Here is a 144,179-nt window from a genome sequence, read left to right as displayed (position 1 = left end):
CTCGCGGTACGCTGTAATACAATCTTTTCAATGTATTAAATCCGATAGAATCAGTCTCCACGTTTCTTTGTGCGTGTGAAGCAGTGTATGCGAGATTAAAAGAAAGGTTCTGCAAATAGAAGTTAATCAGCGCGAAGCCGATTAGGAAATGGTCTATAAGTAGGGGTCATAATTCCATGTCTAGAATCCACTTTTGGTCCTAAACCTGACCCTAACTCTTACCAAACTACTTCTACTAAAAGATTAGAATCAAGGTTTATATTCGTCTGTTCTTAACATGGAACTATTTATTACCTAATAGAGCAAGCAGTTCATATCCGATAGGAAGGAGGCTGAAAAATGAGAAGTGTTTATTAGAAAGGGCGTTTACTAGAAAAAAAGTCTTGATAAAGTACTGTTTAAGTCCCATTATTTATAACTCCCCAGTCCGATTACCGACCAACAGTTGTCAGGCACGGCAATTTATTGACGGGTTCCAGCCAACGAGCAGAATCGTCTGGCGAAGATGCAATGAGTCCATTTTTTTCTGCGCATTAGAATCTTAAACATATTTCCGAATTAATGAGCGATGTCTGATCGGGACAAACTGCAATTACACAGAAGTAAATCATTGTTAAATTCTCCTACCTCTTCAATAACTGGCGATATTAATTGCTCTTCTGTCCGCTGTGTAGGAATTTCTCCGCGTCTCTGCCCATGCTAAAAACAATCCATCTTCGTCTTTGCCTTTAGTTTTAAGAAGTTAACTAACTGCATTTCAGTAATATGCAAAGTTAGGGACATATTGCAGTCATACGCGCGATGTTTTTAAAACTGTGCCACCGCTAATACTCCATTTACTGAATTATGCCGAGGTTGACATTGCTACTGTTGGATTCGCTAACTGACTTAATTTCGCCGCAGTGTCTTTATTGAACGTAGCGTGGCATCGTTTCCCCGACACTGGGGGGAGAATCTCGTATAGGGAAAACCCCATTGATGTAAACATGTGCTGTGTAATCAACGATAAATTCGTCTTGTGCTCTTACCGGTTGTAAAAGTCTAGTCGTTTTTATGTACAGATTTTTCTCAACAAACATATACAACGTATGGTAAGTACACACATCACATAAATCCAGTTAATTTCAGCAGAATTTTGAGTAAAACATTTTTACTTTGCTGGGTAAAATTACATAATACATATCATTTATTATCAAGTAATATTTTAATATATATTTCGAATACAATTATTTTATGGGCCATTCCTCTATTTTGTCTGAAGAGATGTCTTTTGCTAAGACAAAATATAACTTCAGGAAATATTCGGACTAAATTGTGTTAATATCACATGCAATATGTTCGACCATGGCGGCATGGCCATGTTTAAGATATGAATACGATTTCTGCCCGGCCACGTCTCCGAACGAAGTATCCGTACATACCGGCGTGGCATACCTGCATCAACGCGTATTTGTTTAAGCATGCACTAAGGCGAAAGACGCCGTACATATCAGAAATGTAGTATAAGATTTACCACGAGCAATAACAAATTCAGATATCGTAACAACGGATTGTCTACTTGTTTCAAAATTGCTCAAATTTATGTGTAAATAAATAATAAATGTAAACAAAGTCAAAGCGTTTCTTTACATTACGGACTGTACCCCTCATCTAAGGCAACCCATGTCAACAGTTAACAGCCAAGCCGAAGGCTTTAATAAAACTTCGGCAAAGCCAAAGGCGATCCCGAAGCGATCTTGCTGACAGAGTCAACGATAAAATTCTATCAGTTATCATGATTGTTTTTGTTATTTAGATTTTCAAAGAACAAGCATGTAGTGGATGATATATACACATAAATTACATTACTTTTGTGTATTCAAAGTGTCGATTACAACTGTAGAACGTTTTTTAAAAGTTGCCTCACGACATGGGGACAGCAATGCTAACGAATCGTTATGTCGATGATATTATTCATATAATATTCTCGGTAGAAAAAATATCGAAGGATAAAAAATACAAAGAGCAGAAAAAAATGGAAATTGTTAATACAATCTGCGCCTTGTTCAATAGCAATGGCGGAAGAGTGGAACTTCGTGGTGAAGAAACGGAAGGTAACTTGTTCTCCCATACGATATCCGACTTCTTGATTCGAACGCTAGAACAGTCTTTACAATCCAGATTTGGAGTTCAGGAAACCAAGTCCAAGATGCTAATTAAATTGGGGGATAAGAATGAGAAAATTATAGAAATAAGAGTCAGTAAAGCCCCCTCGCTCGTCACTATTCAATACAATCTTTACCTCTCTACTAATGCACAAGTTGCGCTTATTGGCAATGTCCCAAACACGTTAAAAACAATGAACAGATTTTTTGTTGATGAACCCGTCCAACTTGACTCACACCAGAAAACATTTCGTAAGGATCAAGACTGTGATCTTGGAGAAAATGAGGTCATTCAATTCAAGCTCCTGAAATCAGATTCATCTAAGCGCGTCACACTCGCAGATCGTATGATTAGTAAAAGTAACAAATTCAGTTGTTACGTATCAGCGTTCGCTAACCACAGGGGTGGTCACATTTACTATGGTATTGATGATGATGGCGTTGTCCAGGGAGAGAAAACTGAAAACATTTCCGAAATTAAGAAGAAAGTTGAAAAAGCCATCCAGAAGATGATCTGGCCTGACGTAATTGGTCAGCCAAAACGAGGAGAACAGTGGGAAATTTTCTTTGAACCAGTGCTGGACGAGAAGTCCAACCCTATCCCATCAACATTTGTGATCGCGATCTTTATCGCTCCTTGTTTTGGTGGAGTGTTCACAGAGGAACCAGAAAGCTATGAAATGCTGCAGGGAAAAGTTGAAAGAATGTCGTTCGAAACTTGGAAGGCAAAACTACAGCCTGGTGGTCTAAACAAGAGAAAGCCAGTAATTCCTTTGACAATTAAACGTATTTCATTAAGTCCGGCAGCAGAAAAACGTTGCATTGAGGTTAATGAAGCTTTAACCGAAGACATAAATAACGTGAGATGGAAATCTTTTGCACAATCGGCCAAGCGCTTTGAACATCAAAAATATCCTGGGAAACTTGAAGTAAAGTTAATGGTATTTTTGAGGAAGTTGATGGCAACTTATCGACAAGGCAAAGAAGCGTCTAACTTGTTTAGTGAATACCGAGGATATTTCTCGCGAGCAGGGGAACCTTTTGAAAGTCTTTTTCGTTTTTTGGAAAATGTAGTGGCGCGTGTGTCTGACAAAGCTGCAACTGAATCTCGGGATATCTCAACTGACGCTTTAGCCATCGCGGAAATGATGGAACACGGGCTTCTTACTGCTGCTGCTCTTTTAATTGCGGCTTTTGTGTATGATAGTCAATACGATAAAGGACCTTCGCCGGTGGAACTTTGTCTCATGGCACTGGAACACCTGGAGTATGTTAAAGACGCTACAGTGGCACGACCAGACATGATTCATACTGCACATATCTTGTTAGCAGCATATCATCTGGGATATAATATGTCAGGAAAGATGATCAAAGAAGACGTCGATAAAGAGAGTCTTCAAAAAGCCAAAATAAGTATCATGACAGTAAATGAATCAGATTGTGATGGGAATCGACTTATGCCATATAGGGAAATTTGGTTAACATTGGCACAGGCGAAACTTTACAAAAGGCGTGCACAACTCCAGCCTGAAAAGCAAACGAAATTCCTCAGCGATGCGTTTCAGTTGGCAAAGAAAGCTGAAAAACTCGCTAGAAATTCTGGTCTCGTGGAAATGGTTTGCTGGGCTCAGACTGCAATTGCTTCTTGTACTGAGGCATTATTACGTACGACTTTACTGAAAACATAATCACCGACGATAGAGTTACTCTACTATTGAAAGAGTTAAAACAAAGTATAATGGCCCTAAAGTATATATCATAGGCGCCTCAAATTTTATACAATCAATTTTATACATATAATAATCGTTTCATAACTTTCATTGCTAGCTAAAGCTGGTAGGTGTTTGGTCCGTTTCAGACGTCGAACTTTTCATCTGCCGAATCAAATGCAAATGAACTTAAACAAAGACTTTAGCTCATTTAGCTCATTAACATTAGCTAGGTTCAGCCTGGGTTGAGCACATAAAAAGTTCGACGGCCGAAACGGGCTTTACTGTATTTGTTGATCCAATCTAGCACAACGTTCTTTTAGTTCTAAGGTTGCATGGCAACTCTCAACAATATATGATTTAAATATATGCAATAATGAAAACTTTATCAATCAATTTTTAGGTTATATGCATGCAATTGTAAATCTTAAGAAACTGAATTCCGGCTACTTCAATCAATAAAATGACTATACAGGGTGTATAAAAAAAAAGTAGACAATTTTGAAATGTTTAGAAAACTATAAATTTATCAAAATATCTCATAGATTTGTGCTAGTATGGGTACTTTGGCATCTTCAGGTCATTCTAACACTAAAAACAAACAGAAAAATTAACCTCGAAAAATGGAAGAGCGGTTTGTGGAAGCATCATTTTGAATGGCTTGTGCAAACATGAATGAAAGGTTTAAAATCCAATTTGAATTCAAGGGCTGAACGTTTGGGTATTTGTTTACAAAGAATCGAAATTTCAGAAATTTTGATGAAAATTAAGTCAGCCGCGCAACTGCGTAAACGTGGGCTTTTTTCCTTTTAACTCGCAGCTTGAGTAACTTTTTTCATGCACGAATGATTTCATGCATGAGTGATTGCTCAGGTGATTAAACTAACAATGGTGTTGTGAAAAAAGTTACTCAAGCTGCGAGTTAAACGGAAAAAGCTCACTTTTACGCAGTTGCGCGGCTGACTTAATTTTCATCAAAATTTCTGAAATTTCGATTCTTTGTAAACAAATACCCAAACGTTCAGCCCTTGAATTCAAATTGGATTTTAAACCTCTCATTCATGTTTGCACAAGCCATTCAAAATGATGCTTCCACAAACCGCTCTTCTATTTTTCGAGGTTAATTTTTCTGTTTGTTTTTAGTGTTAGAATGACCTGAAGATGCCAAAGTACCCATACTAGCACAAATCTATGAGATATTTTGATAAATTTATAGTTTTCTAAACATTTCAAAATTGTCTACTTTTTTTTTATACACCCTGTATATACTTATGATAATACACACAATATATGCAATAATGAAAACTTTATATTAATCCATTTTTAGGTTATATGCAATTGTAAATCTTAAGATATCGAATACCGGCTACTTCAACCAATGAATGACTATAATTATATTATTATTATAATACACACAATATCCAACATTACACTGTAAAAACAAATCGGTAAAAATACCCATTTTTACAGGTCGTAACAACGCAATTTGAATTGGTTATTTTAAACAATTAAAGAATTGCTTGGTCAGATGTGGCCAATAAATGAGAATGCAATTGAGAATATTTTCTTGCTTGAAATAATGGTGTGTATTCACATTCAGTAGGGTATATATGTATATTAATTTAGTATTGTATATTAATGTAGATTATTTCATTTTAAGTTATTGTTTTTATTCAAGGGTTTTGCATATTGCTTTTCGATGCTGACATATGCATTGGTTTGGATATTTAAATTTGGTATAGTATTAACTCGTATTTTTAAATGGTTGAAATCTGAAAGGTCATTTTCATCCATTATTTTGGGTTAAAATTGCCAATTTAAATGGGTTGTCTCAGATGCATCCAAACAAACCCTTTTTGGGTTTTTTTACCCAAAAAGTGTGGGTTAAAACAACTATTGCTAATGGTCATTAATGAGTCATTTTGACCCATTTTATTATTTGATTAAAACGACCATTTTAAGCGGGTTGTGTCAGACGTATTTAAACGACCCGTTTTTTTGGGACATTTTGACCCATCTTTTTTTACAGTGTATAAAATTTAGGTGAAAACGACAGAAGTTCAGGATTGGGCAACTCTATTCCGGCAACAAAATATCAGTGTGACCAGACGTGGTATAATTTTAATTACTTTTGGTAATTTTTCGGATGATTGTAGTAATTAGAAATTTGTAGTAATTACTACAGTAATTTTTCTTAAAATTACAGAAAGTTTTATTTACTTTCCAAAGCATTCTTACAAGGTTGAAAAAATCCGTATCAGGTGGATAGGCCTATACAGTTTTCGTACAAGTGGCCCCTGTTTGTCTTGTGTCCTAAGGTCATTTCCACAGCAAAACAATAATTTATACGTTTCTGTTAGGATAAAGTACGGATATTTTGGAAAAAGATTTGGAATTACCAATCATATGCGTGAAGGCTATTTCAGATTCAGATGCAATCTCGTTCCCCGAGCCCGCGATTCCTCTGGCGAGAAAACGAAGGCTCTGGGATAATCTAAACCGGAAGCCAGAAATCCTGGCTTCCGATTTGTAACGGTTTTTTGTATTTCAAAATTAAAACGGCGTTAACAACCAATCAGAATCATTTCTGGTTTGGATTATCCCAGAGCCTTCGTTTCCTCGCCAGAGGAATCGCGGGCTCGGGGAACGAGATTGATTCAGATATGGCAGAGCACCTCGTCACCAGGCCTCCAACTTATACGCGGTCGGCACTAGGTCATAGACAACATATGCACATATCTGAAACTGCTATGTATAACGGTCAGCGATGTTGCACTTGCTCAATACTTAATATAAATGTGGTCTTATTATACTTAAAAATTAAAATACTTTGTAAACGCTTTCAATTCATACAACTCAGGACGATACAAATTGACTGTATTGACTGACTCACAATTTAATAATGAGTATTACAAAATGAATTGCCCAAGTCAATCACAGAGATAGATTTCTCAAGCAACCTTTCCTTGTATAATATCATAGTTTGTTAGTTTTAATGTTATGGATGAAGAGCCTTGTAATGTGGATATGCCATAATAAAATCTTTATTATTATTATTATTACGTTAAAATTCATTATTATGGAAGTAAAGTTTCAGCAATATTTACAAATCTTATTTCTTTTCATATATGTAATTGTAGTATATTATTTTTACTTTATAACTGACTGGTGTCACAGGAATTTTGCCGTCACAAGAGATTCCCCCCCCCCTCTAATAAATTTTGAATTTTTGATCTAATAACAAAACGACTGCAAGTTGAAGAGTATTGGAAAATGTGAGCCTTGAATGGGTATAACATGTTGTATATACACACTATTACACTAAGACATACTATTTAATTCATATTTTGAATTTGATCAATTCCATTATGTTTGTCAATACAATGATAATGTGTTAACAGAGAACAAAAATCGCAAAGGGAAGGTGAAGTTTCTGAAAGGGGGCCAATTTCCTAAGAATTTTATGTCCCCCCCCTCCCTGGAAGGGTGATATTACTAGGGGGGGGGCAAAATTACTGGGACACCCATACAATAAATACATTACTTTAAACACCCACCAACTGAACCTTATATATATTTCTAGCGTCACATCTTTGTAGCTTAGCTAAACCTCATCAGATTGGAGGAATAAGGTTTATATATATATATATATATATATATATGTATATATATATATATATATATATATATATATATATATATATATATATATATATATATATATATATATATACATAGGCGAAAATGTTCTCCGTGTTTACCATACTTACCCTTGACGGGCATATTCAAACCAAATTTGTCCCTTTCCCTCACCAGCTCGCTCATTACGAGTGCCTAGGCCTTGGGACCCTAGGAGGCGGTTTAAAAGGAGAAAGGAACACCTACGTATTTTTAACTATACTTATTTCCTGCATTGTAAGAATGTTCATGACGACGATGAGATGAGTTGTGTGGCACTTGGACATTTGATATGTTAAGAATGTACATTCGCACTGATAAATACGTAAAATCGATCTCTCACATTCAGCTGATTAACGCTTTGGATGGACGTATGGCTTGGGTTATGAGTGTGTTCCTTTCTCCTTTTAAACCGCCTCCTAGGGTCCCAAGGCCTAGGCACTCGTAATGAGTGAGCTGGTGAGGGAAAGGGACAAATTTACATTCTTAGGTTTGAATATGCCTGTCAAGGCATATATATATATATATATATAGATATATATATATATATATATATATATATATATATATATATATATATATATATATATATATATATATATACATATATACACACCTGTTTGCAAAAACGTTGGCCGCAGATAGATATATAGATAGATACTCGAAATCTAATTAGAATTGCATATGTTGTGTAATATGATTGAAATCCCATGCAAATGTAATCATATGCAATTCTAATTAGGCTTCGAGTATCTATCTATCTATCTATCTATCTGTTGAAACTTGAAGGAAATTTTCACCAACTAAGTCACAGAATGATCCACCAACTATGTCACAGAATGATTTATCAATATCCTTTGCAGGGTATAATATTTTGTTTTCCTCCGAGCCAATTTTGTGTTAGTTACTCCGAAAGTGTTTAATTTGGAACCAAAAAACATTTTTCCAGAGTTTCTTGCTGAAATAACTGCAGGAAAGCACTTATATTCATCTATTCAATGAGCACCATATACATTTGTTAAAACTTATAATACCATTAAGTACTGTGTTAAATTTAATTAGAAATGTCTAACCCCTTTGTTAAAAAAACATTGATATTTTGTCATAAAATAATTAATTTTATTTAGGGGGAAATTTGGCAACATGATGCTGGAAAATGTGTTTGTGAGAGTCTCAAGACAACTAAGTGTCCACTATGTAGAGTTGAAGATCAGATGAGTGACAACAAAGTCAAATGCCAGAGCTTCCATGTCAAGTGTTTAAATCAGGGATTGCATACTACTGGACAAGCAAAAGAATGTACCTTCTTCTGCCCTCCTCAACATGTACATTAAGTAAATTGCCTACTCCATGATAAGACAGGGTTGTATGTATGTAGCCTAAAATTTAAATACTCTCTACCAGGCAAGTTGGTCTTAAAATTTTTAGTAAAATCCACACCTAATGCAAACCACAACCAACACACTCTGAAATCAGATCAAACTTTTGCATTTGAACAAGAACAAAATGCCAAGTGTTTTGGAAAAGGGGCCTTTCACTGAAAATTCATGGGTGGGGCTTAGGAATTTCCCAAGGGGTAAGCAGCCTAAGTCTTAGGTAGAGGGTTTAGCATCTTTCTAACTTTGAGAAAAAATTTTGGAATGTTTTAATATTCTTAAAGTTAAAGAGTCTTAAAAGACTCTCGGAAACACATTTTACTGCATCTTGTTGCCAATTTTCCCCTAATTGAACCTAGTAGTAACCAAATTTGTTGACAAAATGTCAATGTTATCTTGACAAAGGGGTTAGACCTTTCTAATTAAATTTAACATAGTAATTTCAAATTAATAACTTTCAGAGTAACTAACACAGCATGTAATTTCAAGGGTGCTGAAGCAGTGGGGAAGCCTGCCCTATATATGCTCATGGAAATTGAATGTATCTTGCCAGTTGAACTTTTCCAACTTTTCATATAATTTTCAATAATTGAATAAAGACAGACTTGGTAAACTAAGGTGCCTTACCTGTTACGCCCCGTCTGCCCTTGATTGCTTCCGGAAGGGAAGGGAAGTAATTTCTGGCAGATTAGATAATACACATAGCGGACAAGTGACAGACTGACAGTGACAGACTGACAGTGACAGCAGGAACAGTAAGTTTATCCTTATATTCTATTAAGTATACAATAATGTACTGGTATGAATTATTTTGAAATGAGTTTTATTGCGGGAAAAAATTAAACTACAAAGTCTACTCATATATACTAAATTTACATGTCAACTTAACGTATTTTTAAGGATTTTTACTGATATACACTCCTCATGCCTGGTCGCCATATTGGATATTGTGGCCGCGTATAAGTTGGAGGCCTGGTGACGAGGTGCTCTGCCATATTTGCATCTGAAATAGCCTTCGCCTACCTCGATATCCCATGCCAACTTCGAGCACAACGGAGCAACGGTTTCGATGGTTCCCAAGGAGACTTTAGAAGATAAAGGCACGAATCAGCCCGACAGTCAATCTATCTACCGTCACCTTTGTCGAGTTTCTGCCATGAAAGTGATGTATAGATTTGTCGAACGTAAGAATATGTAAGAATGTAAACCGGAAGATTTAGGACAATCGTTACGTCTCGCACATGCACATGCGCAGACGTTTTTCGCAACTTTCGCGGCGATGGAAAATGGGAATTCCCCCGTAGAGAGACGTGCTCAAAAACAAAACAGAAATGGTAATATAATTTCTTTTCTCTCCTTGTACGAGCAGATTCTCTGAGAAATACCATACATCTTATGGTAAGTACACACACCAGTAAGTAAATGTCTTTCTGGTTTATAAATTCAAGCGAAATTCTTAGCAACCGGGGCTTATAAGACTGTATGTATCCTTACTATAATTTTCTGGGCTAGGTGTGATTACAATAAGCGACTTGTTATGAAATCACATTAGTCCTATAAAAAGTGCTGGGGCCGGTTGTTCGAAAGGCGTTTAGCTTAAACGGTGGATAACGCCTTTCGAACAACCGGCCCTGGACACTTTAAAGGCGTTGAAGTTGCTGAACATTTTAAAACTTGCTGTTGTGTTAGACTACTGACTGAATGTTCCTTGACCAAAAGTGCAGGGACGTGGGGATATGTTAGGCCCAATTTCACTTCAGTTGAAACTTAACCAATCTTTCTATTAATGGTTGCCTCATAACTAGCCCTTGACAACTGTACCTAAAGAAGAATTCTAATTATTAGTCTTATTCCAATATATAATTGAATAATATAACATACATATATTATTATTATTATTATTATATGTTCAAAAATAGTACAAATTAACAGGATGGAATTTCACAAAAAATCAAAAGTCACTAATATTTTTTCCATCATATAAATGTGAAATTTTACATTATAAAGCTATGGAATACATTCAACAGTGTAGCTTAATGCAAGCAGTAAATATCAGTCCTGTTCCAAGAAATTTTACATTAGTTCATGGTGACAGGTGACCCACATGGATGCTATATGGCATAGCCTATATATGGTTGCTAAAATTAAATTGGCAAGCTGATTTCTTGCACGATGTATTAGATAATGCTAACACATAATCAGATATAGTCAACCCTACCTTCACATTTAGTTCCACTAAGCAAGCTACCTATGTAACTCATGTTGCCAAATTTTCCCCTGAATAAAACTAGTTATTTGCTGACAAAATATCAATGTTTTCTCAACAAAAGGGTTAGACCTTTCTAATTAAATTTAACACAGTACTTAATGGTATTATAAGTTTTAACAAATGTATATGTTGAAAGGGATTTTACTATCAAGGTGCTTTCTTATATAACCTTCTGCCATGATCTATCCGAAACGCCTCAAACGAACACGTATTCCAAGAAAGTCCTAACAACTTTGACTTCTAACTAGAATTAATTTAGTTAGAATAATTACTGAAATAAGTAATATTTAAAAGGAATTGTATAGCTTAGTCTGATTTAGATACATTTTTTGCATGCATTAGCAGGACTCATTTGGAAAACAGTGTACTCCACTGAAATGACAATCCTGGATAAATATTATGTAAAATAAATAAATAAATAAATAAAATAGATAAATAACTCATTAAATAGATAAATATAAGTGCTTTCCTGCAGTTATCTGAGTAAGAAACTCTGGACAGATGTTTCTTAGCTCCAAATTAAACACTTTCGGAGTAACTAACACAACAAATAATTTCAAGGGTGCCTGGGGAGCCTGCCCTATATATGCTCATGGAAATTGAATGTATCTTACGTACCAGTCTAACTTTTCATATAATTTTCAATAATTGAATAAAGACAGACTTGGTAAACTAAGGTGCCTTACCTGTTACCCCCCGTCTGCCCTTGATTGCTTCCGTTGCCTCAGAGTAATTTCTGGCAGATATACACATAGCGGCTAGGCTGGCAAGTGACAGCAGGAACAGTAAGTTTATCCTTATATACTATTAACTATAATGTACTTGTATTAATTATTCTGAAATAAATTTCACTGTGGGAAAAAATTAAACTACAAAGTCATTCTTATATACTAAATTTGCATGTAAACTTAACGTATTTTTAAGGATTTTTAAAATATATACTCCTCATGTCTGGTCGCCATATTGGATATTGTGGCCGCGTTTGATTGAAGGCCTGGTGACGAGGTGCTCTCAGTGAACTCTAAAAAGACTGGAACGATAACTTGGCCGCCATCTTTGAAGCCAGCACTGATGGCCGCCATGAAGGCCAAGAGTTGAAATTACACCACCAAAACAACGCCGGTTTTTATACACAAATCCTTCTCATCTGATCATGAATAAAAGCTTCAAACAAGCATTGACACTTAGATTTTACTAAAAAACAAGTTTTATGAACGTGAAAAGGTGTAAACCTATTTTTTTTGCGAGTTGAAGGCGAAGTTTTTTTTCGGCCCGTTCAAATTCTTTAAATATTTCAAGTACAAAGCTGGTACCTCGCCGGTTTTTACAGTAAGATGATGCGGATTACTTAGGTCTATCCAAAAAGGGTAAATTCGTTGTTTAAAGTTGAAGTGGTCAAATAGAAATTGCACTTTTCTCGCAATTTTTTGCCAAAAAATACGATTTTTACGGAATTTTCACTCTCCCCAGTTCTTTTGAAGGCTTGATTTGCTCGCTCGGCTGCCGCCTTAGGCCCTGTTCATATGAGCCGGGCTGGCCCGCTTTGCCGGGCTGACTCGCTAGAGGCGAGATCCCGCTTCCTAAGTTGTTTCTATATGTTTTTGAAATTTGATTCACATGGAAAGCGGGCCAGCCCGCTTTGGCGAGATCTCGCTTGAGCGAGGCGAGATCTCGGAAAAACGGGCTCATATGAACGCACTAGGCGGGCTAGCCCGGTAAACCGGGCTGAAAATCGTCGATCGCTTTCTCTACAAATATACCTTCATAGCATCATTTCGCCATTTTATATGTATTTGCAAACCAAAAGAACACAATACATTTCAAAAATTAACGAAATATATCTGCCCAAAACCGCTGTAATCAATGCAAGCAACATTTTTCGATTTGTGAAGCATCAACAAATGATGTAACGCTACCGGGCTAGCCCGCCTCATGTGAATAAGAAAATAAACCAGCCCGGCAAAGCGAGCTAGCCCGGCAAAGCGGGCCAGCCCGGCTCATATGAACAGGGCCTTAATCAGCAAATTATATTCAAATCGGCTTCATCCAATGACTAGTCTTTATTGTTGAGTTATCGTTCCAGTCTTATTAGAGTTCACTGGGTGCTCTGCCATATCTGAAATAGCCACTGAGCTATACTATAATTCCTGGAGGACTTGCTCCTCCCATTTCAGTAGGAATTATAGTATAGCTCATATCAGTGGAAATAGCCTTCACCCAGTGAAATGAATATAACTGGAACGCTACCTTCTGACAGGAAGTTGACGCTAAGTCACCCCCAGTCTTTACACGCAAAAACAAACACGGCCAAAACAATTTTGTGATTTCGTAAATTTGATAAAAACTCCCCGAAAAAAATTTTTAGGGAGTTAAATAACTGATTTTGTTAGTGCTTACAGCCAGCTGAGACATTCTTGATGTTAGTAGAATGCATTTTATGGACCTATTTTTGGAAATGCGGAGTAAGACGGTTCTTTTCTAGGAAAAAGCGTAGAGCTTAGCGTGACAATGCAGGAATATTTGTTTTACTCTACAATTAATACAACTTTTTTGCCATCTAGTCACTTGGAATTAAATAAACATAAACTTATAATATTAAACAATGTCTACCAAGTGTATTTTGCGATGAAATTTTAGCTTTTAGGATATCCGTTTCGTACAAAATTGCACATCGCTATAAATTTGTTCCGTTTTAAGAGAATTTGTTTTCAATCCGATCGGCAACTCCAGTTGTAATTCGTAAAACAGTTCACCTGGTTGAATTTAAGAATAATTCCATAAAAAAAAAATTTAAAACCATGAAACAAACAAAAAATCAAATTTCTTTCATATTCGCTCTGCATCTGCAGTGATCTCGCAAGTCACCAGCGAATGAAGCCAAAAATTTGCGAGAGGTAAAGTCCCGCAAATTTTGACTTCATGAAAACAATGACGAGGTATCGTTCCAGTTATTTATTACTGTTCACTGGCCTTCACCCTTGCCCACTGAGCTATATTATAATTCCTGGAGGACTTGCTCCTCCCATTTCAGTAACTTTGTCCGCCATGTTTTTTGCTTTAAAAAGTGCGCAGAAGTTTTGCTGGCACTATTACCACTGACCAGGCTCAAATCTGAGCCCACTACAAGAGTTGCTCCCCCCTGGTTTATCTAAACAACAGTATTTCCCCCCTGGTTTACTATGAATATTTTTGTTTTTGCCGTGAAACCTTGTTGTTTTGTATTTTTCGATTTATTTTTGTGCTACAAAGGCTTGCAATAAGGCGTTACGGCGTTGCAAAATTGGTGAATCCCAAAAGTATTGGCTGTCATCCAAATGGAACCAGTGTCCTTTAAATAGTACAAGGCAACTGCTACTTTCTTTCCAAGGGATTATGTCAAATTATATCCATCCGGGGAAAATATGTGGTCGCAACTCTTCGCAAAGCTCGAGAAATTCTTCCCTAGACATACGGAAATTTTTTTTCCAATCGCCATCCGGACATACACCGCTAATCATATTTTTCTACCACAAGCCGGCCTTCCGCTGCATGTTAACCCATCTAGATCGTTTTTTTCCGCAATAATTTTCTTGTATTATGTCGTTCTCTTCTTCGGATTTTACTACGCTTTGTGGCGTAATAAGCCATTAATTGTTTGTTTAAATGTTGGTTGTATGCAATATAAAGATACAAAAAACATTGAAACTGTAGAAGTAAGCAAGAAAATAGACTGAATTGTTGTAAAACGATCATTGTTTTTGAAACCCCTAATCCAGAACATTTACCGGGAAAAATTTCCCGCGTAAATTTCAAAGTTGTCCTTGCTGCTAATTCGCCATGTAATCGCAAGGAAAAAAGTAACTTGACAAATTGTCCCACCCCGGTTAGCTGGGACAACTCGGCCCATGTATAATCGGCCACTTAGAGCAAGAATGCCAATATAAATGAATTTTTAAAGTGTGTTGAGTCCAATTAATTTCCGCATTACTATAAAATAACATAATATAAATTTTTACAGTGATAGTTAATAATTAATTTGTTATTTCTCAACCAATTGATGGTCGAGCCCACATAGCCTGCGCGCAGTCCCATACCAAGTAAGTTCATATACCTTATTTCGTATAGTAAGACAATTATATGTGAATTTATTTGCCTAGTTTTTTCATACCACTAAATGTGTGCATGTTATATTTCTGATGAGAACTGAATATACTTATTCGCTAAAATAAATTTATATTATTCAATTTCTAATCAGATTTTAGCTTAATATTTCATAACTCTCAAGTGTGCGGTGCAAGGTGCACCCACATATAAATCTCACTTTAGTAAATAACGTAATTACAAATGGAAATTAAGAAGTATTCCCTTAAAATTAATAAAAATGTTTTTCCCAGAATTTCCATCGCTGCCAGAAGCTCGCTAGCTGGGCATCGGACAGCTGAATATTTAACTCCGGTACAGTCACCTGAAAATCTTCGTAATCTATAGAAAAAGGACCATCGGGGTCAACTCAAAAGTCCAACATTTGCAGATGCCCAGAAATTCACATTTTCAAAGTACAACTGCATGCATATAGGTGATGAACCTCTTTCCGTAGACCATATGATGATTCCATTGTTCTCTAAATTCCTTTAAGCCTGGTTTCCATATGACGCCGACCTGTCGCCGACTCGTTATCTGTAATCATCCAAGGGGTAAATAATTTCAGAAAGACAAAAGATTTCACTCATCAATAATTACAAACAATAATACTTTACCGACGTCGGCGTCATATCGAAACCAGGCTTTAGAGCAGTGTTAATGCGAGCTATATACACGTAACGCAAAGAAAATATGTGCAAGTCAACAAGGGGTCTAGCTGCCCAAAATCTTCGAGGTCGTAAAAGGTTTTCATAAAAAAGGACAGAACACCTCAGTGCATTAATATCTCAGCCCATATGAGCCATTTCAAGTCGACAGTTGTCTTCCCGTTATCATACTGTCTCGGGAAACGCCTCGTTGCTCAATCATATGCTGTGCAACTTTAACGTTTTCAAGGCCATGGTCACTGCGAACTCTCGAAGGAAGGCCGTATTTTCTGCTTCAATCAGAACAGTTTCAGCTCTATTTTTACCTGCACAATACAATAAGCCTTTTAAAAAACCGTCGACACACACAAACGTGAACCACCAATTTGAAGCGAATAAGTTTCTGATTTCCGTCTATATGCCGGCCCAAAGTGCATTTGGGCCTGAGATAATATTTTCTACGGAAAATAGCGGATCTCCAACGTAGAGAGTGATCTGAACGTTTAGACCCCTGTATCTGAGTGCTCCATGGCTTATGTTGGGTGTCAAGCTTCTTATCTCAGTAATCAGGCCTTGCAGTTGATCGCCCAAGATCGTTTAGCTCGCGAAAAGAGGACGGACTTTTAACATTCGAGTTTAAACAATATATCTGAAGTTTAAAACCAATAAATGAACTTATTAATTGTGATATTAAAAAGAAATATATGCGTACAGGAAATATATATAAGTTTAGAAAGCAAATCTGAAGTTTAGCAAAATTAAACACGGGTTAGGGAAGAATAATTGACGTTTAAAATAAGTAAATAGTTCATAGTATAGTATAATGCCGTAATTTTGACAGTTCCGCGCGCCATGCCATAGCAAAATGCTTGCAGGCCTAAATTGCCTAATTGTCTTTCAGTATCAAAACATCACGTTTGGCTCTTTTATTGCAGCACTATTATACAAATATTTACCTGACATACCTTTTGGTAGATGTGAATGAGTTGACAGAGTTACGAATGCTCTGAGAGTTACTAGTAAGACAGGGTCACCAGATGGAAAAAGAAGCTAAACGTACATTGTTGTGGTATGCCATTTGACTTCTTTGTTTTAAGAAAACAAAAGTTATGGTAGCAAAATTTGGCTAATTTATTCAGTAATCTGGCGACCCTGATATAAGAGACCTGTAGCCGGTTGTATGACAGGGAAACCCTGGGTACGAGGTTGGTTGTATGAAAACCGGATAGTGATTTTTTCAACTGTTCTAAAAATGCTTCAAAAGCAATAAAATTTCAGTTTTGGAACCAACAATTATTAAAGAGGATCCTCGATTTAGGAATACTAAGGTTATCGAACAACGGGCGATTTTAAAGCGATGGAGAAATCCATGTAACTAGCCCCTTAATTGTCTTTAAATCCGTAACTTATGCACTCGCTCATGCATCCGTCAAAAAAGGAATTGCGCAACAAAAATCGAGTTAATCGTCTGGCCTATAATGAGAGACATTATGCACATGACATCATAATAAGCAAGTTACGGTATTACTTTATTTACGTTCCATAAATATTTGCTACTGATACAGAAGTATTGCCGGATATGTACGAAACTTTACATTCATGTTGATTATTTGGTCAGATACCAATTGCTAACAACTGCTTTTTATTTACGCAAGGAGGATCTGGAGAAACTCTACGACGTCAGTTCAATAGTTTTATCCATATAATGCATGGGCACCTCTTGTAGGATATAGTACAAGTGTTAAAAAGCAAGATAATAAGGTAAGACATGTAGACAGATGAATGCGAAGGGCTTCGGAACGTGGTCAATAGCCAGTTTAAATGCGTTTATTATACATTATAGTAGTAAAAGCAATTTGATTGGCTAATAGTTGACAGATAAATCGCGCAATCACGCTAAATCCAGTTATCTGCTAGCAGATAACTGAGTTATCTGCAAGTGAGCCTGCGGTGGTTAACAAGCGGTATTCATTTGAATGTATTTATGTATTAATAATTGATGTATTTTTGGATGTTGCTATTAAATAAGGTTTTTCATTCGTTAATACTATGTTTACTATTCTTCAAATGTATAATAAAACAATTATTGAATTCGGTTTTTGTGATATGCAGAGTTATCAACGGTCTCGGTAAGCGTTATCAGCTCAAGGTCTAGGTAAGCGTTATCTCGCCTTCGGCTCGGCGGATAACGCTTACCTCGACCTTGATAACTCTGCATATCACAAAAACCTCATCCAATAATTGTTTATTAAATGTCGGTTTCGCAGCGCGCTTTGTTTTTCAGGCCCGTGAGCAGATTTTCAAAGACTGTGACTGATTGCTTGTTTGAGTTTTTGGAGATTTCCTTTTGATTGGCATTTACAATTTTTTAGTAGAAACTTTTCCACATTTGCGCGCACTTAAGGCCAATGTAATGGTAAACAGCCTTAAGTCAGATACACCGTAGATTTGGTGCATATAAAGCCGATTCTCAATTACATCCGCTAAAAAGCTCCGTCAAATAAAAGTTTAATATGCTGCTGCCAGGCGCATATAAAGAAATGGCGAGGGCGAAAAAAAAGATTATGCCGCGGAGACGCGGAGATTATATAAGCTCATCCTTTACAAGAAGTGAATTATGCTTTCACCGTAATTGTTGTTAAGAATGTGCAGTTGACCTATTTTCTTAAATTTCCTATTTTGTGACGAAACCTCAAATCACTTGGCAAAAAATTGTAATTTTGCTCATAAATGGTAGATAGGAAATTTTTAATAGAAAATTTGCTCATAAAAATAGATAGGAAATTACACATGCGAAGCGTGCTTCGGCTACGCGTGTAACCAATGAAAGAAACCACTTAATATTTTACTCAAGCATTGACTATTTGCTATATGAATTACCTTAATGTTTTTGTTATTTAGATTTTCCTCCGTTTTTCAAAGAGGAGGCTAGTGCAGGAGTGACATTGACAAGCATTCGTGATTCGACGAGAAATACATGCACAAATTATTATAATCGTTTCGTGAATTCAACTCGTAAATGACAACTAAAAAACATTTTCTTATGAGTTGGCTGACGAGATGGCGACAGCAATGCCAACCAATCGTCATGTCAACGACATTATTCACACCCCATTCTCAGTAGAAAAAATATCGAAGGATAAAAAATACAGAGACCAGAAGAAACAGGAAATTATTTCTATAATCTGTGCCTTGTTGAATACCAATGGCGGAGAAGTGGAATTCCGTGGTGAGGAAACGGAAGGTAACTTCTTCACTACCACGGTAATTGACTCCTTGATTCGAACTCTTGAACAGTCATTACAGTCCAGGTTGGGAGCTCACATGTTGCAATTCATTAAATTTAATGAGTTCAAAAGTTCGAAAATGATTATGATTAGTGTCAGCAAAGCTCCATTCCTTGTCACCATTAAATACAATCTTTACCGGCCTACTCAAAAACAGATTGAGCTCGTTGGCAATGTCCGGAACGCGTTAGAGATAATGGACGCAAGAAATGTTAAGGAACCAGTCAAACTTGACTCGCACAACAAAACTTTTCATGAAGGTAAACAGTGCGATCTCGTGGAAAATGAGGTCATTCAATTCAAGCTCCTGAAATCTGTTTCATCAAAGCACGTCACACTCGCAGATCGTATGGTTGGTAAAAGTAACAAGTTTGGTTGCTACGTATCAGGGTTCGCTAACCACAGGGGTGGTCACATTTACTATGGTATTGATAATAATGGTATTGCCCAGGGAGAGAATACAGAAAACATTTCCGATATTGAGAAGAAAGTTGAAAAAGCCATCCAGAAGATGATCTGGCCTGACAGGATTAGTCAACCAAAACGAGGAGAACACTGGGAAATTTTCTTTGAACCAGTGCTGGACGAGAAGTCCAACCTTATCCCATCAACGTTTGTGATCGTGATCTTTATCGCTCCTTGTTTTGGTGGAGTGTTCACAGAGAAACCAGAAAGCTGTGAAATAGTGGAGGGAGAAGTTGAAAGAATGTCGTTCACAACTTGGAAAGAGAAGCTACAACCTAGTGATCTAAAGAAGAGAAAACAAGAAGTTCCTTCCACAAAGAAACCCATTTCATTAAGTCCTGAGGCAAAAAAACTTTGCACTGAGGTTAATGAAGTTTTAACCGCGGCTATTAATAACTTGAAATGGGAATCATTCGCAGAATCGGCCAGGCATTTTGAACAGAAATATCCTGGCAAAAGTGTAGTTAAGTTTATAGTGTTTTCGAGGAAAATGATGGCAGATTATCGAAGAGGCAACGAATTGTCTAGCTTAGTTAGTGAATACCAAGAAAGTTTTTTGCAAACAGAGGAACCTTTTGGAAGTTTGTTTAATTTTTCAGAAAAAGTAATTACGCGTGTGTCAGGCAATGCTGCTGAATCTCAAGATGTCGTAACTGATGCTTTAACTATAGCGGAAATGCTGGAACCCGGGCTTCTGACTGCTGCTGTTCTTTTAATTGCAGCATCGATTTATGATAGTCAAATCGACGCTGAGTCATCGCTGGAGGAACTTTGTTCTATGGCACTGGATCACCTGAAGTATGTTAAAGATGCTCCAACGACACAAGCAGACATGTTTCATGTTGCGCACATCATATTAGCGATATATCACCTGGGATATGATTTGTCAGGAAAGGTGGTCAAGGAAGACATCGATAGAGAGAGCTTTCAAAAAGCACAAGCACGTATAATGGCAGTAAATCAATCAGAGATTGATGGGAGTCCACGTATGCCATACAGGGAGATTTGGTTCAAATTGGCTCATTCAATGCTTTACATTAGACGCTCGCAACTAGAGCCAGAAAAGCAAACGAAATTCCTCAACGATGCACTTAATTACGCAAAGAGCGCTGAGAATCTCGCCAAAGATTCTGGTCTCGTGAAAATTGTTTGCTGGGCTCAGGCTCTCGATGAACATATTTCTCGTCTATCAGTACCATAAGCGTCCCAAAATTGGTGGTTTTCTAGAGAGCCTCGTCAATTTAATAGATAGATGACAAGGCATGATATTTGTGCTATATTTTTAACATTTTTAGTAAAAAGCTAATCCAAATGCGTCAGTCAGCCAATCATAGCGTATAGTCAAACTTTCTGGGGAGAGTTTTTAAGGCTACCGTCAGTCTTGTTATATATTCTTTTATTTTACATGAACATTCGTCTATATCACTTTGAGGAGCTGTGCTCTCAGCTGAGCTGTGCTGTCTGATTACAACAATTTAGAATTTACATTTTGTATACTCTAGCTAGTAAAGGCGAGAGGGAAAAACAATTAGCGTAAAATCAATTTTAGGAGTGTTACGATTAAACTAGGCGTTTCTATTTCCAAACAGAATTATATATAAAAATGGTGTTCGTAATTTTCAAGCATTTCCTTGCGCGCCTACCGGAAACCACATAATATAGACTTTTAGATTGACGTTTACCGGTTTACGGCATACGACTAACCACAAACGGCAAATTTTAAATCATATTTTGAGGCCAACTGTTAGGTGTTCGAAGTTTGGGCAATTTGTCTATGAAAACTGAAGCATGAATTAGCTACTTGGCGGGCAAAAACTTGTGAAATTTGCCCCTAAAAGCGATTTGAAATTCGCCGTTTGCTCTTAGCCGTGTGCCGTAATGAAACATTAGCGTGTCTAGGCACTACATCTCCATTCATCCAAAATATATCTTTCCCGTCTGAAGCCAAAATCAGGATGCTTTTGTTGCCATTGGGATATTTCGTAGCCATGAGTTTGGAAAATAGATTGAAAAGACAGGATATTTCGATGTATTTAGATCATAAAATAAAACTAACTCGTCTTCGTCAACCAAACCATCGTAATAGGCATCCAACACTAAGAGATATGTTATTGCAAAAGAATGATTTCTTGATCAAACTTTTGTTATAAGTGTAAACATACTACCATTTACGTTTCCGTAGTAAAACTGATGCTTGCTTAATCTTAGTCTACATTATTCTGTGACATGGGGAAATTTCCCTCCCCAGTCGCCGTCCTGAAAGCTAATAAATGTCTAGAGAGCTTACGCAAACAGGACGGCACCTTCGTCACAGATTACCCAGATGTCTCACTCACGCCTGTATTCAAAAAGCTCACTCACACTCAAATTCATTGAGTGTGACATATCAATTTTGTTAATGTTGATCAATGAGAAAGTTTTTTCTAAATAGATGGAAAGATATAAGGTAAATAACTGAAAATCAAGCCCCTGTTCGGCTGGAAATACCGCCATTGGAACGTTATGAGAAGATAAAGATCTCCCACTCAATGAGTTTGAGTGTGAGTGAGCTTTTAGAATACAGGCGTCAGTCTGATTAAAAAAGCGTAAGCGCTTGCTCAGCAAGTGCCTGGAGGCATTCCCCCCCCCCGAAATTTCAAAATGGAGCCGAACTATTTTATACATGGAAAAAAACCTCCTCTCATTTGCTAGAGAAGGCGACTGTGTAGTTAAGTTTGTGTCTGAATCCATCATCATCTATACGCGCTTTGGAAAAGTGAGTCTAGAGTACCTCGTTTTCAATATTGTACGAGTGTTTTATCTTTTTTCGATTGTCGTAGGAGTGGAAAATTATAAGCAGTAGAAATCTCCATAATTTCAAACATATTTCTTTTAAAAAGTGTTTGAATATCTTTACATTGAATGGAACTTCCTGTACAAATCAATAAATGTACATATATTCCGACTCATTTGACACATCGTGCAGTTTTTCACTTCAATTCAGTTCGTCTCCATTTTGAAATTTTATTTCGGGGGGGGGGGTGAATGCCTCTAGTCACTTGCTAAGCGTGCGCAGAAAGCGATGCGCAGTGACGAATCGCTTACGCTTTTGAGTCAGAAGTGAGGCATCTGGGTGTTAATCTGTGCCTTCGTAATGGACTAAAGGCGTGTAACTCGGTGTAAGAGATGGCGTTGCTTCCGCTTTTTCTATGCATAGTTTAGCAAAAGCGGAAGAAAATTTCCTGGCAAGTGGAAGCCTTGGTCTTTTTCCCGACTTGTACAGGGCGAGACCCGTATAGGGAAAATCCCTACAAGATTTATAAGAATAAATATATTCCTGTGTCCCTATTTTTTGTTATATCACGGAAGATTTCCCTCTAGTGCTATCGACGTTCGAAGGATCATTTGACGTTAAAATTCTCGCGGCAGAACTTATACACCGTCTGGTAAGTACACAGATTGATATTTGTCTTATAAATTTAGTAAATTCCCGCAGAATTTTAAGTAAAGCATCGTCAACTAAGGCCCCGTTTACAAAGTTTTAATATTTTCTGTGATCGCAGGTGGCATTTTTAAACGGTAAATCCTAAGCTTTTCGAAGTATTTGGTAGAAATATTTAGGTTAACTCTGAGTTAGTTTATCGTGATGATAACATTTACAACTTGGGATTCACCCATGGCAATGAAACTTTGTAACCGGGTCTAGCAATATAATAGGAGGAATATATTTTAACAGCGAGTACGAGATTCGTCATTCTCGCGCGTTGTTTGCTTACGCCATTAGCCAAAACTCGTAGTCGCCTTTAGTCGCCGGGTTTTTGAGTACGAGTTTGTTAGTAAATTTCGTAATCGAAAGTAACATATAGCATGAACTTTTAAAAATCAAGGTTTGTGGCCAGACATGTTCACAGATATTTTCAAGCCGTGTACAGTCACCATGTGAAATTGTTACCCCTCGGAGAAAGGCACCCATGATCCGCGTGCCCTATAGGCGCTTTTACACTCGTCAATTTTCCTTGCAAATTTCCCATACTGCGGCAAAATCAGTTCTTTGGTACTAAGTTGATTTGAAAAATTCATAAATGATACTTTAATAATATAAAAAAATGTTGAAAAAAATTGCTGTGCCTACTGCCAACAGTTGACATGTAAAGACTTGTAGCACACACACATATATATATATATATATATATATATATATATATATATATATATATATATATATATATATATATATATATATATATATATATATATATATATATATATATATATATATATTTCGAGTGGTATTATACACACTTGAAATTCAAGCCAGGAACAGTTGATGGAAAAATGAGTCAACTATAGGTCCTCTGGCAGGAATCCTGGCATTACCATCCTCTGGCAGGAATCAAACCCGGCATTACCATGTATACTCATTAACCATGCTTGCTCTTGTGAGCTACCTCTGTAGCTCAGTGGCAAGAGCATTGCACCGGCATCGCAAAAGCGTAGGTTCAATTCCTGCCAGAGGACCTATAGTTGACTCATTTTTCCATCAACTGTTCCTGGCTTGAATTTCAAGTGTGTATAATTCCACTCGAGATTAAGACCTTTTAAAGGTTTAGAATTTACCTGCATGTGAAGTGCCAAAAATCATATATATATATATTTCTGAAACATTAACATTTAAGACCTAACGAATCGTGCTTTGGAGACTTATTACGTCTATTTAATAACTTATTACTACAAAACTTATTACGTCTATTAGAGGTGATTACAAGCCAATATTCACTGAGCTGAAGGCGAAGTGAATATAGGCTTGTAATCACCGAGCCTGAGACTTGTAATCACCGGGCCTAATTGTTTTAGTATAAATTTCGATGTGTTCACAAATAATAGTCAACATAATTTCATAAAAATTTATAATGACTTCAAATTTCTTAGTTGAAAATATGAAATGCAACAACAAAAAGCTATATAGTCACCAACCAGTGACTATCACTGGTTGGTAACTATATGATGATTGCTTGTTGCATGAAACTTGAAGTAGCAACTTATTCATTCAAAAATTGTAATGAAAACATTAAATTATATATATATATATATATTCAATCATCAGGCGCCTAAATTTCAGTTGTTTTGGCATGAAACTCAGAGTAGCGATGCCAAATTTTTAAGAATTATGGAAATGAATAAATAAATATTGCTCTACTAGCTTGCAGTATTGAGCACTCTTTTATTTCAAAGAAGAATGCCTTAATAATTTATATATATATATATATAACAATTATAAATACAATTCTTTCAATTAGTTTCTACTTTAAGTTTCATGCATTTAAGCAATCATTAGGCAACATACTAATTTGTTATAACATGCTCTGCATTCTATGTATTGAGCACTCTGTGTTCTACAAAAGTCTATTTGGAATAGATTTATATATATATATATATATATATATATATATATATATATATATATATATATATATATATATATATATATATGTATATATATATGTATATATATATATACACCCATTTGCAAAAACGTTGGCCGCAGATAGATAGATAGATAGATACTCGAAGACTAATTAGAATTGCATATGATTACATTTGCATGGGATTTCTATAATATTGCACAACATATGAAATTCTAATTAGATTTTGAGTATCTATCTATATATCTATCTGCGGCCAACGTTTTTGCAAACGGGTGTATATATATATATATATATATATATATATATATATATATATATATATATATATATATATATATATATAAATCCCTTGTTTTAAATATGTAAATTTAGTCCATCTTTGCAGAATATAACATCTATTGTACATTGACCTAACCGGCGAAACGTCTGGGACAATTTTTAGAACTTTTTTTAATGCCTGTAGAAGAACTTTTTATATATGTAGGCTTTATTATATATGTTCTCCGTGTTTACCACACTTACCCTTGACGGGCATATTCAAGTAACCTAAGAATGTAAATTTGTCCCTTTCCCTCACCAGCTCACTCATTACGAGTGCCTAGGCCTTGGGACCCTAGGAGGCGGTTTAAAAGGAGAAAGGAACACACACACAACCCAAGCCATACATCCATCCAAAGCGTTCATCAGCTTGAATGTGAGAGATCGATTTTACGTATTTATCAGTGCGAATGTACATTCTTAACATATCAAATGTCCAAGTGCCACACAACTCATCTCATGGTCGTCATGAACATTCTTACAATTCAGGAAATAAGTATATTTAAAATACGTAGGTATACTATACATAGGAATACCATAGGCGCCAAGTACTTTTGGCTAATAACCAAAAGTTCTCGGCGGCTGGCGCGGATAATATCCTATTTTCCTAGGTATTTTAACTATACAGTCATATTTTCTGCATTGTCAGAATAAGTCCAATAGATGTTATATACTGCAAAGCTAGACTAAATTTACATATTTATACTAGGGATTAAGATATAGCCAATTATGAGCTAAAACATTATTGCCTTAAGGCTGTGTTACACTATGCAACTTTCCTTGCAACTTGCAATGCAATTCTACTCCTGAGACATCTAAAGTTGTCAAATACGAACATTTCTTACGATCTGTTAACGTTTTCTTAGCATTTCGAACACTCTTCACTAATTAACATCCCTCGGAATTATAATTGCATTGCAAGTTGCAAGAAAAATTGCATAGTGTAACACCGCATGACATATAGCCTCCTCCGCAGGCATCTCTTATGTATTTATATTAGGCATTTATATTTGATTTGGGTTAGCTGTGTCGGGGAAGGCGGGGAAAAGCAAATTTTTTTTCTCCCTCCCCGACACAACTAACCCAAGCTAAATTATATAAATGCCTAATATAAATACATAAGAGATGCCTGCGGAGGAGGCTAAGAATGACATAAGAATAATCATTTAAATGGTAATTGTTCTACCGATGCATCCGTTTATTATATATCCTAATCTTTTCCTAATTTCAAAAGCTTCAATGCATTTGCGTTCATCATCAAGATTGATGTTGAAATGTAGAATTTCAATCAGAATGTATCGATGGACTATCCTCTGTGTTTGTTCTGTGAGATTCAATATGTTTGTAGATCGTTTGCTTGTTCATGGTTAAATGTTAATGCGTGTGCCAATTGTCCTACTAGTTTCTCCAATATAAAATTGAAATAAAGGCATTCAATTTCATACACAACGTTCTTGTTATGACAACGGTTCGGTATTTTCCCCAATTTGCAAGTCTCGCATTTTTCAGAGCAACCCATGGTTTCCTTACGTTCAGAAAATGGATTCTAACGTTTTTTAAACCTGATCGACGGACTACAGCAAGCGAGCGTCGTTTAAGTTCCTCGTTGACATAAGGTAGCTTCATATAAATACAGTTCTCCTGAACATCCGTTTCTTGTTTGTTGTGTAGTACGTGTTGAATAGTAACCTTAACAAATGATTTGGGATAGCCGTTCTTGATAAACTTTTGGGTTACTTTACGCAAGGATTCTTTTCAATCGGTTGATCGAGAGATAGCATGATTTATTTCACCAATTAAAAAAGCTCGATTTCTCTGATCAATATTTTAGAAAAAATCAATCAGCTCCTGATCAATGAAGTTGCTTGAATTCTTAACGCTATTATATATGCACGATAGTACACGATCGAAAATATAAACGAAGATGAAAACCAATATATTTCAACATGCATTCGCAAAATGGCCTTCGAATTTGCGCCGTGAGGAATATTGAGCGCTTGTTCCGTGACATCATGGGTGCCTTTCTCCGTGGGGTAATACATCTCAAGGGGTAATACGAATCACTATGACAGCCGAAGGCTTCAAACAATCCCAAAGTGATCCGTCTGACAGGGTCAGCAGTAAAGTTCTACTACTAAATTTAGCTGATTGTTTTTGTTATTCAGATTACTCCACGTTCTTCAAAGACAAAGAGTATTGCCAGCTGGTATTACAAGCTTTTAATAAAAGATTCGTGCACATAAATTATTAATTTCGTGTATTTAGTGCTTGAAAGAACAGCTGGACCATAAAATTGGCTGACGATCTGATGACAGCAATGCTAGCGAATCGCTATACCAATGATAATATTGATATCATACTCTCGGCAGAAAAAATATCAAAGGACAGAAAATACAAAGACCAGATAAAAAGGAGAGTTACTAACGCAGTCTGTGCCTTGTTGAATAGCAATGGTGGAACGGTGGAAATACGTGGTGAAGAAACGGAAGGTAACTTGGTTTCGATCACCACGAAACTCCACTCTTTCACTCGAAAGCTAGAACAGTCATTGATATCTTGGTTCGGACCTAGCATATCCGAGTCGGTTATACATTTTAAGGACAAACAAAAGAAAATGATAGCAATTACAGTCCGTGAAGCCTGCTCCCTCGTTACTATTCAATACAATCTTTACGTCACGACTGAAACTGTAGTACTGCCCACTAGCAATGTCCCGACCGCCTATGAAATATTAAACAGAAGATTTGCTGATCACCCGGTTGAAATTGGCTCACAAAACAAAATATTTTTCAAAAATCAAATCTGTATCGGGGAAAGTAAAGTAGTCCAATTCAAGAACCTGAAATCAGATTCATCAAAGCGCGTCACACTCGCAGATCGTATGATTGGTAAAAGTAACAAATTCAGTTGTTACGTATCAGCGTTCGCTAACCACAGGGGTGGTCACATTTACTATGGTATTGATGATGATGGCATTGTCCAGGGAGAGAACATAGAAGAACATTCGGAAATTGAGAAGAAAGTTGAAAAATCCATCCAGAAGATGATCTGGCCTGACGTGATTGGTCGACCAAAGCGAGGAGAACACTGGGAAATTTTCTTTGAACCAGTGCTGGACGAGAAGTCCAACCCTATCCCATCAACGTTTGTGATCGTGATCTTTATCGCTCCTTGTTTTGGTGGAGTGTTCACAGAGGAACCAGAAAGCTATGAAATGGTGGAGGGAAAAGTTAAAAGAATGTCGTTCACAACTTGGAAGGCGAAACTACAACCTGGTTATCTAAACAAAACAAAACAAGAAGTTCCTCCGACTATTAAATGTATTTCATTACGTCCTGCGGCAAATAAATGTTGCACTGAGGTTAACGAAGTTTTAACTGAGGCCATAAATAACGCGAATTGGGAATCTTTCACGAGACGTGCCATAGAATTTAAACAGAAATATCCCAACAATCTTGAGGTAAAGTTAATCGTGTTGTCCAAGAAAGTGAGGGCAAATTATCGACAAGGCAATATTCCAAAAGCGTCCATCTTACTCACTCAATTCCAAAATTGGTTTCCCCGAGTAGAGCAACCCTTGGTTTTTGAAGTGCTTTTTTTATCTCTGAATGCAGCAATAGCGCGTGTGTCTGGCGAAAATGCTATATATCGGGATATCTCAACTGACGCTTTAACCAAAGCAATAAGCCTGGAACCCGGACTTTATACTGCTGCTGTCTTTTTAGTCGCTGCATCAATTTATGAATGTCAAGACGACGCAGAATTCTCGCCAGAGATACTTTGTATCAAGGCACTGGAACACCTGGAGTATGTTGAAGATGCTCCAGTGGCACGGGCAGAGAAGTATCATAATGCTCATATCACATTAGCAGCGTATCATCTGGGATATAATTTGTCAGGAAAGATAATTAAAAAAGCCATCGATAAAGAAAGCTTGAAAAAGGCCCAAGCAAGTTTAATGGCAGTAAATCACTCAGTTGTATGTGACGGAAATCCACTAACGGGATACAGAGAGATTTGGTTCACATTGGCACGATCAATGCTTTACATCAGACACTCGCAACTTGAACCAAAAAAGCAAACGAAATTCCTCAAAGATGCATTTAATTACGCAAAGAAAGCTGAGAATCTCGCCAAACATTTTGGTCTCGTGGAAATGGTTTCCTGGGCTCAGACTACAATTGCTTCTTGTATTGAGGCATTATTACTTGCAAAGTTGAAGGCAATAAAAAAGTTCAACTTAAAGGTATTTAAATCACAGCAAAAAGTATAGAAACAACTCGAGACAGCGATATGGCACTAAGACTATACTTGAGTATGTTCAGTCAAATGTAATCATGATATAATTACCGAATGTGAACAGTGTGATCAAACAGACACAAACTCGTGTTTAATATAGCTTTAGATAATATAAACATCTGTTCGTGAAGTTTCTGTTAACCTGGACAATTTAGGTAACAACCAAAAGCACCTTAGAACCAAAAGCATTTATAAACTCAATGTAGACAGTAATAGTATATATGGGAACATTAAAAAACTGTGTAGCTTGAGAAAAAAAAGGAACAAAATAGTAGGTATATAAGCCAAAACTAGTTAGGGAATTTACATCGTATCATACTTATACTTTCTTTTGCACTACCGTTACCGCAATCTAAGTACAAATCGAGGACCATTTTTTACCTCCAGTACAGGATAGGAAAATCTATCGATTGTTTGTCAAATAAATAAGTAGTCTGTAATTAGAAAGAGGAGATAATAATTGCATATAATTGCAAAGAATCGACCACTTGCATAATGGACTATCTTCAGTTGATGTATCAAGGAAATAAATACCACAGCTGAAAAGAGTACTAGCACAATTGCAAAATCAGTTGTAAAATGTGAAGTAGTTTTAAAGAAAAATATAGCAAAGCAAATTGGAAAATTTTGTATATTATTGTATTATAGGTGGAAGTGTGTAACTAAATTAGTTACATACTCCGCAATCGATGGACCTTTTCGTTAATTACGTCACAACATTATCGCTTTAAATTTCGAGCCACTTTATGAGATGGATTTCAAGTTTTACTCTCACAAGCTATGTGGAAAGATGCAAAACATCCTGCTTCAACACATGTATGAAAAAGAATTTTTCATTTTGACAAACGCGAGAACGAGAATTTAACATTTGTTACTAGTGTCACAGAATACCTATCAGTAATGTCTAAAATGCCTCCATTTTTAATTTTGGCGGGGAGGGGGCGATTGCCTCTATTTACGGTACTTGTTGAGTGACGAATGACGAATCACACTTACGAAAAAAAACAATAGAGTTATTCTTCTGATAGGTATTCTCACTATTCTGTGCTAGTGTAAAAGATTGATTTTCCTCATGGTGTCTTGAGACAATCTCGTAACCAGAGCCCGCGATCCTTCAGGGGAAGGAGTCAGTGAAGGGCAGTGAACTCAAATAAGACTGGAACGCTAGCTCTGAAAAAATTGAAGCCAAGATGGCGGATCATGAAGCCTTTTTACCTTTGAAATTTCCGTGCCAGAGGCCTGGATCAATACCTACAAGAAAGGCTTCATGATCCGCCATCTTGGCTTCATTCATTAATCAGAGAAAGTCAGAGAGCTAGCGTTCCAGTCTTATTTGAGTTCACTGGTTAAGGGTTTGGTCTTGGGAGTCATTCCTAGCCCCCAATCCTGGGGAGAATCTTCGTGCATCGTTCACAAGCGCTAAGCTGTCGCGATGACGCTTGCGTTATAAGTGGAGCGTGTGGCCTGTGTACACGCTCTATAGGTGCCAGCCTCCTCCGCAGGCATCTCTTATGTTTTTATATTAGGCATGGGTTAGAAATAACCCATGGGTTAAAGGTATATAGGCAGGAACGGATTTCCTTTTCCTTTAGAAGACTTTAAAGTGGAAGTCAAGATAATTCTGCGCATCGGTTCTTCTCATAACAATGGGTTCTCTCTATAAATTTTTTCCCATATTTCAATTAGAACTAATAATACAAATAATAACATGGTCGCCTTGGTTTCTTTTGTGTCAACAGGGACGTTAAATGACGTGTTTCCCCTGTTCCCCAAGCACCGGGATGGCGTATATTTAGTTCTAATGAGGGACGTTCAAAACTGAACAATTAATAATAAACTGAAACAACGAATTCAATTACACACAACTTTCAATCGCTTTATCTTCGTTCGCTGAAACAATTCAAGAACAGAATTCACAAACAAAAAGCTTCATTGAATTTCTTATTCCCTCGCTCGTCATCTTATTGCAAAATAAACACATTTTGAGAAAATAAATGAGAAACTGGACTGAAAATTGGCAACTAAATTTCAACTTTGAGAAATGCGAAGTAATGCGGATAACACATTCTAAAGACCCCACTCTACCTGAATACTATTTATCAAACAGGAAACTCGAAGTAACAAACGAATTCAAAGATCTAGGTATTATGATGTCACATACTAGCTTGGTCATCTCATGTCCACAATATTACTAGTAAAGCAAACCGTATGTTAGGTCTGGTTAAGCGGACCGTCGGGTCATCCAATTCAGCAATATTCACTTTATTGTATAAAGCTTTGGTTAGACCTATATTGGAATATTCTGCTCCAGTTTGGTCACCTTACTTATTAAAGGATATTAAGGCCCTCGAATCCGTACAGAGAAGAGCATCGCGGATTGCACTTAAACAGAAACGGGGAGAGATGTCCTACCCAGATCGCTGTGACTTATTAAAATGGAATACTTTGGAGAAACGTAGAGAATACTTATCTTTCATAGAGTGCTATAAAACAGTCCTTGGCCTAAATGGCATAAACTTCGATGAAATTTTTGAATTTAAGAAATCGAGGAAAACTAGATCAAATCATAAATATTCATTATATCCCAAGCTCTCTAGAGTTAACTCTTATAAGCACTCTTTCTTTGTTAGAATAATTAGTCCATGGAACGCATTACCTCAAAATGTCGTGGAAGCGAATAGTTTCCGCAGCTTCAAGCAGGAACTTAAGCGTCACATGAACATTTACTAGAACAATAACATACTAATACGCTTTCTAAATTTTAACAAACTATTAATGTAAATAACTTTTTTTTTTTATCAACTAATCTTCCTAAGGGGGTTCTAAAATAGGGTTAACCTTCCGATTCCTCCTGCAAGGACCTACCTCTTGTAATAATTTGTAGGTATCTTGATTAAATTTTTTGATTGATTGATTGATTGATCAACACATAGCTTTGAACGTCATTAGCGGTTATAAATATTCTAATCACTGAACCATTTCGATAAAGAGATCTCGCTAAACAAAAGCATCTAATCTATTGTTTTTTTCCCTCGGCGATAAATGTTTTTACAAACCAGTGAACTCAAATGGATGTATTAGAGTTCACTGTTACAAACTAATCGCATGCTTTAAGGGATATTAGTGATCAAATGTACACCTGTAGGTTGCGGGAGGTTTAGTAAAAGTAAAAAGTCTTACTTTTACTAAACCTCCCCTCGGTTTGCGGGAATAACAAAAATCAATCTTATTTTATTTTATCCCCCGGATAAATTTATCCAACGGATAGTGTATTCTTATCCGTTGGATAGCGCCATCCAAGCTTAGCTTGGTACAACGCAATTTTAAGCTTGAATAAAATCTATTTATCCGCCTGATAGCGAGTAGCGACTTATCTTTCGCGTTTGATACAACCGGCCCCAGAAGGCCAGAACATTCGTAACTAATTCGTTCACATCTATCAAAAGAAGAAAATCGCAGCAGAAAGTATAAAGGTCTTTAGGGATTTCCCCTAAATGGCTGAATTTGGAAACGAAAGGAAATATTGTCGTCAGATTTTTACGCTCTAGAAAAAGTTCTTATACAACGCAGATAGTCTCAATAATAGCTTCATCATAAGTAAGTACACACACCAATGTGTATATATGTTTTTCTGCTTTATAAATTAAGTAAATTCAGGCAAAATTTTCATGTGTTCTGTGCCTACTATAATTATCAGAGCATATAAAATTTGTTTGTAAACATTCGGTATTAACAACTGAGGAGCTTTTCTCATATTTGTACTTTAAATAGTGGGATTAGGTAAAATCTGAACATACATTACAGTCTCTTGAGGTGCCTCCCTTATTGTAACAATTTACAATTGTTAAATGAAAATTTGAACAGGGATATTAATTTAGCATTACTCTGAATGTTTGGAAGACTAGAATTAATGAAGCAATATCAAACGTTTAAAAATTGTCAAGTAGTTCAGTTGTGTCCAGCAATTGTTGCTATAGCAAAAGCCATGTTTCAAAATGGTTGCTTGCATAGTGATTGATATTTCCCCATGAAATATTTCTTTCATGCCTTCAGAGAAAAACCCAGTGTGATTACTGGAACTTGCCATAGTGCCTACCTATCAGAATAACCTTATTTATTCCCAACAAGCAAACATGGAGGAGTGATACTTTTTTTGAAATAAAAGGCCAATGGATGCACATGCATACTAGCTAGTACATCTTGTTTCAGCTCTCAGGCACAAGAATTAAGTTAATATGATGATGATAAAATATAAACTATATATTGCGTCAGGATGTCAACTTTATACAACATTTACATTTTCCATACATACATATAAACATATACATACATATGAATTTCATTTTCTCTTGTTAACCATTAGATTGTAATGCACCCACATAAGTCTTACTGTAGTGTTTTACTTTGTCAAATATGATTTACCATATGATTTTGCTCATTAGTGCAACAAAATTAGTGCCAGTTTACAATGGGTGCATGCTTGTTGACCCATTAGCTTCTAATACACCTAGATGTGCCCTACTTTATTGTTTTACTATATCTATAATGCCAGATGATTTTACTATGCATCAGTGGTATAGTAGTGGCGGGTAATTTGTTAAACTTTGCTCCTTTAGTTCTAATCCAACCTATGTTGAGCCTTGAGTTCCCGTAAAAGAAATATGATTGATGATCTTTTTTTGTCAACTTTATGCAAAAAGCCAAAAAGGAGAATCTATGACTATTTCCATGGTCTGGGTTTGCTTCCATAACCTACATACATGAGTACCTATATAACCTGTAACATATTTTAACAAACTCTTTTGTGGTGCATGTGTATGCACACTGTTTTAATAGGCATACGTACATGTATGTCAGCTGACCAAGTTTGAGGTGAGGTGAGGTGAGGTGAGGTGAGATAAGGTGAGGCCATTCTTCTTCAACAAATGAGTAAAAATGAATTTGTATTTTTTACCAATAAATCTGCAAATAAGCCGTGATACTAAAACAAGGCCATCAGGCTAAAACCGGGAGCCTCGTTTTAGAGTAATAGCTTATTTTGCACTTATTTTCCAAAATGAAAAATTATTTTTCAAGCATATACTGAAGATCGAACGATGTTTTGCAAATTTGCACGTGGCTCGTGAAAGTAAAACTTGAAATCCATCTCGTTTAAGGTGGTTCTAGATTTAAAACCATGTTGTGATGCTATTCCAAGAGACTGTGGGAAGGCAGCTACGTTAATTACTTTTATGTAATGTGATTTATTTACGCATAGATATATTGCCAGCCATGAATTTTGCATACCTCTTCCGCAGCTCAGTTTTCTGAGCATCAATAATGACACATTGAATTTTACAAAACCATATTTATGAATACATTCCATTAAAATTCCAAATATTTATGCTCAGAAAAGGGTCTCTTGCTCTTGGCCATTGACCACCTTTCTCATATTGCGTGCACTCCATTACCTGTCGGACAGTCTTTTAGATCCGACACCAAGCCCGTCATATGAGAGTTTTAATTATCACCTGGCTCGAGGGTACACCTTGCCTTGGTAGTCTATTTATAAAATCACATTACATAAACTTCTTATTTTCTTCGATCGCATTAATATTTTGTTAAAAAGGAAAGAAATTACCATGGCTAGGAAGAGCATACTAGTGAAAATTAGTATAATTGCAAAGATTATAGTTGCGAAAATTTTATAAAATATTTGCGTAAATAATAAACAACTTAGCCGAACATTTGTCGGTTTCTGGTAAGTGACTGTGATGGTGATCCAAAACTCTGAAGTCAGACAAAATCTGAACTGAAGCACTCACTACCTATTATGCAGTAACAACGAAAACTCTAGATCTATCAGTCACCCTGATTTTTTTTCACTTAGAGTATTTCCAGTAGATGGTATCAAAAGCATTTGAAGAAAGATACGTACACATAAATTACAATCGTTTCGTGAATTAAAGTCGTAGATCACTTATTCACAGAAAACTTTTACTATGCGTTGTCTGACGAGATAGCAGCCGCAATGCCAACGACACGTGAGAATGCCGTTGTTCATATAACATTCTCGGTAGAAAAATTATCGAAGGATAAAAAACACCGAGAGCAGAAGAAAGAGGAAGTTGTTAATGCAATCTGTGCCTTGTTGAATAGCAATGGCGGTACAGTGGAAATACGTGGTGAAGAAACGGAAGGAAACTTGGTTTCCACCAAGATACTCGACTCCTTGACTCGAACACTAGAACAATCATCACAATCCCGGTTTGGAACTCAGGGAACCATAATTTGTGATAAAAAAGAAGAGAAAATGATAATTACAACAGTGGGTGAAGCTCCCTTCCTCGTCACAATTAAATACAATCTTTACCGACCCACTCAAAAACAAGTGGAGGTGATTAACAATGTTCAGAATGCGTTCGAAATAATGAACGAAAGATTTATTGCTCAACCTGTCCAATTTGGCTCACACCAAAAAACATTTTTCATGAATCGAAACTGTTGCTTCGTAGAAAATGAGAATACTCAATTCAAGCACCTGAAATCAGATTCATCAAAGCGTGTCACACTCGCAGATCGTATGATTGGTAAAAGTAACAAATTCAGTTGTTACGTATCAGCGTTTGCTAACCACAGGGGTGGTCATATTTACTATGGTATTGATGATGATGGCGTTGTTCATGGGGAGAACACAGAAAACATTTCCGAAATTGACAAGAAAGTTGAAAAATCCATCCAGAAGATGATCTGGCCTGACATGATTGGTCAACCGAAACGAGGAGAACACTGGGAAATTTTCTTTCAACCAGTGCTGGACGAGAAGTCCAATCTTATCCCATCAACGTTTGTGATCGTGATCTTTATCGCTCCTTGTTTTGGTGGAGTGTTCACAGAGCAACCAGAAAGCTATGAAATGGTGGAGGGAAAAGTTGAAAGAATGTCGTTCACAACTTGGAAAAAGAAACTACAGCCTGTTGGTCGAAACAAGAGAAAACAAGAAATTCCTTCCACAACCGAATCTGTTTCATTATGTCCTGCGTCGAAGAGATCCTGCCTTGAACCTCAAGAAGTTCCTTCCGCCATCAAACGTATTTCACTAGGTCCAAGGGCAAATGAACGTTGCATTAAGGTTAATGAACGTTTAACCAAGGCCATGAATAACGCAAATTGGAAGGAATTTGAAATATTGGTCAGGTATTTTAAACAAAGATATCCTCACATGCATGAAGTAAAGTTAATAGTATTTTTGAGGAGGTTGATGGCAACTTATCGACAAGCCGGCAACGAAGCGTCTAACTTGTTTAGTGAATATCGATATCTCTCGCGAGCAGGGGAACCTTTTGAAAGTTTTTATCGTTTTTCGAAAAAAGTAGTGGCGCGCGTGTCCGGCAAAGCTGCAACTGAATCTCAGGATATCTCAACTGCCGCTTTAGCCATCGCGGAAATGATGGAACACGGGCTTCTTACCGCTGCTGTTCTTTTAATCGCGGCTTTAGTGTATGATAGTCAAAATGACGAAGGACCGTCGCCTGAGAAACTTTGTCTCATGGCACTGGAACACCTTGAGTATGCTGAAGACGCTACTCTGGCACGACCAGACATGATTCATACTGCACATATCATATTAGCGACATATCACATGGGGTATTATTTGCCAGGAAAGCTAATCAAGAAAAACATTGACAATGGAAGCCTTGAAAGAGCCAAAAATAGTTTAATGAAAGTACGTCAATCAGTATATGATGGAAATCAACTAATGCCATACAGAAAGATTTGGTTCAAATTGGCAGAATCAATGCTTTACATGAGACACTCGCAATTTGAACCTGAAAATGAAAGCAAACACCTCACTGCAGCATTAGATTACGCAAATAAAGCTGAGAATCCCGCCAGAGATCTTGGGCTCAAGGAGATAGTAAGCTGGGTTCAGAAAATGCGACTTTTTAGCTTGCCCTAGATCAAACGATCGGTATGATGTGACGGACCACTAAAGTGCACATTAAAATTTGCATAAGGTGGATACTGTATAAATAACATTTCAATACCATGCAGTGCAACTAATTAAACTTTTATTACTGAATAAGAAAGAGTTGTTGCAAAGAAAGATTGTAGAAACAAAGATACGAGTAAAGCACAGCAAAAGACGTAGGAACAACATGAAACGATAATATAGTGCACGTACCAAAGAACTTGTTTAACCGATGTATAATAATGATATAATTACATAATATAAACTTATACACTTGTAAACTATATAACATATTAACGGCTGTATTTAGCTGTTTAGTGTATGTGATAAACCATTACTATCACTATTACCAAGACTCTAACGCCTGTATTCTAAAAGCTCACTCACACTCAAACTCATTGAGTAGGAGATCTTAATCTTCTCATAAAGTTTCAATGGCGGTATTTCCAGCTGAACAGGGGCTTGATTTTCAGTGACTTACCTTATATCTTTCCATCTATTCAGATAAAACTTTTTCATTGATCAGCATTAACGAAAATTATATGTCACATTCGATGAGTATGAGTGTGAGTGAGCTTTTTGAATACAGGCGTAAGTCTCTAATTATACTATAGACGGATAATTCGTATGTACAAAATTGTGTTGCATTTAATACGTTTACTATAAACGATTTGATTCGTCCTAATTTTAAAACAAAGTATATCCGTCCGTATGAACTTAGGATTAAGCTCGTCTGGACAAATTAAATCCGCTTATAAACATAGCGAATATGACGTTTATAAACTGCAGCAAATATCAATTGGTTATTTTTGATAAATAGTTAAGAGGATAAATAGTTGAGAACTGTATACGAAGTATATAATCATGCAATAACTCTGAAAAATAAAGAGAACTCAATGTTTCTCGAAAGGAAACAAAAAAAAGGAAAATAGTAACTAGCTATATAACTACTGTATATGAGTAGGCTAAAATAGATGGGATAAAAATAGACGGGATGTTAAATTATTTTATTTTATATGGATGGAAATATATTTTATATGCGTTTTATATAACAAAAGAAACAGCGAAATAAATAAAGTAATGTCTAATGATGATAGGCACAAAGATTTATTGCCCAGTTCCAGCCAACGAGTTTCAAGCACAGACCGTATACGGCCAAAATGCAACGACTATCGATCCGTTCTCCCACGCTGCGTGGGCCGTGGAGCGTAGGTAAAAGAGCCTGGCTTGCGAGGTTGCCGTTTTTCCTATGGCTCTTCGCCGTGGACATGTGCAAGCAAAGTCTCCACTCTCCCGTGATAGACTGCATGTGAATGATGTTATTAGGACAGAATATCATTTGAATTTCCCTGCTTTCGAGACAAATATAACAACGGCAATATGAAACCGCTAACGTGGAACCGCGGTTTGCGGTTCGCCCTAAACGTCACTCTGAAACGCTTTATTTCTAAAACCAGCCATCTTTTATACTTCATTTTGTTATTAAGCCAAGATTAACATTGTTGTTGCTGTAGGATTCGCCTCATTTAATCACACTGACTGGTGTGCCAAACAATAGAGTCGGGGAAAATGACCCTCACTAAATAATGAGGGCGAATCTCGTATAGGGAAGCCCCCTAAATACAATGTCAATGTCAATTATTAAAGTAGAAATGTGCTGTGTCACAAGATTGGGGAATATTCGTTTACTGCTGATGAAGCGTTGTTAGTTGTGACAAATTCTCGCAACAAAACGTATACAATACATCGTAAGGTAAGTACACACATCGATATACTTTTATTTCGCTAAATAAATCCAGGCAGAATTTTAAGTAAAGGATCGTCAGACTCAGTGCCTGTGGATTGAATTTCGTGTCATGTCATATTTTAACAAATATAATTCGAAATTTCGAAGGAATTGTTTTTAGAGATTATTCTTTCTACGCTGTTTAGAGATGTGTTCAGTAATGACGTAATGTTAACGAAATTTTAGGACAATATAGTGCGAATGTCGCACGGCTTTTCGATATAAAGTTATACGTATTATATGTAGCTAATTCGTATATATCACTGAAGCAAAACTAAGCAACAATTATCGTTTCATGCTTGCTCGTAATTCATATAGATTACGGTTTTCACATTCGGTCCCCGTATTTAAAATATGAATTTAGTTTCCGGTACGTCTCTGGCAACAGTATTGACTATCGTACATATTTTACCATGTATAGGGATATGTATCATTTCATCAACTCGTATTTGTTTATCCATGCATAGACGCGTGAAAGACGCGGTATATAACAGGCATCTGATATAAAGTTTGAGTTCAATGTTTTGAATTCGGTGAAATGTTACACGAAACAACTTTCAACATCAACTCACAACGTTGCTCATAACACAACAATGTTTTGAAAAAGGTTCACGCGTCAAATATGATATATATTGAGCATCAAATGTGGTATAACAACTGCCTAAATAGACAAAACACTTCTCGACGTTTCGAACAGAGGGCCTTCGTCATACCAACTCTCCTGACGAAGGCCCTCAGGTTGATTGAAGACGTTGCCACGCTGCTCCTTGGTTATATTGGAAAATATGATATATATTGGCCTATATATATATAGTTTATATATAAGCTAGTTTGTAACACAGAAATGGTTTTGGAATTATTATGAATTGTTTTTATTCCACACAACATTCTTGCTTAGATTTTTGCTTATTGTTGCGTTGCGAGTTACTGCTGAATAACAAAAGCCTATCGCAGACGTGAGCATTTGCCTGAGCTAATAATGGTCATGTGTGACATTTAGACGAGCAGACGAGAGCTATTGGCTGAGCTAGAGAGGCAATAACTTTAAATATGCAAAAGCACGTATTTTTTATTCTCTTCTAAGTTCATTCATTGCTGAAGCTCACACAGTTCGCACACATGAGATGTTTTTCCACGCGTAATAGACAGAAATTATGGATAACACGATGGAAATTTTCCTCACGAGCACGCCTCTAATTCCGCAGGAAAACCTACCCCAGACGAGTATTGCCACACGTGGTCATTAGATCAGCGAAATCAATGCTCACGTCTGCGTAAGATATACCCTAGCACGAACTGTAGTAAGGCCTGGGGCCGGTTGTATCAAGCCCGTTTAGCTTAAACGGTGGATAAGTCAAAATGAAATAACACTCTTACATCTCTCTTGAATGAGTCAACTTGAATATTATGCACTGAATAAGTAGTTGTAAACAGTATCTTTGTATTAAGGTCGAAAACATTTTGTTCGCTTGTTGAATAAAACGGCAGACTTGCTTTCTATTTTGAACTTATCCACCGTTTAAGCTAAACGGGCTTGATACAACCGGCCCCAGATATGTGCAAGGGCGAATGGCTTCAAGACACAGGCAATACCAATCCTACGGGCCCACACACACTGGACGCGACTCGCAAATAAATTCGATGTTTAAAGAACATTTTGAGAGATATGGGCACCAGACCAGTAAAAATGTGTTATCATTCAGTAATTACCAAGAATATCACAACATTGTCAAAATTAGCAGCTTTTGAAAGCTGAAAACTTGGTAAAAATCGCGTTGCGTTGGCAAATCGCGTCCGGTGTGTGTCGGCCTTACAGGCGATTCCACTCAGTGACAACTATGAGTACTACTACGGAGATACCGTTCCATCTTACCGTTTTCTTTGTTATTTAGATTTCTCCACCGTCTTTCAAAGTGTACTGCTGCCAGCAGAGGGTATCACGAGCATTTGTTGAATACATGCACATAAATTTAATTGCTACGTGAATACATATTGCCCAAAACTGTACATGCAGATTGAAATAAGAGTTGGCTGACGAGACGGCGACATCATTGCCAACGGCAACGAATGCTTGTATGGATGACGTAATTCATATAAGATTCTCGGTGGAGAAAATATCGAAGGATAAAAAATACAAAGACCAGAAAAAAAACGAAATTCTTAATGCAATCTGTGCTTTGTTGAACAGCAATGGCGGAACAGTGGAAATACGTGGTGAAGAAACGGAAGGTAACTTGGTCTCCACCACGATACTCCACTCCTTTACTCGAACGCTTGAACAATCGTTACAATGCAGGTTGGGAGCTCATAAAACCGAGTCGGTAGTTATTATCGACGACAAAAATCAGAAAATGATAGCAATTAGAGTCAGTAAAGCTCGCTTTCTCGTCACAATGAAATACAATCTTTACCGACCAACTCAAAGACAAGTCGAGCTTTTTGGCAATGACAATCTCCAGCATGTGGTAAAAATATTGAACAGAAAATTTGTTGATCAACCTGTCCAACTTGACTCACACGAGAAAATATTTTCCAAAAATGAAAACTGTTCCTTCAGAGAAAATGAGGTGATTCAATTCAAGCTCCTGAAATCAGTTTCATCAAAGCGCGTCACACTCGCAGATCGTATGATTGGTAAAAGTAACAAATTCAGCTGTTACGTATCAGCGTTCGCTAACCACAGGGGTGGTCACATTTACTATGGTATTGATGATGATGGCATTGTTTATGGGGAGGACACAGAAAACATTTCCGAAATTGAAAAGAAAGTTGAAAAAGCCATCCAGAAGATGATCTGGTTTGACGTGATTGGTCAACCAAAACGAGGAGAACACTGGGAAATTTTCTTTCAACCAGTGCTGGACGAGAAGTCCAACCCTATCCCATCAACGTTTGTGATCGTGATCTTTATCGCTCCTTGTTTTGGTGGAGTGTTCGCAGAGGAACCAGAAAGCTATGAAATGGTGGAGGGAAAAGTTGAAAGAATGTCGTTCACAACTTGGAAGGAGAAACTACCGCCTGTTGGTCTGAACAAGAGAAAACTGGAAGTTCCTTCCACAATTAAACGTATTTCATTAAGTCCTGCGGCAAAAAAACGTTGCTGTGAGATTCATGAAGTTTTAACCGAGGCCATTAATAACGCGAGATGGGAATATTTTGCGAGTTGCGCCAGGCATCATGAACAAAAATATCCCAACAATCTTGAGGTACATTTAGTAGTGTTGTCGAGAAGAGTAACGGCAAGTTATCGACAAGGTAATATTCACACAGCGTCAATCTTGCTTGCTAAATTCGAAGAATGTTTACCTCGAGCAGACGAACCACTTGTTTTTAAACTGCTTTTTCAGTCATTAAGGGCAGCATTTGCGCGTGCGTCTAGAAAATCTGCTGAATCTCGAGATATCTTAATTAAAGCTTTAACCTTGGCAGAAAACATAGAACCCGGACTTTGTACTGCCGCTCCCTATTTAATTCTATCGTCAATTTATGATAGTAGTCAAAATGATGCAGAATTATCGCCGGAAATACTTTGTATGAAGGCATTGCAACACCTAGAGTATGTTGAAGATGCTCCAATGACACGGGCAGACCTGTATCATCTTGCGCACATCACATTAGCAGCATATCATCTGGGATATAATTTGTCAGGAAAGATGATCAAAAAAGACATCGATAAAGAGAGTCTTCGAAAAGCCCAAGCAAGTATAATGGCTGTTTATCGATCAGTATGTGAGGGAAATCCGCTAACGACATACAGAGAGATTTGGTTGACATTGGCACAATCAATGCTTTACATTAGACACTCACAACTCCAACCTGAAAAGGATACGAAATTCCTCAACACAGCAATTAGTTTTGCAAAGAAAGCTGAGAATCTCGCCAATGATTCTGGTCTCGTGGAAATAGTTCACTTGGCTAAAAATCTCAGTCAACAACTGTCTCTAGACGAAAGTGAATTTAAAATATAAGTGAATCTATTTTACACATCTCTACCATAATCGCTAATTATTCAAGTTTCTACCAAAATTAAACGTATTTCACTAAGTCCTGCGGCAAAAAAGGACGTTAAAACCTCATAAGTCTCATGGGCGTTGCCGTGAGACTTATGAGGTTTTAACCGAGGCCATTAATAATGAGAAATGGGAACCTATTGCGAGATGGGCCAGTTATTTTGAACAGAAGTATCCAACAAAATTATCGACAAGGCTATATTCCAAATGCATCCAAGAATGTTTTCCCCAAGCAGAGCAACCGTTGCATGGTTTTTCTGTCTTTGAAAGCAGCGATAGCGCGTGTGTCTGGCAAATCATCTGAATCTCAGAAATTTCAGCGGACGCTTTAACCATAGTGGAAAACGTAGAACCCGGACGTTGTGCTGTTGCTGTCTATTTAGTCGCTGCGTCAATTTATGAATGACAAAACGACGCAGGATTATCGCCGGACATACTTTGTATCAAGGCCCTGGAACACCTGGAGTATGTTGAAGATGCTCCAGTGACACGGGCAGACCTGTATCATAATGCTCACATCACGTTAGCAGCAGCATAATTATCATCTGTGATATAATTTGCCAGGAAAGATGATCGAAAGAGTAATCGATCGATAAAGAGAGCATTCAAAAAGCCCAAGCAAGTGTAATGGCGGTAAATCAATCAGTTTGTGATGGAAATCCACTAATGATATACAGGGAGATTTGGTTTGCATTGGCATGATCAATTCTTTACATTAGACGCTCGCAACCTGAAAAGCAAACGAAATTCCTCGACGCGGCATTTCATGAGGACAATGACGAAAAAATACTGATTGCAGTCAGGAAATCTAGCTTCCTCGTCATGGTTAATTGGAATTTGTACGTACCCGTTAATACACAAGTTGTGTGCATTACCAAAAATGGTAATGGTAAAATGTTAATGGTGAAAATTATCAACAGAAGATTTGTTGATCAACCCGTCCAACTTGGCTCACACCAGAAAACATTTCTCAAAAATCGAACTGTTGCTTCAGAGAAAATGAGGTGATTCAATTCAAGCTCCTGAAATCAGATTCATCAAAGCGCGTCACACTCGCAGATCGTATGATTGGTAAAAGTAACAAACTCAGTTGTTATGTATCAGCGTTCGCTAACCACAAGGGTGGTCACATTTACTATGGTATTAATGATGATGGCGTTGTTCAGGGAGAGAAAACAGAAAAAAAATTTGAAATTGAGAAGAAAGTTGAAAAAGCCATCCAGAAGATGATCTGGCCTGACGTGATGGGTCAACCAAAACGAGGAGAACACTGGGAAATTTTCTTTCAACCAGTGCTGAACGAGAAGTCCAACCCTATCCCATCAACGTTTGTGATCGTGATCTTTATCGCTCCTTGTTTTGGTGGAGTGTTCACAGAGGAACCAGAAAGCTATGAAATGGTGGAGGGAAAAGTTGAAAGAATGTCGTTCACAACTTGGAAAAAGAAACTACAGCCTGTTGGTCGAAACAAGAGAAAACAAGAAATTCCTTCCACCATGAAACGCATTTCATTAAGTCCTGCGGCAAAAAAGCGTTGCATCAAGGCTAATGAACATTTAACAGAGCTAATTAGTAATGGAAAATGGAAATCCGTCACGAGATGCGCCAGTCAACTTCTACGCACAGCAATATCCTGACTAGCTTGACGTACATTTAATAGTGCTATCATGGGAAGTAATGGGGGATTATCGACAAGGAAAAATTCATAGAGCGTCTATCTTGCTTAAAAAATTCGGCGAGCTCTTTCCCCAAGCAGAACAACCCTTGATTTTGAAGTGCTTTCTCTGTTTTTGAAAGCAGCAGTAGCGTGTGTGGCGAAGTTGCTGAATCTCGAAACATAGCAACTGATGCTTTAACCAAAGCGGAATGCATAGAACCTGGAGTTTTTACTAGCACACGTATTTATTTTTCTGCTGTATCAGTTTATGATAACCAAAACGACGCAAGATTATCGCCAGACGTACTTTGTATCAAGGCACTGGAACACCTGGAGTATGATGAAGATATTCCAGTGGCACGGGCAGACCTGTATCATAATGCTCACATCATGTTAGCGATACATGTACTGGGATATAATTTTTCAGGAAGGTTGATTAAAAAAGACATCGACAAAGCGAGTATTCAGAAAGGCAAAGCGAGTTTAATGGCTGTAAGTCAATCAGTGTTTGAAGGAAATCCACTAACGGGATACACAGAGATTTGGTTCACATTGGTTCAATCAATGCTTTACATTAGACACGCGCAACTCGAACCTGAAAAGGAAACAAAACTCCTCAAAGATGCATTTCAGATCGCAAAGAAAGCTGAGAAACTCGCCAAAGAATCTGGTCTCTTGGAAATGGTTTGCTGGGCTCAGAACACAATTGTTTCTTGTACTGAAGCATTGTTGCTATCGAAGTTGACGAGAATGGAAAACATTAAGTTATATAAAGTACAGGAAATATTGCATGTAACAGAAACAAACTCATATGTAAATAGGTTTTTTTACTGTAGATCTCCTTGAGAATAAATTGAATAAACTCGTTTTTAAATTTATTTTTCAGGTAAATAATGCTGTTGTTCTTTTTGGGAGAACGAATCGGAAGGGAGGGGTGGTTGTGACACGTCTCGAATAATTAGCCTTTCTCGCGATGACGTTTTTGGGGTACTTTCAATTTTCTCTGTTCTTTCAATGTGTTTCAAAAATTATAACAACATGAAAAGCATTTTTTTAGAATCAACAGACCATTTGAAGAATAACCGCTGCCTAAAATTAAAGACAGTCGCCGTTACGAAGTCATACACTCACAGTTTTGTTAAAAAATACCCCAAAAACGTCATCGTGAGAAAGGCTAATTGACCAGTTGTTCCTGGTGGACTTTCTTGTAGTTCCCTTTTGTCTGCCCGACGAGTGATGCGCTAACGGAAGCTTCACTTGTTTTGGTAAAGCAATATGTTTCATTTCAAGAGGTTGGAATTTACTATGTATATCCATTGTAAGACCCGCTACGCTGATTTCCCTTGCAGTGTTTTTATCTAGATTGTTGAGATACGTGGGTTGAGAGTCCCTATATCACGACACTGTTTTTGTTAAGGATATTTCATTTCAAGAGGTTCGCATTTACTATGTTTAACCATTGCAGGATCCGCGTCGCTTATTTCTCCTGCTGTGTCTTAATCGAACGTTAATTGCGTGGGTTGAGAGTCCTTATCACGACACTGGAGATAATATCTCGTATGGGGAAACCCTGAATATATTTAGAAACTTGCTATGCACACGATTGGCAATACGCGATGGGGAAATTACAGCAATAAACCTAAAGTATAGATCGGATTTTCGACGCTTTTGTATCGTTGAAAATATGTTTTATTTGCCACTGTATTGAAAGTGGAAGCAGTGATATAGATTAACGCCCGTATTCAAAAAGCTCACTCACACTCCTACTCATCGAGTGTGACATAATAAATTTCTTTAATGCTGATCAATGAGAAAGTTTTTTCTGAATAGATGGAAAGATATAAGATAAATCACTGAAAATCAAGCCCCTGTTCGGCTGGAAATTCCGCCATTAAAACGTTATGAGAAGATTAAGATCTCCCACTCAATGAGTTTGAGTGTGAGTGAGCTTTTAGAATACAGGCGTAAGTAATGTATAAATTGTATTTACAGGTTCTACTGTTTTATATTGTATACTAAATTACATTCTTTTTACAAAATACCCAACCGAGGATCATGCATTGTGCGACTTCTGCGGTTCAATGCAAAATACGAAGTGTCGAAATACTTGTGTTTGAGTGGTTTATGAGGGTTTGATTGAAACTAAAAAGTTCTATTTATTCTGGCCGTACAAGCGTGAGAAGTTTCGGGGAGGCAGATGAATGTCTTTCCGGCGAGTCATGCTACAGTTTACGAAATGACCAAACGACATAATAAATCTTTTACTTTCAGTTTAAGAAATCATTTCTTTCTATATTATATGATCTTATTTGATCTAAATATTTTTTGGTCTTCGTAAATGGCTTTTTTTCTTTTTTCCAACGGCCCGTTTTGCTATTCCTGAATATATTGACCATCTTTCATACTCAACTTCTTTTGCTAAATAAATGTCTCATTTCAAGACAGAGGTTGATCATTTACTGTGTCAGATATGCATAATTTATTTTCCTACAGTGCTTTTATAGAGTGTTGCGTGGGTTAAGTGCTCTTCAGGCTTCCCAAACTCCTGCTGAGAATCTCGTAAAGGAAATACCTGAATATAATTAGGAACATGCAGTCATGTTATGTAACTACTACGAAATAAAGTAAGTTAACTCGCTCGTGTCCCAGATACGCAATTACATATCAAAGATTCCCTAAAAAGTGTACATTGTGCGGTAAGTACTCACAGTCATATACATAATTGGGTTTTGTTTTATAAATGAAGTGAAATCCAGGCAAAATTTCATGTGAGCATGTATACTTTCGTTTTATGATTTGGAGTCCAACAGTGCTTTAAGACAAGTCTTCAATTCAGGTTGATAAAAATATAGGATATAGTTGACGTTTTATATAAAGACATCGATCTTCCGTATAGTGGATGGAGCAACACGTAAAATTTGAAAACGTACTTGAAATACAACTCTATTGCATGCAATACATTGCCTGAAGATGTCTTCAAAACGTTACTTTGTAAAATATTTTATTCTAAATTGTTCGAATAGCTTTTGGTAAAGCAAGTCGTTCAGCTCTTGTGTTTCAAATATGACTGATACAATTCCCAACTGGCACGCGTTTTGCCTTTAGCAACAATATTGTACGTTATATGATTACCATGTATAAACATATACCGAAAATGTATCTCGACATAAACGTGTACTTATTTAGACACTAAGGCGAAAGATATATACGGTTAATAACGGGTGTCTAAAGTTGGTCATAGTATAAGTACTATTGAAAAACAAGATATACAATAAGAAGGTCCTTTCTTAATGTAAAATTTATCGTAATGACATGAATATCACTCAGTCTCATAATACTTCCGCTATTCATCCGACGATGAATAGTAAATTTTTGGCTGAATTTTTTTCTATGAAGCTGGGGGGTAGGAACGATCCTAGACTTTCGTGAATGGGGGCCGTTTCAAAATTTCCGAAAAGAAAATTGAAATGCGAATACTCTCCTGACATGCAAACGAGGGCCACTCTATAAGTTAAGGAAATAACCAAACCCATAATTACTTTATGCCGGTCTCTTAAAGCTTAGTTCTCGTCAGCGGCCCGTTTTTCCACCGCTGAATAAGGTCATCTCTGATACTCCACTTGTTTTGCTAATGGAGTACCTCAATGTAAAACAGAGGTTAACAATTGACTGTGTAGGATCTCTATAGAACGTTGCATGGGTTGAGAGTCCTTATCCCCGACATGGGGAGAATCTCGCATAGGGAAAGTACCTCCTAGCCTAGATAATAAATTTATCTACGCAGCAAGTTAATTAATACGCTTCATACAAGTCCTTAAATATGTCAGATTCTCAAAAAAGCGTGTATACCTCGTGTGGTAAGTACATAAACTGATATTTAAATGTCTTTTTATTTTGTAAACTCAGTCATTTCAGGCAAAAAATGCATATGTATACGTACCATATTATTAGAATCAAACAGTGCTATAAAACTGGTCGCGGCAACAACTTAAGTTCATGATGGTATCTTAAACCATCTTCGGACTTACGGCGCTTTTCTTTGAGCAGCAAAAATGGTCAAACCGATCATAATTTATTTTGAATTCGAATAGAGAATTTTGTTCAGAATATAGTGGGTAAACTGCATTTTCCGTGCTGGGCATAAATAGCGATATATTTGACACAATGCAGATTTCTTGAAACACTCTAAAATACCAGTAATCTGTCTGTACTGAGATACAGCAGGACCGAGCGGAAAATAGTGTAAACTGTAAAATAATGTAAAATGTAGTTTGAATACAATTATTTCTAGTATAATGTTATATATGCATCCATGCATGCACTTTGTCTTTACAAAACGTTACTTTTAAAAATCCTCAAAGCTAATTTGTATAAATAGCTTTTTATAAGCAACGTGTTCGGCTCCCGTGTTCAAAATATGAATACGTTTCCCACCAGCACAGTATTGTTGCTACACTATTTGCCCAGAATATCTAAAATATATTATTGCATCAGCGCGTATATTTGTCAGTTTATCTATTGTGGCCGAAGACACGGTATTTTACAGCTATTCGATACCAACAGAGTCACAAGCAAAGACTGAGTTTCAAAACACCCTCAATTTCGATTTCAAAGCGACTCAATTCGATGACAAACTAAATGGTAAAAATTATATCAGTTTAGCTGACTGTTCTGTTATTTAGATTTCCTTACTGTCTTTCAATGAGTACTAACAGTATAGGTGGTATCACAATCATTTAATGAAATATACATACACATAAATTATATTATTTTTGTCTATTCAGCGGTAGATCGCAACTGAAAAACTTTTCTCATATTTAGCTGACGAGATGGCGACAGCAATGCCAGCGAATTCTTCCCGGAATGACGTTATTCATACAATATTCTCGGTGGAAAAAATATCGAATGATAAAAAATACAAAGAACAGAAGAAGCAGGAAGTTGCTATTGCAGTCTGTGCCTTGTTGAACAGCAATGGTGGAACAGTGGAAATACGTGGCGAAGAAACGGAAGAAAACTTGGTTTCCACCACGATACTCGACTCCTTAACTCGAACGCTAGAACAGTCATCACAAACCAGTTTCGGAGCTCAGATACCCAATTCTTTTATAAATTTCGAGGACAACCATGGGAAAATGATAGCAATTAGAGTCAGTAAAGCTGGCTGCCTCGTCACAATTAAATACAATTTTTATCAACCTGCTCAAAAGCTAGTTGGGATCTTTGAGAACAATGTCCTGGACACGTCAGAATTAATGAACAGAAGATTTGTTGATCAACCCATCCAACTTGGCTCACACCACAAAACATTTCTTAAAGATCAAAACTGTGGTCTTAGAGAAAATGAGGTCACTCAATTCAAGCTCGTGAAATCAGCTTCATCAAAGCGCGTCACACTCGCAGATCGTATGATTGGTAAAAGTAACAAATTCAGTTGTTACGTATCAGCGTTCGCTAACCACAGGGGTGGTCACATTTACTATGGTATTGATGATGATGGCATTATCCATGGAGAGGAAACAGAAAACATTTTCGAAATTGAGAAGAAAGTTGAAAAAGCCATCCAGAAGATGATCTGGCCTGACGTGATTGGTCAACCAAAACGAGGAGAACACTGGGAAATTTTCTTTGAACCAGTGCTGGACGAGAAGTCCAACCCTATCCCATCAACGTTTGTGATCGTGATCTTTATCGCTCCTTGTTTTGGTGGAGTGTTCACAGAGGAACCAGAAAGCTATGAAATGGTGGAGGGAAAAGTTGAAAGAATGTCGTTCACAACTTGGAAAGAGAAACTACGGCCTGTTGGTCTAAACAAGAGAACACAAAAAGTTCCTTCCACAATGAAACGTATTTCATTACATCTAGCAACAAAAAGGCGTTGCCATGGGATCCTTGAAGTTTTAACCGAGGCCACTAATAATGCAAAATGGAGATCTTTCTGGAGATTGACCAGTCAGTTTGACCAGAAATATCCCAACAACCTTGAGGCAAAGTTAATAGTGTTGTCCAGGAAAGTGAGGGCAAATTATCGTCAAGGCAACATTCAAAATGCGTCTGGATTGCTTACTGAATTCCAAGAACTTCTTCCTCAATCAGAGCAACCCTTGTTTTTTGAAGTGATTTTTTTGTCTTTGAAAGCAGCAATGGCGCGTGTGTATGGAGAATCTGATTTATCTCGAGATATCTCAGCTGACGCTTTAACCATCGCGGAATGCATAGAACCAGGACCTTTTTCTGCTGCTGTCTATTTAGTCGCTGCGTCAATTTATGATAACAGTGAAAAAGACGCAGGATTATCGCCGGACATACTTTGTTTCAAGGCACTGGAACACCTGGAGTATGTTGAAGATGCTCCAGTGGCACGGGCAGACCTGTATCATAATGCGCACATCACGTTAGCAACATATCATCTGGGATATAATTTGTCAGAAAAGCTGATCAAAAAAGACATCGATAAAGAGAGCTTTCAAAAAGCCAAAGCAAGTATAATGGCAGTAAATCAATCAGTGTGTGATGGAAATCCACTAACGAGATACAGAGATATTTGGTTCACTCTGGTTCAGTCGTTGCTTTACATTAGACACTCGCAACTTGAACCAGAAAAGCAAACGAAATTCCTCGACGCAGCATTTCAGTTCGCAAAGAAAGCTGAGAATCTCTCCAAAGATTCTGGTCTCGTGGAAATGGTTTGCTGGGCTCAGACTACACTTGCTTCTTGTGTGGAGGCATTATTACTTGCGAAGTTGACGACAATGAAAAACGTAAAGGTATATAAAGTTCAGCAATAATTCGACTAAACAGTGTGAGAAGAACTACATAGACAGACTATACTGGAGTAGATCAACAGGCAAGGGGCACGAATGAGGGCAACAGGGTGGTTGTAGCACGTCTCATATAATTTAATAACCATTGGATCCTGGTTAGTTTTCTAAGACGTCGGTCCTAATTAAATTTAATGTAAAGACATGGATATCATTCAATTACATAAAACCTCTGCTTTTTATCAGAGCCTGTTTAATATTAAAAAAACAGTCTGCAAAAAGACTAAAGAGAATCCAGGTAAAATGTGTTTTATATACGCCAGTTCATTGAAAAGAAGGAACGGCGATATACTATTTAAGAAATAGAAAACATTTTCCGTGTTTCTATACAGTTATAGAAACTCGCGTGGGAGTTTGGGAGAACGAGAAATAATCAGTGGGAAAACGCAGGGGCGGATCTAGGATTTTTTTTACGTTAGTCAAAATTTTCGCAGGTCAATACTCAAGTCAATTCTACGTTTACAGAGTAAGAAGAATTTTCGCTCCCCACCTAGATTGATGAAATTAGTTATATTTCACAGTTTACTAGCTGATTCGATATAAATCACACCTTTATTGTATTGAGCTTGGTCAAAGCAAAATTGCTTTATAAGTTTATAGCAGAAACACGCGGGCCACATAACAAGCATTAATATATATTAATACTATTAAACATGTCTGGATATTATTTTTACCGTGCAGACATATAAAAATACAGACATAACATGATTTTACAAATATTCATATTCAAAATTCAAAATCTATCACACTTTTAAATAATACAGATATAACACACCAGCTCACGCTCAGCTAATATGAATAAACAATACAACAAATGAGAATATGAACGGCTCCAAATTCTAAATATTAATATAACAGCTTCAAAGTCCAAGTGAAATATACAGCTTATGTTATCGTTCGGTTTATAGTTTATATTAACTTATAGTATTATCGGAGAATAGTTTAAATAAACATGAACAGAGAGTGAATATTAAATTTACCTTCGCGTTATATATAATAAAATTTCCGCGTAGAAACTTCATTCATAGCAAACGAGTATATTATGAAAACAAACTTCCATAGCCAAATTACTCGACAACATGTTATCAGCAATGGTTATCAGTGCCACAAATAGCGTCCGTTGCAAAGAACTGTATTCGACTGCAAAAGCTTTCTCTGCATGAAGTCATCCGGAAAGCTCAAAACGAAAGCTCACAGGCTCTGGCTCACAGGCACACCTCCAGAACGAGCAGACCAAACCCCCAAAACGAGCAGACCAAACCCCCAAAACGAGCAGACCAACCCCCAAAACGAGCAGAATTTTTGTCTCCATGGAAACTACCGAATGGGCCAATCAGATTAATGAGAAACGCCCCTAACCAACCTCCAAAACGAGCAGACCAAACCTCCAGAACGAGCAGAATTTTTGTCTCCATAGAAACGAATGAAAATATTGCGCAAGTCTGCATTCAGGAGCGAGGAAATCGAACGAGATCAGTGTTTATTTAATTTATCAAGCGCAAAAATTATTATGCGACTGTACAAATTTACAACAGGACTGCGATCTGAAAAATATAATCTCACTGCATTTAATTAGTGCGAAATTTTTACGTTAGTCGCGTGATCGGTGTGACTACCCCTAGATCCGCCCCTGGGAAAACGAGCCCGTAGGGCGAGTTTTTCCACGTTATTTCGAGTTCTCCCAAACTCCCACAAGTGTTTCTATAACTGTATAGAAACACAGGAAAAACGTTTTCTATTTCTTTTATAATATAACTCGATAAAAAGATTTTGTACAAATATTATAATTCGATTCAATTACAAATTCTCATTACATCGCTTCGCTTGCCAAGTTCGGCGGGAAAATTCCCGTGTTTCTATACAGTTATAGAAACACGCTTCTCGACCAATCAGCACGCGCGTACTATAAATGTTATATTATAAAAAGTAATGTATACTGGCCCAGTTTTACTGTATTTTGATATGGATTAATAAATTACTCCCTTTTACACAATTAATTTTTGTCGCAATCACTAAATACTATGGTCATTCTTTCGTCCGGGGCAAGATAGGAAGGTTTTCAAACAACTTGTGTTTGGGTGGGGCTACGAATGTCTAATTAATTAAAAAGGATGAATTCATCCTAGTGCAGGCGATGAGCGATACGAGCCAGCTGGTGGAGTCCGGAGGCATGCACCTCTGCGTGAATCCAGTAAAAATTGCCCAACTTCTTGCTATTTCTGCCCAATCATCGGTGCTGCAACCCCAGCGTTCCGCTGCGTCCGCGTTGTACACCAATGCGTCTAGAGAAGGAAATTATAGGGACTATGATAATGTTTTCGTAAAAACTAGATTTGCACTAAATTGACAGCATCATGCAAACTTAATGCGAATTTCAAATTTGCACATAGCTTAAATTGCACGGTAAAAATATACTGAAGATAAAGTTGACTGTAAAAATTGTTTTTCTTTCTATTGCGACGGTGCGAGACTTCCATGCGAGACTTCCATGTATAAATTCAAAATTTGCAACGGTCTATCATGCAAATCCGGCTATCGCAATCGTTGCTAGACTAAAAATACGAATGTGCTCCCGGCATACAGACAATGCACCTCGATCTGTATATTATAAGCCAGTCTGAGTTAACGAAATAAACAAACATTAATATTTTATGGTACCCTAAACTCGTTCTCCTCATCGCGGAAACGGCAGTTGTTCCATCGCTGAAAATTAGCCCTGGTAATCTCTAATACTCCATCTGTTTTGCGAAAATGAATATCTCATTTTATAACAGAGTCAGCTTCGTTTATTTCCCTTGCTATTTCTTCAGAGAGCGTAATCCCCGTTATTTGAGAATCTCGTATAGGGAAAACCCCATTTGCGTTATAATCATACAATGCATGTATGTGCCGTTTGTAAAGAAGATGATAAATTGCTTTGTGCTGAGGCGTTTGACGTGAAAAATTATCTTACCAAAACGTTTACATCGTTCGGTAAGTACACGCGCCGATATGTAACCGAAATTTACTTTATATATATTCGTTAAATTCAGGTATTTAAGTATTTGAAGTATAGAATATCGTCAGACTGAGTGGGCAGAATTACGTGTCACGTCACATTTTAGCATATATTTTGAATACAATTATTGCATATCTAGCCTTTCACGTTGTCTAAAGCTTCCTTCGGTATAGTTAAAGCTTGTGTGAATCGTGCATGCATGGCTCTTAGCGATAAGGCATACGCAATATGTCAGGCAAGTCACTCCATCGAAAATTCCCCGAATGAAGCAGCTTGCAGACTTGTTTGCAGATAACTGCGAAGGGCTTGAAAGCATGGGCACGTTGTAATCCCAGTTCGTAAAGCGAGCAGAGATAAAATTCTATCATTTACGCGGCATGCCGATTGTTTTTATTTAGATTTCTCTACCGTTGTTCAAAGCGTATTGACAACAGGGGGTATCACAAACAATTTAAAAGAAATACAGCAGTAAAAGTAAATAAAGCAGTAAATACACTCTTTTCCTGAGTTGAAATTAAGATCACAACATTCAAACGTTTCCTGAGAGATCCGTGACGAGATGGGGACAGCAATGCTAGTGCATATGGATATCGATGACGTAATTCATATAATATTCTCGGTGGAAAAAATATCGAAGGATAAAAAATACAGAGAGCAGAAGAAAAAGGAAATTGTTAACACAATCTGTGCCTTGTTGAATAGCAATGGCGGAACAGTGGAAATACGTGGTAAAGAAACTGAAGGTAACTTGGTCTCCACCACGATACTCGACTGCTTGATTCGAATTCTTGAACAGTCATCACAGTCCAGGTTGGGAGCTCAGACAACTAAGTCGGTGAACATTTTTGAAGACAAAAATCAGAAAATGATAAAAGTTTGTGTCAGCAAAGCCCACTCCCTCGTCACAATTAAATACAATCTTTACCGACCCACTCAAAAACAAGTTACGCTCATTGACAATATCCCGGACGCATTTAAAACAATAAACGGAAGATTTGTTGATCAACCCGTACAACTTGGCTCACACCAGAAAGAAATTATTAAAGGTCAAGACTGTAATCTTAGAGAAAATGAGGTCATTCAATTCAGGCTTCTGAAATCAGATTCATCAAAGAGCGTCACACTCGCAGATCGTATGATTGGTAAAAGTAACAAATTCAGTTGTTACGTATCAGCGTTCGCTAACCACAGGGGTGGTCACATTTACTATGGTATTGATGATCATGGCATTGTTCAGGGAGAGAACCCAGAAAACATTTCTGAAATTGAGAAGAAAACTGAAAACGCCATACAAAAAATGATCTGGCCTGACGTCATTGGTCAACCAAAACGAGGAGAACACTGGGAAATTTTCTTTGAACCAGTGCTGGACGAGAACTCCAAACCTATTCCATCGACGTTTGTGATCGTGATCTTTATCGCTCCTTGTTGTGGTGGAGTGTTCACAGAGCAACCAGAAAGCTATGAAATGGTGGAGAGAAAAGTTGAAAGAATGTCGTTCACAACTTGGAAGCAGAAACTGCAGCCTGTTGGTCTGAACAAGAGAAAACAACAAGTTCTTTCCACAATTAAAAATGATTCGTTATATTCGGCGTCAAAACGATGTCGCCGTGAGATTAAAGAAGTTTCTTCCACAATCAAACGTATTTCATTAAGTCCTGCAACAAAAAAACGTTTCATCAAGGCTCATGAAGTGTTAACCGAGGCCATTAATAACGGAGATTTGGAATCTTTCGCGAGTCGCGCCAGTCAACTTGAACAGAAATATCCCAAAAATCTTGAGGTAAAATTAGTAGTATTATCGAGAAGGGTGATGGTAAATTATCGACGAGGCAATATTCACAAAGCGTCAACCTTACTTACGGAATTCCAAGAATCCTTTCAACGGTCAGTGCAACCCTTGATTTTTGAAGTCCTTTTATATTCATCAAAAATAGCAATGGGGCGTGTGTTAGGAAGAACTGCGGCTACATCTCGGGACATCGCAATTGGTGCTTTAAGCCTAGCAGAACACATAGAACCCGGACTTTGTACCGCCGCTCTCTATCTAATCCTAGCATCAATTTATGATAACAGTCAAAATGAATCAGAATTATCGCCGGATACACTTTGTACCAAGGCACTGGAACACCTGGAGTATATTAAAGATGCTCGAGTGGCACGGGCAGACCTGTATAATAATGCTCATATCACGTTAGCAACATATCATCTGGGATATAATTTGTCAGAAAAAGGGATAAAAAAAAACATTAATAAAGACAGCTTTGAAAAAGCCAAAACAAGTATAATGGCAGTAAATCAATCAGTTTGTGACGGAAATCCACTAACGGAATACAGAGAGATTTGGTTCATATTGGCTCAATCAATTCTTTATATTAGACACTCACAATTCGAACCTGAAGAGCGAAAAACATTCGAAAACACAGCGATTAAGTTCGCAATGAAAGCTAAGAATCTCGCCATTGGTTCTGGTCTTGTGGAAATAGTTCGCTTGGCTGAGAAACTCATTCAACAACTGTCTCTTGATCCGAATAACTAAAAATGGAATTAATAAACAAAGTATATGAAGCAATGGAAAAGGTGTGGGATTGACTCTGGTGTAAATCGCACGACGTCTTACCATTTTTGCCTAATTTAGGCTGTAAGGCATCCTGGAGCGCTGAGAGCTGGATGGGGTGCGGGGGAGGAGAGGCCAGAGGGATTGATTAAGGTGGTCCAATACAAAAAATCATGCTTTATTCTCTTTTAAATATTTCAAAGGATGCAAACTTAAATTTTTTCCCGAGCGATCCTGAATATTTCTTTTTCCAAAAAATATACAAAGAACGCGAGAATTAAAGAAAAAGTTTTATTAATTAGGGTTTTACCCCGAGCAAACAAAAGGGGTCGATTGGCTTAATATCTATTGTTTCCTTGTTTTTTTGTAAAACTTCTTTCGTCGCTCTTCTTAGCAAACTAAAATTCTCATTCCTCTTACTTTGGTGCACGATAACTCAAAAAGTAATAAGGCTAACTTCATAAAATTTTCATGGTTGACTCTAAAGACAATTGGCTCGGAGGTGAATTAAACATCCCTACAAGCCTTTTTCACTCAGAGCAACTTGGCTTGCAATATATGGCATGGACAGATTTTTACACATTTCAAAATTGAAGAAAAAAACTTTTTGTAGTGGACCACCTTAAGAGAACTTCTGCATGGTATCAAAGAAAGTGAAATGTAGGATGTCCGTTTTATTAGTGAGAGGAGGATATATAAAAGAGGGGGAAATGTGTAACGCGCTTATAAGTTATAAGCTCCTATATCAGTTTATGAAATAACCAAACGACATAAATATGTGTTTGAATTTTGAAAGTTTATTTTCCTTGCTAACGGAGTCTGTTCTATCCACTTGTTTTGTTAATTAGAGGAAAATTTCATTTCAAAACAGAGTTTGTCATTCTACTGCGTAGGATCCGCATCATTTATTTCCTGAGAAGTTTCTTTAAAAAAGGTTGCGTGGGTTGAGTTGCTAGAGTCCTTATCCCCGACAGCTGAAAGAAACTCGTATAGGGAAAGTCCCAACTAAATAAGGATTCGGAATGTTATGTTCGCAATAAGTTAATATCCTCAATACACGTCCTTGATGTGACAGATTCTCAGAAAAGAGTATATACACCTCGTGTACGTGGTAAGTACACAAACCGATATATCTAAATGTGTGCTGCTTTGTTTTGTAATTTTTTAAGTTCAGTAATTTTATGCAAAAATGTATATTCGTTAGCATCATATTATTAGAATCAAACCGGCAATGCTTTAAGAATAATCGTCATGATAATTCAGGATTTAAAAACAGTATGTTAGACCATCTTCAGGGCTTAGTGGACAGAGTATGAAAAATACATTTTGAATACAATTATTGTACAAGTATAATTCTATCCACTTTGTCTGAAGATGTCTTTCATGTTTACAAAACGTTACAATTAATTAAAAATCTTCAAACCTAGTGTGCTTGAATGGCTTTTTGTAAGCCGCGTGTTCTGCTCCCTTGTTTAAAATGTGAATACGGTCAACACCCGACACGCGTCTCTGAAAAATGTATTGACTTGAGATTTATTATTGCCGGCATCAACGGGAAAGCGTGTTTGTTTACGCATCGAGTCGAAAGACATGGTAACGGGAATCTTACACAATAAAACAATATATGGCACGAACTATTGAAAAGAGTAAAAGAAACGTTAGGCAAAACGTATGCACATGCAGATAAGGTCATAGGGCTTCAAAACATGGGCAATGAAAATCCCAAAACGATTCTTCTAGCAAACTCTATAAAGATAAAAAAATTCTATCAGGATAACTTATGTTGATTGTTTTTGTTATTTAAATTGCTCTGCCGTTTTTCAAATTGTTTTGGCAGTGGGTGGTATAACCGTTACGTGCATTCAAAGCACAGCTCACAACTTTAAAACGTTTTCTAAAGGTTGACTATCGAGGTGATGACCGCAATGACAACGAATCGTCATGTCGAAAATATTTTGCCTATTACATTCTCGCCAAAAATATCGAAGGATATAAAATGCAAAGAGCAGATGATGAGGCAAATTGCTGCGGCAGTCTGTGCCTTGTCAAACAGCAATGGCGGAACAGTGGAAATACGTGTTGAAGAAACGGAAGGTAACTTGGTTTCCACCGCGACACTCGACTCCTTGACTCGAACACTGGGACAGTCATTAGTGTCCCTGTTTGGGGCTCAGATTTTTGAAATCAGAGCTAAGAAGCTTGTAAACATCAAGGAAAAAAATGAAAAAATCATAGCAATTAGTGTCCGTAAAGCCCCCTTCCTCGTCACCATTCACTGCAATCTTTACCTCTTCGCTAAAATACAAGTTCAGCAAATTGACAATCTCCCGGTCGCGTCAAAAATAATGAAAAGAAGATTTGTTGATCAACCAGTCAAATTGGGCTCACACCACAAAACATTTCTAAAAGATCAAAACTGTTGTCTTAGAGAAAATGAGGTCATTCAATTCAAGCTCGTGAAATCGGATTCATCAAAGCGCGTCACACTCGCAGATCGTATGATTGGTAAAAGTAACAAATTCAGTTGTTACGTATCAGCGTTCGCTAACCACAGGGGTGGTCACATTTACTATGGTATTGATGACGATGGCATTGTTCAGGGAGAGAACACAGAAAACATCTCAGAAATTCTGAAGAAAGTTGAAAAAGCCATCCAGAAGATGATCTGGCCTGACGCGATTGGTCAACCAAAACGAGGAGAACACTGGGAAATTTTCTTTGAACCAGTGCTGGACGAGAAGTCCAACCTTATCCCATCAACGTTTGTGATCGTGATCTTTATCGCTCCTTGTTTTGGTGGAGTGTTCGTAGAGGAACCAGAAAGCTATGAAATGGTGGAGGGAAAAGTTGAAAGGATGTCGTTCAAAACTTGGGAGAAGAAACTAAAGCCTGATGGTCTGAACAAGAGAAAACTAGAAGTTTCTTTCCCAATGAAACGTATTTCATTAAGTCCTGTGGTAAAGAAACTTTGCCGTCAGACTCATGAGGTTTTAAACGTGGTCATTAATAACGGACAATGGAAATCTTTCATAAGACATGCCATCCAGCTTGAACAGAAATTTTCCGACAATCTTGAGATAAAGGCTGTGGTATTGGACAAGAAAGTGATGGTAAATTATCGACAAGGTTACTTTCACAAAGCGTCTGTTTTTCTCACTGAATTCGAAGAATGTTTCTCCCGAGCAGAGCAACCATTGGTCTTTGAAGTGCGTTTTCATTTTCTGAGAATAGCTGTGGCGCGTGTGTCTGGAAAAACTGATGAATCTCAACATATCTTAACTGACGCTTTAACCAAAGCGGGAGGCATAGAACCTGGACTTTGTACTGCTGCTGTCTATTTAGGCGCTGCGTCAATTTATGATGATAGTCAAAACGACGCAGAATTATCGCCGGAAATACTTTGTAACGAGGCATTGGAACACCTGGAGTATGTTGACGATGCTCCAGTGACACGGGCAGACCTGTCTCATACTGCACACATCACGTTAGCAGCATATCATCTGGGATATAATTTGTCAGGAAAGGTGATCAAAAAAGACATCGATAAAGAGAGCCTTCAAAAAGCCCAAGCAAGTATAATGGCAGTAAATCAATCAGTAATTATGGGTAATCCGCTCCTGGAATACAGAGAAATTTGGTTCTCATTGGTTAAAGCAATACTCTACATTAGACATGCGCAACTTGAGCCTAAAAGACAAACGAAATTCCTCAACAATGCATTTCAGTTCGCAAAGAAAGCTGAGAATCTCGCCAAAAATTCTGGTCTCGTGGAAATGGTTTGCTGGGCTCAGACTGCAGTTGCTTCTTGTACTGAGGCATTAGTACTTTTGACGTTTATGAGAATGAAAAACATAAAGATATATAAGGCTCTGTAAACATTGCGTGTAGAAATTGCGTGTAGAAACAACAAGAAACGGTAATATACCATTAAATTGTCCGCAGAACATCAATCAATGTAAAAATGATATAATCACCAGTAGAAGAAACAGAAACAACATTACTTTTTAAAGGTATTTTGTAGGTAGTAATACTATTGTGCACTTATATGAGTGTGTAGCCATAAAACAAATGGGGGTTTAGCTGTTACACAGTTTTACTTTTATTGAAATGTATTGTATTATAAATTACATTTTTCTACACAACCCTAACCGCAAACTTTGAAATAGCGAGTAACCATGTACCGACTTTCACCATTTTTGCCTAAATTTGAGGTTACAGCCCCAGCCCTCTTCCCATTTCATTTCGTACGCCTATGGGTCTAGAGAAAAGGGATACGAACGTACCTACAAACAGGTGCCAAATATTAAGATTGTACATTTTTTATGTCTTTAGATTTTTGCCATCATATCCAAATATATATACATGCTTCTGCACAACCACATCCTCCATAATATGCAATGTTGTACGGGGCTCTTTCACAAATCATTGGTTTTTATAACATGTTTGCAACATTGTTTTGAGGAAAAGAGGGGATTAAAGTAGTGTCTCGGTGATTTTTGCAGGAGATTATAGGCTTTCGCGCATCAAGGGGGTTCAAGCCAAATTTTCCTAATGAGAGTTTGAAGTGCGAATATTCTTCCAACATGCAAACAAGAAAACTGCACTTTTAATCATAATATTTTCATCACTAGTAATTGGTCTCTCAAATACATCCATTTTAAGCCCCGTTTACACTACACTGAATTTATCGACATGGCATTGCTAAAATGGGCACCCGTACCCAATTTTATTAGTGTTCAGGCTACCAATACAAAGGCCGAGTACAGATGAAATGGGCACGGGTGCCTATTTTAGCCGTGCCGTGCCAATAAATTGAGTGTAGTGTAAACGGGGCTCACTGAATCACAAAATTTTCTCAACAAACATTGCCTGTGAGGTAAGTGCAAACATTGATGCATAACTAGATGAACTAAATGCATTTTTAATTATCTCTAGTTGTTAAAAAATATCGAGTAAATTATATACAGTGTAAAACCTGACCAGGGCAGTTGCGATGATATGAAACTATATTGTTCTCTTGAAGGAATCGAACTGCGGTCTTTCGATTCGGCTCTAACACCGAGTTATAGAGCTAATCGCAATTCCAGTGGCGTACGAGGAACGATTATTTTCAAATCGATTGTCTTTACATTAATATGTGCCATGTCATTGAAAATCTAGAAGCAATTCCTCTGATACAAATAAAAATACTTTTTGTTATGCCGATTTTTTGTTTTTGTTATTTAGATTTGTCATTCCAAATAGTATTTCCAGCTGAAAAATTATTGCAAGCATGTAATAAAAGATGCACATAAGTCATAAATTAACGTTTTTTCAGGAATAATTTATGTGCGAGAAAGAGACGGACTGACGACAATTCCAACGAACGAATCATTATGACGCTATTCCCATCATATTCTTGGTAAAAGAAATATCGGATAGAAATTACAAAGATCAGTTAAAAGAGCAAGTTGCTATTGTAATCTGTGCCTTGTTGAATAGCAATGGCGGAAAAGTAGAAATAAGTGGTAAAGAAACGGAAGGTAACTTGGTCTTCACCACGATACTGGGCTTCTTGACTCAAATGCTAGAACAGTTATTAGAATCCGCGTTGGGGGCTCAGATAACTGAGTGGGTTAACATTTTTGAGGACAAAAAAATGATAGCAATTCGTGTCAGTAGAGCTCGCTTCCTCGTCACAATAAATCACCATCTCTACCATACGACTCAAAAACAAGTTGAGGTCATTGACAATATCCCGGACACGATAAAAGTTATGAAAAGAAAATCTGTTGTTAAACCTGTCCAACTTGGCTAACATCAGAACACATTTCTGAAAGGTGGAGACTGCAATCTCAGAGAAAATGAGGTCATTCAATTCAAGCTCCTGAAATCAGATTCATCAAAGCGCGTCACACTCGCAGATCGTATGATTGGTAAAAGTAACAAATTCAGTTGTTACGCATCAGCGTTTGCTAACCACAGGGGTGGTCACATTTACTATGGTATAGATGATGATGGCGTTGTCAAGGGAGAGAACACAGAAAACATTTCCGAAATGGAGAAAACTGAAGACGCCATACAAAAAATGATCTGGCTTGACGTGATTGATCAACCAAAACGAGGAAAACACTAGTACACCAGTGCTGGATGAGAAGTCCAACCTTATCCCATCAACGTTTGTGATCGTGATCTTTATCTCTCCTTGTTTTGGTGGAGTGTTCACAGAGCAACCAGAAAGCTATGAAATTGTAGAGGAAAAAGTTAAAAGAATGTCGTTCACAACTTCAAAGGAGAAGCTACAGCCTGTTGGTCTGAACAAGAGAAAACAACAAGTTCTTTCCACAAGTTAAAACGATTCGTTATATTTGGCGTCAAAACGATGTTACCGTGAGATTCAAGAAGTTTCTTCCACAATCAAACGTATTTCATGAAGTCCTACAACAAAAAAACCGAGGCCATTAATAACGGAGAGTTGGAATCTTTCGCGAGTCGCGCCAGTCAACTTGAACAGAAATATCCCAACAATTAATTTATTAATTTATGATAACAGTCAAAATGAATCAGAATTATCGCCGGGCATACTTTGTACCAAGGCACTGGAACACCTGGAGTATGTTGAAGATGCTTCAGTGGCACGGGCAGACCTGTATCATACTGCGCACATCACGTTGGCAACATATCATCTGGGATATAATTTGTCAGAAAAGGTGACCAAAAAGACATTGATAAAGACAGCTTTGAAAAAGCCAAAGCAAGTATAACGGCAGTAAATCAATCAGTTTGTGACGGAAATCCACTAATGGAATACAGAGACATTTGGTTCATATTGGCACAATCAATTCTTTACATCAAACACTCACAACTCGAACCTGAAAAGCGAACAAAATACGACAACACAGCGATTAAGTTCGCAATGAGAGCTAAGAATCTCGCCATTGGTTCTGGACTTGTGGAAATATTTCACTCTGCTGAGAATCTCATTCAACAACTGTCTCTAGATCCAAATAACTAAAAATAAAATTATTATATTGTTGGCTTATTCTGCTGTTTTCTTGTCCTTTTGTATTGCTCTCTATAATATATGAATATATGCAAAACTTCTTTCGTCGCTTTTCTTAGCAAACTAAAATTCTCATTCCTCTTACTTTGGTGCACGATAACTCAAAAAGTAATAAGGCTAACTTCATAAAATTTTCATGGTTGACTCTAAAGATAATTGGCTCGGAGGTGAACTAAAGTTCCTACCAATTTTTTTTTTCATTCAGAGCAACTTGGCTCGCAATATTGCATGAACAGATTTTACATTTTTCAAAATTAAAGAAAAAAACTTTTTGTAGTGGACCACCTTAAGACAGCTTTTGGTGTCAAAGAAAGTGAAATGTAGGATGCCAGTTTTATTAGTGAGAGAAAAATTAAACCATATAAAAGAGGGAAATATGTGTAACGCGCTTATAAGCTCCTATTGATATAATTATGTTTATGAAATAACCAAACGACATAAAATTGATATGTGTTTGAATTTTGAAAGTTTATTTTCCTCGCTAATGGGGTCTATTCTACCCACTTGTTTTGTTAATTTCATTTCAAAACAGAGTTTGTCATTCTACCGCGTAGGATCCGCCTCATGTATTTCGCCAAAAGTTTCTTTATATATAAAAGATTGCGTGGGTTGAGTTGCTAGAGTCCTTTTCCCCGACAACTGGGAGAAGCTCGTATAGGGAAAGTCCCAACTAAATAAGGAATTTGGATTGTTATGTTCGCAAAAGTTAATACCTTCAATAGACGTCCTTGATGTGACAGATTCTCAGAAAATCGTATATATACCTCGTCTGGTAAGTACAGAAACCGATATATCTAAATGTGTGCTTCTTTGTTTTGTAAATTTTAAGATCAGTAATTTCATGCAAAAATTAATGCATATTCGTTTGCATCATATTATTAGAATGCAATAATGCTTTAAGAATAACGCCATGATAATTCAGGTTTTAAAAACATGCAGTATGTTAACTTAGACCATCTTCAGGGCTTAGTGAACAGAGTATGTAAAATATATTTTGAATACAATTATTGCACCAGTATAATTTTATCCACTTTGTCTGAAGATGTCTTTCATCTTTACAAAACGTTACTATTAATTAAAAATCTTCAAACCTAGTGTGCTTTTATAAGCTGCGCGTTCGGCTCCCTTGACTTGTTTAAAATGTGAATACGGTCAACACCCGACACACGTCTCTGAAAAATGTATTGACTGTTGTACATTCACTTAAGATTTATTATTTCATCAACGGGAAAGCGTTTTTGTTTACGTATCGAGTCGAAAGACATGGTGGCGGGAATCTTACACATTGAAACAATATATGGCACAAACTATTGAAAAGAGTAAAAGAAACGTTAGGCAAAACGTATGATATGCAGATGAGGTCCTAGGGCTTCAAAACATGGGCAATGAAAATCCCAAAACGATTCTTCTAGCAAACGATTCTTCTAGCAAAGATAAAAAAATCTATCAGGATAACTTATGTTGATTGTTTTTGTTATTTAAATTGCTCTGCCGTTTTTCAAATTGTATTGACAGTGGGTGGTATGACCGTTTCGTGCATTCAAAGCACAGCTCACAACTTTAAAACGTTTTCAACTCAAGCCACTGATCTGAAATAAGACTGGATAAGGCATCTATAGAACACTGATCTGAAATAAGACTGGGTAAGGCATCTATAGAAGGCAAAAGTGAAGCCGGAAGTGATCGGCCGCCACCCGATTCAAAGGCCTTACTTTCGTATCATTTAATAGGGAGCTTTAGCAGTGACTACGAGTACGACTACGAGTACGAGATTCGTCATTCTCTCATGTTGTTTGCTTACGCCATCAGCCAAAACTCGTAGTCGTTGGGCTTTTGAGAACGAAATTTATCAAAAAACTCGTACTCAAAAGCTCAGCGACTACGAGTTTTGACTGATGGCGTAAGCAAACAACGCACGAGAATGACGAATCTCGTACACGTAGTCGTACTCGTAGTCACTGCTAAAGCTCCTTAATAACAATGTTGCGACAACATGTGTTTTTGCGCGTGTATTTGATACAGCATTAATTTGCTCCTGCCAGCAGCTTCAAGCGTGCTGAGAGTGAGAGCAGTTGTGAATAAACTCATCAATGTTATTTCCGCCATATTGCCTGTGGCTGCAGGGCAAAAAAACTGCGTTTGAGCTGCGGGACCCGCCAATTCAGGCATTTACATTAAGATTCAATACATATGGCGGTCACAGAATGTTTTCCTTTTTGCCACCATTTTTAACGAAGCACTGTGTTGTTGTGGCGAGACGGGATTTTATTTCAATTAATAATAGTAATACTCAATCTCGTCTCCAGTGTGCCCAGAGCCCGCAATGCTTTGCTTGCAAGTGTGAAAATTGAAGGCTATTATAAGAGGTGGGTGGCGGCTTTTCGGCGCGGCTGTCGTGCGCTTGTCATCACGCGGAAATACAAATCAACACAAATCGTCCTTTGTTGTGACTTCAAGCAAGTTAACCGCTCAATAAAACGAGTTTGGTCAGCACATGGTATAGGCCTCCGAGCTCCCCAAGTGAAGCGTTCTATGCTTTTGAGAAAATTATAGGCAGGATAGATAGCGAGAATAAAGAGCATCATTTGCTCGGAGATATTAATTGTGACATGTTATCTCCTGAGGCGCATAATACTTCTACCTTGATTGATTTATTCAATATATATGGATTGAGTCAGTTGATTGATGAACCAACAAGAGTAACCCCCAGTTCGCGAACATTAAATGACCTATGTGTCACTAATTGTCCTCAAAAAATAGTCAATGCAGGTGTCTTTGTCAATGAATATTTCAGCAATATTGGTCCTGACTTAGCTAGGGAAATTCCACAAACTAACATTAACCCGGAAATATATTTAGACCCTATTTAGAACCAACCACCAAATCTTTTAGTCTTGACGCCCCTTCTGAGCAAACAGTATGTTTACTGTTAAGTAAACTTAATTAAAAAAAGGCTATGGGTCTTGATAAAATTCCAGCTAGGCTCCTAAAAATTGCGGCTTTTGTTGTTGGTCCCTCGCTTACCAACATATTTGAGCGATCGATTGTCACCGGAATATATCCAACAGAATGGAAACTCGCGCGGGTGTTACCAGTGTTTAAAAAAGGCAGGAAATCTGACCAGAGCAATTATCGACCAATTTTAATATTACCAATTGTCTCAAAAATTTTTGAAAAAATGGTTTATGATCAGCTTTTTGGCTATTTAAATGAGAATAATTTATTAAGTAGCTGCCAATCTGGCTTTCGTTCGCTCCATAGTACAGTAACAGCTTTACTTGAGGCCACTAATAAATGGTCGGTGAATATAGACAAAGGTCTTCTCAATGGAGTAATATTTATTGGCCTGAAGAAGGCCTTTGATACTATTGACCATGATATTTTACTGCGTAAATTAGTAAACTATGGTGTTGACCAGAATGCCCTAAGGTGGTTTAATTCATATCTCAGTGGCCGAACCCAAAAATGTGATGTCAACGACAGTCTATCTAGTCTTGGCGCAATTAATTGTGGCGTGCCTCAAGGTAGTATTATTATTGGTCCTTTGCTATTTTTAATTTACATAAATGATCTACCAAATTGTCTTCGATCAGCCTCTGCCAATTTATTTGCTGATGATACTAATATTAGCCTTTCGGCACGTAACCTACCTGAACTTGAGCCCCTAGTCAATTCAGAACTTGCTAATCTCAAAACTTGGTTGATTGCAAATAAACTTAGTTTGAATATAGCTAAAACCGAATTTATGGTTATTGGCTCGAGGCAAAAAATATCTGCCGATAATCACAGTACAATTTGTATTCAAATTGGCGATCAGACGATCCAGTGGGTTGGTCACACTATTTCCCTTGGCCTGACCATCGATGACCGTCTTTCTTGGTCCAATCATGTTGATGAATTATGTAAAAAAATTTCGTCAGGGATCAGGGCTTTGAAAAGAATTAGACCTTGTGTCCCTTTACACTCTGCTGTGCTAATTTATAATGCTTTAATATTGCCATATTTTGATTATTGTTCTCCAGTTTGGGATGGTCTAAGCAATCAACTTAGCGATAAACTACAAAAACTGCAAAATCGTGCAGCCAGAGTAATTATGAGAGCCAGTTACGATATAAGGTCTAGTGTACTTCTTGACATGTTGCAATGGGATATGCTTAATATTCGTTGCAAGAAACAAAAAGCTATTGTAATGTTTAAATCTTTAAACAACTTAGCTCCTGATTATATGCGAAATATGTTTGTTCCATGGAGCACAGGTTATACATTAAAAAACTCGGTTAGACAAGTTGATCTACCGATGCCCCATACTGACTACTTAAAACGTAGTTTTAGTTATAGCGGGGCTTGTTTATGGAATAATCTTCGAGAAAATGTTCGGAAAATTACCTCTCTGCAACAATTTAAACCCGAACTTGACAAATTCTTTTGAATATCTGATTTCCACACGGCAATCATGTAAAACAGTATTTTGTGTTATTATTGTGTGCTTTGTTTTTTGTATGGCTAAAAGTTTTTAGATATTTCTCTTTATTGTTTGTTGTATATATATAACATTACTGATGATTCTACCGTGTATAAATAAATTTTTAATAATAATAATAATAATAAGTGCTTCGTTAGAAATCGTTAAATTCAGTGTTCACTTGCCGTTCGCCTACGAAGTTGCAAAAACAAAAACTTTCTATGACCGCCATTCGTATTGAATCTTAAAACTCATTGTCATCGGATCAGATGGCATCTTAAAGTGGTTAACTCATTTTAACTTGCGATTTCTGTGTGAATACTTGACCGATTTTAATAAAAATAGAACCATTTTAAGGAGGAAATTATCCTCAGTAGATACATGCTTTTTTTAGATTGATATGTTGCCAATTCGCCATAATATTCATTTGAGTTAAGCGCGTGCTTACTACGTGCTCGGAATGTTGTCATGCGGTTGGAAAAGGCGACAAAACTCTATGATACCCTCCCGCCAGGGTAAATTTGACCCCAAAAATCGATTCCGGACGTAAAATTGGACCAAGGGTCAGTTTTTCGGCTTTTTTTGCCCGATTAGTTTTTCGATATTTGTATTATTGTGAAATAGTATCGCCGGTGATGTGGTAATTCATATTAATATTTATTTAAAAGAATTCACAGTCTGTGATTTGCTAATAGCCATGTGTGAAATCGTCATATCCAACGTGTGACGTCATTACCTTTTGATACGACTTTTTTTAGTGTGATAAATAGTCGTATCCCACATTTGACGTCACACGAATGGCGAAGTCATCAACGCAATGGCTTCTTCAAGTGAAAGGTTCGGCAACTTTGAGGAATACATGTTCGTTCTTTTAAATAAATAATAAAACATTTATTGAATTCGGTTTTCACATGATATGAAGAATTATCAAATCTCAGTTTGTCATTATCAACCTCAGCCTTCGGCTTCGGTTGATAATGACAAACTTCGGCTTGATAATTCTTCATATCATGTTCAACCTCATTCAATAATTGCTAATTATCATGCATGTTTATATAAAAAAAATCGGCAAAAATCCTCTAAAGGCTCGATCTTGACGCTAAAGATATAAAAATAATGCTGAAAATGCGAACTAACTGTCAACTCACTGTAATCGTTTTAGTTTGTATTTTGCGCAATATTTTATAGATTAGGTCGCTTTGATGTGTAATATTGAATAATAAATAAATCGCATGCATTTTAAGCCTGCAGCACACGAGAGCTATCAGCTGAGCTACGGGTTACTCGTGCCTGTTAGCGCAGCCGACAGCTCACCGTGTGCGGATAGATTTTTCTGAGTTTTCTGCCACATTCAACCTTTTCTCACATATCAAGCATGTTCGATAAATCGTCTTTTCAAGCTCTATCGTTTGGTGGTATTTCGGGGTCTTTAGCCCAAATACATGCCGAGATATTTAGTTTTCTTTCTTCCCGACAATACCGGCGCGGCTCGAAGCCAGTTTTTTCGCCCTGCAGGAAATATGACGGAAATAACCTTGCAGGGGTTCGCAGACGCAGGTAACTTCCATATATAGAACGCATACCATATATGGTTTTCGCCAGAATGAATGACAAAAATCGAGATTTCGCCTCAATATACGTGCCCAGACTCCAAGGCGTACGCGGCCAATCTCCAGATTAGTGTTCTGGCTCGCTGCGCTCGCCAGCAATAATTATTGATGGTTAGAGAGAACAATTCAGTTCTCCCCTATGTTTCCAATACAACAACACTTTGCAATATGTTTGACCAGGTTGTGAATGTGGTTATATTCTGCTTATGTGTCAAACATGAATCTTTGTGTTGGTTTAAGAATTCAAGGCTGCCCTGGTATTTTAATTGCAATAACTTTGTAGTTGGTGCATCCAAAGTAGAACCAAGAGCAATCACAGCTAATAGAATACCATGTATATTCTTTGGAGACCACATAAAACTACAATACAAGTTATACAACTCACTAACTATGTTGAGGTAGATTTATGCAAAAAATTGTTCCTTTCTCATCAAATGTCTATTGTATTTTCCACAGATAAACCAATAGCAATCTTATAATTAACATATTTTTCAAGTCAAGGTTGAGAAGCTTAGCAAGATGAATGCCATTGGTAAATTTGGCTATTTTTTATCGCTTCCCTTCATATCTAAAAGATACCTTGTCATGACAAGCTCTGTTTTCTGTGTTCTAGATCTTGTACAAAAACAACTCGGACACAGAGTTGGAATAATTTTGGCAATGTGCGTAATTGTCTAACGCACATGCCGATTTATTAATTTTTACTTAACAACAAATTAATTATTAATCATCAAACAATAAATTCAATTACTAAACAATTTGCACAGAAAAGGTGGGGCTAATTTAAACGCCCTACCGAATATACTAAGATACCTTTACATTAAGCTCGCGTGAGAAAACGGGGAGGACGGCGGGTTCAAATTTGATCTGTAATGACCTTGTCGAAGCGAGGAGCAGAATGAATTGGCAGCACATTCTGCTCTTTATCTATACTGACCCTCATCTCCGCTTTCCCACACGTTACCTATATGTCATCAGAATTCCAGGGAAATTACCTGCGCGTCAAACTAAAGTATCTATTCTACTTTATTATAAAGTCTCAAGTGCAGGAAGCAATAAATTCTTTATTGGTATGCCAATAATTCCTTTAAGGAACCAGGCTATATCATCTTAGATGCCTGTGGAAACATAGGAAAGAACTGGATTGTTCTCTTTGACCATCAATAATAATTATAGTAGAAGCTAGTATCCTCAGTGTTTTGAAAACTAACCTCTCGGTACACTGCTGTTCGCAATATAGCCGCTTCGTTTCTTCAGATTTCTGAGAATATTTGTTCAAGAACAGAAATTCTATATTTTGAGTTGATTTGGTATCAAAATATCAAAACGAGCTCGCTTTGAGTGGTGTTGATATAAAACGATGTCCAAGACGCGAAGTAATAAATTCCGTTTTCGCGGCGTTATGAAGCCAAAATATTCCAAATTTTTGCTTAAATTTCTTCTCGTATGCTTCTATGTTTGTGATTGTAAAATTGGCTCTGGCAGAGACGTGGACAAGGTAAAAAAACGCAAAAAACTCCGGTTCTGTAATAGAAATCTATATTAAATGATACGAAAGTGGGGCCTTTAAATCGGGTGGCGGCCGATCACTTCCGGCTTCACTTTTGCCTTCTATAGATGCCTTACCAAGTCTTATTTCAGATCAGTGTTCTATTATAGATGCCTTATCCAGTCTTATTTCAGATCAGTGATTCAAGCTCGTAAAATCAGATTCATCAAAGCGCGTCACACTCGCAGATCGTATGATTGGTAAAAGTAACAAATTCAGTTGTTACGTATCAGCGTTCGCTAACCACAGGGGTGGTCACATTTACTATGGTATTGATGATCATGGCGTTGTTCAGGGAGAGAACACAGAAGACATTTCTGAAATTGAGAAGAAAGTTGAAAAGGCCATAAAGAAGATGATCTGGCCTGACATGATTGGTCAACCAAAACGAGGGGAACAATGTGAAATTTTCTTTGAACCAGTGCTGGACGAGAAGTCCAACCTTATCCCATCAACGTTTGTGATCGTGATCTTTATCGCTCCTTGTTTTGGTGGAGTGTTCACAGAGGAACCAGAAAGCTATGAAATGGTGGAGGGAAAAGTTGAAAGAATGTCGTTCAAAACTTGGAAGGAGAATTTCAAACTACAGCCTGTTGGTCTGAACGAGAGAAAACAAGAAGTTCCTTCCACAAGTAAATTTATTTCATTAAGTCCTGCATTAAAAAAATGTTGCCGTGAGACATATGAAGTTTTAACCGAAGTTGTAATAACGGGCAATGGAAATTTTTCACGAGACGTGCCAGTGAATTTGAACAAAAATATCCCAACAATTGTGAGGTGAAGTCTGTGGTGCTGGCGAAGAAAGTGATGGCAAATTATCGAGAAGGTTACTTTCACAAAGCGTCTGTTTTTCTCGCTGAATTCGAAGAATTTTTTCCCCAAGTAGAGAAACTCTTGGTTTTTGAAGTGCTTTCTCATTTTTTGAGAATAGTAGTGGCGCGTGTGTCTGGAAAAACTGATGAATCTCAACATAACTTAACTGACGCTTTAACCAAAGCGGGAGGCATAGAACCTGGACTTTGTACTGCTGCTCTCTATTTAGTCCTTGCATCAATTTATGATGATAGTCAAAACGACGCAAGATTATCGCCAGACATACTTTGTATCAAGGCGCTGGAACACCTGAAGTATGTTGAAGATGCTCCAGTGACACAGGCAGACATGTACAGTAATGCTCACATCATGTTACCAATACATGTACTGGGATATAAAAGGAAACAAAATTCCTCAACGATGCATTTCAGTTCGCAAAGAAAGCTGAGAATCTCGCCAAATATTCTGGTCTCGTGGAAATGGTTTGCTGGGCTCAGACTACAATTGCTTTTTGTGTGAAGGCCTTAGTACTTGCGAAGTTGACGAGAATGAAAAACATAAAGTTATATAAGGCTCTTTAAACATTGCGTGTATAGAAACAACAAGAAACGCGGTAATATAGCATGCCCGCAGAACATCAATCAATGTAAAAGTAGTTAATAATCACCAATAGAAGAAACAGAAACAACATAACTTTTTAGAGGTATTTTGCAGGTAGTAATACTGTTGTGCACTTCAGAGCACGAATGATGAGAACGGGGTCGAATCCTTACGACGCTGTAGGCATTTTAGTCAGCCTTATAAAGTTTAATGTAATCGTGTAGATATATCACCAACCCTTCCTCCTTAATTAGTGCAATGTTGTAGGGGTAGGGATCTCTCTTTCGCAAATCATTGGTCTTTATAACATGTTTACCACATTGTTTTGTGGGAAAGGGGGGATTTAAGCGGTGTCTCAATGATTTTTGCACGCGATTGCAGGCTTTCGCGGATGAAGGGGTCCCAAATTTTCCGAATGAGAGTTTGAAGTATAGCTACTAATATTCTTCCAACATACAAACAAGAAAACTGGAGTTTTTATCATAATATTTTCATAACTTTCTTATTGGTTATTTTATGGTTCATGACTCCCTTGTTCTTATAACGGTGCGTAATATAATTTTGATTGCCAAAATTCAAATGCCGTATAAGACAACGTTTCGAATAAGGTCTACTTTTTAAAATATTTCAAAATGACATGATTGGATTGTAGGTTGGTGGTTTTAGATGGCTGTAACAATAAAAGCGGCTTATTTGAGGTCAATTTTATTAGAGAGAGAAGTGTTTAATGACAAAAATGTGTTGTATAGTCCTTCTAAAGCGTACTTATCAGGTCGACGCCGCGTTATTCTGTCGTTGGAAATTTGACCCGCTCAGCTCTGATACTCTATATCATTTCAAAGCAGACGTTGACATTTTAATTTTCTCCGTGTAGGATCCGCTTCGTTTATTTTTCCCGTATTATCTTTATAGAACATTGCGTGGATTGAGAGTCCTTGAATATCACTGCGTACACACGATATATTTCCCCCGACTGGGAGAATCTCGAATAGGGAAAGCCCTGGACTTGCATGAAGTATTTTGAATAATCGTATGTACGCAATAATATATGTTAACTTTAAACGCACCTGAGATATGACAAATTCTCGCTACCTGTGTGTTAAGTGCAAACATTGTTAGAAATATCAGGTGAAATATATATATATACAGTGTATAAGACCTTACCAGGACAGTTGCATGACATGATATTCAACTAAATTGTCCTCTTGTAGGAATCGAACTTTTCGAACCTGCGGTCTTGCGATTCTGGTGAAATGCTCTAGTACTGAGCTATAGAGCCAGCTGCAATTCAGGTTTAAGGAAATGTCTTTGCTTTAAAAATTCATCAAAGTGTTTATATATTTGCATTATAATGTCGAGTTCACCAGCCCTTACAATTCCTTAAAACAATTCAGGTTTCAAAAAGTACAGCCATGATAAATTTCAAGACATCTTCCGACGAAGTGGATCCAACTATAGATTTGAACAACAACAGCAAAATTTGAAAATGCATTTTAAATACAAATATTTTGCTCTAATATTTTCCTAGTATGATTCAACGCATACTTTTTCATCCATTAAGGCAAAAAGAATTTTTAAAGAGAGCAATGTTGTTGAAAATCTATACGCAATTCCTCGGATGCAAGTGAAAATACTTTTGTTAATTTTTTGTTTGCTTTTATTTAGATTTTTCTACGGCATTTTAAATTTCCAGCTGAGAAAAAAATCTATATGCACATAAATTATTCGTGAATTCAAAGCGTAAATCACAAGTTATAAATGTTTTTTAAATGATCCACAGTGTTAAATTTTTTTTAAATTATCTATAGTGAGACGGGCTGACGACAATGGCAAACAATCACATCGATGGCGTTATTGCCATCCAATTTTCAGTAGAAAAAATAACGCAAAAAACATACAAAGACCAGATAAAAAGGAGAGTTATTAACGCAGTCTGTGCTTTGTTGAACGGCAATGGTGGAACAGTGGAAATACGTGGTGAAGAAACGAAAGGTAACCTGGTCACCACCACGATACTTGGCTCCTTGACTCGAACATTTGAACAGTCATTAGCGTCCCGGTTTGGAGCTCAGATAAACGAGTCGGTTACCATTTCTGAGAACAAAAATGAGAAAATGATTGTAATTAGTGTCCGCATAAATGCAAGAAGACATTGCCTTCTAGAAGACATTGTTTTACGGATTGGCTATGGTGTCAGTAAAACTAGCTTCCCCGCCACAATTAATTACAGTCTTTACCGCCCAACTAAAAAACAAATTGAGCTCATTGACCAGAACACTATAAAAATTGTGTTAAAAATAATGAAAAAAAGATTTGTTGATCAACCGGTCGAACGTGGCTCACACCATAAAACATTTCTTAAAGGTGAAGACTGTGATCTTCGAGAAAATGAGGTCACTCAATTCAAGCTCCTGAAATCAGATTCATCAAAGCGCGTCACACTCGCAGATCGTATGATTGGTAAAAGTAACAAATTCAGTTGTTACGTATCAGCGTTCGCTAACCACAGGGGTGGTCATATTTACTATGGTATTGATGATGATGGCGTTGTTCATGGGGAGAACACAGAAAACATCTTGGAAATTCTGAAGAAAGTTGAAAAAGCCATCCAGAAGATGATCTGGCCTGACGCGATTGGACAACCAAAACGAGGAGAACACTGGGAAATTTTTTTTGAACCAGTGCTGGACGAGAAGTCCAACCTTATCCCATCAACGTGCGTGATCGTGATCTTTATCGCTCCTTGTTTTGGTGGAGTGTTTACAGAGGAACCAGAAAGTTATGAAATAGTGGAGGGAGAAGTTGAAAGAATGTCGTTCACAACTTGGAAGGAGAAACTACAGCCTGTTGGTCTAAAGAAGAGAAAACAAGAAGTTCCTTCCACAGTTAAACGTATTTCCTTAAGTTCTGCGGCAAAAAAATGTTGCCGTGAGGCTCATGAAGTTTTAACCGAGGTCGTTAATAACGGACAATGGAAATCTTTCAAGAGATGCGCCAAAAAACTTAAGCAGGAATATCTCAACAATCTTGAGGTAAAGGTTGTGGTATTGGCGAAGAAGGTGATGGTAAACTATCGACAAGGCTACTTTAACGCAGCGTCTGTTTTTCTCGCTAAATTCGAAAAACGTTATCTCAAAGCAGAACAACCCTTGGTTTTTGAATTGCTTTTCCTTTTTCTAAGAATAGCAGTGGCGCGTGTGTCTGGTAAAACCGGTGAATCTCAAGATATTTCAACGAACGTTTTAACCAAAGCGGAACTCATAGAACCCGGACTTTGTACCGCCGCTCTATTTTTAATCCTAGCATCAGTTTATGATGATAGTCAAAACGACGCAAGTTTATCGCCGGATGTACTTTGTAACGAGGCACTGGAACACCTGGAGTATGTTGAAGATGCTCCAGTGGCACGGGCTGACTTGTATCATCTTGCCTACATAACGTTAGCTGTATATTACTTGGGGTGTAATATGTCAGGAAAGATGATCAAAGAAGCCATCGATAGAGGGAGCCTTGAAGAAGCCAAAACATGTTTAACTGCAGTACGTATATTAGAATGTCAGGGAAATCCATTAACGAAATACAGGGAGATTTGGTTCACACTGGCACAATCAACTCTTTACATTAGATACTCGCAACTTGAACTTGAACCTAAAAAGAAAACGAAATTCCTCAACGATGCATTTCAGGTCGCAAAGAAAGCTGAGAATCTCGCTAAACATTTTGGTCTCGTGGAAATGGTTTGCTGGGCTCAAACTACAATTGCTTCTTGTGTGGAGGCCTTAGTACTTGAAAAGTTGACGAGAATGAAAAACATAAAGTTATTTAAAACTTAAAAGTACAGCAAAAAGTGTGAGAAGAAATAAGGCTACTTTGAAGAAAGCATAATTACCGACGATATAGTTACCAAAGTAACAGACACAAACGTATCTTAAAATAGAGAGACTTAATTCATGCCAGAAAGTATCACTTTGCTGTGCAACGTCATATAATGACATATAATAATAGGTATTTTAAATGAAGTAATTGCCATAGTTGCACACGGGGCGCGAGCAAGGGGAGTGCATGTGTCCCCTATGTTATTTCATATCTCATCTAAAGTGGGTTCATATGTTATAAAACATTTTTCATCATTTTCAAAACAGCGGCGTTTTGTATCATACAACCATCTTCCTTCCTCTCATTGTTCGTTTTTTTCACGTACGTACACGCCGTGAAGAAAAAACACACCAAGTCATCAACAGAATCTAACCCTATGCATCTATTCAGTCGTTGATTTCATAAGTATCAGTTAAATTATTTCAAACTTTTACGTGCGTATACGTAAGCATTAAAGGCTGCCTTCCACTGCACGTACTACCATGCAGTGCGGCCGATTTGGCGCATGCTCGGTGACTGGAAACTGGTCACTAAACCGGACGTCGCGGCTAATTTTTTATACGTATGACAGCAGCATTGTAGTCTACTTTCAAGGCGGCCGCCAACATGCAAGCCGCACGTGCGATTTCAGCGCGTACGTTCAAGTGGAGGCGCTACTTAAGGCTGCAAGAGGGATATATGATATAAATAAAAAAGTAATGGATATACAGTCTTTCATCGTTTATATTGCATAATAAATGACATCTTTGACGCAATCTTACGCAAAAATCACTTATCGCAATGGTGCAATGTCTAAAAAGTCAGTAAGCCACCCTATGGCCATTACTTCGTCCGCGGCACGATACGAAGTGTCAAAATATTTGTTTTCGGTGGGGTTATGAGGGTCTAATTAAAAATAGGCGTGGGCTAGAAGTACGGGCAAAAAGCGTCCGGGAAACCGGGATCCCAACAATCTTGAGGTAAAGTTAAAAGTGTCGTCCAAAAAGTAAGTGCAAATTATTGACAAGGGTATTATTCCAAATGCGTCTGTCTTGCACACTGAATTCCAAGATTGTTTTCCCCAAGCAGAGCAACCCTTGGTTTTTGAAGTGCTTTTTCTGTCTTTGAAAGCAGCAATGGCGCGTGTGTCTGGCCAATCATCTTCATCCCAGGATATCTCAGATGACCCTTAAACCAAAGGCAAAACGTAGAACACGGTCTTTGTGCTGTTGCTGTCTATTTAATCGCAGCGTCAATTTATGAATGACAAAACGACGCAGGATTATCGCCGAACAAACTTTTTATCAAGGCACTGGAACACCTGGAGTATGTTGGTTGACGATGCTCCAGTGCCCAGAAAGAAACCAGAGGAACCAGAAAGCTATGAAATAGTGGAGGGAAAAGTTGAGAAGATGTCGTTCACAACTTGGAAGGAGAAACTACAACCTGTTTGTCTGAACAAGAGAAAACAAGAAGTTCCTTCAACAACGAAAGCTCTTTCATTAAGTCCTGCGGCAAAAAAATGTTGCACTAATGTTGATGAAGTTTTAGCCGAGGCCATGAACAACGGAGATTGGAAATCGTTTACGAAACGTGCAAGTGAACTCGAGCAGAAATATCCTGACAATCCTGAGGTAAACTGTTATTGGTATTGTCGAGGAGAGTAACAGCATGTTATCGACAAGGCAAAATTCACAAAGCGTCTATCTTGCTGACTGAATACCCAAAATTTATTTCCCAGGCGGAGCAACCCTTGGTTTTTGAAGTGCTTCTTCTTTTTTTAAGAGCGGTCGTAGCGCGTGTGTCTGGCAAAACTACAGAATCTCGGGCAATAGCAACGGATGCTTTATGCAAAGCGGATGGCCTAGAACCAGGACTTATTACTACCATTCCGGTTTTTTTAGTCACTGCATCAACTTATGATGTTAGTCAAAAGGACGCAAAATTAACACCAGACACACTTTCCATCAAGGCAATTCAGCACCTGGGGCGTGTTCAAGATCCTACAACGGCACAGGCAGACATGTATCATACTGCGCACATCATGTCGGCGGCATATCATCTTGGATATAATTTGTCAGGAAAGATGATCAAAGAAGACATGGATAAAGAAAGTCTTCAAAAAGCCAAAACAAGTATAATGGCAATAAATCAATCAGTTTGTGACGGAAATCCACTGCCAGTATATAGAAAGGTTTGGTTCACATTACTTCAAAGTATTCTTTACATTAGGCACTCGCAACTCGAATCTGAACGACAAGAGCATTGCGTCAAGCAGGCATTTAGGTTGGCTAAAGAAGCTGAGAATCTTGCCAAACTTTCTGGTCTTGAGGAAATGGTTTGCTGGGCTCAGACTACAAGTGCTTCTTGTGTGGAGGCATTATTACTTGCGAAGTTGAGGAGAATAAGAAACATAAAGTTATATAAAGTAAAGCAAAAACTGGTGACAACGATGTAGCAGTGCGCTTTCAGTACTAGAGTAGATCAGAACATGCAACGAATAATAACTCATAAAGATGATCATTAAACATTTAGTGTCAGTCACGCTCCGGATTGGTCAGAAAGGACTGGCTAACTCTCCTCCGCTGACGTTTTCGTAGGTTTGTAAAGAGTTTTCTAGTTTTATTATTCTATTATTTATCATATCGCGCTAGACAAGTGAGGGGAAAACCGCAGGAAATTGAAGCACGGGTGGCGGAAATAAATAGTAAAATAGTAAAACCATAAAACCCTTTACAAACCCAGCTAAAACCTCTGCGGAAAAGAGAGAGTAATATCTGTATTAACTATTCCATTTCGGCAACGAAAAAGTGAGCAGCGACGGTGTGAATTTTAAAATTTTATAATCATCATTTAATAAGGATTTCATAATTTAATAATGATCCCAAAGTTCATGGAAAGTTCATGTGTAATTGTTATTACTAATATAGAAGGAGATATCACTTGTTCCCGAAGCAATAATGAAAAATTGAACCAGCGCGGAGTAAAACGCCCTAGTTAGTAAAACTGCGATTGGGCGCGAATGCAATTTTATCATTAATAGTTTTCGAATTGTGCTTTTTCAATGCAATAGACTTCGCTATTTCACTTTTTTACAGGTAGTTCATACCATTCTTACAGTTCAGTGCCGCGACTGGGCGGGGTGTGTGGCGACATCCTGCAATTGTTGACACTCAGTCCTAGTAGGCTTTCCAGCCGGCCTTAAAGTGCAATGTATATAAACACAAGAATATAGTTAAATCTAATGAAATATTGCTGCATTTTCGTTGGACGATAAATAGTAAAGATCAGTCAATAGGACGAAAAAGAAGGCACTGAGATGAATGCGCGACAATAAAATAAATGGAATAAAACTATAAAAGTATCCAATAGCTACAGCCACAACTAAATCGGAAATTCGATGCTTTTTGAAATTTGAATCGTTGCCATACGTTTAAAATGTCTGTGTTGAAAAACAACAGCGATGCTTATTTCTCACGCCAACGACTCGCGTTGTTCCAATCATCGCTGTATGTTGCCCAGGTCATGTCTAATTCTCTACTAGTTTTGCTAAAAGAACATATAGAGGTCGACATGTTATGCGTGGACAATCCTTACATTCAATACCTGGGTGGAATCCCATATCGGGAAAACCCCCTGAATATATTAGGAACGTATTGTTTGCAGGAAACGTGACACGTTGCATGTTGCATGGTTAGCAAAATGATTACATCATACATACATACATACATGGCAAAGATTATCTCAGTCTCAAAAGAAATTGTGTGGTGAGTACTCAAAATGTTATATTCCTTTTTTGTTTTACAAGGTAAATCGAGGCAACTGCTGTATGTTTATATTTTGGCACTCGTTTAAACGTCTCAGACTCGCTGTCGCATGTCTCTCGCTCCCTGCTGTTGCGACTTTTTTTGGTTTAAGAATGTCGATGTTGAATGCCATGTCATGTTTATTGTAAAATTTGGTCGCGGGGCCATTTATACGAGAACTTATCGACTTGAATTAACCGCGGCTTATTTCGGTGTATGCACGGACTTATTTTAGTCGCGAACAAATGGACCATTTATACGACTATTCACGACTTATTTTCATTCGTATAATTTGTGTTATAATTCATAGTCCGACAGTGCTTTAGAAAAAGCCTCAAAATAACAATTTATGATGAACGAAAGATATCAACTCAAGACAACTTCCGCGAATACAATTTATTGTTTACGCATATTACGAAACATATATTGTATTACTGCACCAATGATTACTTATTGAGTGAGGCGAAAGGTTTCTAAATTGAATTCTAAGGGCAGAAGCAATCGTCGAGCGATCTTGCTGAGTCAGAAACTCTATCAATCCGGTCCGGAAATCTTAAACCGGTGCGGAATTTCTGCTGACCGACTGATATTTCTTTCTTATTTAGATTATCTCGTCATTCAAAGTGTGCATGTCAGCAGGTGATATTACAAGCATTATTCAGCATTTGTAAGCGTGTATCACAACTGTAAAATTTCTTCTAAGAGTTGTTAGAGTTGACGAGATGGAGACAGCAATGCCAGTGAATCGTTATCTCGATCACGTTATTCGCATCATATTCTCAGTAGAAAAAATATCGGATAAAAAATACAGAGAGCAGAAGAAACAGGAAGTTGCTATTGCAGTCTGCGCCTTGTTGAACAGCGATGGCGGAAGTGCGATATTTCGTTGTGAAGAAACGGAAGGTAACTTGATTTCCACCACGATACTCGGCTCATTGGCTCGAACGCTAGAACAGTCACTAGTGTCCAGGTTTAGCCATCAGATAAATGACTTGGTTTCTATAAATTTCGAAGATAAGAATGCGAATATTATCGCAATTAGTGTCAGTAAAGCTCGCTTTCTCATCACTATTAAATACAATCTTTACCGACCCACTAAAAAACAAGTTGAGCTCATTGACAATGTCCGGGATGCATTTCCAATTATGATGAGAAGATTGGTTGATCAACCCGTTCAATTTGACTCACACCACAAAACATTTCTCAAAAATCAAGACTGCCATTTCCAAGAAAATGATACCGTTCAATTCAAGCTTCTGAAATCAGATTCATCAAAGCGCGTCACACTCGCAGATCGTATGATTGGTAAAAGTAACAAATTCAGTTGTTACGTATCAGCGTTCGCTAACCACAGGGGTGGTCACATTTACTATGGTATTGATGATGATTGCGTTGTTCAGGGAGAGAGCACAGAAAACATTTCTGAAATTGAGAAGAAAGTTGAAAAAGCCATCCAGAAGATGATTTGGCCTGACGTGATTGGTCAACCAAAACGAGGAGAACACTGGGAAATTTTCTTTGAACCAGTGCTGGACGAGAAGTCCAACCTCATCCCATCAACGTTTGTGATCGTGATCTTTATCGCTCCTTGTTTTGGTGGAGTGTTCACAGAGGAACCAGAAAGCTATGAAATGGTGCAGGGAAAAGTTGAAAGAATGTCGTTCAAAACTTGGAAGGAGAAACTACAACCTGTTGGTCTGAACAAAAGAAAACAAGAAGTTCCTTCCACAGTTAAACGTATTTCATTAGGTCCTGCGGCAAAAAAACGTTGCATTGAGGTTAACGAAGTTTTAACAGAAGTTATTAATGATGCAAATTGGGGGTCTATTACGAGATATGCCCGTTATTTTGAACAGAAATACCCCAACAATCTTGAGGTAAAGTTAGTAGTGTTGTCGAGGAAAGTGATGGCAAATTGTCGACAAGGCAACATTGCAAATGCACTTAATTTGCTTACTGAATTTCAAGAATACTCTCAACGGACAGAGCAACCTTTGGTTTTTGAAGCGCTTTTTTATTTTTCGAAAATAGCAATGGGGCGTATGTCTGGGCAAACTGCAGCTGAATCTCGAGATATCTCAACTGACGCTTTAACCATAGTGGAAGGCATAGAACCCGGACTTTGTACTGCTGCTCTCTATTTAGTCCTTGCATCAATATATGACGATAGTCAAAACGACGCAGGATTATCGCCGGACATACTTTGTATCAAGGCACTGGAACACCTGGAGTATGTTGAAGATGCTCCAGTGGCACGGGCAGACCTGTATCATAATGCTCATATCACGTTAGCAGCATTTCATCTAGGATATAATTTGTCAGGAAAGATGATCAAAAAACACATCGATAAAGAAAGTCTTCAAAAAGCCCAAGCAAGTTTAATGGCAGTAAATCAATCAGTTTGTGAGGGAAATCCACTAACGAAATACAGAAAGATTTCGTTCATATTGGCACAATCAATTCTTTACATTAGACACTCGGATCTTGAGCCTGAAAAACAAACGAAATTCCTCAAAACAGCATTTAAGTTCGCCAAAGAAGCTGAGAATCTCGTCAAACATTCTGGTCTCGTGGAAATGGTTTGCTGGGCTCAGACTGCAATTGCTTCTTGTACTGAGGCATTATTGCTTGCGACATTTAGGAAAATGAAAAACGTAAGAGTATTTAAAGTAAAGCAAAAAGTTCAGGAACAACAGGAAACAGGAGATATCGCTACAGTCTAGATTATACCAGAGTAGGTTATACCTGGTGAATAAGTTAAACGAGTAAACCTCTTTATGATAAACCTCTCTTTTACAGTTATTTTGTAATTAATATAAAATTGTCATTGTGAAATCAGGGACATGACTAAGGAGATGCTGCATCGTGTGGGTGACACAGTCTATAGATTGACCACTCAGTCCAACGCAGTTCAGAGCTTTTTAGTCGTTCCTAAAGTTTAATGTAATCACTTAATTAATGTAATCATTTTAATTAAAATTTACATAAACATTGCTACATTTTCGTTAGACGTTGAGTATGAACTTAGAACAGTTCGCAAAAAGAGAGAGATGGTGTTGCCAGCAGGTAAAAAACATTAGCAGTTATATCATAAACTAGATGAGGATTTCGATGCTCTTCGTGTCGTTGAAATTACGTTCTATATATATATCTAATGAAAACAATCTCACAAACAATAGATTACCTTGCCCGCCTCGCTTCCAACTTATTGTTTTGTGTGCACTCAAGAAAATTCTATATTGAAAAAAGTGTCTATATTGAAATAGGGAACAGCGACCTAAATGAAATATTTAATATACTTAGAGTATTTAATTATCGTTTTGACGTATACAGTATAATATATTGCATCCATTCATTGCATATATTACTGCATCCACACTGTATACTCACCGCAATTAATCTCTAAAGGCAAGAAAACCAACCAAGGGTCGGGGAAAACTATCAAAATACTTGATTTTAGATGGGGTTATTAATTTATTCAGGCATATGGGCTGTCCGAATAGCGATGCAAGACAGTTATCACTATCTTATTAGTTATCATGGATCATTACTACCCAATTCTTACTAACGGTCCATAATACAATTTTGATTGCGAAAGTTCAAATGTTGAGAGGACAACATTTCCAAATACATTTGGCTTTACATGATATTGCATAAGAGTGAAGTGGGAGTGAACACCCCTCTGATACGCCCCTGGGATGCTGGGGGGTTGTATCAGAGGGATTAGGGAGGGAAATATTTGGAATGTAAACGGGCTTATAAGCTCCGCTCAGTTTACGAAATAACCACACAGCCGATATCTTTTCGTCGACGGGTCCGTTGTCCTATCCCCTTGTTTTGCAAAAAAGAATGGTTGAAGAGTTGACATTTTAGTATTTAGAATTAAGCCTCCTTTATTTTACCTGCAGTTTCTTTAGGCCGTTTTCCACTAGGCGAATTTATCCGCGCGACGCGAAGCGATATCTGAAATCCGGTGATGTGATTGGTTTGCGAAAAAACCCGCCACGAAAAAGTATAAAACGCTTCCTACTCTTTATCTGTTCGCGCGAATAAATTCGCCTAGTGGAAAACGAGCTTTAAAGGCCCATGCACACAGACAGGACGCAATTTGGCAATACGGCCCGATTTGGCAATACGGCGCGATGTTTGAAAGTTTTTTATTTTTCAAAACTAAAGTAAATAAATTTTGTCCTATCGTATTATTCTTGTGGATTGCCTAACGATAATACATTTTGACTGCTCTGTCTTTATATGCTTCTGAAAACTGAAAATTCGCGTCGCGTTGCCGCATCGCGTCCGGTCTGTGTCGACCTTTACACTTTGCGTGGGTTGAGAGTCTTTATTCTTGACACTTGCATGCTGCTGGGCGAGTCTCGTATAGGGGAAAACCCCCTCCTGAATAATAATATTCAAAAACGTATTATATACGCACAATACGTTGCATATGCTCACATCCTTAAAGGTGACAGATTCCCAAAAAAGCGTATACAGCTCATGTGGTAAGTACATAAACTGATGTGTAAATGTCTTTTTGTTTTGTAAATTCAGGCAACAAATGAATATCCATTTGTAGAACCCAACAGTGCGTTCAGAATAGTCGCGGGAACAATATAGGTTTTATAGCCAACCGGAATATAGTGTAAAATATATTTCGAATACAATTATAATACTAGACAAGTATAATGTTATCCGACTCTGTCTGAAGTTGTCTTTCATCTTTACAACCGTTACTACTATAAGAAATCTACAAGCCTAATTTGTTGGTTTTGAATTTCAAATTTGAATTTCAGCGTCGTATTCTGCTCCTGTGTTTAAAATATGATTACAGTCATTCGGCCCGACACACGTGCCTTGAACAATGTACACTGTTGTAATACTGATTATATATTTATTTATTATTGCATCAAGCCGTACCTGTTCACGCACACAATAATAAAATGTATAGAACGAACTATTAACAATAGAAGAAACGTGTTCACAAATAATCTCAAAGGGCTTCAAAACATGGGCAATGGAAATCCCAAAGCGATTCTGTTACGCTCATTGTTTTTGTTATTTAGATTTCTCTGCCGTCAGCAAGGGGTATCACAAGCATTTGATAAAAAATAGAGTATATCCAAAGTGTAGATCACGACAAAACGCTTCTTCAGAGTTGGCTGACGGCTTCGGTAGACGCGGATATGGCGACAGCAAAGCCAACGAATCGTCATGCCAATGCTATTCGTATAACATTTATAGCAAAAAAAATATCGAAGGATAGAAAATACAAAAAGCAGAAGATAAATGAAATCGCTGTGGCAACATGTGCCTTATTGAATAGCAATGGCGGTACCGCTGAATTTCGTGGTGAAGAAACGGAAGAAAACTTGGTCACCACCACGATACTCGACTCCTTGACTCGACTACTGGAACAGTCATCGACATCCCGGTTTGGAGCTCAGATAACGGGGTCAGTTAACATTTTTGAGGACAAACATGAAAAAGTGATAAAAATTCATGTGAGTGAAGCGCCCTTCCTCGTTGCGATTAGATACAATCTTTACCGACCCACTCAAAAACAAAGTGAGCTCATTGACAATGTCCGGGGTGCGTTAAAAATAATTAACAGAAAACTTGTTGATCAACCCGTCCAACTTGGCTCACACCACAAAACATTTCTAAAAGGTCAAAACTGTGGTCTTAGAGAAAATGAGGTCATTCAATTCAAGCTCCTGAAATCAGATCCATCCAAGCGCGTCACACTCGCAGATCGTATGATTGGTAAAAGTAACAAATTCAGTTGTTACGTATCAGCGTTCGCTAACCACAGGGGTGGTCACATTTACTATGGTATTGATGATGATGGCATCGTCCAGGGGGAGGAAACAAAATTCACTTTTGAAATTGAGAAGAAAGTTGAAAAAGCCATCCAGAAGATGATCTGGCCTGACGTGATTGGTCAACCAAAACGAGGAGAACACTGAGAAATTTTCTTTGAACCAGTGCTGGACGAGAAGTCCAACCTTATCCCATCAACGTTTGTGATCGTGATCTTTATCGCTCCTTGTTTTGGTGGAGTGTTCACAGAGGAACCAGAAAGCTATGAAATGGTGGGGGGAAAAGTTGAAAGAATGTCGTTCACAACTTGGAAGGAGAAACTACAACCTGTTGGTCTGAACAAGAGAAAACAGGGAGTTCCTTCCACAATGAAACGTATTTCGTTAGGTCCTGCGTCAAAAAAACGTTGCCGTGAGACTCATGAAATCTTAACCGAGGCCATTAATAACGGTGAGTGGGAATTATTTCCGAGTTGCGCCAGTGAACTTGAGCAGAAACATCCTGACAATCTTGAGGTAAAGTTAGTAGTGTTGTCGAGGAAAGTGATAGCAAATTGTAGACAAGGCAACATTCCAAATGCACTTAACTTGCTTACTGAATTCCAAGAATGCTCTCAACACGCAGAGCAACCCTTGGTTTTTGAAACGCTTTTTTATTTTTCGAAAATAGCAATGGGGCGTATATCTGGGCAAACTGGAGCTGAATTTCGAGATATCTCAACAAACGCTTTAATGATAGCGGAAGGCATAGAACCAGGACTTTGTACTGCTGCTCTCTATTTAGTCTTAGCATCAATATATGACGATAGTCAAAACGACGCAGGATTATCGCCGGACATACTTTGTATCAAGGCACTGGAACATCTGGAGTATGTTGAAGATGCTCCAGTGGCACGGGCAGACCTGTATCATAATGCGCACATCACGTTAGCAGCATATCATCTGGGATATAATTTATCAGGAAAGATATCAAAAGAGACATCGATAAAGAAAGTCTTCAAAAAGCCAAAACAAGTATAATGGCAGTAAATCAATCAGTATGTGACGGAAATCCACTAACGGAATACAGAGAGATTTGGTTCACATTGGCAAAATCAATTCTTTACATTAGACACTCACAACTTGAACAAGAAAAGCAAACAAAATTCCTGGACGCAGCATTTAATTACGCAAAGAAAGCTGAGAATCTCGCAAAAAAATCTGGTCTCGTGGAAATGGTTTGTTGGGCTCAGAATCTCATTCAACAATTGGTTGTTGTACCGAAGGGAGAATGAAAAAACGGTATGTTGAACTCAACTAAACTAAACTGTAGAAACAATACAGACCATCTCTGATATTTCACTCAGTTTTGCTAAAGGAATATCTCAGTTCTCGGGATTGATATTTTATGTAGCTAAGGATCCGCCTCCAATTATTTTCTCTGTATAGCTAGTGTCAGTCTTTGTAAACGGTGCGTGTTCTCCGTGTAAAGGTCTTAGGTCTTATTCCCCGACACCTTGGGGGAGAATATCGTATAGGGAAAACCCCTATTATAAAACGCAGTTAGATAATAAACATGCTATTTATGCAGCAGAAGTCCTTATAGACGTTATAGACGTGACAGTTCTCTCAAGAAAGTATTATACATCGTTTGGTATCGTATTGTTTGTTGTATTAAACACCGAAAACACGGTATATAATAGCTATAAATGTATACGAGCTAATAAACAAGATATGTCACAGAGGTTTAGTTCAAGAACGGCAACGAGCGTCGACGAATGTCGGTTGAAAAGACTAATAAATGGAGTTGCTCATCCACGAATGGAATTATCACGCCTTTATTAGCCATTTTATGTGGTCTTCCGTCGTTGTTTCCGTCTTAAAGCGGAATCCTTCTCTCCCTCCGTTATTTAACCACTCAGTCCTGGTGGGCTCTCCAGTCCTCTAATATGATCACATGGATTTATTTAATCAATTTATAAAACATTGCCGTATTTTTCGTCAAACGATAAATGATAAACAACAGTATGCAAACGAGCCAGTTATAGATATAGATTATATATATTAGTTATAGATTATCGGGATTTCGGTGTCTTAAAGTGTATCGTTAATTTTTTTTGGATGCATTAATTAAAAGAGGGAACAGCAATATGAATGAAGTAATCTGTTTACCATTTTACCGCTTTTACATTGTATAATAACATAAATCCATTTACAAAAACCACAACGCGATCTCAATTTATTGAAAATAATTAATTCAATTAAGCAAAGCTGTACTTGTAGGCTGTAGCCGTGCAACGTTTCGCGGGTAATTTACATGAATGTTCGCATTATGTTGATCGATGATTGCCTGGTAGTGGGTCTGAAGGCAAGCGCCCCAACGACTAATGTTCATGCAGCTTATGTAATTTCAGTTTGTCATTTTTGAGAAATCAGTAACAATATCAGGGCCGCCCAGAAGGGGAGGAGCAATTTGCCCTGGGTTCCCGGCTGACGGGGTCCCGCAAAAAGTTATAAGGATAGAATTGAATTCACTGTTGAGAATATATGGTCCTCTTTCCACAAAAGGTGTACTAAGAGGTTTGAAGTTTTATATATCAGTCTTATATTTAGCCGGTAAAGTATCTGACCCCCAAAACGAAAGAAATCGCATCTGCTGTACTCTAAATTTAAATTATCATTAAGAGTGATTACAACACAAAATATTTATTAATATCACATTACATTGGTACAAAACAATGAACTAACTATGCTATTTTTGTGACGTTCTACTGTCAGACTCGTGTTTAAAGTAATATCGCTGCTATTTCGCCGTTTAACAAGATGTGGTCGTGTATGGGCGCGTTGACACGTCGCAGTTTGCACAGGATTGAAGATTTAATATAACTATATGAAAGTGCGAATTCCAAAGGCAAAGCGTAAGACAAAGTGAACGTATCATGCGGTTTATTTACATTTGCGAACAATTGAACTTCTGTACTTTTTGAAGTACGATGTGCTTCTGAATTTCGCGTTCGAATACCATTTAGGTTCGCAAGGCATCTGAATGAGTATGAACTGTATTGTTTATGTTCAGAAGCTTTATATTGAAGACTGGCACGTGCGCCGTAGTTAACGCCAGAACAGGCGTCTTGTTATTATATAAAACGATATATAATCCGTTTTTTTCTTTATAATTCGAGCGATACTAGCCCCACCTAAAAGGTATATGAGCCACCACGCCGCTGCACTGAATATTGACCAGGTCATCTCTAATACTTTACTAGTTTTGCTAAAGGCATCTTCGAGGACCGAGACTGACATTTTACTGCAAAGATCCGCTTGTACTTGTAGTGTCTTTGTAGAATCTGCATGTACGTGTACTCCTGTCTAAAGGTCTTATTCCCGGATACCTGGGAAGAATATCGTATAGGGAAAATCCCTACAATTTAAAACGCAGTCAAATAATAACAATGTGTTATGACGCAGAAGTGCTTATAGGCGTGAAAAATCTTTCAAGAAAACTTATATACATCGTTTGGTATGTACAATTTTATACACATTTTTACGTACATATCTAGCATTTATTATTGCTTATTATACAGCGAAGACACGCTATACATGCAATATATAGCACTGCCTATATGCAATACGAACTCAAGAGGTTTAGTTCAAGGACGACAACAAACGTCGACGAAAGTCGAAATGACTAATAAATGGCGTTGCTCGTCCATGAATGGGATCATCACGCCTTTATTATAGCTATTTTATGTGTTTTTCCGTCGACGTTTCCGTACTAAAGCGGAATCTTGCTACTGCTATAGACGCAATCCGCAGAGATTAAAACATGATCAATGTCTATCTCAAAGCGATTTAAACGGATCACAAAGTCAAGTCAGTTACGCTGATTGTTTTTTTATTTGATACGCTAACCGCTTTGCAAAGATTATTGTCAGCAGGTACTAATATGTCACAATTATGCAAGTATACAATGGAAGACATATATACTTCCGTGTAATAAATTAGTAGCTATACCGTAAATAATCGATTAAGCGCCGCGGCGCTTATTGCAAATCGATTTAAAGACGCGACGCTTATTTGACACTTGACAGCGGCGCTTATTTCAAAGTGAGCAAATAGATTATTTTCTAAAGGCCGATGAATCGAATGAACTTTTGGTAGAAGTTACAGGAAAAAGAAAGCGCGAAGTTGGGCTGGTGCTTCCCGCTAAGTTCACAGCATATACGCCGAATCGACGACATGCCTAAGTGTTAGACGCGGAGTTAATTAGGAAGAAGGAAAATTTTAAACTATCAGAACTGTCATATGAGCCCGTTTGTAAGAGATATTCGACAGTAAAACTTTAAAGTTTCAATACTGGCCGTCGTTCTCAGTAGTTTAATTCTTTTGTGAATTAAAATCGTAGATCGCTGTCTAAAAGTTAACTGACGAGATGGCAAGAGCAATGTCAACGTACTGCCGTATTGATGATGATATTCACATCTCTGTGTCCATAGAAGAAATATCGAAGGATAGGAAATACAGAGAGCAGAAGAAACATGAAGTTGCTATTGCAGTCTGTGCCTTGTTCAACAGCAATGGCGGAACAGTGGAAATACGTGGTGAAGAAACGGAAGGTAACTTGGACTCCACTACGATACTCGACTCCTTGATTCGAACTCTAGAACAGTCATTAATGTCACGGTTTGGAGCTCAGATAACAGAGTTGGTTTCTATGCACTTCGAAGATCAAAATGCGAAAAAGATATCAATTAAAGTCAGTAAAGCTCGCTTCCTCGCAACAGTTAATTCTAATCTCTACCGACCAACTCAAAAACAAGTTGCGCTCATTGACAATGTCCTGAAAGCGTTAAAAATAATGAACAGAAGATTTGTTGATCAACCCGTCCAACTTGGCTCACACCAGAAAAAAATTCTTAAAAATCAAAACTGTTGCCTCAGAGAAAATGAGGTCACTCAATTCAAGCACCTGAAATCAGATTCATCAAAGCGTTTCACACTCGCAGATCGTATGATTGGTAAAAGTAACAAATTCAGTTGTTACGTATCAGCGTTTGCTAACCACAGAGGTGGTCACATTTACTATGGTATTGATGATGATGGCGTTGTTCATGGCGAGAACACAGAAAACATTCCTGAAATTGAGAAGAAAGTTGAAAAAGCCATCCAGAAGATGATCTGGCCTGACGTGATTGGTCAACCAAAACGAGGAGAACACTGGGAAATATTCTTTGAACCAGTGTTGGACGAGAACTCCAACCTTATCCCATCAACGTTTGTGATCGTGATCTTTATCGCTCCTTGTTGTGGTGGAGTGTTCACAGAGGAACCAGAAAGCTATGAAATGGTGGGGGGAAAAGTTGAAAAAATGTCGTTCACAACTTGGAAGAAGAAACTACAGCCTGTTGGTCTGAACAAGAGAAAACAAGAAGTTCCTCCCACAGTTAAACGTATTTCACTAAGTCCTGCGGCAAAAAAATGTTGCCATGACGCTTATGAGGGTTTAACCGAAGCAACTAATAACGGTGACAGGAAATTATTCACGATTCGCGTCAGTGAACTTGAACTGAAATATCCTGACAACCCTGAAGTACAATCAGTAGTGTTGTCGAAAAGAGTGATAGTAAATTATCGACAAGGAAATTTTTCAAATGCGTTAAGCTTGCTTAATGAATTCCAAGAATGCGTTCCACGGACAGAGCAACCCTTGGTTCTTGAAGTGCATTTTTGTTATCTAAAAACAGCAATGGCGCGTGTGTCTGGCAAAACTGATGAATCTCGAGATATCTCAACTGACGCTTTAACCAAAGTGGAAGGCGTAGGACCTGGACTTTTTACTGCTGCTCTCTATTTAGTCCTTGCATCAATTTATGATGATAGTCAAAACGACGCAAGATTATCGCCGGACATACTCTGTACCAAGGCACTGGAGCAATTGGAGTATGTTGAAGATGCTCCAGTGACACGGGCAGACCTGTTTCATAATGCACACATCACGTTAGCGACTTTTCATCTGGGGTATAATTTGTCGGTAAAGATGATCAAAAAGGACATCGACAAAGAAAGTCTTCAAAAAGCCCAAGACAGTATAATGGCAGTAAATCAATCACTAGTTAAAGGAAATCCGCTAGCGGGATACAGAAAGATTTCATTCATATTGGCACAATCAATTCTTTACATTAGACACTCGGAACTTGAACCCGAAAAACAAACGAGACACCTCAAAACAGCATTTAACTTTGCCAAAGAAGCTGAGAATCTCGTCAAACATTCTGGTCTCGTGGAAATGGTTTGCTGGGCTCAGACTGCAATTGCTTCTTGTACTGAGGCATTATTGCTTGCGATGTTTAGGAAAACGAAAAACATAAGGGTATTTAAAGTAAAGGTAAAAGTGCAGGGGGCAGGATATATCGCTACGGTCTAGATGATACCAGTTAGAGTAGTGAGACCTGGTGAATGAGTTAAACGAGTAAATAATAACTACAGTAATTTCACTGAAGGGAGATTTGGGATATATATTGCTCGAATAGATTTTCGTAAAACAAGACGTTCTACTCTCAGACTCGTGTTTAAAATGTGAATCGGGCTTCCAATACAAAAGCGGCAGTGAAATTTGGCACGGGTACCGATTTTAGCCGTTTCGTGCCGATAAATTGAGTGTAGTGTAAACGGGGCTAAAATAGTACACATGTTTGCCTAGAATATAAAAATATACTATTGCATCATCCCTTCCTCCAGCATATTATTCACTTTGCCAACCGTCGACCCGTCGTTCTGTGGCTGAATATTGGCCAGATCATCTCTTAAACTCCACTTCATCTACAATTAGCTACTGAGATACAAGCATATATGAAATTTAAAAATGTGTTTCAAATACAACTATATATATTGTTATTGCATATAATATATGCTGATCCACTTCAATTGTCAGTCTAGAAATGTCTTCAGGCATGACAAAACGTACTTAAATAACATTTTGAAAACATGTAACATATGGCTTTTCGTAAAGCAACATGTTCAGCTCTCGTGTTTAAAATAAGAATGATATATACGTACGTTTCCCGCGTTCGCCACAGTAATGTACACATATTTGCCTGTATAATATATTGAAGATAAGAATCATTTGCGCTGATTGTTTTTGTTATTTAGATTTCTCTGCCGTCTCCGAAAGAGAACTGAGCTACTATTGCCGGCAGGGGGTATCACGAGCATTTGAGGAAAATACATGCGCATAAATTAATCTTAATTTTGGACTTACAAAGCGTGAATCACAATCAGAAAGTAAGCAATGTCAACGTATCATTATCTCGAAGACGTAATTCATACTTATTCTCGGTGGAAAAAATATCGAAGGATAAAAAATAAGCCCCGTTTATATAAGCCCGTCTCAGTTAACCAAATAACAAAACGACCAAAAGTGTGTTGTTGGTTTTCCTAAAGCTTATTTTTTACGCCGATGGCCCGTTGTATTATTGGTCAATAGTAACCCGGCATCTCTGATATTCTCTCTTATCTCATTTAAAGACAGAAGTTGACATTTGTATTGGATCCGCCTTGTTTTTTACTCTGTAGTGTCTTTCAAAGAACATTGCGTGGGTTGAGACTTTCTCCGGTACTGGGAAAAATCTCCCGTAGGGAAATTCCCTGGAACATTTAGGAATATCGTATGAACGCACGAAGTTTATAATATTCTGCTCCAAATACGTCGTCAGAAGTGACAAGTTTTCTCAACAAACGGAAGGTGAGTGCAAACACCGATATGTAACTAGTCTTTTTGTTGTAAAAATAAAAGGAATCCAAGCAAACTGTGTATACACTCGCTACACTATATTATTTACACACTATTTTCATACAGTGAAGGTTTACAGAAACAAAGGTCACAAAACATCTTTCGACCAAGTGGGAAGTAACTATGTCAATTGTGTAAAATTTGAAAATGTATTTCGAATACAACTATTTTCATGTAATACTGTCTCCCACTTCTCAAACCTACATTCTTGGAAACCTAAATGGTTTTAAAAAATAAATACGGTTCCCACCAAGTATACCAATCAGTCCAGTCTCTAGCAAAAATATTGTAGACATATTACCCTTGGCTTACATATCTATAAAATGTATTACTGCATCAACGCCTGCTTATTTATTCACTGAGGGAAAAAACATGTATGATATATAATAGGCAGATATATCTGGGCAGGCGTTCATCATAAGGTCGATTCTGCTTTGACACAGGTAAAAATTTAGCTGACTGTTTTGTTTTATTTTTAGATCTCCATACGTCTTTCAATGTACATTACCAGCAGGAGGCATCCGTAACTCGTGTATATTCAAATCATTTATTCGTCATAACTATAAAACGTTTTCTAAGAGTTGTCTGACGAGATGGCGACAGCAATGTCAACGTATCGTTATCGCGATGACGTCAGTCATATAAGATACTCGGTGGAAAAAATATCGAAGGATGAGAAAAAAATACAGAGATCAGAAGAAACAGGAAGTTGCTATTGCAGTCTGTGCTTTGTTGAACAGCAATGGCGGAACAGTGGAAATACGTGGCGAAGAGACCGAAGGAAACTTGGCCCCCACAACGATACTTGATTCCTTGATTCGAACTCTAGAACAGTCAATACTATCCCGGTTTGGAGATCATATAAGTGATATAACTGAGTTATTTTCTATGAAATTCGAAGATACAAATGCGAAAATGATATCAATTAGAGTCAGTAAAGCTCGCTTTCTCGCCACAGTTAATTCTAATCTCTACCGACCTACTCAAAAGCAAGTTGAGATCGTTGACAATGTCACGAACGCTAGAGAAATTATGAAAAGAAGATTAGTTGATCAACCCGTCCAACTTGGCTCACACCACGAAACATTTCACAAAAATCGAAACTGTTCCTTCAGAGAAAATGAGGTCATTCAATTCAAGCTCCTGAAATCAGATTCATCAAAGCGCGTCACACTCGCAGATCGTATGATTGGTAAAAGTAACAAATTCAGTTGTTACGTATCAGCGTTCGCTAACCACAGGGGTGGTCACATTTACTATGGTATTGATGACGATGGCGTTGTTCATGGAGAGGAAACAGAAAACATTTCGAAAATTAAGAAAAAAGTTGAAAAAGCCATCCAGAAGATGATCTGGCCTGACGTGATTGGTCAACCAAAACTAGGAGAACACTGGGAAATTTTTTTTGAACCAGTGCTGGACGAGAAGTCCAACCCTATTCTATCAACGTTTGTGATCGTGATCTTTATCTCTCCTTGTTTTGGTGGAGTGTTCACAGAGGAACCAGAAAGCTATGAAATGGTAGATGGAAAAGTTGAAAGAATGTCGTTCAAAACTTGGAAGGAGAAACTACGGCCTGTTGGTCTGAACAAGAGAACACTAGAAGTTCCTTCCGCAATGAAACGTGTTTCATTAAGTCCTGCGGCAAAAAAACGTTTCATTGAGGTTCATGAAGTTTTAACCGATGTCTTGAATAACGGAGAATGGGCTAATTTTGAAATATTGGCCAGTTCTTTTGAAGAGAAATATCCTGACAATCCTGAAATAACGTTAGTAGTGTTGTCGAGAAAAGTGATGGAAAAGTATCGACAAGGAAATATACGCGAAGCGTGTACCTTGCTCGATAAATTCAGAGAATGTTCTCACCGAGCAGAGGAACCTATGGTGTTTGAAGTCCTTTCACAGTTTTTGAAAACAGCATTAGAGCGTGCGGCTGGCAAAACTGCTGAATCTCAGGGAATCTCAACGTGCGCTTTAGCAATGGTAGATCACGTACAACCCGGACTTTGTACTGCAGCTGTCTATTCAGTCCTTGCATCAGTTTATGATAAAAGTCAAAACGACGCAGGATTATCGCCGGACATACTTTGTATCAAGACACTGGAACACCTGGAATATATTGAAGGTGCTCCAATAGCACGAGCAGACCTGTATCATACTGCGCACATCTTATTGGCAGCATATCATCTGGGATATAATTTGTCAGGAAAGATGATCAAAAAAGACATCGATAAGGAAAGTCTTCAAAAAGCCCAAGCAAGTATAATGGCAGTAAATCAATTAGTTTGTGGCGGAAATCCGCTAACAGAATACAGAAGGAAGATAGATTTGGTTCACATTAGCTCAAACAATTCTTTACATCAGACACTCGCAACTTGAGCCTAAAAAACAAAATATACACCTGAAAACAGCATTTAAGTTGGCAAAAAAAGCTGAAAATCTCGCCAGAGATTCGGGTCTAGTGGAAATGGTTAGCTGGGCTCAGAATCTTAGTCAACAGGTACAGAATAGTCATAAATAGGTATCGATATATATTTAAATAATCGATATATATAGAAATAGCAGAAATAGCAACTACTAATCAGGTTATGAAAAGATAGGAGAGTATTTACCATCCTGTCTTTCTAAATAAAACGTTAAGGGCAGTTTTTATGCCAAGACATCCTCTGACCAAGCGAATGGAAATCTCGTTTGAAGATTTGAAAATGTTATCATGTATATAGAGTCCACTTTGTCTGGAGATGTCTTTAAACTATGACTCTGTGCACATGTACGGTAAGGTTTTCAAGCGTTTCATTTTTGTTTTTGTCCAAAACGGTTTCAAACACCGTCAATTTGCAATAGAAATTGAAGCCAATTTAACATATTGAGCATAGCATATTGAGCATAGCATATTGAGCATAGCATATTGAGCATAATTGAGCATAGCATATTGAGCATAGCATATTGAGCATAGCATATTGAGCATAGCATATTGAGCATAGCATATTGAGCATAGCATATTGAGCATAGCATATTGAACATAGCATATTGAGCATAGCATATTGAACATAGCATAATTGAGCATAGCATATTGAGCATAGCATATTGAGCATAGCATATTGAGCATAGCATATTGAGCATAGCATATTGAGCATAGCATATTGAGCATAGCATATTGAGCATAGCATATTGAGCATAGCATATTGAACATAGCATATTGAGCATAGCATATTGAGCATAGCATATTGAGCATAGCATATTGAGCATAGCATATTGAGCATAGCATATTGAGCATAGCATATTGAACATAGCATATTGAGCATAGCATATTGAGCATAGCATATTGAGCATAGCATATTGAGCATAGCATATTGAGCATAGCATATTGAGCATAGCATATTGAGCATAGCATATTGAGCATAGCATATTGAGCATAGCATATTGAGCATAGCATATTGAGCATTTAACATACAGACAAAAAGGATTTTGAGAACGCCCGGAAACGACGCTCCTGTGCACATAGCCTTAGTTACGAGTTACGACGAAACGTTACTTTGTAAATTATTTAACCTAAATTGAGCGAATAGCTTTTCGTAAAACAAGACGTTCGACTCTCAGACTCGTGCCTCATCTAAACGGGGCTTAGAACGTATTCTATTGCTTCGTCGGCTTTCTAAAGCTCTAAAACTCCACTTGTTTTGATCAAATAATATCTCATTTCAAAAGGTTGAGATTTTACTATATGTGGTCATTGTAATATCTGCTTCATGATCCATGCCTGTTCATTTTCTCTGTAGTGTCTTTATATATAATAACGTTAATTACGTGGGTTGAGAGTCTTCTTCCTGTCACCTGGTGAGAATCTCTCGTATAGCGAAATTCCCATATAAATATATATTTAAAAAGGTGTTATGCACTCGATAAGTTAATATGCTTGTGCATCAGATACGTACACGTTTAAACTGTGAAATATTCTCTCAAACAAGTGTAGCTGTACATCGTTTGGTAAGTACATGCTGATATATAACTGGTTTTTGTTTCAGTAAATGCATTCGAGGCAAAATTTTAAGTGTGTGTATGCATTTGTATTATAATTTGAAGTCCAAACGTGCTTTAAGAAACAATTTAGGATCAAACTTCAAAAAATACACCGAGTAACGTTTCATATAGCTACTACTATAGCTATCTCTCAAGAATGTTAAGAAATCTTTCGACCAAGTTCATAAAATTAATGAAATACATATGAAATTTGAAATGTGTTTCAAATACAACTATATATATTGTTATTACACATAATATATGCTGATCCACTTAAATTGTCAATCTAGAAATGTCTTCAGTCATGACAAAACGTACTTTAAATAACATGCAAACCTGTAAAATATGGCTTTTCGTAAAGCAAGATGTTCAGCTCTCGTATTGAATATGAATACGGTTCCCGCTCGGCACAGTAATATGTCTATACAGAATATGTAAAATGTATTATTGGATCGATCGGTGTGTATTTGTTTATCTATCGAGTTCAAAGACAACTTTTAAAATTTATATACATGCAGGAAGTCGAAGCTTCAAAACGCGGTCAATCTCAATCTCAGAACGATTCATGCAGACATTGTTGAAGATAAAATCAGTTACGCTGTTTGTTTTGTTATTTAGCTTTCTCTGCCGTCTTTCAAAGAGTACTACTCCCAGCAGGGGGTGTCACGAGACTTTGATGGAAAATACATGCGCATAAATTACTCTTTGGACTTGCAAAGCGTAGGTCACAATCATTAAAAAGAAATCACACGTTTTTTGTAAGAGTTCGCTGACGAGATGGCGACAGCAATGTCAACGTATCGTTATCTGGAAGACGTAATTCATATAATATTCTCCGAGGAAAAAATATCGGAGGATAAAAAATACAGAGAGCAGAAAAAAGAAGAAATTGTTAATACAATCTGTGCCTTGTTAAACAGCAATGGCGGAAAAGTGGAAATACGTGGTGAAGAAACGGAAGGTAACTTGGTCTCCGCCACGATACTCCACTCCTTGACTCGAACGCTAGAACAGTTATCAGAGTCCAGGTTTCGAGCTCAGATAGTCGATTCGATTAACATTTTCGAGGACAAAAAAGAGAAAGTGATAAAAATTTGTGTGGGTGAAGCTCCCTTTCTCGTCACAATTAAATACAATCTTTACCGACCCACTCAAAAACAAGTTGAGCTTTTTGGCAATGACAATCTCCCGAATGTGGAAAAAATATTAAACAGAAAATTTGTTGATCAACCCGTCCAACTTGGCTCACACCAGAAAACATTTCTTAACGGTCAAGACTGTGATCTTGGTCAAAATGAGGTTATTCAGTTCAAGCACCTGAAATCAGATTCATCAAAGCGCGCCACACTCGCAGATCGTATGATTGGTAAAAGTAACAAATTCAGTTGTTACGTATCAGCGTTCGCTAACCACAGGGGTGGTCACATTTACTATGGTATTGATGATGATTGCGTTGTTCAGGGAGAGGAAACAGAAAACATTTCCGAAATTGAGAAGAAAGTTGAAAAAGCCATTCAGAGAATGATCTGGCCTGACGTGATTGGTCAACCAAAGCGAGGAGAACACTGGGAAATTTTCTTTGAACCAGTGCTGGACGAGAAGTCCAACCCTATCCCATCAACGTTTGTGATCGTGATCTTTATCGCTCCTTGTTGTGGTGGAGTGTTCACAGAGGAACCAGAAAGCTATAAAATGGTGGTAGGAAAAGTCGAAAGAATGTCGTTCAAAACTTGGAAGGAGAAACTACAGCCTGTCGGTCTAAACAAGAGGAAACAAGACGTTCCTTCCACAGTTAAACGTATTTTATTAAGTCCTGCGGCCAAAAAACGTTTCATTGAGGCTAACGAAGTTTTAACCGAAGTCATGAATAACCAAGATTGGAAATCTTTCACGAGACGCGCCAGTCAACTTGAGCATAAATATCCCAACAATCTTGATGTAAAGTTAGTAGTGTTGTCCAGTAGAGTAATGGCAAAATATCGACTAGGCAATACTCAGGAAGCGTCTACCTTGCTTACTAAATTCCAAGAAAGTTTTCCCCGGACAAAGGAACCAAAGGTGTTTGAAGGGCATTTTCTGTTTTTGAAATCGCTTGTAGTACGTGTGTCTGGCAAAACTGATGAATCTCGGAAAATAGCATTTGACGCTTTAACCGTAGCAGAACAAGTAGAACCTGGACTTTGTACTGCTCCTATTTATTTAGTCGCCGCATTATCTTGTGATTACCGTCAAAACGACGAAAGATTATCGCCGGACATACTTTGTATCAAGGCACTGGAACACCTGGAGTATGTTGAAGGTGCTCCAACGGTACTGGCAGACAAGTGTCATACTGCGCATATCGTGTTAGCAACTCATTACTTGGGATATAACATGTCGGGAAAGGTGATCAAAAAAGACATAGATGAAGAGAGCCTTAAAAAAGCCCAAGCAAGTATAATGGCAGTAAATCAATCAGTGTGTGAAGGAAATCCATTAACAGAGTACAGGGAGATTTGGTTCGCACTGGCTCAATCATTTCTTTACATTAGACACTCGCAACTCCAACCTGAAAAGCAAACGAAATTCTTACGAACTGCATTGAAGAACGCAAGAAAAGCTGAGAATCTCGCTAAAGATTCTGGTCTCGAGGAAATGGTTTGCTGGGCTCAGACTACAATTGCTTCTTGTGTAGAGGCATTAGTAGTTGGGACTTTGATGAAAATAAAAAACATAAAGGTATATAAAGTAGAGTAGTTGCAAAAGCTGCGGGTACGCGGGTACCAACCGTGAGGAAGGTTTGTTTTGAATGAGGTTTGTGAAGAAGGCAGTTTTCATGTCACGTCTGCGTCGTAGATTTGGTGCATCTTAAACTCGCTAATGCAACGCGTTAATTGATACAATAATACATTTCATTAGGTGTGCTAGGTAGAAATACGTGCGATATTGCATGTAACCGGAAACGTTGCAGGAAACGTATAGCTATATATAGACATTCACATGTATATTTTAAACACGGGTGCCAAACACGTTTCCTGACACGAATTATCTAAGTTTAGTAGTACTAGTAGAGGCATGCACGATTAACACAATTTAGTTTACATAACGCTACGTCGTAACTGAAGAAAACTTCACACAACGTGGAAAGGGTACGTATTGTATTCAAGATATATGCTAAATATAATATGACATATAACTCTACCGATGTTTTACTTTGCCAGAATTTACTGAGGCTGCGTTCACAAGATACTGGTTTGCTCGTTACGACATCCTTCAAATCACAGACATTAAAAAACTTCACTGTACTTTATTAACTTCAAAATTTGACCTGTTCCGACGGCAATCCGGTATACCCTGTGAACGGCGCCGGAATTTATAGTGCAAAAGGGCGGTTACATATCCGCCCGCGTACTTACCACACGATCATACGTTTTGTTGAGAGAATATTTCACATCTAAACCCCTCAGCACAAATCAGTTTATCATTTGCGTTAAACAACAAATATAATCAGGTTATCATATGCATAAACAAAAAAGGGGGTTTTCCCTATACGAGATTCTCCCCAGGGACCGGAGGAATGACTCTCAAAAGATGGCATATTGTACGTCAGGTGAATATTCGTATTTCAAGTCTAACAACGCGGTGGAGATAGCCGCATTTGCAAACACGACCGTTGCATATTTTGAATTTAGCAGCATAAAAGTCTCACAGAAGTATAGAAGGAAAAAAATATATTCAACTTGATCTTCAAGTACATTATTACTGTTTATTATCGGTATATAAATAAAGGAACGATTAGAATGCCCGCTGAGAGAGATTCGAGACATGTTAAACCCACGCCACCCCCTCATTCGTGCCTCTGCCTAATAATTTACTCTCGACCATTAAAAAATCTTCTTGTGATGGCATTGTACATCCTGTAAAGTATTTTACAATACATTCGACCATAGCGATGTAATCAGTTGTCCATCTTCATCAAAATGGTCTATTGTATATTACTATAGGCAAAGGCACGTATAGTAACGCCTGTATTCTAAAACCTCACTCACACTCAAACTCATTAAGTGAGCGATCTTAATCTTCTCATAGCGTTTCCATGGAGGTATTTCCACTCGAACAAGATCTTGATTTTCAGTGCTTTACCTTGAATGGCTCCAATGGTTACAACTTTCTCATTGATCGATCAGTAATAATAACATTTGTATGTGACAATCAATGAGTGTGAGTGTGCTTTTTGGATACAGGCACGTATATATATATATATATATATATATATATATATATATATATATATATATATATATATATATATATATATATATATATATATATATATATATATATATATAATATAGAGTTATTCTCACACTCTTTGCTGTACTTTATACACCATACTGTTTTTTATTTTCATCAAAGTCCCAACTACCAATGCCTCTACACAAGAAGCAATTGTAGTCTGAGCCCAGCAAACCATTTCCTCGAGACCGGAATCTTTAGCAAGATTCTCAGCTTTCTTAGCGTTATTCAATGCAGTTCGTAGGAATTTCGCTTGGTTGGAGTTGCGAGTGTTTAATGTAAATAAGCAAGCACGGAAGCAGATATTACAATAATCACATATAGTAAAATGTCAACCTCTTTTAAAATGAAATATATTTTTATCAAAACAAGTGGAGTTTTAGAGATGATCTGGCCAATATTCAGCTATAGAACAACGGAAGGTTGGTAAAGAAAATAATTCTATAAATCTTCAATCACTATAGTTAAACAAACCAAACACACCCAATGCTGGAAAATAGACGATTTTTGTGAACACAAACAAAGGCTCTGACGAGGCTTAATTAATTTTATTAGCAATGACTCTCGCTGACAAATCTTGGATATTAAGTCCTGACATCTAAGACTCAGAAAGTTTCATACGCAGACTCATCCGCTCGCGATTGACTAAACTTCGATTTACTCGAAAACGTTCGATGTCACCATAACTAAATTAACAACTGTAGTCGCAGTCTGGTGATCATCCGACGAACACCTGAAAAACATCGCAGTGAATTAACTTTGGCTACAGCCGCATGTGCGCGTCCTGTACGTATTCTCATTAAAGAATTTGACATCTAAAGGCAAAAAAAAATCACCGAGAATGGTTATAAACTTTTATTTACGTTACGAACATGAATATAATCAACAAGGCATTTAACATATAGGGACTGTCAACCACGAGAAATGGATGAATTATTGTAGCAACATAATTGACCAGGGTCACAGGTCGAAGGGACACCAGAACCGCAATCCCTGTAGCCTGCTGGACAAGTTGTAAAGCACGTTCCAGCTATACTGCTACAACTGCAAGCTGAAAGACAAAGAGGTAAATGAATCAAACGTAGCAACAATGATACCCCTAAAGAATGAAAGAAGAAATCGTATTTTGCAGGTCGATTGATGTCTATAGTATTTTTTTATGACTGCATGCATCTCTCAAACGTGTGAACTAAAAAATTATTTTCGAAAGACTCCAAAAGATTCGTTTGATTTATTTGAAATGATGTATTTCTTCTCAGTGTTCATTAATAATAATAAGGATTCAAGTTTATTTCATAACTTTCTTAAATAGATTAAATTTAAAACAAATAAATGACTCTTACAATTTCGCTTTTCACCCGCATAGCCATGACATGTCTCCTCGAGGTACATTATAACAAATACTAAAACAAGCACTTGAACGATCTTCATCTTCCTTGCAACTCTGGCGATAAAGCAATTATAGCAGATACTTCAGTGAGTGCAAAAATTTATGTTATATAAGAAACGGTTTTTTGTTAATGATGGGTATAACCCGGATAATTAATATCATACTCTGTCTTAAGGATATAGGATGCAACTTTTTGAACTTTCTGGCCGTTTTTATTCCTAATTTCTAGAATGTAATTTTTTTCGCTCGAAATATAGCCATAGCTTATAGCCCGAATATAGCAAGTCAGAACTTGTGCATTTATAAATTACCACTCTGAGCACGCGTGATACGCCTCACTGACATAAACGTAGCTACGTTAAAAATGATAAAAATTCTTGGGAGGTCTTAGAAAATACAATTTGAACTCGTACACTTTTATCCAAAAATTGCTTCAGCCAAAAATCAAAAATTCAAAAAAAACCCCCGACGACATCCTCCGAACGGTTTGAATTACCAAGATGATGGCAGGCATTTTAAATATATCGTAGTGGTGTATCAGTTTATGTCCCCACATTCCCGAAAACAATGCAATGTACTTACTTGTATTTTCTTTTCAACTTCCAAGTCAAATCTCGAAATGTTTGTTAACCACAAACTAACGGTTTCAGGACTGCCAAGATTGTATCTTTGTCAGTAAAAGTTCAAAACTTTGCTTTCGTCGGCCTAGTGCACTGCATTTATACAAGAGGTCCGGAAGACAAGTTGTGTTGTATATTATACTATATTGTTTATCTGCTGATTTTAGCCAAACATATACGAGGATAAATATAATAATTATACAATTTTCGCCATTCAGCACAGCAGAAGACGTACGTCTCTGCATGGAACACGCGTCAACAAGTGCGGCTTAACGTGTGTTCCAAAAGTATCTCAGCGGAAGATAACAAATAACAATATACAATATTGTCCAGAAATAATCTAACAAAAACCGCGGTTAACCTATAGGTCAAAGCCAGAGGGTCAAAGCTCGGCCTCATCGCGATTGAACCGAGGTCAGGCCGAGGTTGAACCGCGGTGAGACGGAGGTTAAACCTCGGCCTAACTTGGTCTGACAGGCATTTCTTAAGACTTTTCCGATCTGGCTATTGTGTTCTCGTTCTCAGCTGTTCTTAACATTTCGTTCGGAAGCGAACGGCCACTGCGAAGTTATTTTCCCTTGCTGTCGTCTGCGGTTTCTCTTGGTCGACTGCAACGGAACCGCAACCGCAGTGTTGGTTATTTCTGGAAATTACTGTAGCAAATGCAAAATTCCGTCATCACACAGAGCGGCAGGAGACCCTATAGCGTTGCCTAATCGGTTTCGTGAAGAAAACAAAAGACAAAAAGCTAAACGGTAACATTCTAAAAATGTAGCACCAGATAGATTCCTTGTCGTTATGGACACATGCACTAAATGTCAAGTCCATTTATGTATAGTTGAAGGAAAAAACTGTTTTAAAGATTTTCATTGTAAATAATTGGAAATAATAACGAATAGCTTGAATATTCTGGGACAAAAGTTATTTTCGCCATTCAGCACGGCAGAAGACGTCTCTGAAACACACGTCAACAAGTGCGGTTTAACGCGTGTGTGTTCCAAAAGTATCTCAGCGGAAGATAACAATACACAATATTGTTTGACTTCGTCAACCCTTCTCTCTACACCGTTCCATCAAATCTCTGAGATACTTGCCATGGTCGAGATAAGCCTCTTCATGTGTTCCACTGACTGCCATAAAAAAACATAAAACTTTGTCTCTAGTTTGTTTCACAATAACACACCATTTCTACCATTCCCGCATAATGTTGCTCCGGAGCAACAATTCCAAAATACCCTAAAACACACCCAAAAATTGCCATCTGATATTTTTTTCCTTAAAAAGTTAAAATTTATGCAGAAAGTACGCGGACTCCTCCGAGCGGTTGTTGTGTTGTTCAAAAAAGCTTGGGCTATTGAAGTATAAGAATTTACCATCAAAACAAAGCTACAATATAGCTTGTTTGCGTTTGTACTTATTTAACAACCTTGTAGCCTTTTCAGTCTTTTTTTTTACGAAACCAATTTTTTCAGGCAACATGCACTAGTGTCTCCTACTGCTCAGTGTCCTGTCGCAGTTTTATCCCCTTCTGAGATACTTCGGCCGGAACACGCGTTAAGCCGCACATGCTGACGAGCGTTACCAATGCATCTTCCGCTGTGCTGAATTGTAAAGAAAACTTTATAAAATTGCCCTATATTGCTGGAAAAAGTAATGAAAATAATTACGAAGATAGGTTTTTTACAACCCTGAACCGATTATTGCATTGGAACTCGATTAGCGCGTAAACAAAGACTACCAAAACACCAGTCTGTGATGGCCATAAAACGTATATATCAATATCTGTCCCGACGCTTTTCCAACAATTTTTAGGGTATAAAGAACAGATTATCAAAGCTCTGGCTAGAAGCTAGAGGCGGGGGGCTCATTTTCTGCATTCGTCTGACTGATTTCTTTCAATAGCGTTGTTTGGCTTTGGCTATATGGCCGCTATAAACTAATAAACTTTGGCTATAGCCGCATTTACGTTTCGAACATGAATATATTCTACAATACATTAACATAGGGACTGTCAACGACGAAGAAATGCATGAGGGCAAAATGTACTGTTACATCAGTAGCAGCATAATTCATGAACATATGCATATTAAGAAATCAATCAGGCATAATACGAATAATATATGATATGATATACACCCCCAATTAAACCTTCAGCGACTGCTCCTATTTATCCCTCGATTAAGTTTCTAGCGATAACAACAACCGTTCAGGAAGTCCGTGTTCCTTTCCCTTTCCAGCATAAATCTTAATTTTTGAAGGAAAAGATATCAGATGGCAAATTACATGTACTTGTGTAGGCTAATAGTCATTTGAATGGGAAAAAATTTTTGGGTGTGTTTTAGAGTATTTTGGAATTGTTGCTCCGGAGCAACATTATGCGGGAATGGTAGAAATGGTGTGTTATTGTGAAACAAACTAGAGACAAAGTTTTATGTTTTTTATGGCAGTGGTGCAACAGATGAAGAGGCTTATCTCGACAATGGCAAGTATCTCAGAGATTTGATGGAACGGTGTAGAGAGAAGGGTTGACGAAGTCTAACAATATTGTGTATTGTTATCTTCCGCTGAGATACTTTTGGAACACACACGCGTTAAGCCGCACTTGTTGACGTGTGTTCCAGAGACGTCTTCTGCTGTGCTGAATGGCGAAAACAACTTTTTTCCCCCAGAATATTCATGCTATTCCTTATTATTTACAATTATTTACAATGAAAATCTTTAAAACAGTTTTTTCCTTCAACTATATATACATAAATGGACTTGACATTTAGTGCATGTGTCCATAACGACAAGGAATCTATCTGGCGCTACATTTTTAGAATGTTACCGTTTAGCTTTTTGTCTTTTGTTTTCTTCACGAAACAGATTCGGCAACGCTATAGGGTCTCCTACCGCTCTGTGTGATGACGGAATTTTGCATTTGCTACAGTGATTTCCAGAAATAACCAACACTGCGGTTGCGGTTCCGTTGCAGTCGACCAAGAGAAACCGCAGACGACAGCAAGGGAAAATAAATTCGCAGTGGCCGTTCGCTTCCGAACGAAATGTTAAGAACAACACTATAAAACGAGAACACAATAGCCAGATCGGAAAAGTCTTAAGAAATGCCTGTCAGACCAAGTTAGGCCGAGGTTTAACCTCCGTCTCACCGCGGTTCAACCTCGGCCTGACCTCGGTTCAATCGCGATGAGGCCGAGCTTTGACCCTCTTGCTTTGACCTATAGGTTAACCGCGGTTATTGTTAGATTATTTCTGGACAATATTGTATATTGTTATTTGTTATCTTCCGCTGAGATACTTTTGAAACACACGTTAAGCCGCACTTGTTGACGCGTGTTCCAGAGACGTACGTCTTCTGCTGTGCTGAATGGCGAAAATTGTATAATTATTATATTTATCCTCGTATATGTTTGGCTAAAATCAGCAGATAAACAATATAGTATAATATACAACACAACTTGTCTTCCGGACCTCTTGTATAAATGCAGTGCATGCACTAGGCCGACGAAAGCAAAGTTTTGAACTTTTACTGACAAAGATACAATCTCAGCAGTCCTGAAACCGTTAGTTTGTGGTTAACAAACATTTCGAGATTTGACTTGGAAGTTGAAAAGAAAATAGAAGTAAGTACATTGCATTGTTTTCGGGAATGTGGGGACATAAACTGATACACCACTACGATATATTTAAAATGCCTGCCATCATCTTGGTAATTCAAACCGTTCGGAGGATGTCGTCGGGGTTTTTTTTGAATTTTTGATTTTTGGCTGAAGCAATTTTTGGATAAAAGTGTACGAGTTCAAATTGTATTTTCTAAGACCTCCCAAGAATTTTTATCATTTTTAACGTAGCTACGTTTATGTCAGTGAGGCGTATCACGCGTGCTCAGAGTGGTAATTTATAAATGCGCAAGTTCTGACTTGCTATATTCGGGCTATAAGCTATGGCTATATTTCGAGCGAAAAAAATTACATTCTAGAAATTAGGAATAAAAACGGCCAGAAAGTTCAAAAAGTTGCATCCTATATCCTTAAGACAGAGTATGATATTAATTATCCGGGTTATACCCATCATTAACAAAAAACCGTTTCTTATATAACATAAATTTTTGCACTCACTGAAGTATCTGCTATAATTGCTTTATCGCCAGAGTTGCAAGGAAGATGAAGATCGTTCAAGTGCTTGTTTTAGTATTTGTTATAATGTACCTCGAGGAGACATGTCATGGCTATGCGGGTGAAAAGCGAAATTGTAAGAGTCATTTATTTGTTTTAAATTTAATCTATTTAAGAAAGTTATGAAATAAACTTGAATCCTTATTATTATTAATGAACACTGAGAAGAAATGCATCATTTCAAATAAATCAAACGAATCTTTTGGAGTCTTTCGAAAATAATTTTTTAGTTTACACGTTTGAGAGATGCATGCAGTCATAAAAAAATACTATAGACATCAATCGACCTGCAAAATACGTTGTTTTTTTTCATTCTTTAGGGGTATCATTGTTGCTACGTTTGATTCATTTATCTCTTTGTCTTTCAGCTTGCAGTTGTAGCAGTATAGCTGGAACGTGCTTTACAACTTGTCCAGCAGGCTACAGGGATTGCGGTTCTGGTGTCCCTTCGACCTGTGACCCTGGTCAATTATGCTGCTACAATAATTCATGCAGTTCTCGTGGTTGACAGTTCCTATATGTTAAATGCCTTGCCCTTGTTGATTATATTCATGTTCGTAACGTAAATAAAGGTTTATAACCATTCTCGGTGATTTTTTTTGCCCTTAGATGTCAAATTCTTTAATGAGAATACGTACAGGACGCGCACATGCGGCTGTAGCCAAAGTTAATTACACTGTAAGTAAACACTGCGATGTTTTTCAGGTGTTCGTCAGATGATCACCAGACTGCGACTACAGTTGTTAATATAGTTATGGTGACATCGAACGTTTTCGAGTAAATCGAAGTTTAGTCAATCGCGAGCGGATGAGTCTGCGTATGAAACTTTCTGAGTCTTGGATCTCATGACTTAATATCCAAGATTTGTCAGCGAGAGTCATTGCTAATAAAATTAATTAAGCCTCATCAGAGCCTTTGTTTGTGTTCACAAAAATCGTCTATTTTCCAGCATTGGGTGTGTTTGGTTTGTTTAACTATATATAGTGATTAAAGATTTATAGAATTATTGGCCAGATAACTCTCCACTTGTTTTGATAAAAATATATTTCGTTTTAAAAGAGGTTGACATTTTATTATATGTGATTATTGTAATATCTGCTTCCGTGCATGCTTGTTTATTTACATTAAACACTCGCAACTCCAACCAAGCGAAATTCCTACGAACTGCATTGAATAACGCTAAGAAAGCTGAGAATCTTGCTAAAGATTCCGGTCTCGAGGAAATGGTTTGCTGGGCTCAGACTACAATTGCTTCTTGTGTAGAGGCATTGGTAGTTGGGACTTTGTTGAAAATAAAAAACAGTATGGTGTATAAAGTATGGCAAAGAGTGTGAGAATAACTCTATATATATACGTGCCTGTATCCAAAAAGCACACTCACACTCATTGATTGTCACATACAAATGTTATTATTACTGATCGATCAATGAGAAAGTTGTAACCATTGGAGCCATTCAAGGTAAAGCACTGAAAATCAAGATCTTGTTCGATTGGAAATACCTATGAGAAGATTAAGATCGCTCACTTAATGAGTTTGAGTGTGAGTGAGGTTTTAGAATACAGGCGTTACTATACGTGCCTTTGCCTATAGTAATATATACAATAGACCATTTTGATGAAGATGGACAACTGATTACATCGCTATGGTCGAATGTATTGTAAAATACCTCACAGGATGTACAATGCCATCCCAAGAAGATTTTTTTAATAGTCGAGAGTAAATTATCAGGCAGGGGCACGAATGAGGGGGTGGCGTGGGTTTAACATGTCTCGAATCTTTCTCAGCGGGCATTCTAATCGTTCCTTTATTTATATACCGATAATAAACAGTAATAATGTACTTGAAGATCAAGTTGAATATATTTTTTCCTTCTATACTTCTGTGAGACTTTTATGCTGCTAAATTCAAAATATGCAACGGTCGTGTTTGCAAATGCGGCTATCTCCACCGCGTTGTTAGACTTGAAATACGAATATTCACCTGACGTACAATATGCCATCTTTTGAGAGTCCTTCATCCGACCCCTGGGGACAATCTCGTATAGGGAAAAACCCATTTTTTGTTTATGCATATGATAACCTGATTATATTTGTTGCATGTGTAACGCAAATGATAAACTGATTTGTGCTGAGGGTTTTAGATGTGAAATATTCTCTCAACAAAACGTATAATCGTGTGGTAAGTACGCGGGCGAATATGTAACCGCCATTTTGCATGCGCACTACAAATTTAGGCGCCGTTCACAGGGTATATACCGGATTGCCGTCGGAACAGGTCAAATTTTGAGGTTAATAAAGTACAGTGAAGTTTTAATGTCTGTGATTTGAATAAATAAATACACTAAATCTATCAAATTGGTAAGTGTTTTTTAATAATCGTTGCTTCGTACGGCTAATAAGGATGTCGTGTCGAGCGAACCAGTATCTTGTGAACGCAGCCTCAGTAAATTCTGGCAAAGTAAAACATCGGTAGAGTTATATGTCATATTATATTTAGCATATATCTTGAATACAACAGGCCGAGCAATACGCAACCTTTCCACGTTGTGTCAAGTTTTTTTCAGTTACGACGTAACATTATGTAAACTAAATTGTGTTAATCGTGCATGCCTCTACTACTAAACTTAGATAATTCGTGTAAGGAAACGTGTTTGCCACCCGTGTTTAGAATATACATGTGAATGTCTATATAGCTATATGTTTCCGGCCAAGTTTCCGGTTACATGCAACATCGCAAATATTTTTACCTAATGAACACCTAATGAAGTGCATTATTGTATCAATTAACGCGTTGTTTGTACTCTTGCATTAGCGAGTTTAAGATGCACCAAACTACGATGCGGACGTGAGATGAAAACTGCCGCTAGTGTTAGGAAACCGGTATTAATTTGTTTTACTTACGGCTTTAACTTTGTTTATGAAATAGAGTCAATAATTCCTTGACCTACGTGCAAAAATTCCCCGAATTTCGTTGCTCGTGCGAAGATGCTAAAATCGGTACCCGTACCCAATTTCACTACAGCTTTTGTATTGGAAGCCTGATTCACATTTTAAACACGAACATGAGAGCAGAACGTCTCATTTTACGAAAATCCATTCGAACAATTCATGTTCAAAATTTTCCAAAGAAACGTTTCGTCGTAACCAAGCCTCATTCACATTCAGTCATTGAGTTGAGATTTCAATCTTCTTTCAAATTCCCATTTAAAGGTGGTCAAGGTCATTAGACATTTTTCTTTTATTTTGAAAAATATACAAATCTTTTCATAACACATTGCAAGCCAAGTTGCATTGGGTGAAAAAAGATTTGTAGGAATCACTATAGTTACCCAGACGAAACACACCCAATGGTGGAAAATAGACGATTTTTGTGAACACAAACATAGGCTCTAAAAAGGCTTGATTAATTTTATTAGCAATGACTCTCGCTGACAAATCTTGGATATTAAGTCTTGACGTCCAAGATTGAGAAAGTTTCATACGTTGAGACTCGTCCTCTCGCGATTGACCGCTAAACTTCGAATTACTCGAAAACGTTGGATGTCACTATAACTATATTAACAACTGTAGTTGCAGTCTGGTGATCATCCGACGAATACGTGCACCTGAAAAACATCGCAGTGCATGAATAAACTTTGGCTACAGCCGCATGTGCACGTCCTGTACGTACTTTCATTAAGAAATTGACACCTAAAGCAAAAAAATCACCGGGAATGGGTATAAACCTTTATTTACGTTACAAACATGAATATATTCAACAGGACATTAACATAGGGACTGTTAAAGACGAAGAAATGCATGAAGGAAAAATAGACTGTTATAATGTTCTAGTCGTAGTTGATGTAGCAGCATAATTCCTCATCGCCACAGATCGGAGGAACACCACGACCGCAATCCCTCGTGCCTATTGGGCAATCGAAGGCAACGCACTGTCCAGGTATACCATTACAACTGCAAGCTGAAAGACAAAGAAGTAAATAAATCAAACGTAACAACAATGATATGCCTGAAGAATGAAAGAAGAAATCCTATTTTGCAAGTATAGTAATTTTTTATGACTGCATGATTTTTCAAACGTCTAGACAAAAAAATTATTTTCAAAAAATTCGTTTGATCGATTCAAAATGATGCATTTATTTTCAGTGTTCATTAATAATAATAAGGCTTCAAGTTTATTTCATAACTTTCCTAAATAGAGAAAATTTAAAGCAAATAAATGACTCTTACATTTCTGCGTTTCACCCGCACGGCCATTACATGTTTCCCCCAGGTACAGTATAACAAATACCAAAACAAGCACTTGAACGATTTTCATCTTCCTTGCAACTCTGACGATAAAACAATCATAACAGATACTTCAGTGAGTGCAAAACATTTATATTATACAAGAAACGGTTTTGTGTTAATGGTGGGTATAACCCGGATAATTAATATCATACTCTGCCCTTAAGTATAGGATGCAACTTTTTGAACTTTCTGGCTGTTTTTATTCTTAATTTCTAGAATGTATTTTTTTTCGCTCGAAATATCAGCCTTAGCTTATATCCCGAATATAACAAGTCAGAACTTGCGCATTTATAAATTACCACTCTTAGCACTTATACGGCCGCGTGATTTACTGACATAAACGTACGTTAAAAATGATAAAAATTCTTGCGAGATCTTAGGAAATACAATTTGAACTCATACCCTTTCATCCGGCAAAAATTGCTTTACCAAAAAACAAAAAATTAAAAAAAACGCCAACGATATCCCCCGAAGTTTGAATACCAAAATCATGGCAGGCATTTTAAATATATCGTAGTGGTGTATCAGTTTATGTCCCCACATTCCCGAAAACAATACAATGTACTTACTTCAAATGTCTTTTCAACTTCCAAGTCAAATCTCGAAATGTTTGTTAACCACAAACTAACGATTTCAGGACTGCCGAGATTGTATCTTTGTCGGTAAAAGTTCCAAACTTTGTTTTGGTCGGCCTAGTGCACTGCATTTATACAAGAGGTCCGTAAGACAAGTTGTGCTGTATATCATACTATATTGTTTATCTGCTGATTTTAGCCAAACATATACGAGGACCTTGCTATAATTATGCAAAAAGTTTTTTTCCCTATTCAGCACGGCAGAAGACGTCTCTGCTTAACGTGTGTTTTAAAAGTATCTCGGCAGGAGATAACAATATTGTCAACAAATAACCTAAAAAAAACCGCAGTTAACCTATAGGTCAAAGTTCGCCTTGATCGCGGTTGAACCGAGGTCAGGCCGAGGTTGAACCGCGGTGAGACGGAGGTTAAACCTCGGCCTAACTCGGTCTGACAGGCATTTCTTAAGATCTTTTTGATTTGGCTATTGTGTTCTCGTTCTCAGCTGTTTTTAACATTTCGTTCGGAAGCGAACGGCCACTGCGAAGTTATTTTTCCTTTGCGGTCGTCTGCGGTTTCAATCTGTCGACCGCAACGGAACCACAACCGCAACCGCAGTGTTAGGTTATTTCTGGAAATTACTGTAGCAACTGCAAAATTCCGTCATCACACAGAGCGGTATGAGACCCTATAGTGTCTTTATTTAATAACGTGGGTTGAGAGTCTTCTTCCGGACACCTGGTGAGAATCTCTCGTATAGTGAAATTCCCATATAAATATATATTTAAAAAGGTGTTATGCATGCGATAAGTTAAAATGCTTGTGCATCAGATACGTACACGCTTAAACTGTGAAATATTCTCTCAAACAAGTGTAGCTATGCATCGTTTGGTAAGTACATGTTGATATATAACTGGCTTTTGTTTCAGTAAACGAAGTCAATTCGAAGCAAAATTTTAAGTGTGTGTATGCATTTGTATTATAATTTGAAGTCCAAACGTGCTTTAAGAAACAATTTAGGATCAAACTTCAAAAAATACACTGAGTAACGTTTCATATATAGCAACTACGGTCTCAAGAATTTTAAGTCTTTTAAATCTTTCGACCAAGTTCATAAAATCAATGAAATACATATGAAATATGAAATGTGTTTCAAATACAACTATATATATTGTTATTACACATAATATATGCGGATTAAATTGTCAGTCTAGAAATGTCTTCAGTCATGACAAAACCTACTTAAATAACATTTTGAAAACATGTAACATGGCTTTTCGTAAAGCAAAATATCATCACAGATGTCATTCAGCTCTCGTGTTGAATATTAATATACTTACGGTTCCCGCTCGGCACAGTAATTTTTCTATACAAAATATGTAAAATGTATTATTACATCCGTGCGTATTTGTTTATCTATCAAATCCAAAGACAGCTATCTGATTTAAAATTTTAAAAATTATATACACACAAAGCAAGTGTCAAAGAGCTTCAAAACGCGGTCAATCTCGATCAGTTACGCTGTTTTTTTTTTGTTATTTAGCTTTTTCTGCCGTCTTTCAAAGAGTACTACTCCCAGCAGGGGGTATCACGAGCATTTGATGGAAAATGCATGCGCATAAATTACTCTTTGGACTTGCAGAGCGTGGGTCACAATCATTAAAAAGAAGTCACACGTTTTTTGTAAGAGTTCGCTGACAAGTGGCGACAACAATGTCAACGTATCGTTATCTGGAAGACGTAATTCATATAATATTCTCGGTGGAAAAAATATCGAAGGATAAAAAATACAAAGAGCAGAAGGAAAATCAATCTGTGTGCCTTGGAAAGTGGAAATACGTGGTGAAGAAACGGAGGATAACTTGGTTTTCACCACGATACTCCACTCCTTGACTTGAACACTAGAAAAGTTATCAGAGTCCAGGTTTCGAGCTCAGATAGTCGATTCGGTTAACATTCTCGAGGACAAAAAAGAGAAAGTGATAAAAATTTGTGTGTGAGTGAAGCTCCCTTCCTCGTCACAATAAAATACAATCTTTACCGACCCACTCAAAAACAAGTTGAGCTTTTTGGCAATGATAATATCTCGAATGAGGCAAAAATATTGAACAGAAAATTTGTTCATCAACCTTTCCAACTTGGCTCAAACTGGAAAACATTCCATAAATGTCAAGACAGTGATCTTGGTGAAAATGAGGTCATTCAATTCAAGCTTGTGAAATCAGATTCATCAAAGCGCGTCACACTCGCAGATCGTATGATTGGTAAAAGTAACAAATTCAGTTGTTACGTATCAGCGTTCGCTAACCACAGGGGTGGTCACATTTACTATGGTATTGATGATGATGACGTTGTTCAGGGAGAGGGAACAGAAAACATTTTCGAAATTGAGAAGAACATTTTCGAAATTGTGAACACGAACATAGGCTCTAAAAAGGCTTAATTAATTTTATTAGCAATGACTCTCGCTGACAAATCTTGGATATTAAGTCCGGACGTCCAAGATAGAGAAAGTTTCATACGTTGAGACTCGTCCGCTCGCGATTGACTAAACTTCGAATTACTCGAAAACGTTTGATGTCACTATAACTACATTAACAACTGTGGTTGCAGTCTGGTGATCATCCGACGAATACGTGCACCTGAAAAATATCGCAGTGAATAAACTTTGCCTATAGCCGCATGTGCGCGTCTTGTACGTATTTCCATTAAAAAATTGACACCTAAAGCAAAAAAATCACCGGGAATGGGTATAAACCTTTATTTACGTTACAAACATGAATATATTCTACAGGACATTAACATAGGGACTGTTAAAGACGAAGAAATGCATGAAGGTAAAATGGACTGTTACAATGTACTAGTAGAAGTAGCAGCATAATTCCACATCGCCACAGGTCGGAGGAACACCATGACCGCAATCCCTCGTGCCTGTTGGGCAATCGCCCTTAACGCACCGTCCAGGTACACCGTTACAACTGCAAGCTGAAAGACAAGGAAGTAAATAAATCAAACGTAGCAACAATGATATTTCTAAAGAATGAAAGAAGAAATCGTATTTTGCAAGTCGATTGATGACTATAGTAATTTTTTATGACTGCATGATTTTTCAAGCGTCTAGACAAAGAAATTATTTTCAAAAGATTTCAAAAGATTCGTTTGATCGATTCGAAATGATGCATTTCTTTTCAGTGTTCATTAATAATAATAAGGCTTCAAGTTGATTTCATAACTTTCCTAAATAGAGAAAATTTAAAGCAAATAAATGACTCTTACAATTACGAGTCTGCATTTCACTCGCACGGCCATGACATGTTTCCCCCAGGTACAGTATAACAAATACCAAAACAAGCACTTGAACGATTTTCATCTTCCTTGCAACTCTGGCGATAAAACAATCATAACAGATACTTCAGTGAGTGCAAAACATTTATATTATACAAGAAACGGTTTTGTGTTAATGATGGGTATAACCCGGATAATTAATATCATACTCTGCCCTTAAGTATAGGATGCAACTTTTTGAACTTTCTGGCTGTTTTTATTCTTAATTTCTAGAATGTATTTTTTTTCGCTCGAAATATGAGCCTTAGCTTATATCCCAAATATAACAAGTCAGAACTTGCGCATTTATAAATTACCACTCTTAGCACTTATACGGCCGCGTGATTTACTGACATAAACGTACGTTAAAAATGATAAAAATTTTTGCGAGATCTTAGGAAATACAATTTGAACTCATACCCTTTCATCCGGCAAAAATTGCTTTACCAAAAAACAAAAAATTAAAAAAAACGCCAACGATATCCCCCGAAGTTTGAATACCAAAATCATAGCAGGCATTTTAAATATATCGTAGTGGTTTACTGGTTTATCACTTTATGTCCCCACATTCCCGAAAACAATACAATGTACTTACTTCAATTGTCTTTTCAACTTCCAAGTCAAATCTCGAAATGTTTGTTAACCACAAACTAACGATTTCAGGACTGCCGAGATTGTATCTTTGTCGGTAAAAGTTCAAAACTTTGTTTTGGTCGGCCTACTGCACTGCATTTGTACAAGAGGTCCGTAAGACAAGTTGTGTTGTATATTATACTATATTGTTCATCTGCTGATTTTAGCCAAACATATACGAGGACCTTGCTATAATTATGCAAAAAAATTTTTCCCTATTCAGCACGGCAGAAGACGTCTCTGCTTAACGTGTGTTTCAAAAGTATCTCGGCAGGAGATAACAATATTGTCAAGAAATAACCTAAAAAAAACCGCGGTTAACCTAATGTCAAAGCTCGGCTTCATCGCTGTTGAACCAAGGTCAGGCCGAGGTTGAACCGCGGTGAGACGGAGGTTAAAGCTCGGCCTGACTCGGTCTGACAGGCATTTTTTTAAGATCTTTTCGATTTGGCTATTGTGTTCTCGTTCTCAGCTGTTTTTAACATTGCGTTCTGAAGCGAACCGCCATTGCGAAGTGATTTTTCCTTTGCGGTCGTCTGCGGTTTCAACCAGTCGACCGCAACGGAACCACAACCGCAACCGCAGTGTTAGGTAAATTTCTGGAAATTACTGTAGCAACTGCAAAATTCTGTCATCACACAGAGCGGTAGGAGACACTATAGTGTTGCACCAGATAGATTCCTTGTATAGTTATTGACACAAGCATATTAAGAAATCAATCAGGCATAAGACGAATAATGTATGTTATGCACCCCCAATTAAACGTTCAGCGACAGCTCCTATTCATCCCTCCCTCGATTAAGCTTCTATAGCGGTGGCTGTGATATCATCTGTTCACTATACGCTAAAAAGTGACGAAGATGCGTTCATAAGGCTGACGACGGTCCTGTTTACGCTTATTTAATTGCCAATTATTAACTGTTCAAAACTATTTTAGAACATGTTTACAGAACACACGTCTACATGCAGGTGCGGCTTAATCCGGTTTTCCACCAGCGATATTTTTCGCGCGAAGCGACTATATTCCTTTGTATTTGAGCAATTTGCTCCAGATGGTTGCAGTTGAGAGCTCTGAAACAAAAGTAAAATGTCGCTTCGCGCGAAAAATATCGCTAGTGGAAAACTGGCTTTAATGTGTGTGTCAAAAGTATCTCAGCAGGAGATAATAATGGCAAATGCAAATTTGCTTTAGCACACTCCGCGATAGGAGATAACAATATTGTCAAGAAATAACCTAAAAAAAACCGCGGTTAACCTATAGGTCAAAGTTCGGCCTGATCGCGGTCTGACAGGCATTTCTTAAGATTTTTTCGATTTGGCTATTGTGTTCTCGTTCTCAGCTGTTTTTAACATTGCGTTCTGAAGCGAACGGCCACTGCGAAGTGATTTTTTCTTTGCGGTCGTCTACGGTTTCAATCGGTTGACTGCAACGGAACCGCAACCGCAGTGTTCCGTCATCACACAGAGCGGTAGGAGACCCTATAGTGTTGCCTAATCGTTCTCGTGAAGAAAACAAAAGACAAAAAGCTAAACGGTAAGATTCTAAAAATGTAGCACCAGATAGATCCCTTGTAGTTATGGACACATACACTAAATGCCAAGCCCAAGTCCATGTTATGTTTAGTTATAGGAAAAAACTGTTTCAAAGATTTTCATTGTAAATCATTGCAAATAATAACGAATAGCATGATTATTCTGGGAAAAAAGTAATTTCGCCATTCAGCACGGCAGAAGACGTCTCTGGAACACACGTCAACAAGTGCGGCTTATCATGTGTTCCAATAGTATTTCAGCGGAAGATAACAATATACAATATTGTCCAGAAATAATCTAACAAAAACCGCGGTTAACTTATAGGTCAAAGCTCGGCCTGATCGCGGTTGAACCAAGGTCAGGCCGAGGTTGAACTGCGGTGAATCGGAGGTTAAACCTCCGCCTAACTCGGTCTGACAGGCATTTCTTAAGATTTTTTCAAATTGGCTATTGTGTTCTCGTTCTCGGCTTTTTTAACATTTTTCCCTTGCTGTCATCTGCGGTTCTATCATCGGTTGACTGCAACGGAACCGCAACCGCAGTGTTCCGTCATCACACAGAGCGGTAAGAGACCCTATAGTGTTGCCTAATCGTTCTCGTGAAGAAAACAAAAGACAAAAAGCTAAACGGTAAGATTCTAAAAATGTAGCACCAGATAGATCCCTTGTAGTTATGGACACGTACACTAAATGCCAAGCCCAAGTCCATTTATGTTTAGTTATAGGAAAAAACTGTTTCAAAGATTTTCATTGTAAATCATTGTAAATAATAACGAATAGCATGATTATTCTGGGAAAAAAGTAATTTCGCCATTCAGCACGGCAGAAGACGTCTCTGGAACACACGTCAACAAGTGCGGCTCAACGTGTGTTTCAAAAGTATCTCAGCGGAAGATAACAATACACAATATTGTTTGACTTTGTCAACCCTTCTCTCCACACTGTTCCATCAAATCTTTGAGCTTCTTGTCATGGTCGAGATAAGCCTCTTCATCTGTTGCACCACTGCCATAAAAAAACATATAACTTTGTCTCTAGTTTGTTTAAAAATAACACTATTTCTACCATTCCCGCATCATATTGCTCCGGACCAACAATTCCAAATACTCTAAAAGACACCCAAAATTTTTTCCATTCAAATGACAAATAGCCTACACATGTACATACAATTTGCCATCTGATATTTTTTTCCTTCAAAAATTAAAATTTATGCAGGATAGGGAAAGGAACACGGACTTCCCGAACAGTCGTTGTTACCGCTAGAAGCTTAATCGAGGAAGGGATGAATAGGAGCAGTCGCTGAAGGTTTAATTGGGGGTGTATATTATATATTTTTCGTCTTATGCCTGATTGATTTCTTAATATCCATGTGTCCATAACAAAAAGGAATCTATCTGGTGCAACATTTTCAGAATCTTACCGTTTAGCTTTTAGTCCTTTGTTTTCTTCACAAAATAGATTAGGCAACACTATAGGGTCTCCTACCGCTCTGTGTGATGACGGAATTTTGTATTTGCTACAGTAATTTTCAGAAATAACCTAACACTGCGGTTGCGGTTGCGGTTGCAGTTCCGTTGCGGTCGACAGATTGAAACCGCAAACGACCGCAAAGGAAAAATCACTTCGCAATGGCCGTTCGCTTCAGAACGCAATGTTAAAAACAGCTGAGAACGAGAACACAATAGCCAAATCAAAAAGATCTTAAGAAATGCCTGTCAGACCGAGTTAGGCCGAGGTTTAACCTCCGTCTCACCGCGGTTCAACCTCAGCTTGACCTCGGTTCAACCGCGATCAGGCCGAGCTTTGACCTATAGGTTAACCGCGGTTTTTGTTCGGCTATTTCTTGACAATATTGTTATCTCCTGCCGAGATACTTTTGAAACACACGTTAAGCAGAGACGTCTTCTGCCGTGCTGAATAGGGAAAAAACTTTTTGCATAATTATAGCAAGGTCCTCGTATATGTTTGGCTAAAATCAGCAGATAAACAATATAGTATAATATACAGCACAACTTGTCTTCCGGACCTCTTGTATAAATGCAGTGCAGTAGGCCGACCAAAACAAAGTTTGGAACTTTTACCGACAAAGATACAATCTCGGCAGTCCTGAAATCGTTAGTTTGTGGTTAACAAACATTTCGAGATTTGACTTGGAAGTTGAAAAGACATTTGAAGTAAGTACATTGTATTGTTTTCGGGAATGTGGGGCCCACTACGATATATTTAAAATGCCTGCCATTTTTGGTTTTTGGCTGAAGCAATTTTTGGATAAAAGTGTACAAGTTCAAATTGTATTTCCTAAGATCTGCCAAGAATTTTTATCATTCAGTTTTAACGTACGTTTATGTCAGTAAAGCATATCACGCGGCCGTAAGTTCTCGGAGTGGTAATTTATAAATGCGCAAGTTCTGACTTGTTATATTCATTCAAAAAGTTGCATCCTATATATACTTAAGACAGAGTATGATATTAATTATCCGGGTTATACCCACCAATAACACAAAACCGTTTCTTGTATAACATAAATGTTTTGCACTCACTGAAGTATCTGCTATGATTGCTTTATCGCCAGAGTTGCAAGGAAGATGAAGATCGTTCAAGTGCTTGTTTTAGTATTTGTTATACTGTACCTGGGGGAAACATGTGATGGCCGTGCGAGTGAAATGCAGAATTGTAAGAATCGTTTATTTGCTTTAAATTTTCTCTATTTGGGAAAGTTATGAAATCAACTTGAAGCCTTATTATTATTAATGAACACTGAAAAGAAATGCATCATTTCGAATCGATCAAACGAATCTTTTGAAATCTTTTGAAAATAATTTCTTTGTCTAGACGTTTGAAAAATCATGCAGTCATAAAAAATTACTATAGTCATCAATCGACTTGCAAAATACGATTTCTTCTTTCATTCTTTAGAAATATCATTGTTGCCCCGTTTGATTTATTTACTTCTTTGTCTTTCAGCTTGCAGTTGTAATGGTGTACAAGGACGGTGCGTTGCGTTCAAATGCCCAGAAGGCATGAATGATTGCCATCATGGTGTTCCTCCAACCTGTGGCCATGATGAATTATGCTGCTACTCATGATGATGTAACAGCACATTTTGCCTTCATACATTTCTTCGTCGTTCACAGTCCTTATGTTAAAGTCTTGTTGAATATTGATATTCATGTTTGTACGTAAATAAAGGTTTATAACCAATCTCGGTGATTTTTTTTGCCTTAGATGTCAAATGTCTTAATGAAATTCGTACAGGACGCGCACATGCGGCTGTAGCCAAAGTTTATTCCTGCACTGCGATGTTTTTCAGGTGCACGTGTTCGTCGGATGATCAACAGACTGCAACTACAGTTGTTAATATAGTTATAGTGACATCGAACGTTTTCGAGTAATTCGAAGTTTAGTCAATCGCGAGCGGATGAGTCTCAACGTATGAAACTTTCTCTATCTTGGACGTCCGGACTTAATATCCAAGATTTGTCAGCGAGAGTCATTGCTAATAAAATTAATTGAACGGCCACTGCGAAGTTATTTTTCTCTCGCGGTCGTCTGCTGTTTCTAACGGTCGACCGCAACGGAACCGCAACCGCAGTGTTAGGTTATTTCTGGAAATTACTGTACCAACTGCAAAATTCCGTCATCACACAGAGCGGTAGGAGACCCTTTAGTGCCTAATCGGTTTCGTCAAGAAAACAAAAGACAAAAAACTAAGTGGTAAGATTCTGAAAATGTAGCACCAGATAGATTCTTTATAGTTATGGACACATGCATATTTGAGAAATCGATCCGGCATAAGACGAATAATAAATGTATTGTTATATAGGTTCTGTGTATTTTAAATGTGATTGGCTCATTCCTAGTCACATGACTTTAAATAAATTTCCCGCCAGGGAAACAAGTGAAAAATTGTTGCCCGCTTCTTGTCATAACAAAGTAATTAAAGTAGGTTTTTTAAAATGTTTTTGCTCCTATATAACAAAGCACTTAATGTACACTACCTCGGGAAATAGTGGGTTTTGTTTTCCCTCGTGTTCCATGCAATGTCTTGAAACATTCAGACTCTTGGGAAAACAAAACTCACTACTTCCCTCGGGAAAAAACGTTCAGCGACAGCTCCTATTCATCCCTCCCTCGATTATGCGTCTAGCGGTGGCTGTGATATCATCTGTTCACTATACGCTAAAAAGTGACGAAGATGCGTTCATAAGGCTGACGACGGTCCTGTTTACGCTTATTTAATTGCCAATATTAACTGTTCAAAACAATTTTAGAAGAAGTTTACAGAACACACGTCAACATGCAGGTGCGGCTTAATGTGTGTGTCAAAAGTATCTCAGCAGGAGATAATAATGGCAAATGCAAATTTGCTTTAGCACACTCCGCGATAGGCGATCTGACTGGTTCCGTTTAATAACACAATATGGACAAAAGGCCAACACATAGAAACATTCTAAATATTTAGAAATTTATTTGTAATAAATGACACAGGCAACTTTTCTCGTAGTTACCGCACATCTCGTGTGATTACATTTCATGATCAAAGTAAGCCTACAAGCAACGCTACTGAAAGAAATCAGTCAGACGAATGCAGAAAATTAACCCCCCCCCCCCCGCCTCTAGCTTCTAGCCAGAGCTTTGATAATCTGTTCATTATACCCTAAAAATTGTTGGAGAAGCGTCGGGGACAGATATTGATAATACGTTGTATGGCCGTCACAGATTAATGTTTTGGTATAGCCTTTGTTTACGAGCTGTACTAATCGAGTTCCGATGCAATAATCGGTTAAGGGTTGTAAAAAACCTATCTTCGCAATTATTTTCATTACTTTTTCCAGCAGTATAGGGCAATTTTATAAAGTTTTCTTTACAATCCAGCACAGTGGAAGATGCATTGGTAAGCTCGTCAGCAGTGGCGTGGCCAAGGTAGAAAATTTAGGGGGGCGACCAGTAAGTGGGGAAGGCACAAACGATGTGGGGGGGTCCGGGGGCATTCTCCCCCGGGAAAATTTGGGATTTCTGAGGCTTGGAAACGCCATTTCCCGCATTCTGATACGAGCTTTTAAAAGTAATCGTTGGGTTACAAATCACAAAATTTTGTCATTATTACATTAGATCAACGAACAATACACGTGAAAATCTCTTTCGATTTACTGATTACTCGTTGCTTACATAACTTGATCCCCCCTTCTCATATTCCGCTTGATTTAAACATTTCATGAGAACGGCGACCGCCCCCCCCCCTCTTGCTCCCCCTTGGCTACGCCCCTGCTCGTCAGCATGTGCGGCTAAACGCGTGTTCCGGCCAAAGTATCTCATGCAGAAGGGGATAAAACTGCGACAGGACACTGAGCAGTAGGAGGCACTAGTGCGTGTTACCTGAAGAGATTGGTTTCGTGAAGAAAAAAGACTGAAAAGGCTACAAGGTTGTTAAATAAGTGACTTAATAAGTTCAAACGCACACAAGCTATATTGCATGTATAGCTTTGTTTTAATATTAAATTCTTACTTCCATATCACAAGCTTTTTTGAACAACACAACAACGTTCGGGGGAGTCCGTGTTCCTTTCCTGCATAAATTTTAATTTTTCAAGGAGAAAAATATCAGATGGCAAATTTTGGGTGTGTTTTAGGGTATTTGGAATTGTTGGTTCGGAGCAATATTATGCGGGAATGGTAGAAATAGTGTTATTTTTAAACAAACTAGAGACAAAGTTATATGTTTTTTTATGGCAGTGGTGCAACAGATTAAGAGGCTTATCTCGACCATGACAAGAAGCTCAGAGATTTGATGGAACAGTGTGGAGAGAAGGGTTGACAAAGTCAAACAATATTGTGTATTGTTATCTTCCGCTGAGATACTTTTGAAACACACGTTGAGCCGCACTTGTTGACGTGTGTTCCAGAGACGTCTTCTGCCGTGCTGAATGGCGAAATTACTTTTTTCCCAGAATAATCATGCTATTCGTTATTATTTACAATGATTTACAATGAAAATCTTTGAAACAGTTTTTTCCTCTAACTAAACATAACATGGACTTGGGCTTGGCATTTAGTGTATGTGTCCATAACTACAACTCACTGCAGGGGCGGATCTGGCCGAAAATCTGACTGTATCACCGACTAGGTCTCGCATAACTAGGGGGGTCCCGGGGCATGCCCCCCCGGAAAATTTTTGAAACTGGAAGCCCGGAGATGCCATTTCCCGCGATTTGAGCGTACTTTTCCTGATATATTTATTACCGAAATTTTCGGCTTTTCTTAGCAAAGAAGATTTTCCCGGCTTTAAAATGCGTACTTAAAAAATTTATTATGATTATGATTATATATTCTTATCAAATTGATAAATTTGGAAGTTGCAGTAAATTAAAGGTAGTTCTACTCCCAGCAGTCATTGACTAGACTTATATAATGTTAAGGTTATTCATGGGGCATAGTGGTATCATATTTCTCATCGTGAGCATTTCATATTTCACAGTCAAAATTTTAGAGCAAACTCCGTTTCATAAACTCATAGCTATTAAAACTAGATGGACAAAGCTTAGGAAATGATTCAGGCAAATTTCTAACGACAGTAACGACTTTAGTACTATTTCTATTAGCAGACCAGCCTTAAGAAAATATTAATAATAGCGGCTTTAATATAAACACGTGCATTGATCCTAACGCGATGCTATTATTGTATACATATCAAACATGAATATTAATTTAACCATGCAGATTTTCCACTCATAATGCAAATTAACTTCACAAAATCATCGCATCGAATAAGATATTAATATATTCACAAAGCTTTGTAATTACCTGACGGGATAATGGTTATGAGAGCGCAATCGCTGGCTTTCGGGTAACTGCATGTAGCTCCGCAAATTGCCATGTGTATATCTCGCGATTTATTCCCGTCTTTGAGCAGCAGAAAAATCATTCTCGCATGAATTTTGATATTCGTTAGCTCTTCGACCTTCTCAGCCAAAGAATTTCGCTTATTGAGCGCACAGTTCAACTTGTCTAACAGAGCGCGTGATGCCACGATAGCCAGATAAACTGCGTATAGACTTAGTTTGCTTGTAATGAGACTTGCGCCTTTGGCGTGGAATGTTGGACATCGTTCAAATAGAGCAATGTAGCTGACTCAGCATCTGACTGTATCAAACTGTATCAGTGATCGCGATTCTGATTGGTTTGATACAGTCGAACGGTCTAAATATAGCTTATACCCCCCCGCTGACTGTATCAAAAATGTTCTATTTTTATCTCAACTGCTACGACGATGTCTTTCTGAGTTATGTTATTGAGTTGAACGAAGAAGCAAACTCCCAAAAAGCGGGCTTGTTAGCAGGTAGAAGTGAACCGTAGGCTGGCGAATGCGAAATGCCAAAAATTGCTCCGTAACCGCTTTTCAGCTTGTGAAGCGAAAAAGCGATTTCTAAATGATGTAAAATGATGAAATAAAAGCATTTATAAATATTAATATAGGAATTCTTACAGTCAAAAGATATTATTTTCGGCAAAATCTGACTGTATTATTTGATACAGTTGATATAGTCTAGATCCGCCCTGCAAGGGATCTATCTGGTGCTACATTTTTAGAATCTTACCGTTTAGCTTTTTGTCTTTTGTTTTCTTCACGAGAACGATTAGGCAACACTATAGGGTCTCCTACCGCTCTGTGTGATGACGGAACACTGCGGTTGCGGTTCCGTTGCAGTCAACCGATGATAGAACCGCAGATGACAGCAAGGGAAAAATGTTAAAAAAAGCTGAGAACGAGAACACAATAGCCAATTTGAAAAAATCTTAAGAAATGCCTGTCAGACCGAGTTAGGCGGAGGTTTAACCTCCGATTCACCGCGGTTCAACCTCGGCCTGACCTTGGTCCAACCGCGATCAGGCCGAGCTTTGACCTATAAGTTAACCGCGGTTTTTGTTAGATTATTTCTGGACAATATTGTATATTGTTATCTTCCGCTGAAATACTATTGGAACACATGATAAGCCGCACTTGTTGATGTGTGTTCCAGAAACGTCTTCTGCCGTGCTGAATGGCGAAAATTGTATAATTATATATATTTATATTAATATATAAAATAGCAAGGTCCTCGTATATGTTTGGCTAAAATCAGCAGATAAACAATATAATATACAGCACAACTTGTCTTCCGGACCTCTTGTATAAATGCACTGCACTAGGCCGACAAAAGCAAAGTTTTGAACTTTTACTGACAAAGATACAATCTCAGCAATCCTGAAACCGTTAGTTTGTGGTTAACAAACATTTCGAGATTTGACTTGGAAGTTGAAAAGACAATTGAAGTAAGTACATTGTATTGTTTTCGGGAATGTGGGGACATAAACTGATACACCTCTACGATATATTCAAAATGCCCGCCATGATTTTGGTAATTCAAACTTCGGGTGATATCGTTGGTGATATCGAGCGAAAAAAAATACATTCTAGAAATTAAGAATAAAAACAGCCAGAAAGTTCAAAAAGTTGCATCCTATAGCTACTTAAGGGCAGAGTATGATATCAATTATCCGGGTTATACCCATCATTAACACAACTGAAACCGTTTCTTGTATAATATAAATGTTTTGCACTCACTGAAGTATCTGTTATGATTGTTTTATCGTCAGAGTTGCAAGGAAGATGAAAATCGTTCAAGTGCTTGTTTTGGTATTTGTTATACTGTACCTGGGGGAAACATGTCATGGCCGTGCGAGTGAAACGCAGAAATGTAAGAGTCATTTATTTGCTTTAAATTTTCTCTATTTAGGAAAGTTATGAAATAAACTTGAAGCCTTATTATTATTAATGAACACTGAAAAGAAATGCATCATTTCGAATCGATCAAACGAATCTTTTGAAATCTTTTGAAAATAATTTCTTTGTCTAGACGCTTGAAAAATCATGCAGTCATCAAAAATTACTATAGTCATCAATCGACTTGCAAAATAGGATTTCTTCTTTCATTCTTTAGGCATATCATTGTTGCTACGTTTGATTTATTTACTTCTTTGTCTTTCAGCTTGCAGTTGTACCGGTATAGCTGGGGTGTGCTATCCGTTCAATTGTCCAGAAGGCATGGGGGATTGTGGTCGTGGTGATCCCGTGATCTGTGGCCATGATGAATTATGCTGCTACGTATTGTAGTACATTGTAACAGTACATTTTACCTTCATGCATTTCTTCGTCGTTAACAGTCCCTATGTTAATGTCTTGTTGATTATATTCATGTTCGTAACGTAAATAAAGGTTTATAACCACTCTCGGTGATTTTTTTGCCTTAGATGTCGAATTCCTTAAGGATGCTTTCCAGTTACGTGTTCTTCATACGCACTTACACGCACGTAAAAGTCTAAATCCTTATATATGTCACATTTGCATGAAAAAACTAAGTGAATAAATCGAAAGAACTTAGTTTTCCGCATGTTTTAGTATGCACTTGTAGACCTAGATGTTAAATAATAAAAATTTAGAAGCATTTAAAATTTTCCGTGCGCGTACGTGCGTATAAATAACGCGTAACTGGAAAGCAGCCCTTAATGAAAATACGTACAGGACGCGCACATGCGGCTATAGCCAAAGTTAATTCACTGCGATGTTTTTCAGGTGTTCGTCGGATGATCACCAGACTGCGACTACAGTTGTTAATATAATTATGGTAACATCGAACGTTTTCGAGTAATTCGAAGTTTAGTCAATCGCGAGCGGATGAGTCTACGTATGAAACTTTCTCAATCTTGGATCTCATGACTTAGCTGGGCTCAGACTACAATTGCTTCTTGTGTAGAGGTATTAGTGGTTAAGACTTTGAAGAAAATAAAAAAAACATTAAGGTATATAAAGTACAGCAAAGAGTGTGAGAATAACTATAAATGCGTGCCTGTATGGAAAAGCACACTCACACTCATTGAGTATGACATACAAATGTTATCATTACTGATCAATGAGAAAGTTAGAACCATTGGAACCATTCAAGATAAAGCACTGAAAATCAAGATCTTGTTCGAGTGGAAATATCGCCATGGAACGTTATGAAAAGATTAGGATCGCTCACTCAATGAGTTTGAGTCTGAGTGAGCTCTTAGAATACAGGCAATAGACTACACGTGCCCTTGCCTAGAGTAATATACTACAGTAGTCCCCCCGGCGCTAACTCGAACTCGCTTAACTCGAACTCCTCGCTAACTGGAACTAAGTCCAATTCCCCTTGAATTTGACAGTGTTTTTTTATAGTAATTTACTCCGCTTAACTCGAACTCGCTTAACTCGAAATCCTCTCTAATTCGAACAAATTTTGTTTCCCCTTGGTCAAATATATCCCGTTAACTGGAACTTTGGTTTTGAATCGTAGATCAGCGAACGTTAAAATGTGAGAAGAAAAAATTTTGACAACTGGAAACTATCAAAATAACAACAACTTAATCAGTGTATAATTGTATATAAATGCTTATAAATTTTATAAGATTTTGCGTGGTGCTACCGTTGTTATTGATCTAAATTCTTTAGTTCCTTTTGTATTCTTTCGATCTTTTTAATTTTAAGACGTCGTCCACTTTCGCTGACCATTCATATTGGGAGACCTGGTATCCCTTGATGACTGATTCGATTGGATTTTATATCTTATTGTATTACTTATATAATAAACGTAATCTGACACCAACTGCGGTTAACTCGAACCCCCGGTAACTCGAACAATTTTTCTTTCCCCTTGGGAGTTCGAGTTAGCGAGGGACTACTGTATAGACCATTTTGATGAAGATTGACAACTGATTACATCGCTATGGTCGAATGTATTGTAAAACACTTCACGGGACGTACAAGTCCATCCTAAGACGATTTTTATAGTGGTCGAGAGTAAATTATTAGGCAGAGGCACGAATGAGGGGGTGGCGTGGGTTTAACATGTCTCGAATCTCTCCCAGCGGACATTCTAATCGTTCCTTTATTTATATACCGATAATAAACAGTAATAATGTACTTGAAGATCAAGTTGAATACATTTTTCTCCTTCTATACTTCTATAAGACCTTTATGCTGCTAAATTCAAAATATGCAACGGTCGTGTTCGCAAATGCAGCTATCGCCACCGCGTTGCTTGAAATACGAATATTCACCTGACGTACAATATGCCATCTTTTGAGAGTCCTTCCTCCGACCCCTGGGGAGAAACTCGTATAGGGAAAACCCCCTTTTTTGTTTATGTATATGATTATGCATTGCCTGATTATATTTGTTGTGTAACGCAAATGATAAACTGATTTGTGCTGAGGGGTTTAGATGTGAAATATTCTCTCAACAAAGCGTATAATCGTGTGGTAAGTACGCGGGCGGATATGTAACCGCCATTTTGCACTACAAATTCAGGCGCCGTTCACAGGGTATACCGGATTGCCGTCGGAACAGGTCAAATTTTGAGATTAATTAAGTTAAGTAAAGTTTTTAATGTCTGTGATTTGAATAAATAAATACACTAAATCTATCAAATTGGTAAGTGTTTGCTAATAATCCGTTGCTTCGTACGGCTAATAAGGATATCGTGACGAGCGAACCAGTATCTTGTGAACGCAGCCTCAGTGAATTCTGGCAAAGTAAAACATCGGTCGAGTTATATGTCATATTATATTTAGCATATCTTGAATACAATAGGTAACCTTTCCACGTTGTGTCAAGTCTTCTTCAGTTACGACGTAGCGTTATGTAAACTAAATTGTGTTAATCGTGCATGCCTCTACTACTAAACTTAGATAATTCGTGTCAGGAAACGTGTTTGCCACCCGTGTTTAAAATATACATGTGAATGTCTATACAGCTATACGTTTCCTGCCATGTTTCCGGTTACATGCAATATCGCACGTATTTCTACCTAGCACACCTAATGAAGTGTATTATTGTAACTATTAATGCGTTGTGCATGTTTACTCTGGCATTAGCGAGTTTAAGACGCACCAAAACTACGACGCGGTGAAAAATATGTGAAAAAGAGAATTCCTTGAATTACGTGTAAAAATTCCCCGAATATCGTTGCTCATTCAAAGATGAAATTCTATATCATTAATGCTGATTGTTTTGTTATTTAGATATCTTTAAGCAATGCCCCCGATTCATGTCAATAATGTCATTTACATCCAATTCCTGGTAGAAAAAATATCGAAGGATAAAAAATACAGTGCCCAGAAGAAAAACGAAATTGTTAATGCAATCTGTGCCTTGTTGAATAGCAATGGCGGAAAAGTGGAAATACGTGGTGAAGAAACAGAAGGTAACTTGCTATCCACCACGATACTCGACTCCTTGACTCGAATGTTTGAACAGTCATTAGTGTCCCGATTTGGAGCTAAGATAAACAAGTCTTTTATAAATTTCGAGGACAAACATGAGAAAATAATAGCAATAAGTGTCACTAAAGCTGACTTCCTTGTAACTTTTAAATACAATCTTTACTTTACGACTAAAACACAAGTTGAGATCATTGACAATGTCCTGGACGCGTTAAACATTATGAACAGAAGATTTGTTGATCAACCCGTCCAACTTGGCTCACACCAGAAAACATTTCACAAAAATCGAAACTGCTCCTTCAGAGAAAATGAGGTGATTCAATTCAAGCTCCTAAAATCAGATTCATCAAAGCGCGTCACACTCGCAGATCGTATGATTGGTAAAAGTAACAAATTCAGTTGTTACGTATCAGCGTTCGCTAACCACAGGGGTGGTCATATTTACTATGGTATTGATGATGATGGCGTTGTTCAGGGAGAGAACACAGAAAACCTTTCCGAAATCGAGAAGAAAGTAGAAAAAGCCATCCAGAAAATGATCTGGCCTGACGTGATTGGTCAACCAAAACGAGGAGAACACTGGGAAATTTTCTTTCAACCAGTGCTGGACAAGAAATCCAACCTTATCCCATCAACGTTTGTGATCGTGATCTTTATCGCTCCTTGTTGTGGTGGAGTGTTCACAGAGCAACCAGAAAGCTATGAAATGGTGGAGGGAAAAGTTGAAAGGATGTCGTTCACAACTTGGAAGGGGAAACTACAACCTGTTGGTCTGAACAAGAGAAAACAAGAAGTTCCTTCCACAATGAAGCGTGTTTCATTAAGTCCTGCGGCGAAAAGGCGTTGCATCAAGGCTAATGAATGTTTAACGGAGCTCATTTGTAACGGAAAATGGAAATCCTTCACGAGATGCGCTGGTCGACTTCTACAGAAATATTCTGACAAACTTGACGTACATTTAATAGTGCTATCATGGGAAATAATGGCAAATTATCGACAAACCAAAATTCACAAAGCGTCTGTCTTGCTTAATAATTTCGATGCACGTTTTACCCGAGCAGAACAACCCTTGGTTTTTGAAGTGCTTTCTCTGTTTTTGAAAGCAGCAGTAGCGCGTGTTTCTGGCAAAGTTGCTGAATCTCGAGATATAGCAACTGATGCTTTAACCAAAGCGGATTGCATAGAACCTGGACTTTTTACTACTACTCGTATTTATTTTTCTGCCACATCAGTTTATGATAACCAAAGCGAGGCAGGATTATCGCCAGACGTACTTTGTAGCAAGGCACTGGAACACATGGAGTATGATGAAGACGCTCCAGTAACATGGGCAGACCTGCATCATAATGCGCACATCACGTTAGCAGCATATCATCTGGGATATACTTTGCCAGGAAAGATGATCAAAAAAGAGATCGATAAAGAGAGCTTAAAAAAGGCCCAAGAAAGTATAATGGCAGTGAATCAATCAGTTTGTGCGGGAAGTCCACTAACGATATACAGAGAGATCATGGTCACAATGGTTCAGTCGTTGCTTTACATCAGACACTCACAACTCGAACCTGAAAAGGAAACGAGATTCCTCAACGATGCATTTCAATTCGCAAAGAAAGCTGAGAAACTCGCCAAAGATTCTGGTCTCGAGGAAATGGTTTGCTGGGCCCAGAACACAATTGTTTCTTGTACTGAAGCATTATTGCTATCGAAGTTGACGAGAATGGAAAACATTAAGTTATACAAAGTACAGGAAATATTGCATGTAACAGAAACAGACTCGTAGGTAACCTGCCGCGTGACTTTTTGTAAATAGGTTTTTCTTACTGTAAATCTCCTTGAGAATGAATTGAATAAACTCGTTTTTAAATGTATTTTGCAGGTAAATAATGCTACTGTTCTCTCGGGAGAACGAATGGGAAAGGAGGGGTGGATTGTGATACGTCTCAAATAATTGACCAGTTGTTCCTGGTGGTCTTTCTAGTAGTTTCCTTTTGTCTGCCCGACGAGAGATGCGAGTCAGTCTATGTGGTCCGAGAGAATGAGCCTTCAGAATGAGAAAGATTAATTACGAGACTTCATAATATTTCTGCCCAACTTGGGGGGGGGGGTTGCAGCTTCCTGTTTGATTCGCTACGTATCAGAGAAGAGGAGTCTTATTAGAGATAAGTTTACGAAATGATCCCCTCTCAGTTTACGAAATGATCAAACGACATAATATTTTGACGATCACAAAAATTCGTTTCGATTATTTAACATAAATAATGTTTTTTGGTCCTGCTAAAACGTATTTTTCCTCCTCGCCAACGGAAACTCCACTTGTTTTGGTAAAGCAATATGTTTCTTTTCAAGAGGTTGGAATTTACTAACATGAATATCCATTGTAAGATCCGCTTTGCTTATTTCTCCTGCAGTGTTTTTATAGAAAGTTAAAATACGTGGGTTGAGAGTCCTTATCACAACACTGTTTTGGTTAAGGAATATTTCATTTCAAGAGGTTAGCAATTACTATGTTTAACCATTGCAGGATCCGCTTCGCTTATTTCTCCTGCTGTGTCTTAATAGAACTTGAATTGCGTGGGTTGAGAGTCCTTATCACGACACTGGAGAGAATTTCTCGTGTGGGGAAACCCTGAATATATTTATAAACACGACTGGCAATACGCTTTGTAATGTCCCCTTCGCTGATATGTAATAACTCACACAAATCTTTAGTTTTTCTACAATCGCTTTAATACAAAATACACAAACGATACAAAACGAAAGAACACACTTCAAACGACAGCCTCGTGATAAGTTGTCACGTGACTTTAATCTAATACAAATAAATCTAATCAAGTATCCCGATTCTACATCCCTTCCTTTCCAGTCAATTTAGTGTTCGAACAACCAATCATAACTTCAACTACACGAACTATCGTGTTCATACTGTTTCGTAATATATTTGTATCACTTTGGTTTGTCCATGATAAAATCATTGAATCGCTCGGGTAATCTAATCTCCCGCTTAAGTCTATTGGTGATAACCGTTTCGCTATCCGGTTGCGGCTGTTGTTGGGACTCGCTTTCCGTAGCTGTCTCCACTGGATTATTATATGGTTTTACAAATGAACTGTCTCTCCTAAAGATCGAGCCATCGTCCGCCTCTACCATCACTTCGTTCCCCTCCTTCGTGACCACCGTATACGGCTCCTTTTCGTAGTTGGCAGCTAACTTCCCTGACGTTTTAGTGTTCCGTAGTAGTACTTGGTCTCCTGGTAGAATAGTGCTATCATTTGCCCTCCTTTTTTCATCTGCATTAGCTTTTTGTACTAGCTTGTTTCGCCAATCGCGATCCCTTATGTTCTCATCAAAGTCGTCTATATCTCCCCTAAGTTCTGGAAGTTTACTTCTCAGTTCACGTTTGAACATAAGGAACGCTGGTGTTTTTCCAGTTGTGACTTGCGGTGTTGTTCTATACGCAAGAAGGAATTGTGGTAACTCCTTTCTCCAATCCTTGCCTTCAACTTGGGCCACTTTTAGTGCCTTGAGAAGAGTGCGATTTTGGCGCTCCACTTCACCGTTAGCTTGTGGCCAAAGTGGTGGTGACGTTCTGTGTTCAATATTCACTTGTTGTAAAAACCTCTTGAACTCCTCACTAACAAACTGTCTCCCGTTGTCTGATTTCAACGAGTAAGGAAAACCAAATCTAGCAAAAATTTCGTTTAGCGCTTTGATAATCTTTTCTGAAGTTGTTGAGTGCATAATGGAAACTTCGTAGTATCGACTATAGTAATCCACGACTACCAGCAAGTATTCTCCGGTTGGCATTGGCCCCATCAAGTCTACTGCGACATCTTGCCATGGGCCTGTAGGCATCTCGGTCCGTTTCATGGGTTCCGGTACATTATACTGGCTGACTACTTGACATCCATGACACGATTTACACACTCGTTCAGCATCTATGTCCATCTTGGGCCACCATACTTTCGTTCTTAATCTGCTTTTCGTCTTTACAATTCCTTGATGGCCTTCATGTGCCGCTTCCAAAACCTTTCTTCGCAACATCTGAGGAATAACGATTCGATTCCCCCGTAAAACAAGTCTACCAATCATGCAGAGCTCATTCTTTACACACGCATATGCCGACAGTTTACATTTAGTCCAATCTCCCGATTCGATATAGTATCGCACACTTTGTAATTCAGCGTCGATTTCTGACGCTCTCTCTATTTCTTTAGTCGTTAAGGCCACGGGTGTCGCTTGTATGGCAACGAAACGGATGACGTCCTCTTTCTCGCTGCTGTGGTCTTTTGGACTCTTCTGGTTCATTCTAGACAAAGCATCGGCAATGTTCGTCTTTCCAGGCCGGTAAACGACCTTGAAGTTGTGGCACTGAAGCCGTAATACCCATCTTTCGATCCTTGCTGAGGGTTTCGATGTCTTGTTGAAAATACACTCTAGTGGCTTATGGTCAGTTTCCAGTTCGAATTCACGACCATACACATATATATTAAACCGCTCGCAAGCCACACGAGTGCAAGTGCTTCCTTCTCTGTTTGGGCGTATCGCCGCTCTACGTCCGAGAGGTTCCTGGAGGCATACGACACCGCTCTCCACTGGTCTCCTTGCAGTTGTAGCAACACAGCTCCAATTCCCTCCGGCCCTGCATCCGCGACGATTCTCGTTTTGCAGTCGTTTCTAAAATAAGCCAGGGCTTCAGCCCTAGTCATCATCCATTTCAGCTTCTCAAACGCCTGCTGTTGCTCTGACCCCCAAACGAACGACTGTCCCTTTCTTAGTACACGACGCAACGGCTCTGCAATCTGCGCAAAGTCCGGGATAAACTTTGCCGAATACTGTACTAACTGTACGAACGACCTAACTTCCGAAACATTTTGTGGTTGGTCTAGCGTCGACTACAGCAGCAACTTTCTCTTCACTTGGTGCCACCCCTTTGGCACTGAGCTTGTGGCCAAAAAAAGTCAAGGCCGGAAGTCTAAACTGACATTTGTCCCCATTTACGGTAAGACCTTTCTCTCGCAGACGTGTTAGTACTTTATAAAGATTCTCATCATGCTCGGATAAATCAGCCCCGTAAACAATAAGATCATCCGCAATATTTGCCACCCCATTGCACCCTGCCAAAACATCTGAGATTATTTTCTGGTACTTCTCTGGAGCTGAAGTAATTCCGAACATCAGTCGACGATATCTATATAACCCCCGGTGTGTCACGAACGTCGTAATGTCCCTTGAATCCTCTGTGAGTTCCACTTGATGAAACCCCCATTTGAGGTCTATCTTACTAAATACCGTTGCTCCATTTAAATCATACAAAACTTCTTCTATGGTCGGAATAGGATGTCTTTCCCTTACAATCGCCTCGTTTGCCCTTCTCATATCGATACAAACTCGAATATCCTTTCCATCTGCTTTTGGAACAACCACTAATGGTGAAACCCACTTGTAGGCGTTGCTTCTGGCAATTCTTCGATAATACCCATGTCGAGTAAACTCGTCTAACTTATCGTCTACTTTGTCCCTTAGACCGAATGGCAGTCTACGCACCGGCTGAGCAACTGGTATAACATCCTCATCGATATGCAGTTTCAGCTTGTAATCCTTAAGTAGTCCGACTCCAGTAAAAATATCAGCAAACTCCTCACGAATATCTGAATCACTTCCCTCTTGTGTGACCGTGTTAACAGTTCTTATTATTTCTTCAGGTCCAACCCTGAGTACTTTCAATTGTTCGGCTGTTTTCTTCCCCAATATAGGCCTTCCGTTCTCTTTAATCACAGTGAAATCGTCTACACATCTTTCACTGTTTGCCTCGCACACAATCTCTGCTGTAAATGTCCCTACAACGTCGATTGGCTCTTTCTGTCCATACGCAAACAGTTTCTTGTCTGATACCCTTGACTCGCACCTAACATGTTTTCTTTTAAGATAGTTCCAGAGTTCACAATCAATTACATTACATGTTGCACCTGAGTATCTTTTTGTCCATGCCCACCAATAACAAAGGCATAGTCATCTCTTGTTGGTGTTTTTCCTTCTTCCTCAGAGACTTTATATGCTCTTTTCTCCTCCTTTTTTTCTTTCTCCTTGTTGTGCTTCTCCCCTGCTTTTTTGCAGCAAGCTGAGAAGTGACCTATGATTCCGCATTTATTGCAGCTCTTGGACTTTGCTGGACAATTTGCGTCTCGAGCAAAGTGCCCAGTTTTATTACAGTTGTAACATCGTCGTACGTTATCCTTGTTGTCGTGCCCAGTCCCCTTGGCTGAGTATCTGCGCTCTTTCTGATCTGTGTTGACCTTTTTCTCTTTTCGTCCGCTCCAACGCGATTTATGACTCACAACGTTTACTGTATTCGAACCTTCCATTGATTTCAACTGCTCTTCTACCGCCTCATATGCCCGCGCAATATCTTGTAAATCCTTGAGTGTTGCATTAACGCGTTCAAGAAACTTCCGTCTAAGCTTTGAGTCGCCACATTTCTCAATTAGTTGGTCTCGAATTGCTTCTTCCACGTTCTGAAATTCGCACGTAGTAGCTTTTTGCCTAAGACGCGAAACAAAATGATCCACTTTCTCGCCGTTCATCTGACTCATTTGACGAAACTGGTGTCTCTCAAACGGTAGATTCACTTTAGGGACGAAATACTCATCCAAGACCTTGACGCAATCCTTAAACTCTTTCTCTTCGTCTTCGTTTACTAACGTAAAATATAGTTCTTGCAACTGCAACCCCCCCGTATGCAGAAGTAATGCCACTTTCTGTTTGTCATTTATTACTCCCTTTGCCGTTAAAAACACATTAAATGACCGCTTCCAGCGCTTCCATCTCACAGCCAAATTCGTTGGGTCTTCCCTGGGGTTAAAGCAAGGAAGCCCTTTGACGTCGCTTGTCAATAAACTTGCTTGAGCGCCTGCCGGATTGCCGTTTTGTCCTGCGCCATCTTCGTCCGCGACAGACATTTCAAATATTTTCGCTAAATACTACACTCCCGATTGGTAATCTTGTCAAATTCACGGCTATAATGATAATGTTAGACGAACTTCCATCCTCGTCGCCAATGTAATGTCCCCTTCGCTGATATGTAATAACTCACACAAATCTTTAGTTTTTCTACAATCGCTTTAATACAAAATACACAAACGATACAAAACGAAAGAACACACTTCAAACGACAGCCTCGTGATAAGTTGTCACGTGACTTTAATCTAATACAAATAAATCTAATCAAGTATCCCGATTCTACACGCTTGTTCTCAGATACGCCTTTACATGAAAAAGATTCTCTCAACGAAAGTGTACATCGTGTGTGGTAAGTACTCATGCTAATATATAACTGGTTTTTGTTTTATAAACGAAACAAATACATGCAAATTCTTCATGTATATATAAGAACGAAATTATTTTAAAATACAATCTGTGCCTTGTTGAATAGCAGCAATAGCGGAAAAATGAAAATACGTGGTGAAGAAACGGAAGGTGACTTGGTTTCCACCACGATACTCGACTCCTTGATTCGAACGCTTGAACAGTCATCGCAATCCAGGTTTGGGAGCTGATATAATCGAGTCGGCTGACATTTTTGAGGAGAAAAAAGAGAAAGTGATAAGAATTTGTGTCAGTAATGCTGGCTTCCTTGTCACAATTAAATACAATCTTTATCTACCTACTCAAAAACAAGTTGAGCTTATTGGCAATGTTCCAAATGCGTTAAAAATATTGAACAGAAGATTTGTTGATCAACCCATCCAACTTGACTCACACCACAAAACGTTTCTTAAAGGCCAAGACTTTTCTGCCATTTACCGCACCCTTTGATCGCACCCCTATTTATTTGCTCGGCTCGAAATAATTAAAAAATATTTCGCTAATTTTATAAGCACAAATAATTTAATCACTTAGAAGCCAGAGCCGCTGGCCGATCCCAAGGTCTTTTACCCAAATCCAGAATCAAGGTAAAAGGCCCTGGGAACGAGGTTGGTCTTATAATTCCTCAGTTCACGAAATGACCAAACAACATATTAAATATTTCACTTTCAGCTTAAGAAATCTTTTCTTAGAGGGGATTCGGCAAAATATTTCCTGAAGTTATGATATTTTCCTGGGCTATTATTACTTCGGAATATATTTCGCGGAATCCCCCTCATTCCGGGTCTTTAAATGATAATAAGCTTTTCTTGCTTTTTGCCAACGGCCCCTTTTTCCATCGCTGAATATATTGACCAGTTCATCTTTGATACCCCACTTCTTTTGCTAAAGAAATATCTCATTTCAAGACACATTTGGATCCGCATGAGTCAGTTATTTTCCTACATTTTTTATGGGAGAATCCGGGGAGAATCCCATATATAATCGGGAAAACCCCTAAAAATTAGGAACATGCTATAATAAGTTCATACGCTTTTGCTCCAGATACACACGCCCTTACTGGCCTTACACATGGCAAAGATTTCCTTGAAAAAGTGTACGTCGTTTGGTAAGTACTCACCCTGATATTTAGCTGGTTTTTGTTTAATAATTTAAGTTTATTAAGCAAACGTTTAAGTGTCTATGTATTTTGACAATGCATGTATAAGACAAATCTTATAAACAATTCCGGTTTAAAAAAATAAAAAATATAGGATAGTAGCGTCTTATATTAACTCAAGAGATCTTCCGAGCTGGTGGATGAAACAACATGTAGCATTCGGCATTGCCGGAAAACGTACTTCAAATACAACTATTTTGCATACGATACTTTTTATTTACATTGTCTCAGTCGAAACATTACTTTGCAAAAAAATTATCCTATTGTTCGCCGAATAGCTTCTCGTAAAGCAAGTCTTTCAGTTCTCATGTTTAAAATATGAATACAGTTCCCAACCGGCAGGCACCTTTGCCTTTAGCAACAATATTGTATACATATATACATTACCATGCTAGCATACCTAAACTGATGTATTGCGACATTAACGCCGTACTTACTTAACCACTAAGGCGAAAGATACGGTAACAACGGGTATCTAAAGTTGGACATAGTATAAGAACTATTAAAAACAAGATGTACAAGGTTCAAAACATGGGCAATGAAAATCTTAACGCAATTTTGCCATAGTAAGATAAATATTCTATAAGTTACGCTTTTGTTTTGTGTTATTTAGATTTCCTGCCGCTTTAAAAAGCATTACCAGTGGGTGGTAACACAAACATTCGATAAAAAAATAGCCACATTTACATTATTACTCGTAGATTCAGAGCGTAGATCACAACTGTAAAACGTGTTCTAAGAGTTTGGCTGACAAAATGGCGATGGCGATGGCAACACCAACGAATCTTCATGCCGGTGACATTATTTCAATCAGATTCTTAGTAGATGAAATTTCAAAAAGAAAATGCGAAGAGCGGAAGTTAATAATCGCTGAAGCAATTTGTGCCTTGTTGAACAGCAATGGCGGAACAGTACAAATACGCGGCGAAGACACAAAAGGAAATTTGGACTCCACCACGATACTCGACTCATGGACACGAAGGCTAGAACAGTCATTGACATCCAGGTTTGGAGCTCAGATAACCGAATCGATTAATGTAAATTTCGAAGACAAAAATGAGAAAATGATCAAAATTAGAGTCAGTAAATCTCGCTTTCTCATCACAATCAAATACAATCTTTACCGACCTACTGAAAAACAAGTTGGGATCATTGTCAATGTCCAGAACGCGTTAGAAATAATGAACAGAAGATTTGTTGATCAACCCGTCCAACTTGGCTCACACCAAAAAACGTTTCTCACAAAACAAAATTCTTGTCTCAGAGAAAATGAGGTCATTCAATTCAAACTCCTGAAATCAGATTCATCAAAGCACGTCACACTCGCAGATCGTATGATTGGTAAAAGTAACAAATTCAGTTGTTACGTATCAGCGTTCGCTAACCACAGGGGTGGTCACATTTACTATGGTATTGATGATGATGGCGTTGTCAAGGGAGAGAACACAGAAAACATTTCTGAAATTAAGAAGAAAGTCAAAAAAGCCATCCAGAAAATGATCTGGCCTGACGGGATTGGTCAACCAAAACGAGGAGAACACTGGGAGATTTTCTTTGAACCAGTGCTGGACGAGAAGTCCAACCATATCCCATCAACGTTTGTGATCGTGATCTTTATCGCTCCTTGTTGTGGTGGAGTGTTCGCAGAGGAACCAGAAAGCTATGAAATGGTGGAGGGAAAAGTTGAAAGAATGTCGTTCACAACTTGGAAAGGGAAACTACAGCCTGTTGGTCTGAACAAGAGAAAAATAGAAGTTCCTTCCGCAATGAAACGTTTTTCATTAAGTCCTTTGGTAAAGAAACGTTGCCTTTGGGTTTATGAAGTTTTAACTGTGGCAATTAATAACGAGAGGTGGGATATTTTCCCGGCAATAGCCGAGAAAATTAAACAGGAATATCCTCAGGCTGGCAATCCTGAAGTCAACTTAGTAGTGTTGTCGAGGAAGGCCATGGCAAATTGTCGACGAGGAAATATTCACCAAGCGTATAATTTGCACACCGAATACCAAGAATGTTTTTCCCAAGCAGAGCAACCCATGGTTGCGCTTTTACAGTTCATGGAAGCAGAAATAGCGCGTGTTTCTGGGAAATCAGCTGAAAATCAAGTTATCGCAACTAACGCTTTAACAATCGCAGAACTCATAGAACCTGGACTGTGTACTGCTGCTCTCTATTTAGTCGCTGCGTCAATTTATGATGATAGTCAAAACGACTCAAGATTATCGCCAGACGTACTTTGTACCAAGGCACTGGAACACCTGGAGTATGTTGAAGATGCTCCAGTGGCACGGGCAGACCTGTATCATAATGCGCACATCACTTTAGCAGCATATCATCTGGGATATAATTTGTCAGGAAAGATGATCAAAAAAGTCATTGATAAAGAAGATCTTAAAAAAGCCAAAACAAGTATAATGACAGTAAATCAATCAGTTTGTGACGGAAATCCACCAACCGCATACAGAAAGATTTGGTTGGAATTGGTACAATCATTTCTTTACATTAGATACTCGCAACTCCAAACTGAAGGACGACAAAAGTTCGTCAACGCAGCAATTCAGTTCGCAAAGAGAGCTCAGAATCTCGCCAAGGAATCTGGTCTTGTGGAAGTAATTCGCTTGGCTGAGAATCTCATTCATCAACTGTCCTTGTGATAAACTCGCTTTTACAGGTACAGTCGAAACTGACCGCTTAATATACAGGTCTTGTAGGAATCACTATGCCACCTAAATGTAACGTTTAATATTACTAAATTCAAAATAAAACATAAATGCTTTTCATTACACATATCAAGTAACCGATTAAAAATTCAGTACTGCCCAGAAATAACCTAAATGTTAGATAATGTCATATATAATTATCATTTCGTTTTACGTAACTGCCGCCTTTCTTCTGACGAAAGAGCAGTTTGTAAAAATATTAAAATGAAGCTAGGACGGAAGCTGAATGTTTAGCCAAAAGAAAAAAAGGGGGAAATTACCATAATAGCCTAAACTAACGTTGAAAATACGTTAATATGACAGAGTATGAAAAAGTGAGAGATTGAAAATACGTTGAAAATACGTTAATATGAGTACCTATGGAGAGTGAAAACAGTGATATAAATTAATTGTATTTACAGGTTCTACCGTTGATATATTGTATACCAAATTACATCCTATTACAAAATACTCGGTGCAATCTTTAATGTAGTCAGTAAACCAACCAAGGGGGCCATTTGTCCGTCCGGGGAAATATCCCAAAGTGTGCAGGTGGGGTTATATTAGGGTCTAGTTGAATATGATTTGTTTATTCGGGCATTCAGACGAATGTCTGCCCAACGAGCCATGCAAGTCCAGTGACATACGCCCTTGCCCCTTGGAAAATATCTGAAAATTGGGGTCTCAGAAACGTGATTTGCCGCATATTATAGGTTGAAATATTTGCTATAAAACTACCTGTTTTAACAGAAATTGACCTAAACTTTCGGGTACAAATTGCCCGTCTTCTCGAAAGCTTGATCTTCAAGCTGTATGACTGGGGGTAGGTTTAGATGGCTGTATTAAAGAGGGTTGTAACCTCTACTTTGTTAGGAACAGTTCTATAAGTGAGAGGAAAATATAAAATATGAAAATTTTTGAAGTATAAACGCTTTTATAAGCCTGTCTCAGTAGTTTACGAAATAAATATGTGTTTGTTCTTCCTAACATCGCCAGAAAAACGCGACATGCGATTGCGTAACACCTCGA

General features: G+C 37.9%; 7 protein-coding genes and 3 long non-coding RNA genes across 11 annotated transcripts; 7 read left to right on the top strand and 3 right to left on the bottom strand.

Moving 5' to 3' along the window:
• Positions 1-661: 661 nt before the first annotated feature.
• On the top strand, positions 662-3,944 carry LOC114526926. The gene is made up of 2 exons (XM_028548470.1): positions 662-1,091; positions 1,796-3,944. The coding sequence occupies exon 2, from the start codon at positions 1,910-1,912 to the stop codon at positions 3,830-3,832; it is 1,923 nt and encodes a 640-aa protein (XP_028404271.1). The 5' UTR covers positions 662-1,091; positions 1,796-1,909; the 3' UTR covers positions 3,833-3,944.
• Positions 3,945-28,249: 24,305 nt separating this feature from the next.
• On the top strand, positions 28,250-30,195 carry LOC114527031. Its single transcript, XM_028548600.1, has 2 exons — positions 28,250-28,877; positions 29,143-30,195. The coding sequence occupies exons 1-2, from the start codon at positions 28,299-28,301 to the stop codon at positions 29,284-29,286; spliced, it is 723 nt and encodes a 240-aa protein (XP_028404401.1). The 5' UTR covers positions 28,250-28,298; the 3' UTR covers positions 29,287-30,195.
• Positions 30,196-39,322: 9,127 nt separating this feature from the next.
• Positions 39,323-45,926, top strand: LOC114527009. The gene is made up of 2 exons (XM_028548569.1): positions 39,323-39,420; positions 41,346-45,926. Exon 2 carries the CDS (start codon positions 41,529-41,531, stop codon positions 43,419-43,421), a length of 1,893 nt encoding a protein of 630 aa, XP_028404370.1. The 5' UTR covers positions 39,323-39,420; positions 41,346-41,528; the 3' UTR covers positions 43,422-45,926.
• A 44,490-nt stretch (positions 45,927-90,416) lies between these two features.
• Positions 90,417-94,763, top strand: LOC114526908. Of its 2 annotated transcripts, XM_028548450.1 has the most exons (3): positions 90,417-90,548; positions 91,434-94,309; positions 94,601-94,763. In XM_028548450.1, the coding sequence occupies exon 2, from the start codon at positions 91,461-91,463 to the stop codon at positions 93,450-93,452; it is 1,992 nt and encodes a 663-aa protein (XP_028404251.1). In that variant the 5' UTR covers positions 90,417-90,548; positions 91,434-91,460; the 3' UTR covers positions 93,453-94,309; positions 94,601-94,763. The 2 variants fall into 2 exon arrangements, with proteins under 2 accessions (XP_028404251.1, XP_028404252.1); XM_028548451.1 differs by lacking the exon at positions 90,417-90,548 and having other exon boundaries at positions 91,295-94,309.
• A 3,959-nt stretch (positions 94,764-98,722) lies between these two features.
• On the top strand, positions 98,723-101,620 carry LOC114526937. The gene is made up of 2 exons (XM_028548484.1): positions 98,723-98,804; positions 99,456-101,620. The coding sequence occupies exon 2, from the start codon at positions 99,615-99,617 to the stop codon at positions 101,571-101,573; it is 1,959 nt and encodes a 652-aa protein (XP_028404285.1). The 5' UTR covers positions 98,723-98,804; positions 99,456-99,614; the 3' UTR covers positions 101,574-101,620.
• Positions 101,621-103,970: 2,350 nt separating this feature from the next.
• LOC114526814 lies at positions 103,971-105,235 on the bottom strand. The gene is made up of 3 exons (XR_003687367.1): positions 105,085-105,235; positions 104,456-104,556; positions 103,971-104,163 (listed from the first exon to the last, which is right to left on the bottom strand). It is a non-coding gene; the product is annotated as an uncharacterized LOC114526814 (long non-coding RNA).
• A 3,426-nt stretch (positions 105,236-108,661) lies between these two features.
• Positions 108,662-109,753, top strand: LOC114526859. The gene is made up of 3 exons (XR_003687370.1): positions 108,662-108,745; positions 109,273-109,373; positions 109,666-109,753. It is a non-coding gene; the product is annotated as an uncharacterized LOC114526859 (long non-coding RNA).
• An 11,975-nt stretch (positions 109,754-121,728) lies between these two features.
• Positions 121,729-122,700, top strand: LOC114526860. The gene is made up of 3 exons (XR_003687371.1): positions 121,729-121,822; positions 122,221-122,321; positions 122,613-122,700. It is a non-coding gene; the product is annotated as an uncharacterized LOC114526860 (long non-coding RNA).
• Positions 122,701-134,873: 12,173 nt separating this feature from the next.
• Positions 134,874-136,420, bottom strand: LOC114526837 (uncharacterized protein K02A2.6-like). Its single transcript, XM_028548364.1, has one exon. The coding sequence runs from the start codon at positions 136,233-136,235 to the stop codon at positions 134,874-134,876; it is 1,362 nt and encodes a 453-aa protein (XP_028404165.1). The 5' UTR covers positions 136,236-136,420.
• Positions 136,421-136,784: 364 nt separating this feature from the next.
• Positions 136,785-138,886, bottom strand: LOC114526836 (uncharacterized protein K02A2.6-like). The gene is made up of 2 exons (XM_028548363.1): positions 137,883-138,886; positions 136,785-137,835 (listed from the first exon to the last, which is right to left on the bottom strand). Exons 1-2 carry the CDS (start codon positions 138,884-138,886, stop codon positions 136,785-136,787), a joined length of 2,055 nt encoding a protein of 684 aa, XP_028404164.1.
• Between the last annotated feature and the right edge of the window lie 5,293 nt (positions 138,887-144,179).

This window comes from Dendronephthya gigantea, unplaced genomic scaffold (assembly GCF_004324835.1).
Source record: "Dendronephthya gigantea isolate DGI-Jeju-01 unplaced genomic scaffold, DenGig_1.0 000042F, whole genome shotgun sequence".
NCBI lineage: Eukaryota > Metazoa > Cnidaria > Anthozoa > Malacalcyonacea > Nephtheidae > Dendronephthya > Dendronephthya gigantea.
This window is presented reverse-complemented; position numbering and strand designations above follow the sequence as displayed.

Bases quoted from the DNA above. Each gene is read 5' to 3' on its own strand.
- LOC114526926 (XM_028548470.1), top strand. From the start codon at position 1,910: ATGGGGACAGCAATGCTAACGAATCGTTATGTCGATGATATTATTCAT.
- LOC114527031 (XM_028548600.1), top strand. From the start codon at position 28,299: ATGATTGGTAAAAGTAACAAATTCAGTTGTTACGTATCAGCGTTCGCT. The intron at 28,878-29,142 runs GTAAAGTTAATC...CTGTCTTTTTAG, and splicing joins AATATCCCAACAATCTTGAG to TCGCTGCATCAATTTATGAA.
- LOC114527009 (XM_028548569.1), top strand. From the start codon at position 41,529: ATGGATGACGTAATTCATATAAGATTCTCGGTGGAGAAAATATCGAAG.
- LOC114526908 (XM_028548450.1), top strand. From the start codon at position 91,461: ATGGCAAGAGCAATGTCAACGTACTGCCGTATTGATGATGATATTCAC.
- LOC114526937 (XM_028548484.1), top strand. From the start codon at position 99,615: ATGGCGACAGCAATGTCAACGTATCGTTATCTGGAAGACGTAATTCAT.
- LOC114526837 (XM_028548364.1), bottom strand. From the start codon at position 136,235: ATGAACCAGAAGAGTCCAAAAGACCACAGCAGCGAGAAAGAGGACGTC.
- LOC114526836 (XM_028548363.1), bottom strand. From the start codon at position 138,886: ATGTCTGTCGCGGACGAAGATGGCGCAGGACAAAACGGCAATCCGGCA. The intron at 137,836-137,882 runs GTAATTGATTGT...AAAACATGTTAG, and splicing joins ACTCAGGTGCAACATGTAAT to GTGCGAGTCAAGGGTATCAG.